At 40.6% G+C, this 129884-nt stretch overlaps 1 protein-coding gene across 1 annotated transcript; it reads right to left on the bottom strand.

Annotated features, from left to right (window-relative positions):
* Positions 1–8335: 8335 nt before the first annotated feature.
* Positions 8336–69725, bottom strand: LOC126242462 (crossover junction endonuclease EME1). Its single transcript, XM_049948089.1, has 9 exons — positions 69421–69725; positions 57459–57657; positions 57038–57205; positions 44014–44187; positions 37264–37439; positions 28404–28589; positions 19276–19474; positions 11186–11242; positions 8336–8666 (listed from the first exon to the last, which is right to left on the bottom strand). The coding sequence occupies exons 1-9, from the start codon at positions 69699–69701 to the stop codon at positions 8559–8561; spliced, it is 1548 nt and encodes a 515-aa protein (XP_049804046.1). The 5' UTR covers positions 69702–69725; the 3' UTR covers positions 8336–8558.
* Positions 69726–129884: the final 60159 nt, after the last annotated feature.

Genomic DNA, 129884 nt, shown 5'->3' with positions numbered 1-129884 from the left:
ATCATAAATCCTGTCCAAGTCATCTTGCATCCTCCTCACTCAACGACACCTTCCCGTACACCACAGCATCATCAGCAAACAGCCGCACATTGCTATCCACCCTATCCAAAAGATCATTTATGTAGATAGAAAACAACAGCGGACCTACCACACTTCCCTGGTGCACTCCAGATGATACCCTCACCTCCGATGAACACTTACCATGGAGGAAAATGTACTGGGTTCTATTACTTAAGAAGTCTTCGAGCCACTCACATATTTGGGAACCAATCCCATATGCTCGTACGTTAGTTAGGAGTCTGCAGTGGGGCACCAAGTCAAACGCTTTCCGGAAGTCAAGGAATATGGCATCCGTCTGATACCCTTCATCCATGGTTCACAAGATATCATGTGAAAAAAGGGCGAGTTGCGTTTCGCAGGAGCAATGCTTTCTAAAGCCGTGCTGATACATGGACAGCAACTTCTCTGTCTCAAGGAAATTCATTTTATTCGAACTGGGAATATGTTCGAGAATCCTGCAACAAACCGATGTTAAGGATATTGGTTTGTAATTTTGAGGATCCATCCTTCTACCCTTCTTATATACAGGCATCACCTGCGCTTTTTTCCAGTCGCTTGGGACTTTACTTTGGGCAAGAGATTCACGATAAATGCGAGCTAAGTTAGGAGCCAATGCAGAAGAGTACTCTCTGTAAAACCGAATTGGAATCCCATCAGGACCTGGCGATTTATTTATTTTCAAACCATTCAGCTGCTTCACAACCCCAGGAATGTCTATCACTACGTCCTCCATAAGGGAATCTGTACGAGACTCAAACGGTGGTATTTTTGTACGATCCTCCTGCGTGAAAGATTTCTCAAACGCTAAATTTAAAATTTCAGCTTTCGTTTTGCTGTCTTCCATTGCCAGGCCAGACTGATCAGTGAGTGACTAGATGGAAGCCTTCGACCCACTTATCGATTTTACGTAAGACCAGAATTTCCTTGGGTTTTCAGCAAGATCTTTTGCCAAGGTATGATGGTGGTAGTGGTTGTATGCTTCACGCATCGCTCTTTTTGCAGCAGCACTAATCTCTACTAACTTTTGCCCGTCCTCAGTCTCCCGATCTTTCTTGTACCGCAAGTGCCACTGTCTTTGCTTCCTGAGCATTCTCCGAATTGCGCTGTTAAACCACGGTGGGTCTTTTCTGTCCGTAACCCACTTTTTTGGCACATACTTCTCCAATGCATGATTTACAATGTGTTTGAAATTTGCCCATAATTCTTCCACGTCCATCGTACCGGAAGTAAATGAAGTCGATTCATTTACTAAGTGGGATGCTAACAACTGCTTATCTGCTCTTTCTAGTAAGAATACTCTCCTAGCCTTTGTGACCGACTTTTTAACTTTCGTAACCATAGTTGTAATGACAACATCATGATCACTACTCATCCCTGTCTCAACACTGACACCTTCGATGAGGTCTGGTCTATTCGTGGCTACCAGATCTAAAATATTTCCATTATGCATTGGCTGTCAATTTAGGTGCTCAAGACAGTTTTCGGATAATGTGTTCAAAAGTAATTGACACGACGGCTTGTCTGTACCACCTGTAATGAATCCATAGACATCCCAGTCTTTACTAGGTAGGTTGAAGTCGCCTCCGACTAATATAGCATGATCCGGGTACTTCTGCGATACAGAGTGTAGACTCCCTTTGAATGATTCTAGAACTGTCACGGTGGAACCTGGTGGCCGATAATAACACCCAACAATTAACTTTATTTCTCCTAGCCCTGTTAAACGTGTCCAGATAACTTCACAATCACACTCTACTTCGACCTCAGCAGACACAATATTTTTGTTGTCTTACCGACATAACAAGCTAGGCAGTGATTGCAGCAGAGTTGGTATATGACATGCTACTTTCACAGCTGGCCCTACCCTGATTGGGGTTGATAAGTCTGTGGCAGGACTAGAATAGAAAGTGCTGGGTGAGAGGATTGGGCTGGTCTTGCACTTGGGACTTCCATGTGGATATGATTCCTGTGGCAAGGGATTGGAGATTGTAGTGGCATAGGGGTGGGCCAGGCTGTTGTGCACATTGGGTGGGCAATGGAATACCACTTTGGAAGGTGTGGGAAGCATCTTGGGTAGGATGGTCCTCTTTTTCATGAAAGATAAAGCCCTGGCAAAGGATATTTTGTTTCAGTTGAGGGTGATATTTGGTGACAAGGGGGAAGGGGGGGGGGGTGGGGGGGGACTCTTTTGTAACTGATTCTTGGGGGTGGGAGAGTGTGCGAAGATATGGTGTGGGAAATCTGTCTGCAGATTGGGTTGTTGGGGTAGTACCTGTGTGAGAATGTCCTTGTGATACCTTCAGCATACTGGGCCAGAGAGATGTCATCACTGGAAATACACCGGCAGTGGTTGGTCAGACTGTATGGTAGCAATTGTTTGGTGTGGAAGGTATGACAGCTGCTGAGATAAAGGTACTGTTCATGGTTAGTGGACGTGGCATCCTCCTATGCCAATCTGTTTTGAGCCGTCTAGAGGAAACCTTCCTAGAATCTCTAAGCCAACGCCTTGTTTGGTTTATGTTCATTGATGATGTCAATCAGAGCCAAGGCAACATATCCCCAATTCCTCCACAACCTCGGCACTTTCTTTCCCATCCATTTTACCTGATCCTGCTCAACCCAGTGTTCCACCTTCCTGGACATTGACCTCCACCTCTCTGATGTTTCACACATATCTCTGTTGTGTTGTCCACATTAAACATTAAATCCACCAACCATCCCTTGAACACCAAAAGAAATCACTCCCAACATCCTGACCACCTATGAAAGACATGTCTGCATTGATGAGAACTCCCTGAACCAGTATGCTGAAGGTCTCCCAAGGATCTTCTCACACACACACACACACACACACACACACACACACACACAGAGAGAGAGAGAGAGAGAGAGAGAGAGAGAGAGAGAGAGAGAGAGAGGCACTAACCACCAAACCTAGGCTGCAGACATTTTTCCCATACCACATCCTCAGACACCCCTAATCTCACTACCCCAAGAATCAGCTAGAAGGGAGCTCCTCTTCATCAACCAATTTCACCCTGGTCCAACCGAACCATATCTTCGCCAGGGCTTTGATTATCTGTCATGATGCCCTGAAATAAGGGACATCTTACCCAAGATTCTTTCCACCCTCCCAAACGGATATCCCATTGCTCATCCAACCTACACATCATCCTGGTCCATCCCCATGCCACTCACATTCCCAACCCCTTGCCACAGAATCATATCCCTGTAGAAAACCCAGGTGCAAGACCTGCCCAATTCACCCAACCAGCACTTCCTTGCCCCATCCTCTCAAAGATTTATCGTACCCCATCAGAGGCAGGGCCACCAGTAAAACAGCCATGTTGTATACTGGCTCCATTTTAATCACTGCACAGCTTTTTATGCAGGTATGACAACCAACCAGCTGTCCACCAGAATAGCCACTGCCTTACTGTGACCAAGAACAATATGCAGCTGAGCACAACATGCTCAATTTCAAGGGCTGCTTTCATTTGGAACTTTCTCTGCACCACCAGCTTTTCTGAACTATGCAGATGGGAATTATCCTTGCAACACATTCTCCGCTCCCACAACCCTTCTGACCTCAATATCCATTAACTCAGTGTCACCACCCCTACACCTAACAGTTTCCCCTTCTCATATCCTTTCACCCTCTCCGAAACCATGTCTCAACATCACCTTCATCGTGTGCCGCTGCCCACCGACTCCAGTACCCATGCATTACATTATCACCCGTGCACCTGCCACCACTTCCTCCCACATTGCTACCCATCAAGCCAACTGCCTCCCTCTGGGCCAATTAGCTACCCACACCCAACCCTGCTTCTCCCCCCTCTACTCACCCACTTGACACAACTCCCACCTAGTCCTAGTCCACCTAGCGAGCTGTGATCCTGGCATTGTGAATCCGCTATGTTAGACCATATATGTGTGTGTGTGTGGGGGGGGGGGGGGGCACTCAACAAAGGATTTATTCTGAAAGCTAGCAAGTTTTCTTCCTTTTTTGTGTTTACCTATCGACAACTCAACATGTCTGCTATTTGGTGAGTTATTATTTACATTCTACCAGATGTTTCCTTCAGTTTAATTTCTTTCAGTTATCGTAATGTTTGGTCAAAAATATTTTAGTACCACTATTATTTATCATTCAATTGTTTTATCTTCACAGGAGAGATTTATTCATAGCCTAAAGGCCTTGCAATGGGTAGTTGCTTCTCTGGTACACAAGGGAATATTTTTGTAAATTACATTGAGAATCAGTATTTTTTGAGAAATATCAAAAAACACCAAATAAGGTTGTATATTACAAAAGTTACGTTGATGACACCTTGGTTCTGTTTGATGGCTCTCTTGAAGAAGTGAATATGATGTTAACACTGCTCAGTAATATGCATCCCAAAAAAAGATTTGTAATGGAAATAGACAAGGAGAAGAGTGTAAATTTTTTAGACAAACGAATAACATACAGGGACCACAGACACCAGTTTATCGCCTACTGTAATCTGACAACAACAGACATTGTTATCCACAAACTTCGTGCCATCCGGAACACACAAAAAGGCCTCCTTTCATTCCATGATACACTACTCGAGATCATGTGATTGAAAAAGATAAACTAGCAGTAATGTAAGAATTAGCAAAGAACAACGGAAATTATACTGAAACACAAAGTTGCTGTGACTTACCAAACGAGAAAGCGTTGGTAGACAGACACAATACAAAACACACAAACAAATTTCAAGCTTTCGCAACCCAAGGCTGCTTCATCAGGAAAGAGGGAAGGAGACGGAAAGATGAAAGAATGTGGGTTTTAAGGGAGAGGGTAAGGAGTCATTCCAATCCCAGGAGAGGAAAGACTTACTTTAGGGGAAAAAAAAGGACAGGTATACACTCGTGTGCACGCGCGCACACACATACAGACACAGGCAGACACGGTTAGCAAATTACACTCAACTAAACGCAAAGAAAATCGCATAATTGCATCTGAAATCGTACTGAAGAAAGAACATGCAAAAGAGAAGTCTAGATGTGCAGTGATACCATGTATATGGACAACATCAGTGTGGCGAAAATATTCAGGAACACAAGCATTCAGATAAGCTTTAGGACTGATAATCATCTGCAGAAAACCAGAGTACTGCTAATACTTCCTCACCATTGATGCAATCAGTGACAAAATGTGTTGCAGTAACTGTTAAGACGCACGTAGGGCAAATGGGACAGAACCACACAGTATCATATAAGGAACACACTTTGCCAGTGAACTATGCATCTGCCTTTTTACACATTGAATAATCATATTCCTTGGGACATGGATAGCAGAGGGTAGAGTAGCATGGCGAGCTGCATCAAACCAGCCTTTGGAATGAAGGCTGCCGCATCATCATCATCCGCACCAGCACAGTCATTTCCCCATTCTTTGATAATATTGTATTCAAATTTGATGTCATTCTGAGCAGCAGTTTTTTTACAGCATTTTGTAACGAACTTTAATTATCACCCTGAAAGTACAGGGATGGCAGAGTCATAATTCCATGGCACCTGAAATGCATCTTAAATGAGGCTCACGAACTGACTCCGCAGATCAGTCTGACCGTCCATTTCTGGGCTAAGAACATCCTTGGAGAGCACACACGGTTGCCTCATAAGAATACACTGTACGAGATAAGACTGAAAGTGAGCAAAGTACACAAACCCTTGTGTTTGTGTCAGAGGCAGTGCATTCAATATCTGCACAAGGCCTTGAATACGATACTTCCAGGAGAGCCTTACATCTACTCTCAGTCCGAAGAACTTAAAATGGTAGACTTTCACCACTTTGACACTTAAATTTCACTTCTGCAAGATTTCAGTGTCACAAACTGTATGCATTACATTTTGATATAGTTAAGTGTTAACCTGTTCTTCAAAGCATTCCATATATAGATTTACCATGACCAGTGATAAAGACTACTCATACCCACACCACTGGTTTGTTCATAATGTTTTCTGTCAAATAGGAAATAAGTAGATGTCAGAATGTGCCTAACAAGTTCTGCGAAACAACTGTCAATCTTTTCTGCATTTATTTCTGAGGAATCAGAAAGTGGAACTCACATAAAGAGGGAAACATCGAAACTGACCATAATATCCATATCTTGGAGCTACAGTTGACTGAGACGGTGAATAAAAATCAGAGTTGCAGATACTGTATTCCCACTTCCCCACATTTACCGAGAATACAGTTTAGGTATTTTGCCAGCTGGTATGTAGGTGCACCAATATTACTATGAGTCTTAGAGAATTCTTCCCTTGTGCACCTTAGGAAGGTCATATAGCTGTGGTGGCACTGCTGCTTGTATTTAAAAACCATCAATGATGCTACATGGAAAGCATAACTCATTGAGAAGAGTCATCATTTTCCTCTTGATTTTATTCATAGGATCAACATCTATGTCTGTATGCAATGTCTTCGAAAGATCGAAAATCGTCTTATTGTTGTCCACTCGTGACATTAGGACCATAGCACTGCCCTTGTCAGCTGGCAGAACTGTAGTTTCCTTGTCCTCTCTGAGATTTCTCAGTGCTACTCATTCTCACTTGTACCAGTTTGATCTTAGCACTGGCACCTTAGTAGGTGCTCTGATTTTTGTGGTGAACATCATCTACTGCTTTCGGTGGGAGAGAAGCTACAATGTGCTCCATGGAACTGACAATGTGCTATTGCTAGCATTTCTAGAGTGGGTGTGAACTTAAGTCATTTAACAAAGGATCTTCATTGTCTTCTTGTCCAGATGTTTGCCAGTGAGTTTAATTAAAGTACGGCTCCTTGCACAGGGCTTTTTCTGAGTGATCGAATTTTGCTTCCTAGCATGCAGACGTTTTCAGCTGTACTGATCCTGCTTGTGATCATGTCCTATTGTCAACCAATTCCCAAGAATCTGCATAGAGCTTTAGCTGACATGCAAATATGGAAGTGAAGAAGCTGTTTTGAAGTGACTTCTAGCATTCGCCAGGTGTCAAAAATTCTCTCTCGCATTAGAGCCAGGCTCACAAGGCCCATAATCTTATTTATCACTTGTGAGTGAATATGATATTTGATTTTAGCCAACTTGGTACACCTTGTTAGAAAGGTCAACACACTGAGGTGATAGTTTTTTGGTGGCACTTGTGTACATTGTGGTACATTTGCTCCCTGAAGAGCAAAATTATATTATCACTCAGGTTTTCTCAGCGTGACTGATTAATAGTTTGATGTCATGAAATCTAATAAAAAGGATGTCGGTTTCAGTTTAAATGATGCTCAGGGCCTGGCATCCAATTAATTAAAATCTAGTCAGCCATCACAATCACGCTGAGAGAATTTGCATTTCACAGACCATCAGCAAAAGCTCTGGGGAGGGGGGAAAAAATTGGAAGGGTGTAGTGGGCGTTGGGAATTAAACTTGGCTGTAAATAGCAGTGTATGACTAACAGTAGTTCTCAGTCTGGCTGGAAACCAGGCACCAAGTCCATGCAGCATGTGAAGAATAAACAGCTGGCTTGGTCATCAAAATTTGTGCATAAAATGGAAAAAAAGCCTGGCAGAGCATCCAGGCGCACGCTATTAATCAATCAGGCTGAGAGAACTGGAGAGATCGCATTTAATGGATTGACTGACAGTGCACTCCCACATTACTGCATCTATCTAGAATTTGTTTTGCAAGTATATGGCTGTACAGCCATATAAGTTAGCTCTACAATATTTCTTTATTACACGATGTCTCAATTTCCAAAACAAAGAGCATCTTACTAGCATAATTATAATTAGACCTTTGTGATACATACATATGAAAAACAACTTTTCCTCGTTTTATACATTTTGATTTGTTTCTATAGAAGCAACAATTATTCACCATTGTTATTACTAATAAATAAATGTTTAAAAACAGGAGAAATGCGTGTAAAATTAATGTTTCTGTCTTAGTGCAAAATGTAAACAAACAGTATCAAAACAAAGTTGCGTGAAATCACAATTTGATATTTGTGACATGCAAAGAACACTATGCTCATTTGAGATGTGTTCTTACCCTACAAGTTTTAGTGACAAGGTTTGATACATGCTAGAAAGCTCCACCAACAATTTTGTAGTTTGCAAAGAAATTTACAATATTTGAGTCTGCTTGAATTCAAAGTCGCAATATTTCATTGCTGCAACTGTTACTTATACAAATTCAGTTCAGCAGGTTGTATTCTATAAATATTTTCTGGAATACTTTTGTATTCAGTAATGAAGTAATATTCCACCAGGGAGGTTACATATTTTTATTTACAATATGATAGTCACTAAAATAAATTTTTTGAAATAACTTATCAACTACATTTTTAACAATTCTATAAAATACACATGCAATTGCATTATTTTAATTAATACATGATTTTCTGCTTTGAATAAAATATTTCTCAATACTGGCCCACAGTTTTAAAACTTTTTATAAAAACAATTTTTAAAAAAATTTGTCATGCATACAGAATTACAACAATTCATCTCCATCACTGGAATTAAAAAATTTAAAAATCTTCTTGCTGAGCTCAGGTCCTATTCTTTGTACAGTTGCCAGTGGCCCTGCTGCACGTCGCACCTAGTCGACAGAAAACAAGACTAAAGAAACAAAGGTCCAAATATACATCAGGAAGATGGCTGCTAAGACTACAGATTTCAAGAAAATGTGTTCTTTTCCTCTATTTTCAGCAATGCTGAGATGTTTATCTGATGACCTTGCACAACCTTTGAATTAATGATTAGTAAGCTTATTTATTTGCACAAATGATACTGGTAGAGTGCACCATCACTTCCTAAATATGGCTGAAACCAGCATATTTTAATGTAATTTTTAATGCCATGCGTTACTGTTTCTACACTTCTCAATCAATTTACAAATAGTGTCAGTGATGTGATATTACTGGTTGTGAAATAAAACACCAAAGCAGGTTTTTAATATCTTCATGCAAAAATGGCTATATCTGCAACTGCCTTAAGATGCTATTTCATTAACCAGTTTTAGCACAAATGCACTGTTCCTGTGTGATATTAAGATACCAATAAAAATTTGCACAGACACTATCTGAAACCTTTGTACTGAATATATTTATTTATTTATTTTCTCTCAACACTTGTAATTAATGGAATAGCAAATACACTACTTTGCAATTAAAGATCAGTAATCACAGCTGTGACGCCTAAACTGTGTGTGTGTGTGGAAAAAGTAACAGATAATGCTGCAGAACATCAAGAAAATGGGACAAAATATAATGAATATAAATGGACTACAAAAAAGGAGCGAAGATGGTCTAATGGGAGAGAATATTAGTGGATAGAACAAGTCTTCACAATACACCCCCATCATCCCATCAATTTGGACAGCAATTTAATGATAGCAATAGACAGCTAGTATTAACTATGGGCCACATCTACAGCAGCTGTTCATGACGTGTAGGAAGTCACAGACGAGCTTAGAAAAAATGCATTACTCCAAAGGACAGGTAATGCAGTTGTCAAAAATGAGGTGAGTTACATTTCACTGGTAGGTGGTTAACTGTTGTCTCAAGGAGAGCTTCAGTGAGGCTTGATGCTAATTGAACATCTACATACATCATGAAATATATGGAAGATGGTAGTTCCCATAATATCACCCATGGGGGTTTCTTCTCATTCCATGGAGCATACAAAGAGTGACTGCCTGAACATATGTGTGTACACTGTAATTAATATCATCTTGTTTTCATGGTCCCTATTCCTAGCAAAATGATACATTGGGGGTTGTATTATGTTCCTAGGTTCCTCACTTGATTATGGTTCTAAGAAGTTTGTAAGTAAAATTTATGAAGGATAGCTGGTGTCTTCTTAAAGCTTCTGCCATAACAGTTTTTCACTACTTCTATTATGCACTCCTATGAGTCAAACAAAAGTGTCACCACTCTTACTGCCCTTCTTTGCATATGTTCAATATTGCCTGTTAGCCCGTACATGATCATTGCAATTCTTATTCCCACAAACTGTTACTCCCAGTCATTTGTAAGAGTTGACTGATTTCTGCAGTTTGTGAAGTGCACAACTTCATTTTTCTGAATATTTAAAGTAAATATCTAATCTTCGTTCAATTTTTCTTACGAGCTACCTGAATATTTGCGAAGGTTTTTTTTTCCTGACTATACTTTACAGACAACTGAATCTTCAGCAAAAAGTCTGACGTTACTGTCAGTCATATCATTAATATATCACATAAACAGCAAGGGCCACAACCAACTTCCCTGGGGCACTGCTGAGATAACTTCCACATCTGTCGATGAGGCCCGTTCAGGTTGTTATTCTGTATCCTCCCTACCAAGTAACTGTCAATCCAGTCACAAAGTGTGTATGATACCTCATGTGATCAAACTTTTCTGAATAAGTGTTGGTATGGTAATGAGACAAATGCTTTTTGAAAGGCAGGAAATATAGAATCTACCTGGTTGCCTTGACTGATGGCTTTCAGCAAATCAGATGAGAAAAGTTCGAGTTGGGTTTTGCATCATGTGTTTGCAGAATCCCTGCAAACCAGGCAGACTGTTTGAGATTTCTCCTTACATCTGGGCTCAGAATATGTTGTAAGATTCTACAACATAAGGAAGTCAGAGATACTGGACAGTAGTTTTGTGGGTCACTTCTGTTACCCTCCTTACAGACCAATGTGACCTGCGTTTCTTCCAAGTACAAGCTTTTGTTCAAGGGAACTACAGTATGTAATAGTTAAAAGCTGAACTAACTTCAACACAAATTCTTATAGAATCTGTTAGGGATTCCATGGACTTTAGGGCCTTGTTTAATTTCAGCAATTTTAGCTGTTTCTCAATGCTGCTGATACTAATATTTATATCATTCACCTTCATGGAGGTGAGAGAATTAAGCTGGATAAGTATATGTGCCCTATCAACCAAATAAGCTCTCTTACCTTGTAATGAATATATACATTTTCCTTATCTGCAGCTTTCATGTCAATTGGCATGTAATTATAGATAAATGTTGTAAAATGAGACAAAGCTCAAAGCAAAAATCCCTTTGTTTTTATTTATTGTTAAGAATTACAAAAATTGTAAGATCACATGAATAATGATTACAAACCTTTATATCTTGCAGTAGCAGCAGCCCCTCTTTTTCACTTTTGCAGCACTTGTAGGCCTGCATGCAAAAATGAAAATAAATTAGAGCTTCCAAAATCACAAAGAGATATGTAGCCTAGATGAGGTCAATTTATGCAATTAACCATAGTGAACTGTGCTTGCACTAAGGTTCCGGAACTTTACTTAATAGTGCAGTGAATGCACCCTCTATACCTAGTGGATGTGACATCAGGCAAGGGGTATGGGAAGGGTGCTCTGTTGTTTGTGACCATGGGGTAATTTCTGTATAAAGTGGTATTAAACAATGTGTCACTACATCACTTTTCATTAGCATGAAGACAGAATTGCTCCAGTGTGCGTGTATGTGCGCGCCGCATGGCGAGTGACATTTCATAAATATTACAACAAAACTAATGCATGGTTAAAAGTCTACACAGATGCACATATACACAGGTATGTCTGTAATAACTATTACTTTCCGGTTAAAAGTTAAAGTACTGTGTCAATATTATTATAAAATTTTTAGTTAACTACATTACACATGATTGCTGTAAGTAACTGCATAAAGTCCCACCAAATGTTGGTTATAAGGGTAGCTGAAAACTTACTACACCCTGTAGATATTCTTGCAATGTTTGTATTCTCCTTTTTCTTCTGTAATTTATTTTCCTGCAACTGTTCCATGTTAAATTTTTGATTGCAAGGACAAACTAAAAATATTGTAACTTGGGACATTCCACACAAAATCATCCAGCCAAAAGCAGATATAAAACCCAAAGTTTTTGGTTGTTGTTGTTGTTGTTGTCGTCTTCAGTCCAGAGACTGGTTTGATGCAGCTCTCCATGTTACTCTGTCCTGTGCAAGCTTTTTCATCTCCAAGTACCTGCTGCAACCCACATCCTTCTGAATCTGCTTAGTGTATTCATCTCTTTGTCTCCCTCTATGATTTTTACCCTCCATGCTGCCCTCCAATACTAAATTGGTGATCCCTTGATGCCTCAGAACATGTCCTACCAATCGATCCCTTCTTCTGGTCAAGTTGTGGCACAAATTCCTCTTCTCCCCTATTCTATTCAGTGCCTCCTCATTAGTTATGTGATCTACCCATCTAATAATCTTCAGCATTCTTCTGTAACACCACATTTTGAAATCTTCTTCTATTCTCTTCTTGTCTAAACTATTTACCATCCATGTTTCACTTCCATCCAGGGCTACACACCATACAAATACTTTCAGAAGAGACTTCCTGACACTTAAATCTGCACTCGATGTTAACAAATTTCTCTTCTTCAGAAACTCTTTCCTTGCCATTTCCAGTCTACATTTTATATCCTGTCTACTTGGACCATCATCAGTTATTTTGCTCCCCAAATAGCAAAACTCATCTACTACTATAAGTGTCTCATTTCCTAATTGAATTTTCACACTATCACCTGATTTAATTTGACTACATTCCGTTATCCTCATTTTGCTTTTGTTGATGTTCATTTTATATCCTCCTTTCAAAACACTGTCCATTCTGTACAACTGCTCCTCCAGGTCCTTTGCTGTCTCTGACAGAATTACAATGTCATCGGTAAACCTCAGAGTTTTCATTATTTCCTCCATGGATTTTAATTCCTACTCCAAATTTTTCTTTTGTTTCCTTTACTGCTTGCTCAAAATGTAAATTGAATAACATCGGGGAGAGGTTACAACCCTGTCTCACTCCCTTCCCAACCACTGCTTCCCTTTCATGCCCCTCGACTGTTATGACTGCCATCTGGTTTCTGTACAAATTGTAAATAGCCGTTCGCTCCCTGTATTTGACCCCTGCCGCCTTCAGAATTTGAAAGAGAGTATTCCAGACAACGCTGTAAAAAGCTTTCTCTAAGTCTGCAAATGCTAGAAATGTAGGTTGACCTTTCCTTAATCTACGTTCTAAGATAAGTCGTAGGGTCAGTATTGCTTCACGTGTTCCAACATTTCTATGGAATCCAAACTGATCTTCCCCTAGGTCAGCTTCTACCAGTTTTTCCATTTATCTGTAAACAATTCGTGTTAGTATTTTGCAGCCGTGACTTTTTAAACTGATAGTTCGGTAATTTTCACACATGTCAGCTCCTGATTTCTTTGAGATTGGAATTATTATATTCTTCTTGAAGTCTGAAGGTATTTCGCTTCTCTCATACATCTTGCTCACCAGATGGAAGAGTTATGTCATGGCTGGCTCTCTCAAGGCTATCATTAGCTCTAATGTCTACTCCTGGGGCCTTGTTTTGACTTAAGCCTTTCAGTGCTCTGTCAAACTCTTCACGTGATATTGTATCTCCCATTTCATTTTCATCTATGTCCTCTTCATTTCCGTAATATTGCCCTCAAGTACATAGCCCTTGTATAAACCCCCTATACGTTCTTTGCTTACAACTGGTTTTCCATCTGAGGTCTTGATATTCATACAAGTGGTTCTCTTTTCTCCAAAGGTCTCTTTGATTTTCCTGTAGGCATCCTTACATTTGTCCTCGAGCCATCCCTGCTTGGCCATTTTGCACTTGCTATCAATCTCATTTTTGAGACGTTTGTACTGCTTTTTGCCTGTTTCATTTACTGCATTTTTATATTTTCTCTTTTCATCAATTAAATTCAATATCTCTATCACTAGGATTTCTACTAGCCCTTGCCTTTTTACCAACTTCATCCTCTGCTGCCCTCACTATTTCATCTCTCAAAGCTACCCATTCTTCTCCTACTGTATTCCTTTTCCCTGTTTTTGTCAATTGTTCCCTAATGCTCTCTCTGAAACTCTCTATAACCTCTGGTTCTTTCAGTTTATCCAGATCTCATCTCCTTAAATTTCCACCTTTTTGCCATTTCTTCACTTCATAACCAACAGATTGTTGTCAGAGTCCACATATGGCCCTGGAAATGTCTTACAATTTAAAACCTGGTTCCTAAATCTCTGTCTTACCATTATGAAATCTATCTGAAACCTTCCAGTGCCTCCAGGCCTCCTCCACGTAGATAACCTCCTTTCATGATTCTTAAACCAAGTGATAGCTATGATTAAGTTATGCTCCATGTAAAATTCTACGAGGTGGCTTCCTCTTTCATTCCTTACTCCCATTCCATATTCACCTACTACTTTTCTTTCTCTTCCTTTTCCTACTTTCGAATTCCAGTCTCCCAGGACTATTAAATATTCGTCTCCCTTCACTATCTGAATAATTTCTTTTATCTCATCATTTCTTCAGTCTCTTCATCATCTGCAGAGCTAGTTGGCATATAAACTTATACTACTGTGGTAGGCATGGGCTTCATGTCTATCATGGCTAGAATAATGTGTTCACTATGCTGTTCGTAGTAAAATCTGTAAAGAAGTGGAATCTGGCAAAACTGAAGAATGAAGATGTTGTGCCCTTTACAAACAGTGTGGAAGAAAACTTGGAATGGTGAGATCGAGTTTGAAGGCATCAGGAAAATGGGTTGCCATCAGACATGCAGTTCTCAAAACTAAAAAGGCATAGGTTATACAGAATGTATTAGATAAAATGTCTGAGCAGAGAAAATCGAAAAATGACTCTTCAGAAGAAGCAAAACGACAATATAGGAAACCGGTCAATGAGCTGAGGACTACTGACAAAGCAAGACAAGAGTGGATGAAAAAGCACGATGAAGAAATACAAAATTGGAATGGTAAGGAAAAACAGATGCAATGTACAATGTTGCAGAGGGTACAACAATCAAAGAACTACAAAAAATTAGCAAGCAAGAAAGCTAAACAAGCAGGGAAAAATAGCAATGAATACTGACGAAAACAACATGTATGGAAGGCATACATATAAGATCTATATGATTCAACAGCTGATCATGAAGGTTTAATCTTAGAGGATGAACAAGAACGTGGCAAAAATCACTGGGGTCCAATAATACAAAAATGGGAGGTGAAGAAAGCAATCAAGAATCTTGAAGAAAGGAAAGTGATGGCTATGATCAAATACAATCTGAGGTACTGAAGGCCTTAGAGAATGATGCTGTAACTAGAATTACGAGTCTGATCAATATAATACATGACACAGGTATCTGGCCTGAATATCTTAAGACCAACGTGGTTCCCTTATCAAAGAAATGCAATGCCAATCAATGGAAAGGTTAAAGGACAATTACTTTAATATTCCTGTCACGAAGGCTGTGCCCAGGATAGTGCTGAGAAGAACAGAAAGGAAAATAGAGGAGAAGACAGGGGTAGATCAGTTTGGATTTAGAAAAGGAAGAGGAACCTGAGATGCACTTAGATGTCTGGGGATGATGGCAGAAAAATTTTTGGAAGTGAACAGAGAAACATTTGTCATTTTGTCAACTGGGAAAAAGCATCTGACACAACTGATTGGTATATGGCACTAAAGATTCTGAAAGATACTGTGTAGATTGAAAGGACAGAAGGTTGCTAAAGGAACTCTGTATGTGACCGAAAGTGGTAGTTTGAATAGAGGAAGATGAAACTGAAGAGATGGGTATTGAAGGGGGTGTGAGGCAGGGTTGCTGTATGTCACCAGCAATTTTCAATACATTTGATGAAAAGCTAATCAATAAGGTTTTGGAAAAATAACAAGGACTTTAATTGGAGGAGAAGGAACAAAAACCAACAAGTACGCCGATGATATAACTGTGCTAGCAGAAATGGAGAAAGAGCTCCAGGTAATGGTGGAAAGTGTTGTAAATGCAGTTAAAGAGTTTGGAATGAAACTGAATATTGGCAAGACCAAAGTGATATGGTACTAGATGGAATGGGTTAATCCATACAAAGTGGTCCAAGAAAAAATTAATAGGTTGGTTGACCATTTCAGAAAAAAATTATATTTGCTGGGTGAATTCCCCGAAGTTCAGTAGTCACAAAAATATTTTTTAAAAAAACAATATTGTTTATTATTTTGAAATGGCGGCCATATTTGTTCCAGGCCGCATGCATTTTTTCGTATTTGCAAGTATCTACATTTTTTACAATTATTCAGTAGTGGATTGTCCTAAGCCTTTCAGATAAAATGCATTTAGTTCAACACACACTATGCTATAAATTAACATCATTATTACTTAGCTGAATGTATTCTTTAACATATTTTTAATAGTTCAAAGTTATCAGCCACAAATTAAAAAAAATCAATTTTTGAACAGTAATTTTCCAAACAAAGATTAATTTCTCAGATTTAATATTTTTTCCTTCTATTACACTGTATAGTACAGTAACTTTTTATAGAGTATCAATGGTCAGTAGCTTACACTAAAAAAATACACTACTTTAAAAAAAAACTGATTTTTTTAAAATTTTCCTTTTTGTGGCATGCAATATCTTTGTTGAGGGACCAGGTAAAAATCTTAAAATTTCACAATTAGTAGACCTTTATGATATCAAACTTCAGTATAAATTTCAACTTTGAGATTCAATAGAGTCATGGTATGAAATACTTATTTTTGTGATAATGGATAGATGGGAGGATATTTTATGTTTTTGAACCTTGATGTGTAGTGAACAGGCATAAAGCATGTTCATTCTCTACCATGAAAAAGGTATACAGATACACAGTACGTATTCATTGATAAGTTGTATTACAAGCAAGGCAGGACTTACGAGGAGTCTGCTAAAATACTCCATATGATCAGGCATTGAGAAGTACATTGATGGTGTGGTGTGTTTTTAAGACCTGGGTTTTGCAAGGAAGCTGAAAAGCTACTGTCCTCCTTGAAATCTGCTGTTAATAAAAACATTGCACTTACTCTATTGCTGTGTAGGTCCACACAGTTTAAGGTGCAATTACTCTCAGTAGTTGGTGTTTTAACAACCACGATGCAGTATTATATGAAAGATAATCTTCAAATATTCTGGTTAGTTACTCGTCACAAGGAAATGAGCAGACAATTGTTTGAGATAGAAAAGCATCATAATGTTGCTATTTCAGCAAGACATTGCAATATGTCACACTGCCATCAACAAATTTATTTGTGTTTTACTGTGTGATGAGTCTCGCTGCCATCTCAGTTACAAAAGTTGTGCATTTCCATCCTGTGATTTAATGCCCTGTGGTACATTAAAATGTAGTTTTACAAGAATAAAACTCTCACTGATTTGATCCTAATTAGGTGATTGAATGCAGCTGGCAGAATAGATAGCCAAGTTTGTGAGAGAGTGCTGGATAGAAAGACTTACAAAGAGCTATAATAAATGGAGTTACATCCAACATATTGTTTTCCATTCTTAAATCTTGTGTACTGAAGAGAAATGTGTTATATCTTGTGTTCCTGTTCAAATTACATTAATCTCAAACACTATTAGAAGTGGCGTACTTTCTGAAACACACATTTCAATTGAAGAAAAACCTAATAATTGAAATAAAGAGAAAAGATAAAAGTGAAAAGAAAGAGAGGGGGGAAATCATACATAATGGAGGGGCAGTAACAAAGGAAAGAAATACCATGGGGCAGAACATTACATAAATAATGTACAAACAAGGGGAAATAAATTATGGCAGATATGTGGAGAAGAAAAGGAGGTAATAAGATAGCATCAGGAATATTTAGCAAGCTTAAGGTGATGGGACCAATCATCTGCAGTAGTTTATGTTTCTATGTGTTAGACTCTGAAGTGGTGTTGCCACACGGGAAAATCCAAGCTACACAATTGGTGATGTCTATTGTGCTATAAAGCACATTGGGTGACAGGGAATTGGGCGATACCAGTGTGTTAACATAATGGTAATGTTGTCCACTTAACAGATTAAAGTGGCAGCAGGAGAAAATACAAATAAAAGCTGTGGGAATGGTTAAGCTTTCAGAGCCAGTGGCTCCTTTTTCTGGAAACTTTAGAAGCCTTTGACACATTTTGCTGTTGACAGACGCTTGCATGAGCACTGTGTGTTGTTGTATATGGCACATTTCCTTTGCAATTTAAATTATTTTTGTTTTTTTCTCTCGTTTATGTTTTATTGTTTAAGTATTACTCTGCAGTAGCTGGATATAGTATTCAATGAAGTGTGGATGAAGTCCGTCCAACATGCATTACATGCATTGATAAAAAATGATAGTGCATTGAGAATGGCTAGTTTCTAGCTGAAATCTAGATCTGCCAATAAAATTTAAAAAGGATGACTGATAGCTGAAATCTATTATTTACAAGTCAATATAACAGTTGCTGCATGCAACAGCCTTCTGAATGGAAGGTAACCTGAAGTAAGCTTTCGGCCAAAACGCCTTCTTCTGAATTAGACCAAACACACACACACACACACACACACACACACACACACAAAATCACTGTCTCTGGCTGCTGAAGCCAGTCATGCCTGTCTGGGACTCAACATCTTCGCTATATAGTGGGTAACAATGTATCCTTTTCATAATACTGTAATTTTTCTATCCTGGATTATCCATTACACATTTTTGAGGAACATGTAATGCACCAGTGCCTTGAAGCACCCTATTTTTGTATCATGCAAGCTATAATACCAAAACTAGCAAAAATATGGTACATCTAGTGTTGTATGTGAATAAACTATGAAGGAAATGTGGCAAGTGTCGTAGCAGTTTGAAGATCATAACTAGTTTCAAACACTGATTAGTGTGCGTTAACAGTGAAGCAAGTTTGCAAACTGAGATTGTTATTTGAACAAATCCACAATTTAACAAGGATATATTTGTTGCACTCTCTTGTTTTATAAGCACAGGATGTGTCTTTAGAGTATGTACTTTAACATGACTATATAGGTAGAGGGATAGCCATAACGCAATTAGGCACAAGAGTCAATGAAATATGAACAACATTAACATGATGAGATAGATTGTACAAACTATAATAGGACACCAAGAGCTCTCTCAATAAATTTTAACTGATTCCACCTGTGACAATTATTATAAAAAACTTCAATCCAAACAAACTACAGGTTTATTACACAAACTGTCACCTCAGATGGTGAAGAAAGAGTTGCCCTAGAAATTCACAATAACCTATCACAATTTAATCATTTGATGTAGTTTTTCTGTTCTTGGTTAAGTTTTAAGAAAAACGATACAGCAGTAGAGCATGCTATTAACTGGAACACTGCAAGATACACATTTTCTGTTTACCTCTAGAAGTGCACGTGGTGAAGGGTAAACAGCAGAAATAGCTTCGGCTGTGGCTAAGCTCGCCAGTGGGAACTGGCATAACTGCTGCCGCCACAGCTGCAGCATCCCGTTGCCGTGTTTGTCCACCTTCACACAGTCGTTAGAGTCACCTGCTGCAAACCAGTCTGTCTCTTCCATCTGTTCCTCCTGCTTTTCCAATCTACATAAACACATTAAGAGGATATATGCAAACAGACAGGTGAAAATGTAAAACAATTTAAGTATGGAAAAACACTTATTTACCATTGTTTCACCGACTATTTATTTTTTCAACCTAGGTTTTGGGTTATTAATCTGATGTCTAGCAGGGCTAGTAAAGAACAATAAGGAAAGGACAGAGTGCTATCCACCACATACAGAAGGCACTGAGTCATACAATGAAAAAGAATGCTTGAAAGATTTCACCTTCCATATAAAGTTGTTTTTATGATATTGTTTTTATGACAATGCGCGTGAGTTTTCTACTTCTGAAAAAGGCCCCTATCTGAAAGCTGAAATATTTCTAACATTCTTTTCATTGTGCCTACATGTGACTAAACGCCTCTTGTATGATGTGAGTAGCAACCTACAATTGGTACAAACATAAACATGTTTTAATCATTATGAGCTGTCAGAACACAATGATTGTATAATTAAAATGAACAAAATAAACCATAACCATAATAATTCCACTGCTTTTTATCATAGCTGAAATAATACTTGGTCACACCAACATACAAATGTGAAACAGAAGTATAAATATTACATTATTTCTGCAGGTAAATATTGCCATTAAGGATGAACGTAGAGCACCAATATCGTGTTACTGGTCTCCTAAATAATTTGTCAAATAATGAATGCTTACAATTTATTTTCTTCATTGTAATCAACCACAATACTGTACAAAAACCTGTAGAATATGATGACTATTAACGCAGAGGCAAGGAATATTCAACACAGATGAAAACTGGATGACAGAAAGCTGTGGTCAGAGTAATATTATACAGCAGCAAGTACAGTCATTACTCCATACAGGTAAACAATTCATTAAGCAGCATGTCCACAGAAAATAGTAACAGTGAATCAGTTGGGGGCATTCTCCACAAGTTCTGTAATCATGCTGCTCATTCCTCCCTCAATGTAATTCAGAGTTCTTGAATAGTTGAAGATGAGAGGGTCACCTGTGGACCACCTAACATGAGAGTGTCCCCACATATGATCTTCAGTATCTGAGTCTACTATATACAAATGTCACACTCCTTAAGTGATTTCTTCATTCTCCAGTGTCTCCATAAAACAGGCATCTCTGTGAGTTCAGAAACAAATATTCCACAACATTTTGGCAAAATATCGTTATATTTAGATTAGATTCAGTTTTTGTTCCATTAGCCCCAAAAAATGAGATGATTCTCGTGGGTGTGGAACATGTCAGTAAGTATGATATAAAAACATAAAACATTTGAATATAATACTTACTACCCCTGATCATTTGTCAGGAGATAGTTGAGAATAAGTTAATACAATGCAGTAAACTGGGACACCTAATACACTATTGGCCATTAAAACTGCTACACCATGAAGATGATGTGATACAGACGCGAAATTTAATCGACAGCAAGAAGGTGCTGTGATATGCAGATGATTAACTTTTCAGAGCACTCACACAAAGTTGGCGCCGGTGGTGACACCTACAACGTGCTGACATGAGGAAAGTTTCCAACCGATTTCTCATACACAAACAGCAGTTGACCGGCATTGCCTGGTGAAACGTTGTTGTGATGCCTCGTGTAAGGAGGAGAAATGTGTACCATCATGTTTCCGACTTTGATAAAGATCGGATTGTAGCCTATCGCGATTGCGGTTTATCGTATCGCGACATTGCTGCTCACGTTGGTCGAGGTCCAATGACTGTTAGCAGAATATGGAATTGGTGGCTTCAGGAGGGTAATACGGAACGCCGTGCTGGATCCCAACGGCCTCGTATCACTAGCAGTCGAGATGACAGGAATCTTATCCGAATGGCTGTAACAGATCGTGCAGCCACGTCTCGATCCCTGAGTCAACAGATGGGGACGTTTACAAAACAACAATCATCTGCACGAACAGTTTGACGACGTTTGCAGCAGCATGGACTACCAGCTCGGAGACCATGGCTGTGGTTACCCTCGACGCTGCATGACAGACAGTAGCGCCTGCGATGGTGTACTCAACGACGAACCTGGGTGCACGAAAGACAAAACATCATTTTTTCGGATGAATCCAGGTTCTGTTTACAGCAACATGATGGTCGCATCCGTGTTTGGCAACATCGCAGTGAACGCACATTGGAAGTGTGTATTCATCATCGCCATACTGGCATATCACCCGGCGTGATGGTATGGGGTGCCATTGGTTACACGTCTCGGTCACCTCTTGTTCGCATTGACGGCACTTTGAACAGTGGAAGTTACATTTCAGATGTGTTACGACCCCTGGCTCTATCCTTCATTCGATCCTTGCGAAACCCTACATTTCAGCAGGATAATGCACAACTGCATGTTGCAGGTCCAGTACGGGCCTTTCTGGATACAGAAAATGTTCGACTGCTGCCCTGGCCAGCACATTCTCCAGATCTCGCACCAATTGAAAATGTCTGGTCAATGGTGGCTGAGCAACTGGCTCGTCACAATACGCCAGTCACTACTCTTGGTGAACTGTGGTATCGTGTTGAAGCTGCATGGGCAGCTGTACCTGCACACGCCATCCAAGCTCTGTTTGGCTCAATGCCCAGGCGTATCAAGGCCATTATTACAACCAGAGGTTGTTGTTTTGGTTACTGATTTCTCAGGATTTATGCACCCGAATTGCATGAAAATGTAATCACATGTCAGTTCTAGTATAATATATTTGGCCAATGAATACTTGTTTATCATCTGCATTTCTTCTTGGTGTAGCAATTTTAATGGCCAGTAGTGTATTTACAGAATTAACACACTGTCAGAATGAAACACTGTTATGCACTATTAATAAATTTATCATATGCAAAATACCTAATCTTGACTGTTGTGACCAAGTGTTGTCAAAACTGAAATCTAACAGATATTTTTACTTAAGCTGACTTAACATTCTCTGTTAAGATATTCATCTATGGAGTAGAAGGAGTTGCCTATCAAAAAGTCTTTCAAACTCTGTATAAACTATGCTTTATCTGAAACCAAGTTTTTAATGGTTGCTGGCAATTTATTAAAAATTGTGTGTTCCTGAATATTGGACCCCTTTTTGGACCAAGGTAAGTGATTTTAGGTCTTTATGTAGATTCTTCTTATTCCTAGTATTGATACTGTGTACTGAGCTTTTGGTTGGAAATAGAGATCTATTACTTGCAACAAATTTCATTAAGGAATAAATATACTGAGAGGCAGTGGTTAGAATACAAAGTTCCTTGAACAGGTTTCTACCAAGATGTTCTCAAATTTACACCACAAATGATTCTTATCACACGCTTTTGCACCCTAAAAACTTTTGCTCGTTTTGATGAGCTGCCCCAGAATATGATCCCATAAGGCATAATAGAATGAAAGTAAGGAAAGTATGCAAGTTTTTTTTGTTATATATATGACATCATTCTCATGGCAAATACAGACTTGTTTAGGCACTTAAGCAATTCTGTGGTATGCCCTTCCCAACTGAAGTTATTATTAAGTTGTGATCCCAGAAATTTAACACCGTCAACCTCTTTAATCTGCATGTCTTCATACGTTATACTCATACTGGAAGGCAATCTCTTACAGGTTCTGAACTGCATATAAAGAGTCTTCTCAAAGTTTAATGACAAAGAATTAGCTTTAAACCACTTATTGATGTCAGTGAAAATTTGATTAGCAGCTATTTCTAAATCTGTACCTGACTTGCTACTTATTGCAATGTTAGTGTCATCTGCAAACAAAACAAACTTAGCGTCTGGCAATGTAACAGATGAGAGGTCATTAATATACACAAGAATGTTCCTCTTCCTTTTTGGCCCCACCTGTCACTGTCTTCACAATATCCCATACAGTTTTTATTTTGTTACCTGATGTAATTATCTTTTTCTCATAATAAAGCTGCTTTGATTTCTGGATTACTTGCTTCAATATTTTGCAGTATTCTTTGTAATGCATTACAATTCTAACCTCAGAGCTGTTTCTAGATAGTAGATAGAGTCTCCTTTTTGTCCCACATGATATCTTTATTCCTTGTGTAATCCACGGTTTATTTTTTGACTTGTGTATGAGTTGAGTTACCTCGCTGTTTGTGTGACGGGTGCCAACGACATAGCTCATAACAAATCTGGAAAGTGCATAACAGGTTTGAGGGATTTTTTAAACATAAATATGATGAAAAACACTGTTGTTGTGACCATACCTAATAGACATGACCTCATGTATAATGCGTTTGTGAATAAAGAAATCCGCAAAACCAACACTAAAATAAAAACAATTATGCTCTACTTACGCAAAATGCAATGTAGTAGATATCAACAGACTGGCGAAAAATCTGCACACTGAACACAGTAAGCATCTGAATTACAAGGGTAAAAAATTTCTCTGACACGAGATAAGCAAAATTATAAATGAAATTCAAGAACACAACTGTCTAGTTTTAAAAGACACTATTTCTGGGGACACTTATAGACCACCTTTTTTTTTAGGCAATACAACGTTACAGGGGAAGGAAGGGTAGAACCCACGTTAAGGGAAAACTGCAGCAAATTAATTAATTCAGATAACTGTGTTGTCTTAGATCAATCGGTGAAAATAAATGAACATGCAAGATCTTGTGACATCAAAATACCTTTCTGTGCAGATAACAATGTTCTCCTTCTACATATAAATGTACAATCACTTTGTGGTAAAATCAATGAACTGCAGTACTGGCTTGATAAAATTAACTGCAGTATGTTGTGTATCAATGAACACTGGATGAAAGAGTCTGAAATAGACTTGTGTGTTCCTCCGGAATATTTGCTAGTTACTAGCTACTGCAGAAGAAGCATTTCACATGGTGGAGTCTCAATCTATGTTAAAAGCAAATTAGATTTAGATTATTCAGTAGTAGACCTTAGCAAAATGTGCCTTGAAGGCATATTTGAAGTAGCAAGTATGGTAATACATGCACAAAAAATTGTAATTGTGTCAGTGTATCGAACTCCAAGATCTGATGAAACAATATTTGTAGAAAAAAATTAAAACACTAAATTTGCAGTTGTCCAAATATAAACAACATAAAATTATAATTGTGGGTGATATTAACATAGATATAAGGGCAAAGAAGAGAAATACTATCTATATGGTTAATTCTTTGAAGTCATTGAACTATTATTGTCTTAATGAAAAGCCCACCAGACAGAATGCATGTCTTGATAACATAATTAGTAATGTATATAAAGATACTCTTGAATGTGACATAATAGAATTAGGAATATCAGATCATGCAGGACTATGGCTTCGTATAGAAAATTCTGAACTCAACACTAAAGGAAGACAAGTGACATATAGACTTCTAGGAGAATCCAATGTAAACAACATGATTAATGAGTTACAGGAAATTGACTGGTCTCATAAAATTAATAATAATAAGGCAACTGATGAATGCTTTACTATTTTCCTCACAGAAATTGTAACCAAAAGGCAACATCCTGATAATATACATAAGCAATGTCCTACTAAAAAGTGGTACGCTCCAAAACTTAACGAACTTAGGATACTACTTCTAATTCTGATGGATAAGTCTAATAAAAGTGATCAAGACAAGGCAAACTACATAAATATGAGAAAACTTACCAAATCAGAAATAAAAGGGACTAAGTGCAATGCAAATGATGAATACATTTTTAATTCCAAAAATAAATTTAAAGCAGCCTGGAATGTCATGAAACAGGAAATTAATAACATCAATAAAGAAAACAACATCCCTATAGACTGTGATACATTCAATGATTATTTTGTAAATAGTGCCACTACCACTCCACTCAATAATTCTACCATAGATGCAGAAGCACTACTCATCCATACAAACCAGACTAGTAAGAAATTTACTTGGACCCCTATCACCCTAAATAAAATTTGAAAATCGATAAACAAACTAAGCAATTCCAAAGAAGACTATTATGGACTCAGTAATTTCATCACAAAGTGTGTAGCAAAGGAAATCAAAATGCCACTTCTCTCACTGTCAGAGTACTAGATGAAGGAATTTTTCCAGAATGTCTTAAGCTCACAGTTACACTACCTATGTATAAAAAATGTGATAAAAAACTCCCAAACAACTACAGACCCATATCAATAGCACCAAACATATCCAAAATAATAGAAAATTGCATGCATATGCAGCTATACAGCTATTTTGAAAGCAACAAACTATTAAATGAACAGCAATTCAGATTCAGGTCTCACCTATCAACTGTAAAAGCAATTGAAGCTTTGGTGAACAATGTATATGAAGCATATGAAAAGAAGCTGCATATATCTGGAACACTTACTGATTTAAGCAAAGCATTTGATTCAGTGTCTCATGACATAATCATTAAAAAGTTAGAATACTATGGCATTAAAGATGTACCACTCACCTTATTCAAATCTTATTTAAGCAATAGGTTACAGCTTGTATATGCAAATAAACAGAGATCAGCAATACTCCCTAAAAAAAAGAGGAATATCCCAAGGCTTAGTACTTGGGGCTTTCCTGTTTATTGTCTATATTAATGATTTCTCGAATTATATACCATGTAAGAATATACTGTACACTGATGATATAACACTAATAACCTCCGGTGACAATTTACAAACTGTGCTGGAGAACAACAGAGAAATAATGCAAATGACTAGTCACTGGTGTCAGGCCAATAAACTGTGCATAAACAACACAAAAACAGAGGAAATAATTTTTAATCTAAAAGCTACAAAAAGTAAAAATAAAGCAGTGAAACTGCTTGGATTGCACATAAACCAAAAACTCTTCTGGGAAGAACACACCAATCACCTGTGCAGCAAACTAGCCCATGTACTTTTTTTACTGTACAAACTGAGAAACAGTGTGATCAAACAGCTGTTACTCCACTCATATTTTGCTTTCTTCCATTCCCTTCTGGAGTATGGAATTTTGTTCTGGGGGTAATTCCTCAGGGGCTGAATGTATTTTCAGATGGCAAAAGAAGGCCATCAGATGTATACTAGGATTAGCACCCAGAGATTCCTGCAGAAACCACTTTAAATATCTCAGTGTAATGACAGTACCTAGCATGTACATATATAACTGTTTAATGTATGCTAAAGAAAATGTGGACAAATTCAGCATGAGATGTGGTGTACACACACACAATACCAGAAATAGTTGCTTGTTGGATTTTCCTTTCTTGAGGCTAGTTGTCCATAATAACTATAAACATTTGGGCATAAAATTTTTTAATAAGTTACCATACTCAGCTCATACAGCCCCTTTTAATGAATTCAAGAGTGTATTGCAAAATTGGTTAAAATGCAGTGAATTTTATACAATTGAAGAATTCCTAGGAAATACTCATTATAACATAAGCTTTTAATAAGTGATAAAGAAATGTTTTCAATTCTTAAATAAGCTAAATAATTCTGTGTGTGTAAGTGTTTATTGTGCTTAACTGTACTCCATTGTAAACTTTGATGAAGCCTATTGTATGAAAAATACTGAAAGGCGAATAAAAATATTCTATTCTATTCTTTAGGGGAAAACAATTCTCAAAAGAGGAGGCAACTTTATTAATGAATGCTTTGTATCTTCCATTTGAGTCAGATGTAGTATCAACAACTATCCAAGTCCATGTCTTCGAGCAATTTCCTGAATTTCTCAATTTTTGACTTATTTATTGCCCTCCTGTACTCAGATTTAATACATTTTTTATCCTGACAAGTTTCAACATTTAACACAACATGCTGCATGTCATGATCAGATAGCCCATTTGCTATTGGTTTTGTGATATGACTTTTCTCCCTAGATTTGTCTACAAAGATATTATCAATATATATTAGTGATTTTGTCCAGGATGAGTGATGGTGGGATGTGGAGTCATGAAGGACAAGCAGATGATTGTGTGTGAGTGTGTGTGTGTGTGTGTGTGTGTGTGTGTGTGTTTTTTATCCCACTGCAATCAAACAATCAATTATATCACAAGCTCAACTGGACTATGGCCTGGTAGGTGTGAATCAGCTCGTGCTTCTCATTAACTTCAAGACTGTCCACCAAATTTGCTAGGTGGGAGGAGGAAGAGGCAAACGGAGTAAGTGGTATGTGGAGAACGAAAATGTCAGTGATATTAGTAGAAGAAATTGACAATACAACAAAACAACGAAGAACAGAATTGTAAATTTATGTTATAAAATGTGTTCATTTTGAGTTGGCATGAGGTCCAACTCAAAATTAACGAAATTATAACACAAATTTTTGAACACCTGAAGACAACAACAAAGTCTGTCGAAACTGGTTGTCTGGGAATAAAGAAATATTTATTTGGTCTTGGCTTTAGAAAGTTTTTACCAAGTCAAGATGTATCTTAATTCAGTTCCATTTTCTCTCACATTCTCGCCTCTCATTAAGATTTGTGTGCAAGATAATTCTAAAATGACACCCAATTCGAAAATTATAAAATAATCAATTCTTATTTATCTATGTAGTTATACACTTGAGGATATTTGTGAAAGTTTCTGTAACGCTTGCATCCATCTACAGTTGAACAGCAAAAATAATGTAGTCTGTACAAAGTACTCACATCAAAGACAGTCTCACTCTCACTCCCTCCCCCCCCCCTCTCCACACACACACACACACACACACACACACACACACAGCATTGCAGATAATACTCTTTATTATTGCAGTTTTAACAGTAGGTTAGCTGTCAGGAACCCTCCCTCCTTTTCACAGTCTGATAATTGCTCCTCATCTTATTAATGCAGGTGGACTTACAAAACAGTTGTACTGTAATTCCATCAAAAGATTATATGTCCAGCAGTTAAAGCCAAATGTTGGAATGCTTTTTAGTCTTCTGAATAACATAATTTTCTAGTTACAGTTAGCAAAACATTGCGAATAACATCTGATTGCATCATATGTATACTAACTTGAATGGTTTCACAGCAATAGCCTTTGTAAGCTGCCCAATTGCTGCACCAAGCTCCTCTGGGGTGTGTACAAGATGATACTGACAGCCGTGTCGCAACTGCAATTCTACGAGGGCCTCCAGCAGCTCATCTTCAGATGGTGAAGATTCTGTGTAATAACTTCCCTTCTTCAGTGGTTTCTTGTTCCTAAATAAATGAAGTTATGTTTATCTTAATAAAATGTAACTGTGGTCATGTGACAGCTGAAAACAGGCAGATCTTTTTTTTTTTTTGCAGGGGGGGGGGGGTGAGGTCAGAGAATTGGTAGACACTAACCATAACGATGCAATGTTTAGTAACCCCGTCAGACATGCGTATGCAAGATATGGATGTACTGATATGCAAATTATCACCCATGTTTGGTGTGGCCATCTGCCGTGGGAAAGCAGACATAGCAGGCTGGTCACATGAATTTCTGTAGCTGACAAATATTAAGGCTGTCTGACAATGGACTCATTCTCAATTGCTATTCTCCAATGTGCCCCTACAAGTTAATTAAGATCATCACTGTTTACGTGAATGAACATAACCTTGTGCTAGATAGTACATTGGCAGACAGGCACGTGGCTTCCATCACCATACGAAAGGTGGGATTGTCCTTAAAATTATAATATCCATACAGGTGCATAATGAAGTAGTAGTGCTTGGACTTTCAACGTTTCTGTCAGGAGCTACTACTTATATTATTTGTATCAAGAACTATTACTGTTTGGGTTATTGATTAATAGACAATTTCAATCTGAAACTTCCTGGCAGATTAAAACTGTGTGCCCGACCGAGAATCGAACTCGGGACCTTTGCCTTTCGCGGGCAAGTGCTCTACCAACTGAGCTACCCAAGCACGACTCACGCCCCGTCCTCACAGCTTTACTTCCGCCAGTACCTCGCCTCCTACCTTCCAAACTTTACAGAAGCTCTCCTGCGAACCTTGCAGAACTAGCACTCCTGAAAGAAAGGATATTGCAGAGACATGGCTTAGCCACAGCCTGGGGGATGTTTCCAGAATGAGATTTTCACTCTGCAGTGGAGTGTGCGCTGATATGAAACTTCCTGGTAGATTAAAATTGTGTGCCGGACAGAGACTCGAACTCGGGACCTTTGCCTTTCATGGGCAAGTGCTGTCGGAAGTAAAGCTGTGAGGACGGGGCGTGAGTCGTGCTTGGGTAGCTCAGTAGGTAGAGCACTTGCCCGCGAAAGACAAAGGTCCCGAGTTCGATTCTCGGTCCGGCACACAGTTTTAATCTGCCAGGAAGTTTCATATCAACTCACACTCCGCTGCAGAGTAAAAATCTCATTCTGGAATTTCAATCTGTTGTGGCAGAGAGTTTATCTGTGTTCCATAAATGTTGTTGGGCTGAAAGTCAGGGTACAATATTGGCAGCGAGCAGGTTCCAGTTCTGGTTAGCCTAGCATTCCAAATGATGCAAAATTTCTTGAGCTTTGATAGCAACAGCTAAATCAGCAACAAGAAGTGGGTCAAGCACTTTACTAATTCTACACTGCAGCAGTCACAGGCACTGCTAGCTGCCTTGGTATTTCAGCCATTGAACAATGTTCAAAAATACTGGAAAGTATATGTCTTGCCCGGCGCATCTGGGCAAATGAGATTAAGTATCTGGAGTGACAGTGGGTCTTTTTGTTGTATGTGAACAAAAGTTGGCATCGTTGTCTGATCCATCTGTGTTCCCACTGTCTGACATTCTCATTATTATCCGACATTTTCCAACAAAATGCATAGAGTAGCAGCCAGGCAAGAATTCTTATTGTACCACAAGTCACATGCTGTAAATTATGTGTCTTAGATTCAGATTTGAAGGGATAGATTAGAAAATGAAAATTCACATGTGTGTCATCACTCATACATGAAAAATTTGATATGAGCTGTAGTGACTTGTTAAGAACCGGATAACAAGGTATGCACACAAGCCCTAAGACAGTCTGACCCCTTTCTGGTTGAAGTGCTACAAATTGCATGTGCATTTGAAATACAATTTGCTAAGAACTAAGGAGGTATGTACACAAGTCTTAAGACAGTCTGACCCCTTCCTGGCTGAGGTGCTACAAACATTGTGTGCATCTGAAATATCACTAATTGTGCTGTAAACTTTTTCGTAAGATGCTGATCTTTAACATGTGGCCCATAGCCATAGTGATAAAATGCAGCAGGTTTCCATAACAGATTCTAAAGTTGTAAACAAGTTTCATTTGACAGAAGACAACTGGCCTCTCAGCAAAACTTGTCTGGTATCAGGTGTCGTTTGTGGCAATACACCTTTCTCCTATTTGCCTGGGCTGCTTTTCTTTGCATCCCAGATGAGAATGCCTAATAATCAGGGCAAATATTATAAGTGTTTACATAGACATTGCACTGCAGGTATATGTCATAGCATGGTGGGCACTAGGCTCTGGCCCCAGTGATCATGTGCAGGCAATGCATAAAATTTAGCTACTTGCATCAGTATAAGACTTTCCTTTTGATACCATTGCATTGGTCTAGTTGTTAACCAGTCTATGTATTTAGTATGTGTACTCCCTCATTCAGTGAAGTGCTACCAAAGTTGGGGGTATAGCCACTGCTTAGGTTGTGTACAATCAATTCATTTTTTGTGGAAATGACATTATGTAATGCCTTAAAAAAGTGTTGTTCAGCTTATATGTGAGTGCAGGCTTTCTAAGTGAATTTCATATATGAAGTCTTCACAGGTTGTCAGCTGAGTAGCGTTGTTGTCTCATAGCAATGTTTCGATGGAATGCATCTCCATCATCTTCGACTGAAGATGATGGAGATGCATTTCATTGAAACATTGCTACGAGATGACGACGCTACTCAGCTGACAACCCGTGAAGACTTCGTATATGTTGTTCAACTTATTCTTTACTGTGCAACTGTTCAATCAAAGACCATTTTCAAGCACAGATTTTTGTTAACAGCAAAAGTTACATCCATCCATTTAGAAATATTATATTTTTGATATGTGTGTGTGTGTGTGTGTGTGTGTGTGTGTGTGTGTGTGTGTAGTTCCTACTGTTAACAAAAACATGTGCGTCTTTGACCAAAACCGGTTGCATAATAAAGGATAAACTGAACAGCAGCTTAATGTGTTGCATACCATCATTTCTACAATTTATAAAAGCTGTGAACACAATCAACAAAAGCTATGGCTGTCATTTTCGATTATGGCGGATACATCGGTTCAGAAAATTTTCTCTCTACAGGTGTATTCTATTTTCAGATTTTCATTACATCATGAAATGCACTCTGTCAACTCATTGGTAATTTGTGCTGCCATTGATACACTTTGTACACAATTTGTGCCATTGTTTGAACCTCTTTTGGGGAAAGCAGTCAATTTTCAGCCTTGCACTGTCTTGAAGCCAACAGCAAGTCTGAAACTTTCCCAAGCCCACCTGATTGCATTAGGAATAAGGTTAAGATTGAACTAGACAGGTTAGAGCACAAAACAGTTTTTTCTCCTGACTTGTACAGTCAGTGGGCTTTACTGTTAGTGGCAGTTAGGAAGCATGGAGGGTCTGTTCTGTTCTGTGGAGACTTTAAGCAAACAATTAATACTCAAGCAGACATTGATTCTTATCCCTTACCTCAACCAGATGAACTTTTTTCTAAACTTTCAGCACGAAAATTATTTTCTAAAAGTGATCTACTGGAGAAATATTTTCAGCTGTCTCTTAATGACTTAAAGAAGATTCAACACACTGTTCAGACTGCATCAATAAAATATGTTACCTTTTGGCGTGGCTAGTGCCTCACCCACATTCCACAGGTCATTTGAACAGACTGCTGCAGGTATTTGAATTGTGTGAATTGTCTCAACAATATTCTGGTCAATGGCCACATGACAAAAGAACATTTTTGCAATCTATGGCTGTTTTTTTTTTTTTTTTTTTTTTTTTTTTTTTTTTTTTTTTTTTTTTTTTTTTTTTACAGCCCTTGCATAGAAAGTTATTAGGTGTAATATTTCCGAATGCATCTTCTTTCAAAAAGCAGTTATTTATTTTGGCTGTTTACTCAGTGAGGAGAGCCTTCAGCTCACCAAGTAGTATGTAGATATTATTCAGGACATGTTTGTGCCTAAATCTTCAAGTGTTTCTAGGAAAGTAAATTACTGTGTACACTATTACCCCAGCAGCCTTCATAGCCCACCTGCTAAATCACTTCTGTAAGAAGAGCTTTTCCAATGGTCTGAATAGTGCTATTGGGATTTTCAGCAATTAAGATCTTCCAACTCCTGCATCACTCTCACTGGCGGATTTCCAGTGTGAAGCAACTGGTGAATTGTTACATTTACTGTTTTGGTATGGCCGATGATGTTGCAGGGATGGTTAGGCAGTGCGCTGTTTGTCAGCACACCAGCCAGCCCCATTCCAGTCATTCTCTCTCTGTGGTCAGCATCAGTGCAACTGATAAGGAACCCCTTGAGTGCAAGGTTGCTCATCTGAAACTGTTTTGTTAACAATTGTGACAGGAAAGAATTTAGCTGCTAATGACTTGCCATGTGCATCAGGAGTGGACATAAGGCAAGTGTCCGGGAGGAGGACAAATCAGCCTTCTATGGGATGCATGTATTACACTTCACAAAATTGACATTGTTGACATCCAAGAAATGTTCAAAACGAACCATTAATTTGCATTGCAAACCTCGAATGAAAAATGGTGCACCACAGTAATCACAAAGGTTTGCACCACCAAGATCAAAGGTGAACTCCTTGGGATTTACAAACCGTGCAGGATATTCAGCTAGTAACAACACATACAGAATCACACAGGTGTAACAGGGTGATGAAAAGTGATGGCATACAATCAAATGCAAAATATTCTGTCGTAAAGCTTATTGTGAAACTGGCTATTCTTTAAAGAGTAACTGCAGATAGTGCAATAATATGTTTTATAAATGGAAAAAACAAACACCCAGAGGCTTAATTTGTCCAGTGGTTCCAGGTGGTACGAACTGCAATGTCACATGCTTTTCAGGAGGGACAGTTTGCTTTAAAGCAGTAGGATTTTTATACATAGACCAGAAATCAAGCAAAAGCAAGTTATTTTGACCAGTGATTGCCAAAAGCACTGCTCATACCACTGTTCTCTTATGCCCGCTTTCCCACTCTTGCTTGCTGTGACCTGTGTGTTCCCTACTGCCCTTGCAAGATCACGCACACGAGAAAGAATCGTAGGGGACAGGGTACCTCCAACATCTGGCAGTACATCTAGATTAACAGTCGGCATAATTGTATATGAATGCATTAAGGCAATGATGTTAGTTGATCTGGATACAACTCTCTTGGTACTTCTAATTTCCAGGATTCCTTCAATATGAATTTCCTCTTCGAATACCAATTGGTTGGAGTTGAAAAATTCCTTACTGAATGATGGGATAAGTTTATTCACATCATCTACAAATTTTTGGGCTGGTTATATTGCATCTTCCAATTCTGTAGCACGGTCTGAAGGAATGCAGCCATCCAGTGCTTTCCTTGAAATCACTGTAATTGATGCCGTGCGCAATCTGATGTGCATAATGTACTAGGTCACTATCACATAGATCCTGTAAATTGTATCAAGCAGCCTCGAAATGCGCAAACACCAGTTTTTATAACAAGTGCACCTTGTCCTCCCTTGAATAGCCATAGTTTTTCTTATGCATTACACAGTCATATTGCTGCGGACTTATTTGAAAAGTGCTCATAATTGTTCTTTTTTTACTATGCTGCAGATGATCTTCCATGTACATAATTATTTTAGTACCCAAACCTTCAACAACGATTGTCCCTTACTATGCTTCACTGGAGATGGGATTTGTGGCTCCATGTCTGACAAGGACAAGAGACTACATGCCTCGACACCTGTTTCAGTATCTCTCACTTGTTAAGCACATATTGTCATCATTGTCCCCCCATGTGAAATAAAGCACGCGAATGTCACATGTCGACTAAGCAGTTTAACTCTGCTCCATGGCCTTGGCAGTACTCTCCATTGGATACTTCCAGTCCCACCCCCTGTTTCCATTGGCAGCCAATTTTGGATATAGCGGTTGCGTGGTAGGCAATATGTGGGGCATCGAATGCTGTAAAGATCATTGGCCTTTCGGGACCTCGCACTCGAGGAGTTCTTGTGAATTCATGCTAGCTTTGCAGACCCTTTCTTAAAATCCAAGTGAGAAATTGTCGTGGACTACTTCTCCCACTTTCCATAAAGCATATGCCTGCAGCAGACAACAATTGCAGCACAGTGGGAGCCACAGAGTGTATGTTCACAGTAGAGGTTTACCCTGCATGCTGTTGGACAACAATTTCTAAAGGTGAAACTTCCTGCCAGATTAAAACTGTGTGCCCGACCGAGACTCGAACTCGGGACCCTTGCCTTTCGCGGGCAAGTGCTCTAGCACGAGTCTCGGTCGGGCACACAGTTTTAATCTGCCAGGAAGTTTCATATCAGCGCACACTCTGCTGCAGAGTGAAAATCTCATTCTGGAAACATCCCCCAGGCTGTGGCTAAGCCATGTCTCCGCAGTATCCTTTCTTTCAGGAGCGCTAGTTCTGCAAGGTTCGCAGGAGAGCTTCTGTAAACTTTGGAAGGTAGGAGACGAGATACTGGCAGAAGTAAAGTTGTGGGGACCGGGCGTGAGTCGTGCTTCGGTGGCTCAGATGGTAGAGCACTTGCCCGCGAAAGGCAAAGGTCCCGAGTTCGAGTCTCGGACGGGCACACAGTTTTAATCTGCCAGGAAGTTTCATATCAGCGCACACTCCGCTGCAGAGTGAAAGTCTCATTCTGGAATTTCTAAAGGTGTTTCACCCACAATGGAATTAAACATCTTACCACACCACTTTAACATAAAGTGTCAAACTGACTGGCAGAACACTTTGTACATTCAAAATTCAAATGTTAAAAGCCTTAGTTTGCTAAATTGGTTTCAGTGCTAAACATTTTCCTAGCTTCTTACAGGTCCACTTCCATCAATGGTTGAAGCCCAGCAAAGCTCCTTCAGGGGCAACCTCACAGAACACTTATGGCCCTCTTGTTTCCACTTCAGGAACACAAAGCAGACACAGCCACACCGTTGCACATGAGTGCCTGCCAGTTTGCACATGCACATTCGGACAGGTCTTGAATAGATCCGGCAGACAATGGTGGAACTGCATAGATGCTAGTTGCTGTTGGTGGCTACAACACACTGGATGTGACACCAGCAACTCAACCAAGTCAGAGACCTCACTCATCAGCCAATCCACCGATGCAACCACATCGTAACTCTCTCAACGCCCCACCTGGTTCTCCCTTCCTGCAAGGAGGGGCATGACCATGAATGTTGATTCAGCTTGACTGATGGTCAAATCGACCACACCTGCTGCATCCCAAAGGGATGCCTCTACCCCAAAATGGCTCTGGGCCTACAAAAAGTGCTCTGTATCTATACCAGCATCACCAGCAGCCTTGAATATTTCTCAGGAGCCTCTATAATGATGTCACACAGTTTCCAGCCACTTCCACTGTGTCACTCCCCCCACACCAGCTACACAGTTACTGGCTTAATATTATAATTTCAGTATGCATGTATAATGAAGCAGTAATGCTTGGGCTTATATCAATTCCTGTCAGGAACTATTATTGTTTTGTTAGTGGAATAACAGACAATTTTAATGTTCGTACAGAAAGTTCATTAACATTCGTACAGAAAGTTCATTAACATTCGTACAGAAAGTTCATTAACATTCGTACAGAAAGTTCATATGTATTCAATAAAAGCTTTTCAATCTGAAGTGAGGGTTACAATACAACATGTGATTCTTTCCCAGAACTGCATTTACAACTGCCACCATTTGAAAATAAAAAAGGGCTTGCTTTCCTGTGCCTGCCGTCACTTGGTGAGTAGATTTTTTATCTAACCATTTACATCGTATATCTAAAAACAAAGATGTCTAAAAAGAAAGATGATGAGACTTACCAAACAAAAGCGCTGGCAGGTCGATAGACACACAAACAAACACAAATATACACACAAAATTCAAGCTTTCGCAACAAACTGTTGCCTCATCAGGAAAGAGGGGAAGGAGAGGGAAAGACGAAAGGATGTGGGTTTTAAGGGAGAGGATAAGGAGTCATTCCAATCCCGGGAGCGGAAAGACTTACCTTAGGGGGAAAAAAGGACAGGTATACACTCGCACACACACCCATATCCATCCACACATACAGACACAAGCAGACAAAAAGGACAGGTATACACTCGCACACACACCCATATCCATCCACACATACAGACACAAGCAGACAATATGTCTGCTTGTGTCTGTATGTGTGGATGGATATGGGTGTGTGTGCGAGTGTATACCTGTCCTTTTTTCCCCCTAAGGTAAGTCTTTCCGCTCCCAGGATTGGAATGACTCCTTATCCTCTCCCTTAAAACCCACATCCTTTCGTCTTTCCCTCTCCTTCCCCTCTTTCCTGATGAGGCAACAGTTTGTTGCGAAAGCTTGAATTTTGTGTGTATATTTGTGTTTGTTTGTGTGTCTATCGACCTGCCAGCGCTTTTGTTTGGTAAGTCTCATCATCTTTCTTTTTAGATATATTTTTCCACGTGGAATGTTTCCCTCTGTTATATTCATATCATAATAAAAACAAAGATGATGTGACTTACCAAACGAATGCGCTGGCAGGTCGATAGACACACAAAAAAACACACAAAATTCAAGCTTTCGCAACAAACTGTTGTCTATTATATATTTTAGAACTAGATCAAGTGCTCAATCATTAATTAAGGGTGGAATGTAACAAGAATGATATTATTTCCATTTACTATATGTGACATACCTTGAATATTTCTCAGAGTCATAAATTAATAGTGTCATCTTCTTGCCAGGAAGTGATGATGCAACAGATAAGACAGATGCAATAAATATGCCTGACTGCATCTGACTCTTAACCATTTCCCACGTCCATATCAACAAAGCATAGTCCTCTTCTTTGTACTTTGTAATCACTTCTAGCTATATTAATAACATATAAGATTTTATTATAACAGTTCCTGTGGTTTTTCTACATTGCATAACAAAAATTATTGTAACAATATTATTCAATGACAAACAAGCTACCATCTAAATATTAAACATTTTCGGACTTATGGATTATGTATCTGAAACTGACCAATCCATGCTTCAAACCCAGCAGGTTCTCTGTACCCGCCACAATAGCTAAATGTGTTAAAGCACCCATTTCGGGGATTGGACAGGTGCACCAGCTCCGGATGAAACCTGCCTCGCGGATTAATGCTGGGGCCAGTGTGCCATCTGGTTTGGAAGCAGTTTCTCAGCTGTATTCTACATCCACTTAAGAAAATAGAGGCCTGGTACCCAGATTCCATGTCAGTTACACAATGCAGAACCACACAGAAAAGCGATATCACTTTAACAATGTGATACACACTGGACACTGACAGAAGGGTACATGTATTCCTCTCCATAAGGTGGGGGAGGGCAGGGGGGGGGGGGAAGGCTGGTAGTAGCTTTAAAATGCCTTTGGAAATGGTGACTCCATCTTAATAATAGCCTATATATAGGTATGGTTCTCCACAAATTTGGAGAAGCATTATAGCAGTTGCAACGTGGCATTAGTTACTTTACATGTATACTTTTACATGGTTACTTTTACATGGATGTACGTACAAGCTTGGGGAACTTTTTATAATAATGTATGAGATCAAAGCTTTCCATTTCCTTTTCACAAATGTTCAATATACCCTCCACTGAACACACAACAAACATCCCAATGCTAGTCAAACCCATCACACACTTCTATAAGCATGTCTAGAGATACTGACTACAACTAGGGAGCATGAAAGTGTACAACTTTATTGTTATGGGAACACAGCACAACATAAAATGTCACTGAAGTTGGGCACCTGCACATTTATTTTTCATTTTTGTGGTATGCTGGGCTGACTGAAATTGCAAATTTCCTGCACCCCCCCCCCCCCATGACAATGGTAGCGGGAAGAGAGGAAGCTGTTCGCGGTGGAGTTCTGTGGAGGGGGACCAGATCAGTGAATGATGCCTCAGCTGCAGCAGTGACCAATTAATGTAACACTGCCTCCACCACCCCATAGCTGCAGCTGCTATTTGACACTGCCACCTTGTCATGTAGCTGCTGACACAACTCGACTGAGGGACTGTAAAGAGGAGGCATAATATCACTAACCCCCACTGTCGCAATAATACAAACATATAAGCATTATATTGGTGGGACTGAAGGCTACCGTTAACTACATCCTATTATGAAAATGGATTCACATATGTACGTATATGGAGATGACAAAAGTCACGGGATACCTCCTAATATCATATCGGACCTCGAATTGTCCGGCATATTGCAGCAATTTGATGTGGCGTGAAGTCAACAAGTTGTTGGAAGTCTCCTGCAGAAATATTGAGCTATGGTGCCTGTATAGCCATCTATAATTGCGAAAGTGTGCCAGTGCAGGGTTTTGTGCACAAACTGACCTCTCAATTATGCTCCATAAATTTTCGATGGATTTCATGTTGGGAAATCTGGGTGGCTAAAACGCTTGCTCTCAGTATCCAGAATATTCTACAAACCAATCATGAACAATTATGGCCTCGTGACACAGTGCATTGCATCCAAAAAAATTCTGTCATTGTTTGGGAATGTGAGGACCATGAGTCGCTCCAAATGGTCAGTGAATGGTGCAGTTGGACCAGAGGACCCAGTCCATTCCGTGTAAACACAGCCCATGCCATTATGGAGCCACTACCAGCTTGCACAGTGCCTTGTTGACAACTTGGGTCCATGGCTTCATGGGGTCTGCACCACACTCAAACCTCACCACCAGCTGTTACCAACTAAAATTAGGATTCATCTGACCAGTCCTGGGTTTTCCAGTTGCCTAGGGTCCAACAGATATGGTCACAAGCCCAGGAGAGGTACTGCAGGCAATATGTTGTTAGCAAAGACACTCGTGTTGGTTGTCTTGCTACCATATCCCATTAATGCTGAATTTCACTGCACTTTCCTAAAGGATACATTCATCATAAGCCCCACATTGACTTCTGTGGTTGTTCCACAGTGTTGCTAGTCTGTTAGCACCAACAACTCCATGCAAATGCCGCTGCTCTTGGCCATTAAGTGAAGGCTGTCAGCCACTGCATTGTCTGTGATGAGAGGTAATGCCTGAAATGTGGTATTCTCAGCACATTCTTGACGCTGTGGATATTGGAACATTGAATTCCTTAATGATTTCCAAATGGAATGTCCCAGGCTTCTTGTTTCAACTACCATTCTATGTTGAAAGACTTAATTCCTGTTGTGTGGCGATAGTCATGTTGGGTGCCTTTCCATATGAATCACCTGCATACATATGACAGCTCCACCAATGCCCTGTCCTTTTATACCTTGTGTAAATAATACTACTAACATCAGTATATGTGTGTATCGCTATCCCATGACTTTTGTCTCCTCTATGTATGTATTTTCCACTTCTCCTCCTAAGCCACTGGTCCAATTTCAACCAAACTTTGTACAAATATCACTTGCTGTCTGGAAATCATTGCTGTGGTGGTAGAACCATCTACCTATCAAAGGGGTGGGGGTGAACATCCAGTGTTTGAGAATGAGAGCACTTCCAGACTTGCAACAAATTTTACACATAATTTCAAATCTTTATAAAACTTTTTCTCTCTCTTTTTCCCACACAAAACAATGAAATGAAAAAAAGTTTATCACTTACTACATTTCCACTGTTCATCCAGTAAAACTACTGCATGAAGCATGGCATTTTAATTTATTACTTCTTTACTACAAACTATATTTGTAACATTTTGCAGACGGCATTCATGGATATCAATGAACATATAATAAAAATTATATTACTCTACAACACACAGTTCAGGAGGTATGTCATGAAATACAGAAATGTGCGAAACACTGCCACATCACGTATGATGTTTTAATTTATTATTTATTTACTATTACTTCTATTCACAACACATTCCGCAGATAGTGTCCACATCTGTCACTGAATTTACCAACAAAAATGTATCATTATGTAACTCATAGTGTAGGAGACATGACATCACAAACATTAAGCTGCATGAAAATGAAACTCCATGGTGAAATTCGCTGAACATTCAGGTGAAATATGAGAACAAATAAGTGGGAAATTTACTTGACTAGTGCATATGCAGGGAATTGAATGGGTAAAAGGATAATCCTATATCTCTGAAACATTTCAGCCAAATTTGGTACACACATTAGTTACAACCTGTAAAGAAATACTGTGGGGGTAAGAACCACCACCCACTGACTAAAGTAAGCGTGATAGCATGGAGAGAGAAGGGAAAGAGCAGGAGATGGGCAGAGACAGGGGGAGGAAGAGACAGGCAGAGAGAGGGGGATGGAGGAGATGGGCAGAGAGAGAAAGAGAGAGAGAGAGAGGAGGGGGGGGAAGAAGGAATTTGACTAATAGAAGAGGGGAATAAATACATACCTGGGCAATGTCGGGTATTAAGCAAGTAATAGCATGAGCTTACAATTTTTAAATTGTGAATCAAACATTAAAAATATTCGAAATATTAAAATGATAGTAAAATCTTAGCCTGTGGTAATGCTGGGTCGATACAGTAATCTGGTAGTGCTGTTGCCAATGCAAAATCCAGATAAAGGAGGGAGGTTGGTGTTAAGAAATTGTAAAATTGATGCCAAACTCAAGATCCTCCAAAGGCAACAACCCTATTTACATCAGAAGGGAGCAATCACTCCAAAGCAAACTCAAGTTATATAGGATTATGGCATGAACTCTCATAATGTTTGTAAGTTATGTGGTCCTTAGAGGAATGACTAATGAAATAAATAACTTTAAAGGAAATATATTCCCTCAATGAGTCTGCTTGGGTATAGTTTTTACTGAAACTGATTCTGAATTTTGTTTTGAGGGTTCTAATTTTGCATCTGATGGCAATAACTGAAATGTAGTGATAAATCAACATATTTTAAGTGATCCAGATAGCTCTATTTTCAAAATTTTAACTGAAGTGTTGTCCACATCCGTTTGGTGAGTCACTATGTAACATATTCGAGTACCTGCAGCTTTATATAGAAGTTGGTTCGAGTTCGTAATATAATTTTTTAGTTTCCAGAATGAAGTTTTTCAAGCTGCAGTGGGTTGTGTGCTGATGTGAAACTTCCTGACACATTACAACTGTGTGCCAGAGTGGGACTCAAACCCAAGATCTCTGTCTTTCGTGAGCAAATGCTCTATTGACTGAGCTACATAAGGCATGACTCACGACATGTCCTCAAAGTTTTTATGTATTTTATAATTGCCTATTTCCCTTCTTTTCAAATGGATCAACTAATGACAGCCTTATAAGAAGTTAAATGAAATGATCATATGGTGTTAATGGCTGGCAGATCCCATCTGGGGTTGTTCGGCCGCATGGTGCAAGTCTTTCTATTTGATGCCACTTTGGCGATCAATGCAGGTGAGATGAAGTGATTAGGACACCACAAACAACCCAGTCTCTGAGTGAAGAAAATCTCCGACTCAGCCAAGAATTGAAATGCGGTCCTATGATCTACAGGCAACCTTTCTAACCAGTAGACCATGGGCTGCGGACTTTCTAAGAAGTCAAAACCAGGCATTATGCCATTTGTGTCACTTGACACTTGAAAATACACTCTGCATTCAGCAAAAATGAACTTTAATGTAGACTTAGTTGTTACTTCAGGTTTGACTGTACCCCTTCCTCCTGTGCCTCCCAGTCAGTTGTGAACAGGGAGAATACCAACATGAAAGAACCATTCTAGAATTTTCAATTTCAAAGGTGAGTAAAATATTAAAATTTTGGCACAACCACATAAAACTGATGATATCACATGTCATTTGATCCATTTTGAGAACTGGCTTTCATCTTCAGGTAAAATATGCAAGAATCTTTAAAAAAAGGTAATACTTTAACTACATAAAAAACAGCAAATCTGTTGGACTGAACAGTCTCTGATTAATGTAAAGTAAACAGTGGACAAAATGGATTGGAATAACAATAACAACACAAATTAGGAAAGATTGCAACCCATCACGAGTAGCAGGCAGGTGCATTTAAAGGTAGACTGTAGGATACTCTTCAGCTATCTGAAAAAGCACATCAGATGGAGACATCCAAACACATTTTCACACAATTGTAACTCATACAAATGTGGCTACTGTCATCTACAGGTACTGTGACCCCATTGTGGTGAGTAGTTCTCTCGCCTAGGGTAGGTAGTGTGGGCAGAGAACAAGTGTGGGGTGAGAAAGGGAAGGGCTAGTGGGGTAGGGGTGGGGGAAGATGCTGTTCATGTTGGGCAGCATACTCAACAAATGCATGGTCCAACTGTCCCTAAGCCATAGTTTGGTGGTGGCCTTTCATGTGCACAGACAGCTTGTTAGTTGTCATGTCCACACAGGATGTGGCATAGTGATTCAGTTAAGTTGGTAGACCCCATGGCTGCTTTCACACATGGCCCCAACCTTTGATGAGGTAAGGAATGCATGTGACTGGGACAGGTAGGTGGTAGAGGTAAGATGCATGGGTTGGGTCTCTCATCTTGGTCTTTCACTGGGATATGAGCCATGGGGCAACAGCTGGAGGCAGGGAAGGAATAAGGATGAACAAGGATACTGTGTAGCTTCGGTGGGTGGCAAAATATTTATTGTGGGAGGGGTGGGGAGGTTAGTGGAGAGCATATTTCTGGTTTCAGGACATGATGAGCGGTAGCTGAAATCCTGGCAGTGAATACAATTCAGTTGCTCTTCTCCTGGGTGGTACTGAGTCACAACGGCATGCTCCTTTGTGGCTGGACTGTGGGCATGGTAGGTCACTGGTGAGAGAAGGTGGAAACGGCCTGATTTGGGACAAAATGTGGGAGGCTGACTACAATCTATGGATGCCTCAGGAAGGCCCTTGCCATATCTGAAGAGGTATTGTTCGTCAACGCAGATCCAATAATGAGTGACTAGACTGTATGGAAGGGGTTTTCTGGTGTCAAATGGGCAGTAGCTGTCAAAATGGAGGTACTGTTGGTGTTCGGTAGGTCCGAATCATCTTCTGTACACTCACTACCCAGCTCACCTGATATCACTACTCATTGTAGTGGGGCAATGGCACCCAAGACAACAGTGGCTCTCTCTCTCTCTCTCTCTCTCTCTCTCTCTCTCTCTCTCTCTCTCTCTCTCTCTCTGTGTGTGTGTGTGTGTGTGTGTGTGTGTGTGTGTGTGTGTGTGTGTGTGTGTGTGTGTGTGTGTGTGTGTGTGTAAAAATGGGTTTGTGTGTTTCTTCACATTCAGACGAAGTCTGATATGACTGATGGTTTTGCAGTATTTTTTCTTTTTCATTATTAAAGCATTAATCTTTCTTTTAAAGATTCCTGTATATTTTAACTGAAGACAAGCACTTGCTCTCAAAATGTCTAACAAAATCCTGAATTTTATGTGGTTGAGCCAAAATTTTAACATTTTACTAACAGAACCTTTCTAATAATGACAATAGACCTTTCAGTCACCTGACTCACCTTCTGGCTGTCTTCGTCAATGCTGTGTTCGATGATCTGGCGCAGCCATGTAACAGTGCTTGGGATAGGTTGTGACTGCATACAACGTTCTACCTCTATTTCTTCCAAGGCAGACAACAGAGCTCCTCCAAACTTTTCTTGTATCAGTGCATTATCCACAACAACCTTAATAGCCTGAAATCAGAAAAATAAATTTTCACTGTTTCTGAATTGCACATTCTACATTATTACTTCATCTATAATTAGGTGAGTTCTGCTCTCAACAACTCTGCAGTAACTGAAAGCTTCGATAATTAAAACGTTGATCGCCACATGCTTAGTGATGGAGGTTTCATCACCATGCCAGACAAGGTACATGGTGTTAGGCTCTGCTGTGGACTCTTGCAACTGACTTGCAGGGCTCTTTGTACACTTGAGTTATTCTCTGATGAATTTCTGTCCCCTGAACTCCTTCCACTGTCAGGACATGCACTACATGTCTGTTTTTCTTTTGAAGCCTGCAAAAACAGATGTGAGCAGCAGAAAAATCATTCTGCAGTTGATTGCAAATGCCTGTTCTCTGAATTTTCTCATTGGTGCTTTTTGAAAAGAATGTAGTCTTCCCCAGGGGATTCTCATTTGAACTCACGAATCATCTCCATAACACTTCCTGTTAATCTAACCTATCAGTAACAAACATAGCTGCATGCTTCTGAATTGCTTCAATGTTTTCCTTTAATTTGATCTAGTGAGGGTTCCAAACACCTGAGCAGTACTCAAGAGTGGGTCGCGCAAGGGTTTTATATGTGGTCTCCTTTGTAAATGAGGTATATTTTCCTAAAACTTCCCCAATAAACCAACCACCTTCCCTATTACCATCCTTAAATGTGTTCATTCCATTTCATTACAGGATTCTTTTTCCTACTCCTCTGCATCATCTTACATTTTTCTACGATTAGAGCAAGCTGCTATTTATCAGACCCAATTGACCTCGTGTTTAAGTCATCCTGTATCCTTCTACAGCTCCTCAAAGATGATACTTTCCCATATACAACAGTGCCATTAGCAAACAGTCATAGATTGCTGCTTATCCTATTCGCCAGATCATTTATGTACACAGATAACGAGAATGGTCCTATCACACTACAGTGGGGCAGTCTTAACCATATGCTTGTCTTTGATGAACACTCACCATCCAGGACACCGTATTAGGTTGTGTTACTTAAGAAGTCTTTGTGCCATTCACATATCTGGGTACACACTCCAGGTGCTCAGAACTCTGTTAACAGTCTGCAGTGGGGCACTGCGGCAAATGCTTTATGGAAGAATATGTTCCAGAATTCTACAGTATACTGATGTTAAGGATACGGGTCTGTAATTTTTGCAGGTCCATTCTCTCCCTTCTTATATACAGGAGTCGCCTGTGCTTTTTAATAGTTGCTTTGGACTCTGAGCTGGAAAACATACACTCCTGGAAATTGAAATAAGAACACCGTGAATTCATTGTCCCAGGAAGGGAAAACTTTATTGACACATTCCTGGGGTCAGATACATCACATGATCACACTGACAGAACCACAGGCACATAGACACAGGCAACAGAGCATGCACAATGTCGGCACTAGTACAGTGTATATCCACCTTTCGCAGCAATGCAGGCTGCTATTCTCCCATGGAGACGATCGTAGAGATGCTGGATGTAGTCCTGTGGAACGGCTTGCCATGCCATTTCCACCTGGCGCCTCAGTTGGACCAGCGTTCGTGCTGGACGTGCAGACCGCGTGAGACGACGCTTCATCCAGTCCCAAACATGCTCAATGGGGGACAGATCCGGAGATCTTGCTGGCCAGGGTAGTTGACTTACACCTTCTAGAGCACGTTGGGTGGCACGGGATACATGCGGACGTGCATTGTCCTGTTGGAACAGCAAGTTCCCTTGCCGGTCTAGGAATGGTAGAACGATGGGTTCGATGACGGTTTGGATGTACCGTGCACTATTCAGTGTCCTCTCGACGATCACCAGTGGTGTACGGCCAGTGTAGGAGATTGCTCCCCACACCATGATGCCGGGTGTTGGCCCTGTGTGCCTCGGTCGTATGCAGTCCTGATTATGGCGCTCACCTGCACGGCGCCAAACACGCATACGACCATCATTGGCACCAAGGCAGAAGCGACTCTCATCGCTGAAGACGACACGTCTCCATTCGTCCCTCCATTCACGCCTGTCGCGACACCACTGGAGGCGGGCTGCACGATGTTGGGGCGTGAGCGGAAGACGGCCTAACAGTGTGCGGGACCGTAGCCCAGCTTCATGGAGACAGTTGCGAATGGTCCTCGCCGATACCCCAGGAGCAACAGTGTCCCTAATTTGCTGGGAATGGCGGTGCGGTCCCCTACGGCACTGCGTAGGATCCTACGGTCTTGGCGTGCATCCGTGCGTCGCTGCGGTCCGGTCCCAGGTCGACGGGCACGTGCACCTTCCGCCGACCACTGGCGACAACATCGATGTACTGTGGAGACCTCACGCCCCACGTGTTGAGCAATTCGGCGGTACGTCCACCCGGCCTCCCGCATGCCCACTATACGCCCTCGCTCAAAGTCCGTCAACTGCACATACGGTTCACGTCCAGGCTGTCGCGGCATGCTACCAGTGTTAAAGACTGCGATGGAGCTCCGTATGCCACGGCAAACTGGCTGACACTGACGGCGGCGGTGCACAAATGCTGCGCAGCTAGCGCCATTCGACGGCCAACACCGCGGTTCCTGGTGTGTCCGCTGTGCCGTGCGTGTGATCATTGCTTGTACAGCCCTCTCGCAGTGTCCGGAGCAAGTATGGTGGGTCTGACACACCGGTGTCAATGTGTTCTTTTTTCCATTTCCAGGAGTGTAATTGTGACATGCGCAGGCTAAATAAGAGGTCAGTCCTGTACAGTTCTCTCTGTAAAACCGAACTGGGATTTTGTCCAGATCTGGGGACTTGCGTGTCTTCGACTCTTTCAGTTGCTTCTCAATGCCAGAGTTACCTATTTCTAAGTGCTTCATACATCAGTCTGTGTGGTAGTCAAAGAATGTTATGGCTGTATGATCCTCCTGTGTGAACAATTTTAAATGCAACATTTAAAACTTCTCCTTTTGTTTTGCTGCCTTCTATTGGCAAATCAGACTGGTCAACAAGTGATTGGACAGAAACATTCGACCTGATTAGTGCTTTTATGTTGGACCATAATTTTCTCATGTTCTCTGCAAGATCCTTCACTAAGGTATAACAGTGGAAGTTGTATACTTTGCACATCAATCTTTTTTTACACACACACACACACACACACACACACACACACACACACACACACACACTAGTTTCTAGTAGCTTTGGTTGTCAACATTTCCAAGATCTTTTTTAGCCCCGAGAATGCAATGACCTCTGCTTTCTCAGCATTTTCAAATTTTGTTATTAAACCATGTTGAGTCTTTTTTGTCCTTAATCCCCATACTTCAGTTTCAACTGTTTCCATAATTTCTGTATGTCCATCATACTGGAATTTGAAAAAATGCCCATTCACTGTCTTAAATAGACGGGTAAAAACTTCTTATCTGCGAATTTTCAGCATAAATACTCTCCTAGCCTTTTGGAAACATATATTAACTTTAGTAACCATTGCTACTGTGGTGACACCATCACTAATCCTCGTCTCTATGTTTTGAGAATGAAAACATGGTCTTAGTAGGCTGCAGTCTTTTTATTATCTGTGGACCACCACAACAACAAAATTTTAAACTGTAGCTATGTCACTGGTGATAAAGGTCAGGTTTGTTTGTAGCTACAAGGTCAAAAATATTTCCATTGTGTGTGGATTGTCAAACTAACTGCTCATGGCAGTTTTAAGAAATGAAATTATGAAGGTAGCAAAGGATCAAATAGGCAGAAAAATCAAGGCCCTGCAGAAATCCTATGGTAACAGGTACTTACAATTTGTACAGAAACCAGACTGCAGATATAAGAGTTGAAGGACGTGAAAGGGAAGCAGTGGTTGAGAAGGGAGCGAGATAGGGTTGTAGCCTATCCCCAATGTTATTCATTCTGTACACTGAGCAACCTGTGAAGGAAACAAAGGAGAAATTTGAAAATAGAATTAAAACTCAAGGAGAAGAAATAAAAACTTTGAAGTTTGATAATGACATTGTAATTCTGTCAGAGCTAGAAAAGGACTTGAAAGAGCAGTTGAATAATATGGATGGTAAAGACATTATAAAATGAACATCAACAAAAGTAAAAACAGGTGATGGAATGTAGTATGATGAAATAGTGCAATGCTGAAGGAATAAGATTAGAAAATGAGACACAACAACTAGTAGATGAGTTTTGTTATTTTGAGAGCAAAATAAGTGATAATGGCGAAAGTAACAAGGCTATAAAATGTAGACTAGTAATAGCAAGAAAAATGTTTCTTAAAATGAGGAATTTGTTCACAATGAATACAACTAAAGTGTTAGTAAGTCTTTCCTGGAGGTATTTGTGTGGAATTTGGAAATGAAATGTGGATGACAAATAGTACAGACAAGAAGCTTTTGAAATGTGGTGCTATAGAAGAATGCTCAAAATTAGATGAGTAGATTGAATAACTAATACTTAAGCAATATTCTAGGGAGTGTCAAATGAGTATTATGTAGGTGGTCTCCTTTGTAGACTGATTGCATTTCCCCAGTACTATACAGTCTGTCAACTGCTTTACCTGCGATTGAGATTATGTGATCATAGTGAGTTGATAGATTCAAACTGTGACTCACTGATATCATAGTCATAGGACATACTTTTTTTTTAATTTATTTTGGAAGTGCACAATTTTACTTATCTGAAAATTTAGAGAAAGTTCCCAATCCTTGCAATACTTTGAAACCTTGTCAAGATCTGCAGCTTCTTTCAGACAGTACTTCATAACAGATGACTGAATTATCATCAAAAGGTCTGAGGTTACTACTAGTAATGTCTGCAAGGTCATTAATATACAACTTGAATAATAAGGGTCTCAACGCACTTTCCTGGGGAACATCTGAAGTTACTTCTACAACTGTCAATGACTCCCTAGCCAACGTAAGTTGTGTTGTCCTCTCTAAAAAAGAAAATCTTCAACCGAGTCACAAATTTTGCTAGGTAACACATACAGTCTTACTTTTGATAACTGTGGTATCATAGCCAATCACTACCACACAGGGGCAATCATTTGAGGCTCCGATGTTCCCACTACAGCTTCGCCCCTTGTCTGACAGCTGCAGTGACTGGTGCCACCCAACTGCTAGTGGCACGAGTGCCGTGCTCCCTGAGCTAAGCTGCCATGGATCACAAGGATAAAGTGACTGTTCAACTGCAACTCAGGCAGTTCGTCCCCAGTCGAGTTCATCTAAATTCTTATGGAGTTATAGTTGAGTTGTTGTGTGGCTCCAGTACTGAGTAGTCTAGTATCATCTTAGTGCAGACGTAACTTTCTCCACAGAAGTGGTATCTTTGAAATGGCCCGCATAAGTCTGCCTCAGAACCCACACTGTCCTGATGGGACATTGCACTTCTGAAAATGGGACTTTCTTGGCCGCTTCAATAACCATAGATGTGGTACTGAGTCAAATGCTTTTCAGAAATCTATAAGTATTTCATCTGCATTAATGCCTTGATCCATGGCTTTCAGTATGACATGTGAGAGAAGTGCGAGCTGGGCTCCAGATGATTTATGTCTTTGGAATCCACCCTTCTTGGCATAGAGAAAGTCCTTCCGTTCAAGATACCTCAATATGTTTGAGTTCAGAATAGATTCTAAAACAAATAGATGTCGAAGATATTGGGCAGTAGTTTTGTGGGTTGTCTCTATTACCCTTCTTGCAGACTGGTGTGATCTGTGGCTTTATACAATAACTAGGGTTGGTTTTTTGTTTGAGGGCTCTGTGGTAGACTACAGTTAAAAGAGCTCCACCAGGCCCTGGCACTTTGTTAAATTTTAACATTTCAGCTGTTTTTTCAATGCCACTGACACTAATATCTATTTCACTCGTGTTTTCGGTGCTATGAGAATCAAATTGTAGCAATATTCCTGGCTTCTCATTTTCAAAGGAACAAAACAGAGTTAAGCATTTCTGCTTTAGCTTTGCTACCATAAATTTCAGTTCCTGTCTCATTCTGAGTGACTGGACAGTACCCTTAGCGCCATTAAAAGCCTTTACATATGACAGGAATTTCTTTGAGGTTTGTGAGAGACCTTTTGACAATATTCTGCTAAGGCTGAATGAAGGCTTCACACATTGCTCTCACTATGGCCAAACATATTTCATTCAGAATATCTCCTATCTACACTGCTATGCCTTGTTTTACATCTGTTATGCAGTAGTCTCTGTTTCTTTACAAAGGCTGTACACCTGGGCCAGCCACAGCTTGCCAAACTTCATCCGTGCAGCATGTACGGGCCATGGGAGGGCTAAGCTGGACCTGTCACTTGGCTTTGCTCGGTGCTTCTCGGAAGCGCTCAGAACAGCCCAACATTTCACTTAGCATTGCAGCGCAGTGTCTTGTTTGGCACAAGTCTCATCAGTTCGGCAGAATAGTGCTGTCAGAGCTGTTTAATCTACACTATTTGTTTGTGATATGAAGAATGTTCACTGATCTAGTGGCTGTTTGCACAAAGGAGGCACTCCAGTGATCTATCATAGAATCCTTTAAAATTAATGGTAATGACAGAAGAGAGGGATTAGAATTCTCAATTCGCATATATGGCAGGTAGTGATATTTGCTATGAAACAATATTAAAATACCATGCAGAAAGAATTTATGGGTCTAGTTGACAATGAAAGAGCAAAAAATTAGGAAAATTGACATATGGGATTAGTTGTTTTGTAGATCAAAAAGCACTTTGCAGGCCTGTTGTATGCAAAGAATGGATGGTACGAATAGTAAAATTTCTGAAATCACAAACATTCCATTGTCAGTTGCAACAGTTCTCAGTGGAACCGAACAATGAGTATGGAGACTTCATATGTCATTGCAGAGTACATAGGTTAAGTCAAGGGACATTCCTGGGACATTCTTTTGATTTAAAACCTGCTTCTGTTTAAGTTTCTGAAGGAAAGAAGAGTACAGGAATGAAAATTAGAACATTTGGAATGAAGGTGTAGGAAAGAAAAATACAACATCCAGAATGGAACTTGACTGCACACTGCCCAGAGTAAGACACTGCAAGGAAACTTTTTTCTGATTTGATGGGGACTGATTAAAAAAGAAAATCATATTGTAGAAGGGATACATTATGACAAGGACAATCCATTTTCCTAAGATCATTGGCAGTAAAGAAAATGAAAGGTTTGAAGAATCCTTGTGGCCTAGAAAGAATTGAAAGGATAGTTTTATAAAGATTTTGAGGACATTATCAATCTTACAACTGTTTCTGAGGTGTTTTTGAGACTGTTTGCCACTGCAGTTGAAAGCACTCCTGTGCATGTGTATATGTAACTGACTGACCGGCAAGATAATCCCAGTTATGTTAAAATTGTCAAGGATGCCTTCACTGCTCTCCTGAGGTAGAGTTTCCACATCTCCATAATAAGGTTACAAAAGTGCTACAATATTTTTATTGACATATTTCTGTGAGAGATATTTTTGAGTTATGAAACTAAGTCAGTCATGATTACTGTCAGGACCTGGTGTGGCAAATCACAATTGAGACCACAGTGGTAAAAGTAAAAATCAGTAATGGATCAAAGTTCATCATTTCACACGACATTTTAAACATGACAAAGGTCATCACTCGCACGGTTCAGCGATTGCTAACACCCAACGGAAAAGCCCACGTAACTGAGGGGCACTGGAAATGTTGCAGCTGTGTCACGTCATCCTACATGACTTCTTTAGCTACCTACGGTAATTACAATGGGTGAGTATCAGTATTACCCCAAGACAAAGGAGCAAAGCAAGCAGAGAAAACGTGATTTCACCACAGTCAGGAAAAGTGACGACCCAACCAACATTGTGCAGACTGAAATTCTGAAAATGCCGAGGAAGCAAAGAAGGCTATTGCACTCCCAGTTAAAAATAGAGTATGCAAGTGATGACAGACAAGATTAGTAGAGATACATGCATCTGTGAAAAGACCTATGTGCAAAGTATACAACAGCTATCAAATTTTTTGTCACCCCCGTCGCCTCACAACTTGATACCCAGTTACTTCTTCCTCTTTCCTCACAAGAAAAAACTGTTGAGTGGTAAGCTTTTCCAGAATGATGACAGGAATATTTCTGAGGTGGAGTGTTTCCTGAACAATCTAAATGCAAACTTCTGCATCTGAGGTCTCTGCCAAGGCATCCAATGTTGGGAAAAATTTATGGTGAATTCTTACAGAACGACTATCATCATCAGCTTGTTTTATCATCACAGCTTAATTTTTCAAGGTCATAACTAGAACTTTATGATTGCTCCTTGTACAGTGCTAATTACACTGCTCGAGAAAAAGTGACCAACCAGGAGTGGAGGACAAACCAAAATTAAACTTCACAGGTTTAGAGGGTATGTGAAATTATTTCAGAAGTCAAATTTACAAAGAATGGGGCTCTTTGAGCCCAGTTAACAGTATGACACTGCACCTCCTCTGGCTTGGATCCATGCCCCGATTCAGGAGAGAAGGTTGTTATAAAGCCATTGTATCCTCTCCTGAAAGATTCAACTTCCTCTTGAAATATGATGCTTCTGGTCCTTGGTATCTAGGGTACTGGAACTGATACAGTGTTAACATCTGAGCTGGTCTCACACATGTTCTATCAGGGACAGATCTGGGGATCTTGCTGGGCATGGGAGTACCTCAATATCACTTACGAGTGTCCACAGACACATACTAGGTGTGGATGAGCACAGTCCTGTTGAAAAATGGCACCACGATACTGTTGTATGAGGGGTAATACACGAGGACGCAGGATATCTGCGACCTCCCACTGTGCCATCAGAGTTCACTCATTCACTACCAGCTACAATTTGGAGTCATACCAGATATTTTCTCACATCATGATGTTAGGAACCATTGCTGTACCCCTCTGAAACACTGGGAGAATGGGACCTCTCCTCAGGTTGCCACCATATTCAGCAAATACAGTCATCCAAGATAATGCGAATCGCGGTTTAAAGCTGAACACAATGTTATACCAATCATCAGCAGTCTGAGCTTCCTGGTCACAGAAGCACTCCAAATGTACTCATTTGTATTCTGCTGTTAACAGCAATCAACACATTGGGTTGTAGTTCCCTAGTCCAGCTGCTGCTGCTGCTGCACTGCCAAATGATGTGGTGTGGTACAGAATATAGCGGCGAGTCAATATTTGCTCTCAGATGGCAGGCACAGATGTGAAGCGGATATAGTGTGCTTAGTTCATAATAGAGCAATTCTCTCATTTTGTGCCAACAGTGGGCCACTGTCACATCAGAATACACCATGTAACATTGAGGGACTTTGGCTGTTCACTTATGTAATAAAATGGAACACCTACAGTAATTCTTACAATGTTATTTATTATATGTGTACCAGTTTCAGTGCTTCACTGTACCAATTTCCAGCTTTAACTGTTGCTGAGGGGTTAACTCCAATCGCATACAAGACTCATTAGCGGCCAAAATCTGTGAACTGGTTTTTGCAGACTACTTGTAACAATGATGTTGAGTTGGTATTTGATGGTTGGAGACAGAACACTATTGTTACAGCAAGTCTGCAAAAACCATTTCACAGATGTTGGCCACTGACTAATCATGTATACGATTGGAGCCAACACCCTTAGTGTCAGTTAAGGCCACAAGATGGTGCACTGAAACACCAAAACTGGTAGCCATATAACAAATAACATTGTAAGGATGGCTATAAGTGTTCCATTTTACTATCATGTAACATTGGCTCACATGAATATGTGCCGATTCCATGTCCTTCACATTGATTACTACACATCTGACACTGTTTATGCCCTTGATGTATGCTACCAGGATTGGCAACAAAAGTCAATGCACTCTGCTGGCTATTATACCTGTCACAGCTAACTGTAGCTCTAATTGTTTACTTAACCACCGGTGGTGTGTACTTTAACAAAGTTACACTGACTTCCAAACTTATCTTCTGGATGCTTCACACCCCCCCCCCCTTTTTTTTTGGGTCAGGTAGTGTACATTTGTAATTTTTACCTTCTGGTTTTGAGGAACTGCTGACGTTCAAGATTCCAAGTACTGTCGAGAAAGTTCACAGAATTATTTTTCCAGTGAGGTATCCCTAGCACTACATGTCAGTACTTATAAATACTATATCTTGTACGTCCAGCAATAATTTTCTCTGGAAGTTTGGGGAATACTGTGGAGACCAAAAGTTGTTTCTTGTTGGTCCTGCATGTCAAGTCTTCTACTGTTAGAGAATAGAGCAGTGTGCACACTGGATGCATATAAATGGCAGAGAAGTCATATGATGATTATTGTTGTCAAAGATGACTGTGTACAAGTGGTATAAGGGCTTTTTGAGGGGTAGCAGTCATTGGGTGGTGACTGATTGAGGCACAAGAAGCACAGACTGTCACATACAATGTGTCTGGAATCTCCTTGCATAGGATTGGTGTTTGACAGCAAATTCTTTAAGGGTGAGATGTATAGCCTTCTCAAAAAGATTCCAGTTAGCATGATCCTTTCTTCAATTCATTTTAATTTTCTCTTTTAGAGTTTTGCTGTACACATTGCTTCAGCATATACTGTGATGACCATTGGCCAATTACAGACCAAAAACTGAGTGGAAATTTTACAAATGCACTACCCTGACATTGCCACTAGTCAGTTTCTGAGAAAACGGTAAGTGTATAAAAGGACCAAGTTGTCAATTGCAAAAATCATGCATAAATATGAAAAGAGAAATTGCAAGTAATCCAAACACTAAAGCCAAGCATCATCAACAGTGTACAAACAAATAAACCCACAACAGCGAACCAACAGCAAGCAAGTAACTGTATTTGAAAGCAATGTCAGCGAATGGAAAGATCAATATAACTGGAAAGGTCAATAAAACTAGATGAGGACAGCACACACACTTTCATCTATACCTACATCACCACCCTGCAATTCACAACTAAATGCTCGGCAAAAGGTTCATCAAACCATTTTCACTTTTCTTGATTGCTCTACTCATTAACAACACACAAGAAAACCGATCACCTAAAACTTTCCGTGCAAGCTCTGATTTCTCTTATTCCTGAATGCGTCCTGACTATGTGTCAATAGATTGTTTTCTTAGAGTTATTTCACAATGTTCAAACACAGTATGTGTTCCCAATATTACTGTCAATTTATGTTAGTGATGTTTGTATATAATAAAGCAGATTACTTCTGTTACCTTTCTTGAGGATTGGTGCACCCTGTGAAACTTTTCTGTCCTCATGTACAGATCTTCTGTCTAGCAAGCTGTTACATTCAGTTGCTAAACATGCAACTGTTACATCAGCATACTCCAAAAGGAAGTTAACTGGTGCACAATCTGAACCAGAATACTTGCCTTTATAAAGTAACTTAAGTAGTTTGTCTACACCGAGGGTATCTACTTCTAAGTTACTCATGTTGACAGTGCTGCTCGAATTGAATTCTTTAATATTTACTATATCTTCTTTGATGAAGGACTTTCAGAAAACTGTGTTTCTTAACTCCATTTGAGTGGTGCTGTCTTTGGTAACATTAATATTATTATTGCACAGTAAAGGTACTGATTGTGTGATATCACTGGTGTACTTTTCATACGAGAAGAATCTCTTTAGGTGTTCTAACAGATTTTAGGACAGAGTTTCATTGTGGAGACTATTAAAGGCATCTTGCATTGGAGACTTTCTAGCTTACTCCATCACAGGACTTAACCAAGTGACGAAAATCCACAGCACTTGTGGTGCAGATGCAAAACCAAAGTACTCTGAATGGCTAACCCTTGTGCATTCATCTCAAAGTCTGAGTCCGGCGATGGTAATAAGAGCCTCCCCTCATCCCCAGTATTCAACTGTTTCATCACAAGTAGATTTCATTCTTTCCCAAAAACTGAAGAGTCCACAGGAAGGAGCTAAAATACATAGCTTACTAACATTCAGAAATATCACTACTCTTCACACAGCCCAAGTCACAATTTTTTTGTCATTATTATATTTTATTTTCTAGCAACCAGTTTCAGGTATACCATCTTCAGATGATAATGGTACTATAGCGTAAATGCAGCCAACAATGAAGTGGTAGTGCCCTATATTGTGGATTTCTGAACAGTTACAGGTCTACCATCTGGTGTAAAAAATAAAGTCACTTAATCATCTGAGGTCATACTCAATGTTTTCACAGAACCGAAGGTCGTCCCCCCCCCCCCCCCTTGTTTGTTTAAATCCTCTTCTCTCTCTCAATGTTGTGATGATTCTGTCTCTATTCTGCTGTTAATTCCCACTTTACCACTTTAAACAGTTCACCAGTCTCATACCACACCTGCGCTTGGATCTTGTGCGGCTTCAGTATTCACAGCTAGTATGTATTGTTACATAGCATGGAGAAATGGCTTATGGCATTTTTGAGCCTTTTATCCTCTTGATACGGAACCTCTGGTTCATGGTAACACTGGGATGAGGATGACCTTAGATGATTAAATGATTTTATTTTTCACACCAGATGGTGTAACTGTAATTGTTCCAAAACTGGTCATTCACGCAATAAAAAATTGTGGATTAAGCAACTGTCCTGCAGTTTTCTTCATTTTTCAGAAGTGAAGTTTTAGTGAAACCATGTGCGCATTTAGTTCACATATTCTGAGAATGCTCTGAGTACACTCACAGCTCTCTGTTACCACTATTGCTTCACAAAAATCTTCCTGAAAGGGAAACATACACCTTTATGTTCCAAACTTAAGTAGTCTTTGTTACTCCTATTGCTACTATACAACAAGGCAATAACAGAATTACTCTCTCTCAGAATGTGGCAGTGGTTCTGAATCATTTAATGTGAGTTGTCATAATACACAACACACCCCACCCCCATCATCCCTCATACCTTGAGACACTCGCCTGGCTTTTTGAGGCGACTTGATGCTGCTGCTGCTTGTTTCATAGCTTTATGCAGGGCTGCCTCTGCTTTCTTCTTCTCCTTTTCGGCTTTTTTCTGCATTTTCTCTTCCAGAATTGCTTCTTTATTAATTCTACCTTTCTTCTTCTTCTTTTGCTGTAAGACAGTCAAAGTTTTTATTTGAGTCAAAAGACATACGAAGAACTTGGAATGTATCCCCCCACAAGAAAATAAATACTCAAATCAATGAGTCACCTGAAATGTGGCTGTTGCTTTGTTACATGTTAATAATATTACAGATATCGACAAACAATTTCTTATGTTACAATCAAAAACTAATGTCTCAGGTCAGCTTCCACAAACATTTATACACCTACAGAATGCAGTTAGATTTGCGCTTTACACTTACATCATCCTCCTTGTCATGTGATGATGGTAAAAGTGTTCGTAACTGATTTAATGCTTCGGAAAACAAATCTGGAGGGTTTTCTTTCATATTGTAATCACTTCCACTGTTTCCTGAATTGGTACCCAGATTATCATCTGAGTTTTTCAAGGCTACTACATCAGCAGAAGGATGTATATTAGATCCAACATCTTCATATGGTCTAAAATAAACAAGAATATAGGTTTCAAATCTGCTTTGAAAAATCAGGTAAACAAGAATATAGATAAACAAGAATATAGGTTTCAAATCTGCTTTGAAAAATCAGCACTTTCAAATAGTTTTGAAAAATTACTTGAATTTCAGTCTTTATTTTTTTCTGAAGCGACTAATGATTATTATTCACTGTGTCTACCTCATACTGCAAATGATGTGTACCATTTTGATTTCCAGCAGAATAGGCAAATATTCACTTTCCTACTGGTATTTCAGTGTTTTCACAAAGTCAGAAATTAAGAGAGATGCAACTGTTCTTTCAGACGTGTTGAACATCTACTTGAAACAAAAAGAACAATAACACGTGAAGAAATTATATGATTTAAATTGAAAGAATGAAATGATCAGTGATAGTACACACTATCAGTTTCAGTTCTGACACAAATATTTTTTAAATGCCCATAAAAATACACAAATAGGTCATTCATGTGCAAGAAGAAAGAATCAGACACTGTACGGAGGGAGGGAGGGAGGGAGGGGTAGAGTACTTTTAGGGTTTCATGATACACTGACACGATTGTTAAGTACAGCATAAACTACACTTTGATCAGGGTGAGGCCGAAAATCAGCTACGTCTTTTGTGCAAAAGCCATTCTGACACTGCCTATACAAGGGTTAGTTGTAAAGTTTTAAACATCACCTTAAAATAGCAACCCTTTAAAGCATAATGTTTTATAGTGACAAATGACTTAGCAGAGACCTTGATTGTGGAAGGCTGCATTTTGACAGTAAAGCAAATGATCAAGCTCAAAAATCAGGAAATGGAAATGCCTACCATGCAACGACTTCTTCACCCAAGCCTAGAGGAGGAAGTCACTGGATGCGACATCAAGGGAACATGAGAGTGTGGTCAAATTTGACAGACCATTGAAGCAGTGTGTGTGACTGTGTCCCATGCAAAATGAGCAAAAACAACCCCCTCGGAAAGCTTCCACATCACTTAGTCTTATTGTATTTGTATTTGTTTATTTATCCTGTGGATCACATATTGTACAAAGTACACATGATATAGGACAAGTCATTTTTCTTAACAAATATGTAGTTTGGAGGGAAAAAAAAGGCAATGGACTGCCATTTAAAAAAAATGCACACAAAATTGTTCATTGATGAATATAGTAACTTCACATACAGAGAATACAAACAATTTACATGGGGAACTAAGAAACATGTAGGCAATGTAGTGCTACTTTAAATTTACACAAATAATCACTGAGATTACAGAATACTGAAAATGTCAACTGGAAACACAACAGAAGGACAATGTCATTTAAAAATTACATTAAACATGAAATTAACATTGAGATTTCACAGACAATTAAGTTTTAATACTAATAGAATGTGTACTTGTACATTCAAAAAGCGAGTTAAAAAATTTTGGGAAGTGAAACTGAAACATAGTTGTGTATAGTAGAAATTAGGTTATTATTTTGCCTACAGAATGTTTTACTCTAATCACAGTATTTTACAAAGGAACTTTATAATTTTTCATTTCCAGGAATTCTTGTACTGAATAGAAACAGTGCTTTGTCAGAAATGCCTTTAGTTTATTTTTAAATATTGGATCTGGAGCAGTTTTTATTTGTTCTGGAATTTTATTGTGTAATACGACACCCAGATGAGTTATATATTTTTGGTATGATGATGTCCTTGAAAAAATTTGATGGATATTAGATTGCCCTCTGGTATAATGAGCGTGTATATCATTGTTTTGGATTAATTTGCCTGTTCTTGCGAGGTATTCCCTGGTGATTAGGATTGTTTCTTGAATGAATAGGGATGGGATGCTTAGAACATTAAGTTTTATAAATTGACATTTACAGGATTCCAGCTTTTTGAGGATCCAGATTATCCTCGGTGCTCTTTTTTGTAGTTTAAATATATTTGTGCTGTGAGTTGAATTTCCCCAAAAGATGATTCCATAGCGGAGCAATGAGTGGAACTGCGCATGGTATGCTTGCATTAGTGTGGATTTACTTGTAGTAGATTTTAGTATTCTTAGTCCATAGCACAATGATGAGAGTTTCTTTGATAAGTTGTTTATATGTGTGTCCCATTTTAAATTTTGTTGGACCCATAGACCCAAAAATTTTGTTGCATTTACATTTTCAATTTTATCATTATTTAACTTTACTTGGATAGTTTTTTGATTGGATGTGGGAATTAGATGGAAGTTGATACATACAGTTTTCCCACTATTAACAATTAGGCCATTTTTGTTAAACCACTCAGAAAGTTTTTCCATAGAGTTATCAGATATTGTCTGAAGGGATTCAGGGCTAGATCCAGTCAACACTATGCTTGTATCATCAGCAAACAGGATAGTTTTTTGTGTGCTCATACGCTCAACAAGATCATCTATGTAAATGAGGAAAAGTAATGGCCCTAGAACAGAACCTTGGGGAACACTATATCTTATTGTTCTTTCCTCCGAGAGGAAAACTGTGTTATTTATTTTATTCTGTACATTAATATCGTATTGAAGTGATACCTTCTGTCTGCGGTTTTGTAGGTAAGAGCATAGCCAGTTGTGAGCCACACCTCTTATTCCTCTTCTTTCCAATTTAGCAAGCAGTATTTTATGATCTAGTACGTCAAAGGCTTTAGAGAGATCTAAGAAGATACCTGCAGCTATATTATGTTGGTCAATTGATTTCAGTATGTGGTCCAACAGTTCAAAAATTGCTGTCTGGGTGGATAAAGATTTACTAAAACCATGTTGTTGAATGCTGATTGGTGCGTGGTTCTTTATGAAATTTATAAGCCTGTCATAAAAAAGTTTTTCCAGGATTTTTGAAAAGATGCTTAATATGGATAATGGTCTATAATTGGATACTAAATCAGGGGAACCTTTCTTTAGTAATGGTGAGACTTCAGCTATTTTGAGAGCATCTGGAAAAATGCCAGTTTTTAATGATTGGTTGTAGATGGTTGATAATGGCTTTACTGTATGGGGAGCACACACCTTTAATATGAGGTCAGGTACTTCATCATAGCCACTAGAGATTTTATTGAGTAACAATTTTATTATGTTCCTAATTTCATCAGGGTTTGTTTCATAAACAAACATTGTAGCATTAGTGCTGTTTGACATACTGGTGGAATTGAAGAACGATACCTTGCAGTTTGCCTGAATGAGATCTTCTGCTAGTGAGGTGAAATATTCATTGAACTTGTTTACAACTGTGTATGGATCTGTGACCTTAGAGTCATTAAGTGTTAGAGAAGTGTTTTCCTTTTTAGGTGTTGAACTACAAGTTTCTTTTTTAATAACTTTCCACATAGCTTTTATTTTGTTTGAAGAGTTTCTTATGAAATTGTCATTCCATAAAAGTTTTGCCTGTCTAATCACTCTAAGATAAGTTTTTTTGTAGGCTTTACAATAGTCAGAAAATTCTTCAGTGACTATGTATTCTTTGGAGCAATATTGGAGAAATCTGTTTCTCTCACTAGAAATTTTGATTCCTTTTGTTACCCACGGCTTTCTATTTTGATTGCTTGAAGTTTTTGTTTCAAAAGGAAATGCTGTATTAAAGTAATAAAGGAAGGTGTTATGGAAGCTTAAGAACATATTATCAACAGTTGTTTGCATGTAAACATTGTCCCAATTTTCCTTAGCTAATAGGAAGTTAAAAATCCTAATATTGCCATCTGAAAAGTTTCTTCTATGAAATACTTTTTTGGGGCTGATTTTACTATTTTCCATGTCAACGCTCAGTAGCTGAGCATCATGGTCACTGTATCCCATGCTCAGTACTTCGCCAGTGAATTTGTAACCAGTATCAGTTATGAAGATTTGATCAATTATTGAATCAGTATGCACTGTTGATCTTGTTGGAGAGTGTATTGTGGGGATTATATTAAAGGATTTGGTCATGTTTAACAAATCAAGTTTAGCATTACCGTTTTTTGATAAATCAATGTTAAAATCGCCACAAAGTATTATTCTCATATTTAATGAGCTGACACTATTCAGCAGAACTTCTAATTTGGTCATAAAATTTGGAATATTACTGCTTGGTGCCCCCCCATGAACCATGGACCTTGCCGTTGGTGGGGAGGCTTGCGTGCCTCAGCGATACAGATGGCCGTACCGTAGGTGCAACCACAACGGAGGGGTATCTGTTGAGAGGCCAGACAAACATGTGGTTCCTGAAGAGGGGCAGCAGCCTTTTCAGTAGTTGCAGGGGCAACAGTCTGGATGATTGACTGATCTGGCCTTGTAACATTAACCAAAACGGCCTTGCTGTGCTGGTACTGCGAACGGCTGAAAGCAAGGGGAAACTACAGCCGTAATTTTTCCCGAGGACATGCAGCTCTACTGTATGATTAAATGATGATGGCGTCCTCTTGGGTAAAATATTCCGGAGGTAAAATAGTCCCCCATTCGGATCTCCGGGCGGGGACTACTCAAGAGGACGTCGTTATCAGGAGAAAGAAAACTGGCGTTCTACGGATCGGAGCGTGGAATGTCAGATCACTTAATCGGGCAGGTAGGTTAGAAAATTTGAAAAGGGAAATGGATAGGTTAAAGTTAGATATAGTGGGAATTAGTGAAGTTCGGTGGCAGGAGGAACAAGACTTCTGGTCAGGTGATTACAGGGTCATAAATACAAAATCAAATAGGGGTTATGCAGGAGTAGGTTTAATAATGAATAAAAAAATAGGAGTGCGGGTTAGCTACTACAAACAGCATAGTGAACGCATTATTGTGGCCAAGATAGACACAAAGCCCATGCCTACTACAGTAGTACAAGTTTATATGCCAACTAGCTCTGCAGATGATGAAGAAATAGATGAAATGTATGACGAGATAAAAGAAATTATTCAGGTAGTGAAGGGAGACGAAAATTTAATAGTCATGGGTGACTGGAATTCGTCAGTAGGAAAAGGGAGAGAAGGAAACATAGTAGGTGAATATGGATTGGGGGGAAGGAATGAAAGAGGAAGCCGCCTTGTAGAATTTTGCACAGAGCATAACTTAATCATAGCTAACACTTGGTTCAAGAATCATGAAAGGAGGCTGTATACATGGAAGAAGCCAGGAGATACTGACAGGTTTCAGATAGATTATATAATGGTAAGACAGAGATTTAGGAACCAGGTTTTAAATTGTAAGACATTTCCTGGGGCAGATGTGGATTCTGACCACAATCTATTGGTTATGAACTGCAGATTGAAACTGAAGAAACTGCAAAAAGGTGGGAATTTGAGGAGATGGGACCTGGATAAACTGAAAGAACCAGAGGTTGTAGAGAGTTTCAGGGAGAGCATAAGGGGACATTTGACAGGAATGGGGGAAATAAATACAGTAGAAGAAGAATGGGTAGCTCTGAGGGATGAAGTGGTGAAGGCAGCAGACGATCAAGTAGGTAAAAAGACGAGGGCTAATAGAAATCCTTGGGTAACAGAAGAAATATTGAATTTAATTGATGAAAGGAGAAAATATAAAAATTCAGTAAATGAAGCAGGCAAAAAGGAATACAAACGTCTCAAAAATGAAATCGACAGGAAGTGCAAAATGGCTAAGCAGGGATGGCTAGAGGACAAATGTAAGGATGTAGAGGCTTGTCTCACTAGGGGTAAGATAGATACTGCCTACAGGAAAATTAAAGAGACCTTTGGAGAGAAGAGAACCACTTGTATGAATATTAAGAGCTCAGATGGAAACCCAGTTCTAAGCAAAGAAGGGAAGGCAGAAAGGTGGAAGGAGTATATAGAGGGTTTATACAAGGGAGATGTACTCGAGGACAATATTATGGAAATGGAAGAGGATGTAGATGAAGACGAAATGGGAGATAAGATACTGCGTGAAGAGTTTGACAGAGCACTGAAAGACCTGAGTCGAAACAAGGCCCCGGGAGTAGACAACATTCCACTAGAACTACTGATGGCCTCGGGAGAGCCAGTCATGACAAAACTCTACCATCTAGTGAGCACGATGTATGAGACAGGTGAAATACCCTCAGACTTCAAGAAGAATATAATAATTCCAATCCCAAAGAAAGCAGGTGTTGACAGATGTGAAAATTACCGAACTATCAGTTTAATAAGTCACAGCTGCAAAATACTAACGCGAATTCTTTACAGACGAATGGAAAAACTGGTAGAAGCCGACCTCGGGGAAGATCAGTTTGGATTCCGTAGAAATGTTGGAACACGTGAGGCAATACTGACCTTACGACTTATCTTGGAAGAAAGATTAAGAAAAGGCAAACCTACGTTTCTAGCATTTGTAGACTTAGAGAAAGCTTTTGACAATGTTGACTGGAATACTCTCTTTCAAATTCTGAAGGTGGCAGGGGTAAAATACAGGGAGCGAAAGGCTATTTACAATTTGTACAGAAACCAGATGGCAGTTATAAGAGTCGAGGGGCATGAAAGGGAAGCAGTGGTTGGGAAAGGAGTGAGACAGGGTTGTAGCCTCTCCCCGATGTTATTCAATCTGTATATTGAGCAAGCAGTAAAGGAAACAAAAGAAAAATTCGGAGTAGGGATTAAAGTTCATGGAGAAGAAGTAGCAAAGGACTTTGAAGAGCAGTTGAACGGAATGGGCAGTGTCTTGAAAGGAGGATATAAGATGAACATCAACAAAAGCAAAACGAGGATAATGGAATGTAGTCAAATTAAGTCGGGTGATGCTGAGGGAATTAGATTAGGAAATGAGACACTTAAAGTAGTAAAGGAGTTTTGCTATTTAGGGAGTAAAATAACCGATGATGGTCGAAGTAGAGAGGATATAAAATGTAGACTGGCAATGGCAAGGAAAGCGTTTCTCAAGAAGAGAAATTTATTAACATCGAGTATAGATTTAGGTGTCAGGAAGTCGTTTCTGAAAGTATTTGTATGGAGTGTAGCCATGTATGGAAGTGAGACATGGACGATAACTAGTTTGGACAAGAAGAGAATAGAAGCTTTCGAAATGTGGTGCTAAAGAAGAATGCTGAAGATAAGGTGGGTAGATCACGTAACTAATGAGGAGGTATTGAATAGGATTGGGGAGAAGAGAAGTTTGTGGCACAGCTTGACTAAAAGAAGGGATCGGTTGGTAGGACATGTTTTGAGGCATCAAGGGATCACAAATTTAGCATTGGAGGGCAGCGTGGAGGGTAAAAATCGTAGAGGGAGACCAAGAGATGAATACACTAAGCAGATTCAGAAGGATGTAGGTTGCAGTAGGTACTGGGAGATGAAGAAGCTTGCACAGGATAGAGTAGCATGGAGAGCTGCATCAAACCAGTCTCAGGACTGAAGACCACAACAACAACAACTGCTTGGTGCTCTGTATACATTTATAATTATATAGTTTAGTTCAGGCAGCTTAACCATAGAAAGCTCAAATTCCTTATCTTCAGATAATGCAATCTGTTCATTTAGGCCTACCTCACTGAATTTTATCTGGTCCTTTACAAATATAGCAGTACCGCCATGTGTGGAGAAATTCCCACAATAAAAGCTTGTTAATGAGTACCTTGGAATAGAGGTTGACTGAATTTCTTCTTTAGACAGCCAGTGTTTGGTAATACATATTACATCTGGATTTATTTGAGACTGAAGTAACACTTCCAGCATTTGAATCTTATTTCTGAATGACCGGACATTATGGTGTAATACAAGAAATGATGGACTTTGTGACTTTTCAGTTAAGGGTTTAATTAATTTCTTTTCTAAAGGTATTTCTGACACAGCACTTACCCTAAAAAATTGGCCGAGATTTTATTTTTGTGTGTGGCTTCTTGCACGCAATTTTCAGTAGCAGAGATGGTTTTGAGTGGTTGACACAGTTCTGCTTCCATCAAAGCTTCTGGTTTTGGCCTAAACCATTTTGTAATTTGTGGTTGTTTGGGTTAGCAGCCTCCGTAGCCTTGTCAAGGAGATGCTGGTAGTATGCTCCTGTGACAGCATAGTCTGTTAGCAGCACACTATGGCAGTCCCAAAAAACACTCAGCATTTCCTTCCCTAATGACGGTTGTGTGGCGAATACATGTTTCCAATGTATGCTTAGCTCCTTCTTCTGAGGGACATAATGACACAACCAATAACTGTCCATAGTGATTAGGGAACTAGAGGCGTCATGCGTATTGGCCTGACTCTGCTGCAACATTTTTGCTGGTACCTTGATTCAACAAGTGGTGACCTCTGTCAAAACTTTATGGCTGCCCATCACAAATGTTTACGATGAATGTAAAAATACAAATGACAATGACTAGACAGATTTGAATCCCACTTTTTCTGAATACAAGTCCAGTGACTTAACTAAAGGGTCACCTCAATTGATTCAAGTGTTGAGTTAGCCTACAAATAATACAGAAGTATCAACAGATTCATGAAAAATTTCAATAGATGCAGAAACTGGAATGTAGCTTACATTAGTGCAAAATGATATGATATCCTAAGACAACAATTCTTTCCTTTTTTTCCTTGAGCTTGTTAATAATTACAAGCAATTATGTTACAGTAACATTTGTCAGATAACACGTAATTAAATTTGTCATCCAAACTCTTAAGGGCAACCAGAGAATGCTGGATAATTGTTTTAATAGGAACCCACAGCCAGTGACGTAAAGAACTCTTTCTGTGCAGTAGGAAGAAAAGGTAAAACAGTTTGTTGTGCTCGCTTATGTTTGCTGTGTGACAACAATAGCAATTTACTGTGACTCTGGCAAACACTGAATTTGCAACTAACTAATTAATGTTGTAATGATTCCCAGTACATGTTGTTGTTGCAGTGGAACAGGATTCAGACTATCTGTGTAGGGAGAGATACCAAGATTGTAATGTAACAATGAAAATAATCAATTATTGATAAAATTATTTAATTGGATAGATAAAGAATCTACTCACCAAGTGACGGCAGAACACATACTCTTAAAAGACTGTTGTGATTGGCAAGCTTTTGGAGCCAGTGGATCCTTCTTCAGGCAGAAGGGGTGAAGGGGAAGGAAGAAGGGCGAAGGAAAAGAACTGGAGAGGTTTAGGAAAATGGGTAGATTTTGGGAAAGTCACACAGAACTGTGGGTCAGGGGAAACTTACCGTATGGGATGAGAAATAAAGACTGATTATTGTGTAATGTGACATATCAATATCTGTACCTGTTGTATGTAGTCTAGCTAGGGGAATTGTTTTACAATAGTTGGTCGATTAAAAATGTAGAAATTATTATTTACAATAAATTACTGCCCGTCTTTCACCCAACAGCAACAGAAGAATGGAATACATTGTTTTACCTCTTAGTTCCTGTATCACAGAAATGATATGCTTCAATATGTGGTTCCAATTCAAACCATTGTCTATCCAGCATCCCCTAGACCCCTCTCTTTGAGTATACGTAGGATTTCACAAACAGTGTGGAATCACTAAATGGATGAGTGCATTGTGCAGAGAGAGAGAGAGAGAGAGAGAGAGAGAGAGAGAGAGAGAGAGAGAGAGAGAGAAAGAGAGAGGTAAGCCAAATATTCAAGGAGGGTGGTGATGTAAGTACAATGCGTAAAATGAGAATTAGAAACTAACTTTGAACATTGCTGAAAGCTTTCAACACATCACCTGTTTTCTCACTGGTTATTTAAAACTATTCTCCAATTCACCATGTGAAATGGATGTGACACAATGTGCAGGAGGTAAATAGTGCTCTGGTCAGCATTGCACCTAATCTTAACTATTGCTATTCTGGAGTATTTATAAATGGTGTACATTCAGATTTATTGGCATACAGTGTTGCTTTATTCTCCCTTCCTTCTAGCCCAGTGCTCTGTATCCAGCCAATGCCAGGTTTGACTTGATATGGTACTTCTCCTGTTTCATGGAGAACCCACTACACCTGTATATAGGCTACTATTATCATGGGGTTTCCATTCTCAAAGTAATTCTAAAGCTACTGCCAGCTCTCCCCCAGGAAGGAATCTGAATATTCCTCCTCTCTCCGTCTAATGTAAGTGCATGTTCAAATGTGACACTGTGTATCTGAGCCGAGAAATGTCAACAAACTCAAGTCTTCACGTTTCACACAAAAAAACCCTCCCATACAGGCTGGCCTCTCGTGGATGGCTTATCTGCAGTGACAAGAACTCCCTTGCTCAGAATGCTGAGGGTCTCACCAAGGCCTTCACAGACAGGCACTACCCCCAGACCCTCTCTGCAAACATGTTTCCTGTGCCGTTTCACTTCACACACCCAATCCTCCCACCATCCCTGAGAAAAGTCACATACCAATGTACCCTTCATCACACAGTACAACCCCAGACTGGAACAACTGAGCCACATCCTTCACCAAAACTCTTGACTACCTTTCATCACATCCTGAAATGAGGAACATCCTTCCCAAGATACTAACTCTCCTAAAGTGGTGTTCCATCATCCACTCAACCTCCACAACAGTGTAGTCCATCCCTACGCCACTCCCAATCCCTTGCCACAAGGATCATATCCCTGCGGAAGACACAGGTGCAAAACCTGCCCAAATCCACCCACCCAGCACTTCTGATTCCAGTCCTGTCACAGCTTTATTCTACCCATCAAGGGGGGTTCCACCTGTGAAAGCAGCAACATAATTTACCAGCTCTGCTGCAATCATTGCACAGCTTTTTATATTGGTATGACTACCAACCACCTGTCCCCCAGGATCAATGGCCACACCCAAACTGTGACCAAGAACAAGGTAGACCATCCTGTGGCACAAACATGCAACTGAACGTAACATGCTTGATTTCATTGGCTGCTTCACTACCCGAGCCATCTGGATCCTGCCCTCCACCACCAGCTTTTCTGAATTGCGCAGATGGGAGTTATCCTTGCAACACATTCTCTGCTCCCATAACTATCCCAGCCTCAACCTACGGTAACATACTGTCCCCACACCCTCCAGCGAACAGTTCCAGCCCCTCTGTTCTATCATCTCCTCCTCATTCTAGTCTCCCAACCACTGGCAATGCATCCGTCAATTTTTCCTCACTCCTCTCCCCGTTTTTCCCACCTCCCTGCCCCACAACCTCATGACACTGCGCCTGTTGGCGTTCTAGCCCCTGCACACTCCACCAGACAGCATCGCGTGCGCATGAGGTGTGCTTGCTTGTGTGTATGAACTGTGTGTGTTTCTCTTTTGCTGAAAAGCTGCAGGTAAAAGCTTTATGCAATCATCTTTTAATTGTGCCTGTCTGCAACTTATTATCTTCTTTACAGTAAGTAGCAATCTATCTTTTCCTACATTACTATTCAGTCTTTACCTAGATGGTTGTGGAAAACTAACTATAACCACATCCAGGATTGCCAACACACTAGCCCCGTTTTCCACGAGGAGGATTCAATTCAGGGCTGGCGTCCCTCCCTGTGTGCCCGATGCAGGTACCTAGGTATGGTATTGCTGTATATACATGTAAAATCACTGGCAAAGAAAAGAAATTTCATCTCTTAGTGAGATGAGATTATGATCATTTCATCTGGGAACAAAGTACATATAACAAAAAATTTTTTTTTTTTTTTTTTTTTTACAACCACAAAAACAGATATTTAAGCCCTCTGGCATAAGACACAGTTACTAGAGAGCCAAGCAATGGTGACCAATGACTATAAAATTCAATGCAAACAAAGTTCACAGAAATCTGAGAATCACCTGAAAAATGTTTTCTGTCTATCACAGAATGAATAGCAATTGTCTGTCTTTGAGCAGTCAACAACAAAATTTCTAAAACAAATCCTTTTGATTTTGTAGCAACTTACATCTCACCGTATCCCAAGTCCACTATGTCAGAATCATATCCATGCAGGCATGCATCTGATAATACATCTCTGTCCTTTTGCTGGGGACTGACACCAAGACTAAGCCCACTATCCTGGCTCATTTTTACAAGACTTTCCACTGTTTTGTGCACAACAGGTGATATTTCTGGTGAGACATTAGAAGACTTGAAATCATTTTTATAATAATTATCTTGATAATTCTCTGGAGAAGCTGGTGCACTTGAGTCACTTGAGATTAGAATGACTTGTTCCACGTCCATTATCTGGGTATATCACGTAACTCTCTGGAAGAAAAGATGCAGTAATGAAGTTTTAGGCTTTTATACGAGTCATGTTTCAGTTTCCAAGATAAATAAAATGTTAACAAAAACTGAAGATTAGGTGGGTAGATCACATAACTAATGAGGAGGTACTGAATAGGATTGGGGAGAAGAGGAGTTTGTGGCACAACTTGACCAGAAGAAGGGATCGGTTGGTAGGACATGTTCTGAGGCATCAAGGGATCACCAATTTAGTATTGGAGGGCAGCGTGGAGGGTAAAAATCGTAGAGGGAGACCAAGAGATGAATACACTAAGCAGATTCAGAAGGATGTAGGTTGCAGTAGGTACTGGGAGATGAAGAAGCTTGCACAGGATAGAGTAGCATGGAGAGCTGCATCAAACCAGTCTCAGGACTGAAGACCACAACAACAACAACAAAAACTTGGATACAGGATACTCAGTGGAGTAACGAGACAAGATAAGGTTTCGAATTCAATTCAAATAATACTTTTTACAGTAAAAACTCTTTCAAGTAATGGGAATTAAAAGCTATGTATTTCTTTTTATTTTTTGTTTCAGTATCACACTAACTGATAATAACTCAAGTCTACTGGACATTAAGACTAAAATCAGACCAACCACACAAGTGTTTTGGTGTTATTAAAGCTATGTTTGAGAATTACGAACTTAGGTGAGAGGGGGGTGGGGATGGGGGAGTTGAGTCCTTGAGGAGGAGGAGGAGGGGGGGAGGATCGATTTGGTACAAGAGAGAGGAGAAAATTATGTACAACAATAAAAAACATTATGGGTTGAACGAATTTCAAAAATTACATTGAGTTGCAGACAGGCACAACAAAAGGACTGTCAGGAAATGAGCTTTCAGCCAACAAGGTCTTTGTTGGAAATAGACAACACACACACACACACACACACACACACACACACACACACACACACACACACACACACAACTCATACACACACGACCACAGTCTCTGGCTGCTGAGGCCAGACAGCTAGCAGCAGTGCATGACGGGAGAGGCAAGTGAGTGGTGAGGGTAAGAGGGAGGCTGGGATGGGGAGGAACAGCAGGGTAGGGGTAGGGAACAGTAAAGTGCGACTTGTGGGAGCATACAGGAGAGAGGTGGAGAGAGGATGGGGCAGCCAGGTGCAGTTGGGAGGTTACATGAAAGAGGGGGGGGGGGGTTGTGAAAACGGAGCGAAATAAAGACACTGTGGGTGCATTGGTCAATTAGAGGGCTGTGAAGTGCTGGAACGGAAGCAAGGAAGGGGCTAGATGTGTAGGACAATGACTAACAAAGGTTGAGGCCAGGGGTGTTACGGCAACATAGGACACGTTGTAGGAAGAGCTTCCACCTGTGCAATTCAGAAAAGCTGGTGTTCGTGGGAAGGATCCAGAATGCACAGGCTGTGAAGTAGTAATTGAAATGAAGAACGTCATGTTGGGCAGCAGGCTCTGTTGGTGGCCATTCATGCAAACAGAAAGCTTGTTGGTTGTCATGCCCACATAGAATGCAGCACAGCGGTTGCAGCTTAGCTTGTTCGTCACATGACTGGTTTCACAGGCAGCCCAGCCTTTGACGGGATAGGTGATGCTTGTGACCAGACTGGAGTAGGTGGTGGTGGGAGGACGTATGGGACAGCTCTTGCATCTAGGTCTATTATAGGGATATGTGCCATGAGGCAAGGAGTTGATGGGGGGAGGGGGGGGGGGGTAGGGATGGACAAAGATATTATGTACGGTTGGTGGGTAGCAGAATACCACTATGGGAGGAGTGTCGACATTACTCATTTCAGGGCAAGACAAGAGGTAGTCAGAACCCCGGAGGAGAATGAGATTCAGTTGCTCCAGTCTTTGGTGGAACTGAGTCACCAAGGGAATCGTCCTCTGTCAGCTATCAGAGTGAAGGTTTGCTAGTGGTTGGTAAGTTTGATATGGGCGAAGGTACTGATGTAGCCATTTTTGAGGTAAGGGTCAATGTCGAGGAAGGTGGCTTGTTGGGTTGACTAGGATTATGTAAAGTGAATGGGAGAGAAGGTGCCGAGGTTCTGGAGAAATGTGGATAGGGTGTCCTCACCTTCCAGCCAGATCATGACGATGTCATCAACGAATCTGAACCAGGTGAAGGGTTTGGGAATCTGGATATTCAGGTACGATTCTTCCACATGGCCCACGAACACACTGCCGTAGGATAGCCATATGCAGGTGCCCATAGCCATACCTCAGATTTGTTTGGAAGTAATCCTTTTGGAGATGAAGTAACAGCATGGGTAAGGATACAACTGGGCATGGTGATTAGGAAGGACAAGGATATTTTAGGTTTGGAATCTATCGGGCAATGGGAAAGGTAGTGTTCAATAATGGTATGAATGTGGGTGTCTGGAACGTTAGTGTAAAGGGAGGTGGCACCAATAGTGACAAGCAGGGCACCAAGTGGTAAAGGAACAGGAACTACGGAGAGTCGATCAAAAAATGGTTTGTACCGTTTATATAGGAGAGTAGGTTGTGGGTAATAGGCTGAAGGTGTTGGTCTACAAGAGCAGATATTCTCTCAGTGGGAGAACAGTAATCGGCAACAAGTGGGCATCATGGGTGGTTGCGTTTATAGATTTTAGGAAGTATGTAGAAGGCAGGGGTGCAGAGAGTTTCTGGAATGGGCCTATGGATTTGAGAGACTGAAGATCCTGCTGGATTTCTGGAATGGGGTTACTGTGGCAGGATTCCTTCTGCCAGGTAATTCTTACGTCAGATTCATCCACCTACAAACCTTGCCACAGTGAACCCATTCCAGAAATCCAGCAGGATTGCCAGTCTCTCCACCAATCCTTTGGCCCATTCCAGAACCTCTTCCCGGAGTCCATCTCTCTCGTCGCCCTTAGCATTCACCCACATTCTACATGCGGAAATACGGAAGCGTCCGATCCCGCCTGTCTGCTTTGACCCATGACGTCACAAATATGGCGCAAACAAAAACAAACAGACATTCTTTCCACAAGAAGCCTAATGACACTAACGGGACAAGCGCAGGAAATGGGGTGTTTTGGGTGGGGGGCAAACTAAATATAAACAAATTTAGACACCTTGCTTAGCTACAACATGTAAGTGAAGACAGCCATGCATGAATACCCACCAACCTCCCCAGGGGTCGTAACCCCTGCAACCCATAGAAGAAAAGATGCTTCATTAGCTGATTAGTGTTTTTTGTCTTTTTTTAAAAAAAAATCTCACGGGATAGAACAAACAAATCAGAAAGATAAATATAATAAACTAAAACAGAAATTGGAGGAAACAGATAATTAAAATAAGTGTTTTTAAATTTAAAAAAAAAATCTCACGAGATAGAACGAACAGATCAGAAAAGTAAATAAAATAAGATAAAACAGAACTGGAGACAGCCACACTCAAACCAAACTCCGCGCCGTCATGTCACACACGACAACACCCTTACGTCACGGGTCAAAGCCGATGCGTGGGATCGGACGCTTCTGTCGACCCCTACATGCTTCCTGAAGTCCATAAACCCAACCACCAGAATGCCCCCATTGTGGGCAGTTACTGTGTCCCCACTGAGAGAATCTCTGCTCTCGTAGACCAACACCTACAGCCTATCCTCCCACATAAAAGGTATCACCCATTTCCTCCACCGACTCTCCACAGTTCCTGTTCCTTTACAATGTGGTGCCCTGCTCATCACTATTGATGCCACCTCCATTTGAACTAACAGCCATAATACCCATGACCTTACCACTATTGTACACTACCTTTCCCAAAACCTGATGGATTCCAAATCAACCACCTCCTTCCTAGTTGCCGGGACCAACTATATCCTTACCCACAATTACTTCTAGTTTGAAGGAGGTGCAGCTAAGGGCAACCACTTAGCACCATCCTATGCCAACCCATTCATGGGCCATCTAGAGGAATCCTTCCTAGACACCCTCTTCATCTGATTCAGACTGATGACATCTTCATGATCTAGATCGAGGGTAAGGATACCCTATCCATATGCCTCCAGAATCTCAACACCTTCTCCCCCATTCACTTCACATGGTCCTGCTCAACCCAATAAGCCACCTTCCTTAATGTTGACCTCCACCTTTATGCCTTGATAGTTCCTATTTATATATTTCTATCTGTCTTTACTCCAGTATCTTGCCTGCAATGGTGGTTTTGCTATAATTGTTATACTTATTTAATAATTGGCACTACTTATGTGACTTCAGATTATTAGCTAGAAAATATTTGCAGAAATTTCTAGTTATAAACTCCAATTAAAATTAATTTACGACTGATATGTTTCAACAAGTCAAGTGGTAAGGACCAGCTGCTGTCCAATCTTCGTTCCTTCTCGAGTGTCACGTGCTCCTTATGTTGTAGGTATGTTCAGTGCCTTATGATGCAAGGCTGGCTGTATGCCAGCAACTCTGCCTCCCACAACTGCAATCTGTCAACCACAAAGTAATTTTCATCAGAATACAACAATACTTGTTAAAATGTCTTACTAAATATTATGAACCATGCAAGAAACTCGTCAAATCTGGCATGTAATTTTAGTACAATTGCCATTTAAGTACAGCTCTTACTCCATGTGCTTACAAATATAATTTGCTTTTATGGACACAAAGTTTTTCATTGTAAAACTGTTGTGGATAGCTATGTGCTATTGACCTATCTTCTATGTTCAGTTTTCAGTAATGCCATTCACATCAATGCTCCTTGAAGAAAAAAAAAAAAAAAAACAACACACACACACACATACACACACCACACATCACTCAATCCACAAGTGCAACCTGATTTATCTTTTGGGTCTTAAACAACAATCCAAGAAAATAAGATTTAAGAACCAGCGAAACAAATGCAATGCAACGAGACTACCAACACAACTAGTTACACCATTGACAAAGTTGAAATAATTTGCCTTGTTGGGTATGAGGATTATGCTACATCATGTTGACTGTAAAAGCCGCATCCGGGTCAGTAAACATGCAGTTTAAGGTAACTACATTTTATAAACATTTGCAAATACTCTTCGCTTATGTAAAACTAATCGGAGTAGTGGGTAGCTTAATGCTCTACTTGCAGTCTTCGAATCTGCCTTCATGTTCAGCAACCATCTAAACAGAATGCTGATATTAAAAAAACAAAACCACTACACCTTGTAACATGTCACACGAAGCATTAATGCAAGGTGAAGCAAAATACTGAAGCGATTACAATACTTTTCTGCGCACGATTTAAAACACTTGCTCTTCATGCCTACTTCTAAAAATCCCAGTAAAGTTGACTTGTGAAACTTACCAAAATAACATGTAGAAATAAATGCCACGGTTACTATTACTCGAACGTCATTTACACACGTGCCGCATCATCTTAAATTCATATCAAAAAAATAATTTCGTCGCTTAGGTACTCAAAAATATATGTATATATTACAGCTACAAAACACGTACAATGCCTGGTTTGGGACTGCCAAATATATTTTCCATTATATTTGCACGGAATAAAAATTACCGAGCATGAAGTGAAATAACTGAGCCTATGCCATAATTATAGAGCCCTCAATGACAACAGAAAACACATAATGACGAAAAGAAAGAATCACCTGTCGTTACACATCTGCACTTTATTTACTTGAGCCCGCCACGGAACTCCAGTGCCACCTGTCGGAGCAAATTATTATCACTTTTTGTATTTGTTTACATAACCTCCTACGAACAGATGAGGTGGTCATTGGCATGAAGACTTCGGCTTTCTGGGCTTATAAAGCGAAGCATTTTGTCTAAGTTGGTGGTTATATGTGTTGTTTATTAAAATGGAAATAATTACTAAAAAGTAAGGCATTTTACTTTTTCTTCTACTAAAACAAAATAGTGCCCTGAGAATGCTGTAAGGCAATAAATTATGCAACCTTCAGTACTAGCTTTTAAGAAACATCGTTGAGATATTTTAATGTCGTACAATCATTTTTATGCTGAACGCCCGTCCAGATGCAACGATCCGTCTGCGCAAATACCTGCACGAACGTCTGCGCAGATTCGTTTGCGCAGACATCGTAGGGTGTGAACGGGAGATCTACGCAGCATCAGATGTGCGCAAATGTGGAAGTTAGAGATTTTAGCAAACTTGCTCAAATATGTGAGAGCAAGTCACACCTCCACAGACAAATCGTAGCTGGTGGACAGGAGATCGACGAAATCTGGTGCGCTAAAGGTGTTTGAGCTATGTGTTCAGTTTCATCTCTGCGTACACAGTGAATTCCTAAATGGTTGAACAGAACAGCGTCAGTGCTTTAGGGAGTTCATTGCTGACTTTATTGAAATATATAGGAATAACACCTTGTTTGCTGAAATTTAAGATACAGCGATCGAGATAAGAAGGCAGCAGCTTATAATTCTTTAATAGGATGAACAGAGCAGGTGACCATGAGGCGAATAGAGAACTTTTTTTAAGAAAAAAAAATTGTCGTTGCGAATTTATACAAAATTATTAGTACTATCTGCTTTGTGCTTAGAAATTTCTCATTGTATTGACCTGAACAAGGGGTTGTTAGCAGACTTACTCGCAGTACTGTTCTGTGCCATAATCTTTAGTAGCAGTGTAGATAATATGACAATAAATTGTACGCAGAGTCGAATCCAGGAGTTTGGTCGGAAGGGGCTCATGAAAATTTTGTGTCACTTTGCCGTCTCCAAATTCTCAAGAGTAAAAGAAGGTGTTTCCTTAAACTGTTGTAATACCAATCACAATAACGAGAAAATTTTCGAGACTGTTAAGCCTGAAAACTATGTTTTTATTCTTTACTTATTTATTTACCGGTACTTTTTTTGTTAGGAAGAAACAGATGCATTTAGGGGGTAGTTAGAAGGGGGAGGGCACTGCACCCATATAGCTACACCCCCCCCCCCCCCCCCGGTCCTGGATTCGCTTCTGATTTCTACAGTAGAATCCAATCAGAATACTGTACTAAGCAGTGTCTTCAGGTGCAAATGGTTTCTCCTACGTGTGTGTCAGCGCGTTTACTCCCTAATGGAATATGTGGTTCATAAAAAGAGTGAATCACAAATAAACTGTAAAATTCTCTGCCACAATATTAAAGGTAAAACTTCTCATATGGGCTAAGAACCTCTACCCAGAGTCCAAAATGGAGTTATGCAGTCTGATGCAAAAATTTACTGCAGGTCAGTGGTAGACTTCAGGCAAGGAACTGAAAATTTCTATTTACTAAGAAATAACGTAAAAGATACCTCATTGGTCACTCAAATAATTTATTAGAGTATATTGAGCTCAGAACACATCTAAAATGTAAAGAAAATAAGGGACAGTCAAATGAAAAAAGAGACAGATGGAAAAAATAAGTAAACTGCTTACTATTTCAAAAGTAATGGTCATAGATGTTAGATTACATTAGATTAAAAAATTCGTCAATGGAGTAGAAGGAGTTGGCCACTAGTAAGTCTTTCAGGCTCCTTTTAAACTGATCTTTATTTGTAACTAAATTTTTTATGTTTACTGGCAAATTATTGAAGATGAGTGTTCCTGAGTAGTGGACCCCTTTTTGAACTAAAGTAAGTGCTTTTAAGTCGTTGTGCAGATCATTTTTGTTCCTGGTATTGTATGTATGAACTGAGCTGTTTGTTGGAAAAAGAGATATATTATTTAGGACAAATTTCATTAATGAGTAAATATACTGAGAGGCAGTAGTTAGTATACCCAGTTCTTTGAAGAGGTTTCTACAGGACGTCCGTGAATTTACTCCACAGATAATACGTATTACACACTTTTGGACTCTGAAAACTTTTGTTTGACTTGAAGAGTTACCCCCAAATATTATACCATATGACATTATGGAATGAAAGTAGGCAAAGTATGCAAGCTTTTTCATTTTTATGTCGCCTATGTCTGCTAACACTCGAATTGCAAATATAGATTTGTTAAGGCGTTTCTGCAGTTCTGTGGTGTGCTCTTCCCAACTGAATTTATTATCAAGTTGTAATCCCAGGAATTTAAGACTGTCAGCCTCTTCTATCTGCTCTTCTTCGTATTTTATGCATATGCTGGGTGGAAACCTCTTACAGGTTCTGAATTGCATATAGTGAGTCTTTTCGAAGTTTAATGTCAGTGAGTTGGCTTTAAACCATTTATTAATATCCATGAAAATATCATTACCAGATCTTTCTAGAACTACACTTGACATACTATTTATTGCAATACTTGTGTCATCTGCAAACAAAACGAACTCTACTTCTGGCAGTGTAACTGATGAGAGATCATTAATGTACACAAGAAAAAGCAATGGCCCTAAGATGGATCCTTGTGGGACACCACATGTAATTTCTTCCCATTCTGATGATGACTGATGACTTAATTCACTAGTCCCTTGCACTGACACCCTTTGTTTCCTGTTAGTGAGGTATGACTTGAACCATTTTGCAGCACTGCCCGTGACACCATAGAATTCTAATTTACTTAAAAGGATGTTGTGGTTCACACAATCATATGCCTTTGACAAATCACAGAAAATACCTGCTGCTTGTAATTTGTTATTTAATGAATTAAGTACATTTTCACTGTAGGTGTAAATAGCCTTCTCGATATCAGAACCCTTCAGAAATCCAAACTGTGTTCTTGATAATATGTTATTTGTGGTCAGATGGTTGAGCAGCAGCCTGTACATTACTTTTTCTAAAATTTTTGAGAATGCTGGCAAAAGTGAAATCGGTCTGTAGTTTGATGGTATCTCTTTATCCCCTTTCTTGAATAGAGGCTTAACATCTGCATATTTTAACCAGTCAGGAAATGTCCCAGTTATAATTGACTGGTTACACAAGTAACTTAGAATTGTACTAAACTCACAAGAACATGCCTTAATTAACTTTGTTGATATTTCATCGTACCCACTAGAATGCTTTGTTTTTAAAGATTTTATTATGGACGTTATTTCTTTTGGTGAAGTGAGTGATGTATTCATGTACTTGAAGCTATTTGTGAAGGCTAGTTTCAGATATTCAAGGGCATTATTTACTGATCCTGGAAGTCCCATTCTATCAGTAACGGATATAAAGTACTTGTTAAATAGATTTGCCACACTATGCCCATCAGTTACTAATGTGTCATCTACCCTTAGTGCTATTTGCTCCTGTTCCTTTCTGGTTCTACCAGTCTGCTCTTTCACTATATCCCATATTGTTTTTATTTTGTTCCCTGACATTGCTATCTTCTTCTCGTAGTGCATTTGTTTAGAGGTCTGAATTACTTTTTTTTAATGTTTTACAGTATGCCTTACATTTAGCTAAATCATCAGCATTAGAGCTATTCTTGGTCGACAGATACATTTTCCTTTTTGTCTTACAGGAAATCTTTATTCCTTGTGTAATCCATTGTGTTAATACATTCATCCCACTGCGAGACAAGACAGTCAGTGCCTCCATGGAAAATTGTTCGCAGTTGCTTATGGAACCATGATTGTACCCAGGTGTGCACCTCATTGTCCAGGACAAATTGGCAGCCTTTTTTCAGGGCTCCAAAAATTTGGAAATAGCATGTGGAAAGATTGGAAATGTATGGAGGATGTGTGTGGGCTTCCCAGCGAAACTTCTGCAACATAGCAGAAAAAACCTTGGCAACATGTCAGCAGGCATTATGCTGCAATAGAACGATGCCGTCCATCAGCATTGTACAGACTTAATGGCATGCTTCAGGTTTTGCAAAGTGTCCACATACCACTGTGCATTAATTGCAGTCCAAACGTGCAGATATGTTGACAGACAGCATCACTCTGTTACAGGACAATGCTCGCCTGTATTTTGGCAGTGTTGTTTCAAGTCCCTGGGAGAAGTTTCACTTGGGAGTCCTTACACATCCACATTAAAGTCCCTATCTCTCTCCATGCATTTGCCATATTTCTGGAGCACTGAAGAAAGACATTTGTGGCTATTTATTTGCTTCGAACGAATAAGTGTACACATGGATACAATCATGGTTCTGCAGACAACTGCAAACATTTTCGTATGAAGGTACTGACTGTCACGTCTCACAGGAAATAAAGGCATTAATAGTTATAGCGATAACTTAGCTCTTACTTTTTCCATCTGTCTCGTTTTCAATTGACTGCCCTTTATACTATATGTTACAAGTGATATCGTATGTAATTGAGACACTTTACTTGTTTTCATTAAATCCTTCTTCAGAACACATCGCTTATGCTAGGTCTCGTTTCGCTAAATGCTTGTTTCGACATTCCTGTCAAAAAACTTATATCTTTGTTAACTTCTTTGTACTGCCAGGAATCACATTGCACTTCTTTCTACTGCCAGGAATCACGTTTTTGCTATCAGCCGCTGATGTGGTGAAATTATTTTGCTCATAGAAGCATTTGCTGTTTTATACAAAGCTGCTGGAGCGCCCACAAAGGCATGTAGACTTTACACCAGGATGGGATAAATGTAATGTGTACACAGTTACATATAGTATGCAGTTTATTTGTAATCGACACAGAATGAATACACGTCTCAGTTCACAGCAGACATAAAGCATTCTGAATCATAGTTCCTTAGATATTCTACAATTCCACACCAGGCTGGTGTTGTTGGTCAGAGAGTTTCCTCTGTGCAACAGACACTGTCACTGGCAGAGTCCCAACGTTCCTCGTAGAACATGGGGAAGTCGCGATGACGTCGATCCCTATCCAAGGCATATAGATGGCATTTGTGGAGGTCAGGTGCTGGACGGTGAGGTCGACCATAACGAGATTGATCGTCGATGATGGTCAACTGAGCTTGGCTAGAATGTGGGCATGGCGAAGTGGATGGGCAATGACACCAGGATGTGCAGGATCAGCTGTACACCCCTGTGTTGTCATGGGGGCCGTGATGGTGAGAAAACTCTCAGACATGAGTTGTGATATGATTGTATCTGTGTCCACATTGCTCGGGATTTTGTAAATATGGAAGAAATGTCAGGTGATAAATCCGCTTGTAGCTTGATGTCCCTCACGCCGTCCCTCAGTCAGAAGGAAAGTATCATCCACCAGAAAATGCAGCATGTCTAGTTGGAACACAAAGGTATTGTCAGTGTTTGAGCCAGGGAACATGTTATTGGTCTGAGAACAGACTGGAGGAATCATGTCGGTTGGAGTGGTTTGTATGTCATTGATATGGATCACATCGTATAGGGTCTAAGCTGTTTTGAGTGGTTGACTGGCAGAGTGGTAGGCTTACCATGAAGGAATATGTCAAAAAGCTTAGTACCTCATCTGATGACTCTGTGAGGGCTGGTGTAAGGCATTTGTAACACAGGGTCGTTATTATCATCCTGGATCATGATGTAGTTGCAGTCTGTTAGTGCCTTATGGACGAAGATTTTCAGAGAACCATACAGCTGTGGAGATAGTGTTCTGAGCCATGTGACGTGTTGTTTGGCTCATGTGACGAAGGTGGGGAGTTCTGAGGTCTCCATCGGTGGTATATCTAGCATAAAATCTGCAGACAGAGTGAGTGACTTGTAGAGGATTTCTGCGAGGGACGCATGGAGATGATCTTTGCAAATGGTGTGTACATCTGATAGCACGGAAGGTAATGCTTCCAGCGACTGCCATGAGACATAATGAAAATTTTATGTGCCATCATTCCACGAGGCCGTTGCCTTGTGGATGGTAGGCCATTGAGCAATAATGTCACACATTGCAAATGTTGCATAGTCTGTTAAATAGGACCAATTCGAACTGTCGTCCTTGGTCAGTGGTTATACAGATTGTGAAGCTGAAACGTGATATCACTATGAAGACGACAGCTCTTGCCATCATCGCTACCATAATGTCCTTGAGGAGAATGGCACCTACGTATTCGATGATGGAGAGTATATAGCGATGGCCTTCAGACTTGGGAAGACGCCCTTCTAGGTCGAGGTAGACATGTTGAAATGGACCCTTCGGAATCTCAAAACGGCTGAGCAGCAGCTGTGCATGGCAACTCACTTTGATATATTGGCAAACTATGTATGTAGGTGTCCAGTCTCGGCAATCCTGTTGATGAGCATATGCCAGCGTGTGACAGACTGTGAAGATGGTCAAACATGATCTTCCTCATTGATGTGGCTATGAGATGTCGAATTTGATTTTGCAAACATCACACAATACTTGCTTCGTGGATCTAGGGATGACACAATGTTCTCTACTTAAGTTGATTGTAGAATTTTGAAGGAGGTCCATGATTTGTCTGTCTTGCAACTGCACCTCTGTATGGAAATGGTGTTTATTCATGACAGATAGTTTGAAATGATGTTGTCTGCTCTCTGGAGGTGTGTTACATCAATTGTGAACTGCATTATATAGCCTAGCTGACAGAAACATCAAAGGCAGGAAGATTTCGAAGGATTGCGTATTGAGTCTGCCAAAGGTTGGCGGTAGGTGTAAATGATGAAGGGTCTGCCCTCAACGTTATCTTCAAATTGGTGGACCACCTCATACGCCGCAAATATTTCACAATCAGAGGTAGACCACCAGCAATGAGAATCTGTCGGTTTATGAAAAAAAAACAATGAAAAAAAAAACGACATAGCTGTTGTACACCAGCTGGTTCTCGCTTCAGAAGTGCCTCAAGGGCAAAGTCACTCCTGTCCGACGTAATCGTCAATGAGGCATTAGGTCCTGGGTGCGCTAAAGTCATACATGCGTGAGACAGCCTTTTATTTTGTCAAAGACATGTTGCACACATGGAGTCCCATCCACCTTGCACTTATCATCATGTTCTTGCCAGCTACAACTTCTGTGAGCAGTGCCTGACCTTTAAGGTACCTAACTCAATTGCCTGAGACATGTGGGCAGAGCGTGAGGGGAGGCTTCCTGGATGTGTGGGCATGACCTTGAGATAAGATCGTTATCTCTGCTTTATTTATTTTTGATACTCTGCTATCTTTTTCTTTTCGGTTCCTTTTGCATATGGTGCATGTGGGAAACGACTGCTGAAATCCTTTTTTTCGTTACTGTTATTTAATTAATTCTCCCAAGCGTGAACATACTAGCCGCAGCAATGTAGCTACTCTCCCAGCCTACTTTTTTCTTTTTATTATGCCTTTGTTCTGCATTGACTCAGTGTCGGCATGGTTATTAATGGATTTGGCATGGTTAATTTAAGGGGTGATGGATGTCCTTCATGTTGCCTCACCGTTACTGCAGTCATGCAACCTACAGGGTGTCCCACTCAAACCTCCCTGATTTCAAAGATCCAGGAAAAAAAAACACAGTAGATACAACAATGAAAAGTGCACCACTCTGTAGAGCATCTCAAAGAATTTATTTATTTATCATCAGTACACATCTACATGTGAACCATTTGTAGCACAAAGAATATCGAGTCTATATTCAATTTCTTGCCAAGTTCTTTGTAACATTTCCTCTGTTATTGTTGCAATCGCATTAGTAATCCGATGTCACAATGTAGGAATATCGTCCACTTTCACCGCATACATGCAGTCTTTCACGAATCCCCATATGAAGAAATCAAGCTGCGTAATGTCGGGTGAACGTGGTGGTCAGGCGATGGGTCCTCCACGTCCGATCCAATGACCAGGAAATTTCCTATCCAGGAACTTACAAACACCCGTTGACCAATGCAGTGGAGCTCCATCTTGTTGAAAAATGATGTTGGGTTGCAAGTCTTGTATCTGAGGATACACAAACTGCTCCAATATGTCCAGATACACTGACCCATTTTCTTCTGAGAAACGTTTGTCTGATGTCCTCCACTGCCTCTTCTGAAACTCCGTAGTGTGCACCGCCAAAATGTTTCAGAACACACTTGCTGCTGTGGAGTCGCCATTTTCACTTCATGCGACCATGCTGCCCTCTGGCGACAATACTTGGCACTTCTGACGTGCGAATATAAATTCTTTGAGGTGCCCTACAATGTGGTGCATTTTTCACTGTCGTATCTACTGTGGGTTTTCTCTCCCGGGTCCTTGAAATCAGGGAGGTTTTGTTGGGATGCCCTGTACTTAATCCATGAAGAAGTCTCACAGATAAAAGTAAAATAAAATTAATAATTCAAAAATTTAAAAAGTTAGCATATTTGCTCTTTTATATTTTTCAGTACGACTGTTAACAGTGTATAAATTACTTCATATTATTTCTTGCATTGTTCCTGCCTAAATGTTATTCCAATATTACGATCAGAAACTCTATGTAAAGTATGTAATATTACTTCCGGTATACTCAAGTCAGTAGGTTAGTGCCCTATTTATGCTGGCCAGCGTGTCACACTCCATTAGTCTAGACTATCATCAAAATTCTGCCTTTGAGATCAGCTAGCCCATTATGTTAAACATTTAATTTACGTTTTGTATTATCCATGGCATTTTGTTATTATTCTATTAGAGTCAATTCGGTTCTATGCCTTAAAATAACCATACGTCTGCTTTGTTTCTATAGTCTTCATCCAAACAAAAACAACAAATAAGAACTGTGCAATGAACATTAACAGGAAGACATCCTACACAATTAAGTAGACACCGTTCTCGAGTAAAATGGTGCATACCTCAACAAATATTTGTTTCTGGACAAAGGCTGGTAGGACCTCTGTTTCTAGAGTTTACCTGTATTGTCTCCTGTAGTAATATGGGAGCAGCTATGAGCGCCCTATGTGTTGTCTTTATTATGGAGGTATAACAAGGGAAGATGGCGCTACAGACTTAGGCTGTACACGGCTTTGAAGCTGGTGCCTCCGTGTTAGATGCTCCAAAACATTAGTAAACTACTGTTTACGATTGCTTCTTGTTCTTAGTTGTTATCTTGTCGGTACAACAGTTGTCTTAAATAGAAAATGTTAGAGTTCCTCCGCGAATAATGCAGCGCCAGGTAATTATTTCCAGACATTTTTCCGGTCTTAAATGCATATTTGATGCAATAATACGACGCATTTTGCCTCGTTAATGTAATGCGTTTCGAATGACCGTGAAATAAGTATGTGATGTGGAAAGGCTGATTTCTTAATCCAGCATTTTCCTTAATACAGACTAACGAAACTGATAATCGATCTATGTCGTTTTCCCGAAAATACTAAGAACTTATTTTTCTATGTCTTGTCGGTTTCGAGTCTTTTATTTTCACAGCGTTCAGTCAGAGAGGTTTTCGAGCTGGACTGATGGGAAATATAAAGTCAAATGACTACAGAAATAAAACCACTACAGTAGAAGTAAATAATGCAACTGAAATTGATGCATATAAAAGAAAATATTGCTTGAACGTGTCAATTGACGAACGAAATGTGATTCCTTTACCACTGAGACTCTCACCACAATGATTAGTACACCTGTAAACGATACAAGTTGATATATCTGATCAAACGGGAGTGCCTAACAGTGCACAGCAAACCATAGCAATAAAGCTAAATGATGATGTTGTGAATGATAACTCACAAGTTTCAAGTGTTTTTAACAATCACTTTCTGAATGTAGCAGCAAAAATAGGGTTAAAGGGTTCAGTTGAAGAAGCAAAAAAAAAATATGTTAAAAATGTCATTCCCCAGGACTTTAGGCCTTTAGAAACAGCACCAACATCCCCCACTGAAATTAAGGGAATTATAAATATACTGAAAAACAAGAGCTCATGTGGTGTTGATGGAGTCCCTAACAGAATTTTGAAGTGTTGTTCTAATTGAATAAGTGGAGTCCTTAGTGATATTATGTAATGCTTCATTGGCACAGGAAATTTTTCCAGACAGATTGAAATACACAGCTGTCAAACCTCTTCATAATAAAGGGGACAAGAGTGACTTAAATAATTATAGAGCAATCTCATTGCTAACTTCATCTTCTAAAATATTCGTAAAATTTATATATTCAAGTGTAGTCTCACATTTAAGTGAAAATAATTTACTCAGCATGTCGCAGTTCAGAATCCGGAAGGGTTATTCGACTGAGAATGCTATATACACATTTACCCATCAAGCAGTACAAGTCCTAAATAACAAATTCTCGCCAGTTGGTATTTTTTGTGAACTTTCCAAGTCATTTGACTGTGTATATCATGTAACACTCTTAGAAAAACTCAGGTTTTATGGAATTGAAGGCGATACACACAGCTGGTTTGAATAATACTTAATGAACAGAAAGCAAAAAGTTGTGCTGAATAACACAAATAATGTTGGGAGGGTGGTAAATTCTAGTGAATGGGGAGTTATCATAATGGGAGTCCCACAGGGTTCAATTTTGAGTCCTCTGCTGTTCTTTATTCATGTGAATGACCTCTTACTTAATGTTCAGCAAGCAGAACTAGTACTTTTTGCAGATGACTTGAGCGTTATAATAAAAACCCATTCCATAAAAAGCAGCTGAAGATAATGTTAAGGATATCTTTCAAAGAATTATTAAGTGCTTCTCAGAAAATGGACTCTCCCTTATTTTTGAAAAAAAAAAACCTCACTATATCCAGTTCTGTACACCAAATAGAGTCATACTGACAATTGATGTAGGATAAGAACAGGGCTCAGTTAACAGGGTAGATATCTCCAAATTTTTGGTGTTCACATTGATGACAACTTGAACTGGAAAAAGCAAATTACTGAGCTTCTCAAACAATTAAGTTCAGCTTCTTTCACTCTTCGTATAATCGCTAGACTTGGTAATAAACAGATCAGCCACCTAACGTACTTTGCATATTTCCACTCAATGACGTCATATGGAGTATTTTTCTGGGGCAACTCACCACTTAGACATAAAGTACTGATTGCACAAAAGAGAGCAGTGAGAATAATTACTGGTGTTCACCCAAGGACGTCATGTAGGCACCTATTAAAGGAGTTAGGTATTTTAACTGCATCATCAGAGTACGTATATTCGCTAATGAAATTTGTTGTAAATAATCCACCTCAATTCGCGAAGAACAGTGATGTTCATATTTACAACACTAGAGGGAAAAATGACCTTTCCTATCTGTTATTGAAGTTGTCAGTTGCCCAAAAAGGAGTACATTATTCAGCAACAAAAATCTTTGATCATTTGCCCAACAACATAAAGGGTCTGGCAGGTAGCAGATCAAGCTTTAAATCTAGCTTAAAATCATTTCTTTTGGACAACTCCTTCTATTCCATAGACGAGTTTCTCTTTCAGAACTGGTAAAAAAAATTGTACCTCTAAATGTAGCTGCATGTGTATAACTAAAAATTTCGGTAATATTAATATTAGCACTATTCATGAGTGTATATATCTCTTGTAATTTGACTTGTTCCACATCATATCGATAAAATAATCGTGAAAATGATCAACAGAACATGACATAACTAAACGAAACAGAACACTTCCCCCTGAAGCTAAAGTTTGCGGCAACTAACATGGCGGACATCGGCTTCAAGTTTGTGATGTCATAACTTCCCTTTCTATGCCACCGTGTGTCTGTATGAGCAGATAATGTAATCAGATAGCAGCGCCATTGGTTTCCAAGTGGTAGTTTGGTGTAGCATTCCTGTGGTATTCCTTTGTTATTATTTGATTGACTGCGATACATTTTTCTAAATGCTAGAAGCAGGTTGCCTACCTAATGGCTTCCAGGGACAGCAAAAATTTGATTTTCAGTATTTCGTATGATATTTAACTGACTTTAAAAATTTAAAATGCTTCCCTGAGCTACCCATCAAGAGATCTATTCTTATGTCAAAGGTTTAACACAGCAAGACAAGTATTAAGATACTGCGTATACTCGTATATCTTGGGGTAACGTAACTAACCGCTCAAATACTCCTCCTATTTTCAAACAGTATTTGAAAATGAGAGCATTTAACGACTTCTAGCGGGCTTAACAAATAATTTCAAATATTTTAAAAACTTTTTCTCGCTGACGTCACCCACATAATAATGAAAGGGAAAACGTTTGCTACATTAGCGCTGTCCATGCAGTAAAACTACAGCGTCAAATACGAGGTCTGTTGAAAAAAAATTCCGGAACTTTCTCCACAAAATTTTTCTACGCTTACCTTTTACTTACCGTGCATGGTCTCCTCCGAAATACTCCCCTCCACAATTGATACACCGCCGTTTGCACATGCGGAAGCAGTCTTGGTACGCTTCTTGTTGGATCTGTCTGCGATTTTGCTTTTATCTCGTCTGTCGTTGCAAATCTTCATCTTTTCAACGGGGTTTTCGACTTTGGAAATAAAAAGAAGTCCGCAGGGCTAGGTCTGGAGAGAACAGAGGATGAGGCGGCACAGTGATTTCGTTTTTCGCCCAACAGTCAGACACCAACAGGGATGAATGTGCGGGTGGGTTATCGTGATGCAAGAGCCATGAACTCTCCCTCTACATTTCAGGCCGTTCCCTTCACACATTTTCTCGCAGGTGTCGCAACACGCCCCGACAGTACCATCGATTAACATTTTGTCCATTTGGCACGAATTCACGATGAACTAATCCTCCAAAGTCAAAGAAAACTATGCGCATGACTTTGGCATTTAACCTGACCTGACGAGCTTCTTTTGGTCTTGCAGAACCTTTCCCGATCCATCAGCACCGTAGGCACACATCTCATCACCAGCTATGATTCTCTTAAGGAATATCTCGTTCGCATTTGCGCAATCCGAAAGCTCTTTACAGTCTGCGAGCTGAGGTCTTTTTATCTTGACTCATGGGCCGTGGGACGAACTTGGCGGCAACATGGTGCATTCCAAAACGCTGTGTCAGGATTTCATGACTGATCCAACTGAAATGTTCATTCTTCTGCAGTCTCTCGGACAGTCAGCCTTTGATTGGCATGCACAGTTTCGTTGACGTTCCTGACTTGAGTGCCATCGGTAGACGTCAAAGGGTGTCCTGAATGTAGGTCATCTTTAACTTCTGTCTGGCCATTTTTAAACCACGTGAACAATTTTTAACATCAAGTACGTCTTAAGCACTCACTTCCTGCATCATTTGGTGTCTCTCTGCAATGTTTTCTTGAGTTTCACGCAAAATTTAATGCAGATTCGTTGCTCCTCTAACTATGCCACATCGAAATTCGCAAACTGTGCGACACAACGTTCTACTCAATACAGCACTGAACAATAACAATTTTTTTTTGTAACAGACATACTACAATGAAACTTTCGGCGTGCACAGGGATGGCAACCGCATTTCGCTCCAACACACCACTGGCACGAAATTATGAATATTCCGGAATTTTTTGAACAGTCCTCGTACGTTATTTTAGTATGCTACTTCTTTACTACACACTCTTTTCGCAACACATTTTGCAGACAGTGTCCATATACACCAATGAATGTGCCTGCCAAATTGTATCACTGCACGATACATATCTCAGGAGATATAACACGTGAAAAACTTGCTTTTGATTAAAACAAAGCGCAAATTTTGCAGAATATACTCATCCAGTGTTTGATGCTGATAGCATTCGGTGATTTCCAACAAACTTTAAATATAATTCCAAACCTTCTCTGAAGTTTATCTCGCCTACATGCTAAACGTCAAATATTTAACACATCATTTGTAAGGTAATCAGAAGTCTAGAGCTGTTGAATACATAGGAGACCGGTTCTTTAAAGAATCAGGTGTTTACTGGTCGTAATCAAGTTCACGGATTACTGCGGTTGTTAACTTTCTTAATTCGCCGATTGCATTACCTATAATCTTGGGGATACATTTGAGAGATTTCAAAACAGGGGCGATCAAGAAAGTCAGTTGAGGCGTTCCGAAGCTGTCATTGCTCGTTTTGATCCTAAAAAAGTATACGTCGCAGTGAAGGCCAAGAAAAGATATGCGAAATTCTTAATTACCAAAAGCAACTTGTACTTTGTTCAGTTCTTCTAACTGTGGAATTCAAACCTACATTGGGATTTTATTGTCGTGGATTGACGCAATCAAGGTTCGAGTGGATGGTCTGTGTTGTAAACCCAAAACATCACGCGATATTCGCGTGACCAGCGCAGTCTCTCTGGCAGTGGGCTGCAGGTCATCACGCCCTCATCTAGCTCACCTGAAGTTTGAATTTGGAAGCCACAACAGAATACACAAGTTCAACGTCAAAAACTATTATGCAAAAATAATTGAGAAAAACTGGTTTGCAAAAATAACTGAGAAAAGTCAGACCCTCCTTCTTTCATTTAATTTTCTACATAATTGAGAATCAAATCGTACCGTAAATGTCTGACCTTCCTAGTTACTTGAAGAAGTTTAACTGACTTTCAATGTTGTTGTATTTCGACATTGAGCATATTTCACGTCAAATTTTTATAATCAGCAAATCAGCTTTCTTCACATTCTCACATGGAAGTAACAAACGACCAGACACTAAAACTGTTTTCTATGACTTTTTGTTTCTTATTACTTCTATAACTTAACATGTGGAGTATCTACTATTCTGTTACATGGAATGTGAAAAAATACTCTCTCTTGCTTAGCTAGCCGTATTTCTGAAATTAAGCTGGTATATGACGTTATTTAAAATACCTGCCAGGGTAGCCAAGAGCGCTAATGCGCTGCTTCCGGGACTCGGGTAGGCGACACTGCCAAATCAATAGTAACAAAGTCGACCCCGCATTGTAGCGGGAATAAGGCATCAAGGAAGAAAGAAATGATGTTATTTAAAATGTGAAAATTAACAAAAAGAGATTTCGTAATAGGTTTCAGTTAGTCATGGCTTTTTCATTCTTATTTTGGTTGTATTAAGAGAACATTTTAAGAAATTTTTTTTGGTCGTATTAAAAGCCCGTTTTAGGGTTCTTTGAAATGACTCCAAAACTATTTGTCTTCATTAAGTTCTGGTATTTAGAAATTTTCATAAATTTTTCTGTTAGTCACTAGTATTCTTCTGAATTAATCTACTGAAGTTTCACAATTTAGTAGAGTTTTTCCTCTTTTCTACAACACTTAGCTATTCAAATGTGAAAGATTAATTTACTGTGTGTAGTATCAGAACCATGAACCTTGCCGTTGGTGGGGAGGCTTGCGTGCCTCAGCGATACAGGTGGCCGTACCGTAGGTCAACCACAACGGAGGGGTATCTGTTGAGGGGCCAGACAAACGTGTGGTTCCTGAAGAGGGGCAGCAGCCTCTTCAGTAGTTGCAGGGACAACAGTCTGGATGATTGACTGGCCTGGCCTTGCAACATTAACCAAAACGGCCTTGCTGTGCTGGTACTGCGAACGGCTGAAAGCAAGGGGAAACTACGGCCGTAATTTTTCCCGGGGCATGCAGCTCTACTGTATGATTAAATGATGATGGCGTCCTCTTGGGTAAAATACTCCGGAGGTAAAATAGTCCCCCATTCGGATCTCCGGGCGGGGACTACTCAAGAGGACGTCGTTATCAGGAAAAAGAAAACTGGCATTCTACGGATCGGAGCGTGGAATGTCAGATCCCTTAATCTGGCAGGTAGATTAGAAAATTTAAAAAGGGAAATGGATAGGTTAAAGTTAGATATAGTGGGAATTAGTGAAGTTCGCTGTCAGGAGGACCAAGACTTTTGGTCAGGAGAATACAGGGTTATAAATACAAAATCAAATAGGGGTAATGCAGGAGTAGGTTTAATAATGAATAAAAAAATAGGAATGCGGGTAAGCTACTACAAACAGCATAGTGAACGCATTATTGTGGCCAAGATAGACACGAGCCCACGCCTACTACAGTAGTACAAGTTTATATGCCAACTAGCTCTGCATGTTGTTGTTGTTGTGGTCTTCAGTCCTGAGACTGGTTTGATGCAGCTCTCCATGCTACTCTATCCTGTGCAGGCTTCTTCATCTCCCAGTACCTACTGCAGCTTACATCCTTCTGAATCTGCTTAGTGTATTGATCTCTTGGTCTCCCTCTACGATTTTTACCCTCCACGCTGCCCTCCAATGCTAAATTTGTGATCCCTGGATGCTTCAAAACATGTCCTACCAACCGATCCCTTCTTCTACTCAAGTTGTGCCACAAACTTCTCTTCTCCCCAATCCTATTCAATACCTCCTCATTAGTTACGTGATCTACCCACCTTATCTTCATCATTCTTCTGCATAGCTCTGCATATGATGAAGAAATTGATGAAATGTATGATGAGATAAAAGAAATTATTCAGGTAGTGAAGGGAGATGAAAATTTAATAGTCATGGGTGACTGGAATTCGAGAGTAGGAAAAGGGAGAGAAGGAAACATAGTAGGTGAATATGGATTGGGGCTAAGAAATGAAAGAGGAAGCCGCCTGGTAGAGTTTTGCACAGAGCATAACTTAATCATACCTAACACTTGGTTCAAGAATCATAAAAGACGGTTGTATACATGGAAGAATCCTGGAGATACTAGAAGGTATCAGATAGATTATATAATGGTAAGACAGAGATTTAGGAACCAGGTTTTAAATTGTAAGACATTTCCAGGGGCAGATGTGGACTCTGACCACAATCTATTGGTTATGAACTGTAGATTAAAACTGAAGAAACTGCAAAAAGGTGGGAATTTAAGGAGATGGGACCTGGATAAACTTAAAGAACCAGACGTTGTACAGAGTTTCAGGAAGAGCATAAGGGAACAATTGACAGGAATGGGGGAAAGAAGTACATTAGAAGAAGAATGGGTAGATCTGAGGGATGAAGTAGTGAAGGCAGCAGAGAATCAAGTAGGTAAAAAGACGAGGGCTAGTAGAACTCCTTGGGTAACAGAAGAAATATTGAATTTAATGATGAAAGGAGAAAATAGAAAAATGCAGTAAATGAAGCAGGCAAAAAGGAATACAGATGTCTCAAAAAGGAGATCGACAGGAAGTGCAAAATGGCTAAGCAGGGATGGCTAGAGGACAAATTTAAGGATGTAGAGGCTTATCTCACTAGGGGTAAGATAGATACTGCTTACAGGAAAATTAAAGAGACCTTTGGAGAAAAGAGAACGACTTGTATGAATATCAAGAGCTCAGATGGAAACCCAGTTCTAAGCAAAGAAGCGAAAGCAGAAAGGTGGAAGGCGTATATAGAGGGTCTATACAAGGGCGATGTACTTGAGGACAATATCATGGAAATGGATGAGGATGTAGATGAAGATGAAATGGGAGATACGATACTGCGAGAAGAGTTCGACAGAGCACTGAAAGACCTGAGTCGAAACAAGGCCCCGGGAGTAGACAACATTCCATTAGAACTACTGATGGTCTTGGGAGAGCCAGTCCTGACAAAACTCTACCATCTGGTGAGCAAGATGTATGAGACAGGCGAAGTACCTTCAGACTTCAAGAAGAATATAATAATTCCAATCCCAAAGAAAGCAGGTGTTGACAGATGTGAAAATTATCGAACTATCAGTTTAATAAGTCACGGCTGCAAAATACTAACGCGAATTATTTACAGACGAATGGAAAACCTGGTAGAAGCCGACCTCGGGGAACATCAGTTTGTATTCCGTAGAAATATTGGAACACGTGAGGCAATACTGATCTTACGACTTATCTTAGAAGAAAGATTAAGGAAAGGCAAACCTACGTTTCTAGCATTTGTAGATTTAGAGAAAGCTTTTGACAATGTTGACTGGAATACTCTCTTTCAAATTCTAAAGGTGGCAGGGGTAAAATACAGGGAGCGAAAGGCTATTTACAATTTGTACAGAAACAAGATGGCAGTTATAAGAGTCGAGGGGTATGAAAGGGAAGCAGTGGTTGGGAAGGGAGTGAGACAGGGTTGTAGCCTCTCCCCGATGTTATTCAATCTGTATATTGAGCAAGCAGTAAAGGAAACAAAAGAAAAGTTCGGAGTAGGTATTAAAATCCATGGAGAAGAAATAAAAACTTTGAGGTTCGCCGATGACATTGTAATTCTGTCAGAGACAGCAAAGGACTTGGAAGAGCAGTTGAACGGAATGGACAGTGTCTTGAAAGGAGGATATAAGATAAACATCAACAAAAGCAAAACGAGGATAATGGAATGTAGTCGAATTAAGTCCGGTGATTTGAGGGAATTAGATTAGGAAATGAGACATTTAAAGTAGTAAAGGGATTTTCCCATTTGAGGAGCAAAATAACTGATGATGGTCGAAGTAGAGAAGATATAAAATGTAGACTGGCAATGGCGAGGAAAGTGTTTCTGAAGAAGAGAAATTTGTTAACATCGAGTATAGATTTAAGTGTCAGGAAGTCGTTTCTGAAAGTATTTGTATGGAGTGTAGCCATGTATGGAAGTGAAACATGGACGATAAATAGTTTGGACAAGAAGAGAATAGAAGCTTTCGAAATGTGGTGCTATAGGAGAATGCTGAAGATTAGATGGGTAGATCACATAACTAATGATGAAGTATTGAATAGAATGGGGGAGAAGAGGAGTATGTGGCACAACTTGACAAAAAGAAGGGACCGGTTGGTAGGACATGTTCTGAGGCATCAAGGGATCAAAAATTTAGCAATCGAGGGCAGCGTGGAGAGTAAAAATCGTAGAGGGAGACCAAGAGATGAATACACTAAGCAGATTCAGGAGGATGTGGGTTGCAGTAAGTACTGGGAGATGAAGAAGCTTGCGCAGGATAGGGTAGCATGGAGAGCTGCATCAAAGCAGGCTCAGGACTGAAGACCACAACAACAACAACAGTATCAGAAGCTAATGTCTTAAGGAATAGGGTACAGCAGCAATTCTTATCTAAGGCGATAAATATTAATTACCACCATCCTATGTGTGACACTCTTCCACAGTTACCTAAAAAGTAAATGTCTGATATCCATAGCATACTGACGATAACATGTTAACCTGTACTTGAACAGCCGTTATTTTGCATGTCAGATTGTACAATGAGGAATACTGATTAAAAAAAAAAGCCTGTGTGACATGAAATTGTACGTATACACCGTACTGAATGTATGAGGGTGATGAATAAATAACGCAACACATTTTTTCCTGAAAGCAGATTGATTTTATTCAGGATTCCAATACATCATATTATTCCATAGTCTGTTGGCTACAAAATCCTATTTTTCACGTAATATCCGTTCAATGTGATGGCCTTACATGGCGTTACTGGGAGGGCCCATATGCCCACAAGGTACCACTCTAAGGTCAATGTCGAAGCTAACGTCTTGCTGCATCAATAACATCCCCATCATCCACCTAATGCTTCCCGGGGAATGCATACTTCATTGAGCCAAACAGTTGGAAGTCGGAAGGGGCGAGATCTCGGCTGCATGGTAGATGAGGAAGAATAGTCCAATGAAATTTTGTGAGCTCCTATCAGGCACACAGACCTGGATAAGGCCTTGGGGTGTCATGAAAAAGGAGAAGTTCGTTCACATTTATTTGGTGACGAACGCGCTCAAGTCGTTTCTTCAGTTTCCTGAGGGTAGCACAATACCCTTCAGAGTTGATCGTTGTACCATGAGGGAGAACATCAAACAGAATAACCGCTTCACAGTCCCTGAAGACCTTCGCCATGACCTTACCGGTTGGGGATGCAGCTTTGAACTTTTTCTTTGGGTAAGAGGTGGTATGGTGCCACACCGTGGACTCCATGTTGTTTCCGGTTCGAAGTGATGAACCCATGTTTCATCGCCGTTACGCACAGGTGGTCCTTCGTTGCTACCGACCGATGTGGCTCAGTGATTAGCACACTGGACCCGCATTCGGGAGGACGATGGTTCAAGCCCGTATCCAGCCATCCAGTGACCTCGCCGTTTGGTCCGCTCGCCCAAATCAACCAACCTTCGTTGCTCTTTATGGTCTCCTGTTAAGTGGCGCGGAACCTAGTGTGCACACACCTATGAGTACCCCAGATGGTGACCGAATGAGTCACTACTACCAACAGAGACGTCCAGTTGAGCAGCGAGGTGTGTGATTGTGAGCCGTGGATCACCTAGAATGAGAGTGTCCGCACGTTCCAGCACTGCAGGAGTCCCACCTGTGTGCGGTTGGTGGGCATGCGGGAGATCGGACAGGTTTGCACGACTTTGTTGCGATGATGACAAATGCCTCGCCCAACGACTCACCGTGCTTTTGTGCACCGCCAGGTCTCCATAGACATTCTGAAAGCGCCTATGACTATTAGTTCTTGAAACTATAGGGGCTGAAGCGGGAATATTCCTCGAAGTCCCAATACAAATTCCGCATTTTTTCAATCGAAATTCTGATATGTTGCATCACTTATTGTATGACCCTTGTATATGATTTAGAATAGTACAGTAAGCAGTCCATGAATAGGCAGCACCAGACAGTACTTCTAACTAATAAAAGCACAGCCATTCTATCACTGAGAAGTTTGCAGACTTAAAGGACCGAGAAATAGGTAAGTTCATTTATTAAGATAAGTTTGTGTAAATATAGGTATATTTTTGTTTTTTTGCTAGCACTTCACCTGAATTTCCAGCTACTAGCCACCGCAACTCAGTAACAACATTCTTCATTGAGGGCTGCTTCTGTACAGGAGGTCGATGACCGTTCTCATGCAGGCGATCACTGAGGCAACGGCGTGCAGCCACAGCATAACAATGGCTGGCAGCATGCGAGGCCTTGCTGATGCAAGGCCGAGGTAATGGCCGGACTCACACGTTCGGCAGACAGCCCCAGGTGTCCCCAAGACCATAAAAGGACTCCACATCGAACCCAGGATCCTTGAAGGCGGGTGGAGTGAGAGGCGATACAGCCTCCTGCCGATCCAAGAGCCGGCAGCTAGACCTGATGGTTCCGGCTCTCTAACTGGTTCAGCTCTTAGACCTGCAGATTCGCCTAGCTAACGACACTGCTCTGTGAGCTTACAGTTGTTCGTCACACATTCGACCGAGGTCGGCACTGGTGGAAATCGGAAGTCGAAGAACCTACATTTAAAGGCTGTCACTATGCACTAATTCATCCCACGATTTCAAGAATATCATCGTATAATAAGACACAAACGTCAGGGAGCTTCATCATATAGCTCGACTGAAATTTAATCACTGTGAGTTCAACAAACACTCAATCAGCGCCATCCCTCTACGTGTTTGCAGAAAGGAAGAAGATCCAAACCATATATTCCTACAATGCCCTCGGAACACAAACCAAGTAAACTACCCTTGCAAGTAATCTTCGGGCTCTTGGTCATCAATCCCCAAGTAGCCTCCAAAACCTGTTAGCATCCAACGATATAGCAACATACGGGTATATACTACTCTAAGATTTTGTCAACAATGCTAACATCAAGCCACGTGATACTCAGCAGGATAATCAACGCTCAGCCTCTAAATGTACCTCATTATATACCTCCTATATGTATAAGACTGAATACGGGTGTGTCTATATGTGTGGCTGTAATAATCAATTCTGGATCTTGTATATTGCTGTTATGTTCTGTATAGATGGTGCTAGTAGACCTGCACAAATATTCAGTTCTCTGTCTGCAGCTTTTGAAACAATTTTTACTGGACATACAAAAGAACTTTTATCGTTAATTTAGATGCATAGTCATTCATGTGTATTGTATTGGAAATATTCCAGACGTGTGCCAACGGCTGTTAATCATTTCTTATTCTAATTACAATTAAAAACAGTCTTGATCACGATTTATTTAACAAGGTGACCGGTTTCGACCACTACTGTGGTCATCTTCAGACCATTGAGTAGGAACCTCTTTCTGTTCTCCAACAGAAAGAGGTTCCTACTCAATGGTCTGAAGATGACCACAGTAGTGGTCGAAACCGGTCACCTTGTTAAATAAATCGTGATCAAGACTGTTTTTAATAGTAATTATTTATAAGACATTGATCACTGCTGTTCCCGTAATGCATTCAAAAGTAATTTCTTATTCTGTTACGAATTGGATTTTTGTGGCACACTCAAAATTCCTTTAAATAAATAATTATTATTGATAAGTTTCTATTTACTGATTTTACATTGGTAGCTGCTTTGCTTGGATTTTCTGGAAGGTTGTTTGAGAAGTTGAATCTATTGCAAACAATGAATCGAAACAGAAGTCAATGTGACTGCATGATTTCCAAGAAAGTGTACTGAATCGCCTAATAAAGAAAACCAGATCCTACCTAAGCTCCCTTCAAAAATCATAACTCTCTGTTTCATAGTTCTTTACTCCTCTGACACGAAATTTGACAAAACCTTACCCGATTTCTTGCCGAATGAAAGGAAGTCCATTGAAATCTGTAATGTTATTTGTGTTTTCTTTTTCTCTTTTTGGCAGTAATAACGCTCGGGCCACTGCTCTCTGCAAACCGCTGCTGCTCTTATTGCAAGGTACTAAAAGGCACATCTCATTTACCGAGCAGAAAACTAACTACAGGTGAACTCCGTGCGCAATGAGTCCACGTGATGTGTCGGCATTTAAAACTGTAATTGTGAAACTTTATCTAGTGAGTGACAAAGATTGGTAAATGGATGATAACGTGGTAAATTACGTTAATATTGACTCCTTTAAAAGGTGTATTGGCAAAGTGAGAAAAGTCACTTAACAAAAGTATGTTTCACTATAATCAAGAATTGCAAAGAAATGAAATTGTAAAACACATATGTTCATCGTAGATAACAAAAGGTTGCATTAATTGAGTTAATCTTTGCTGAATTGTCGCTAATGTTGTGTAATTAAGAGGAGGGGGAAATTCTGCGTTCGATACCAAACTGTGCAGGCAGCAGCTCGAGAACAATTAAAGAAAAGAAATTAATTACTATTTTATTATGAAGTCTTCATAAAATCAATCAAAAAATCTTTCTCTCTCACCTTAAAAATATCAAAAACCATGTTATTAAATCAATTTGCTAAATAATAATAAATGGTTATCATTGTTGTCATGGCGCTCTCTCGGCCGTGGCTCACTTCACGGTTACCCAATGCGGCCTAACTGTCTCTGCGATCAGTATCCGTACTGAGCGGCCGACCCAGAGATGTTACTGCAGATGCGCAGTGTCGCAGATGACATTGCCCGCCGTCTAAGAAATAAAGTAAGCGCGACTGCCGTCTGTGTAACCAAGGGTATAAGGGAAGCTGATAGTGAACAAATACCGACACTCCTGTCAATACCGTGTATACAGCGTGTCTTGTTTACTCGTTTCATTATACTGCGGCTGTAAGACTTCTTTCATGTCGGAGTAAATCCTTCGTTCAGCCCATGTAGCTTCGTACCAGGGTACGAGTTAAAGTAACGTCCACTCCGAACTGTTACAACAAACTGCAATAGGCCGGCCGCTGTGACCGAGCGGTTCTAGGTGCTTCAGTTCGGAACCGCGCTGTTGCTACGGTCGCAGGTTCGAATCCTGCCTCGGGCATGGATGTGTGTGATGTCCTTAGGTTAGTTAGGTTTAAGTAGTTCTAAGTAAAGGGGACTGATGACCTCAGATGTTAAGTCCCATAGTGCGTAGAACCATTTGAAACTGCAATATAACATTTCCAGTGCTGAGATGACTGTACGGACACGTTACGAAATCGAATAAGCTGATAAAAAAGTTTAAGAGCAAGTACTTCTCACACTTGAGCAGGGAACACATATACGAGTACTCGCTCTGCCTGAGTGTCTCGTGACAGGAGCCCGCTTTCTGTCACGAAGGCGGCTGCGGAAGCGCAGCAATGTGATGACCCATCCCACTGCTACGGTAAATTGCTGCATTGCAGAATGATGAGGCAGCATTATTTTAATATCTGGTTGAGGGACTGCACGGGTGACAGGCCTGCACGCCCCACAGTTAGTTGCAAGGTCTTGACTGCAGCTGCTGCCGCAACTCAGTGGCGCTCTTACCTCATACATCGCTGGAGAACCTCTGCTAATTGAGTCCGGAAGTCACAGGTGAAAATGTTACTGACAGTGAAAGTTTGAGTCATGCCTGCAGGCACGATCACATAACTTGCACTGGAGATACGGTGCCTCAACTATCAGCAAAAGGAAGCAATGAAACGGAGATACCCAGGCGCAGTAACTAAAACGCAGGAATCACAGACTCACATTTTTACGGGAGTATACCTTTCGCATGCTACAGCCTGTATGTGATTTTCTTTATAATTACATTTTGCACCCATGTAAGCGACAATGTTGACTGGAATATTCTCTTTAAGATTCTGAAGGTAGCAGGGATAAAATACACCGCGCGAAAAACTGTTTACAACCTGTACAGAAACCACACTGTAGTTATAAGTGTCGAGGAGCGTGAAAGGGAAACCATGGTTGAGAAGGGAGTGAGACAGGGTTGTGGTCGATCCCTGATGATGATGTTTGGTCTGTGGTGCTCTCAGCTGCCTGTACAAAGTCCCAATTTTTACACGGTCCAATTTTTTCACAATCCAATCTAGCCACTGCCACAAATAATGATGACGATGATGAAATGATGAGTACAGCACAAGCACCCAGTCCCCGGGCAGATAAAATCCCGCCTATCTCCGATGTTATTCAATCTGAACACTGACCAAGCAGTAAAGGAAACCAAAGAAAAATTTGGAATAGGAATTAAAGTCCAGGGAGAAGAAATAGAAACTTCGAAGTTTGCCGAAACACTGCGATTCTGTCAGAGGCAGCAAAGAACTTGGAAGAGCAGTTAAATTGAATGGGCACTGTCTTCAAAGGACGATATAAGATGAACATCAACAAAAGCAAGATGAGGTTAATGGAAAGTAGTCGAATTAAATCAGGTGATGCTGAGGGCATTAGATTAGGAAATCAGACACCTAAAGTAGTAGCTGAGTTTTCCTATTTGGGAAGCTAAATAATTGACAATGGGTGAAGAAGAGAGGATATGAAATGTAGACTGGATATAGCAAGAAAATGGTTTCTGAAGCAGAGAAATTTGTTAACATCGCGTATAGTTTTAAGTGTCAAGAAGCCTTTTCTGATAGTATTTGTATGGAGTGTAGCTATGTATGGAAGTTGAACATGGACGATAAAGAATTTAAACAAGAAGAGAACAGAAGCTTTTGAAATGTGTTGCTACAGAAGGATGTTGAAGATGACTAATGAGGAGGTACTGAATAGAATTTGGGAGAAATAAATTTGTGATACAACGTGGCTAGAAGATGGGATCGGTTGATAGGACACATTCTGAGACATCACGGGATCACCAATTAAATTCTGGAGGGAAGCGTGGGGGGGGGGGGATAAATCGTAGAGGGAGACCAAGGGATGAATGAATGCTCTAAGCAGATTCAGAAGGATATAGGTTGCAGTAGTTATTTGGAGATGAAGAGGCTTGCAGAGGACAGAGTAGTAAGGGAAGCTGGATCAAACCAGTCTTCGAACTGATGACCACAGCAACAATAGATCGTTGTTTGATTGGCCCAAAGAAAGGAATACGTCAGGTACAAGCATGAAAGAACAAAATGTTAGAAATGCGTATTCAATCAGATTCGAACGGATACCAGATCCAAAGAGAAGATATTTATTTTAAAGAAGAAGATACTATATTTTGCAAGAATTACCGATTTCAAGTTTTTCTTTTTCTCCAAATAATAAGGAAGAATTTTGAGATTTTTGTTGAAGAAGCCAATAAAGGGAGAGACTGTTGAACAAGTGGAGAATAAGGCATAATGACGAAAAGGCGATTCGCTTGTATGGGAGAAAGGCGACACAATTAGAAAGTAAAAGATAAAACCTAACGGATAAGGAAATTTTAACTGGTGTCTCCTTCTGGCATAAATTTTCAGTCATCGTGACATAATATTCTACGTTCTAGATCCAAACTGCGGCTAGATTCAGAAAGGAAAAGCAAATAAAACTCTTACCTATCTTCCGCTGAACTCAAGTATAGCTTCGTACTTTCTACTGGATTCACATCCACATTCCTATCACTGTATGATGAGAACAAACGAGTTAATATTTCTGGATACATATTGTTAGTTTAATTACAAAGGTTTTAGTGGATCTTAAGTAAGAGACTCACACAACAAAATTAGTTTGCCGAAATATTTGGAGGTTCGACATTCACACTGACACAAAGAAAAAGATGTAATCGAGCGATTTGATTGACATTTTTCGCAATTCTTCGATTATCTGAGGGACATCGGTCACGATATCACGTTGCTAATTTCATCACCCGCAGTTTTTGACCCGATGAGCAATAAATCACAACGGGAGATTTGACTGTCGGCTGTTGATATGACAAACGACTTAAGACCTTTAATTTGAATTATCAACTTACAAATGGCTTTCACGTGCCCAGGGAGTCGATAATCTGTTAACGTATGATGGAGTGCTGAATTTACAGGGGATGAGACAGATTGTTTCTACAATGTCATCTCATCGATCTATGCAAAGTGAAGCAGTGGTAGCCATATTGGATTTGCACTATGGAAGATCGAAATTTAACAGCCATACTAATCGATTCTCGTTGTTTGGGTGAGGTTGATGAGCGAGCCTGTCCGTTTTACATCAGTACTGGATATTCTTTAACCAATATTTTTTGACATGCTGTTAGTTGGTGACGTAGATGCAAATACTGGATTCGTGTTATGAAACAGCCACTCAACCACTAGAATTTTCGACGACTGCAAATACAAAATCCATCTTCGTAAGTGAGGTTGATAACCACAGCGGTCTACCCAACGTAACCGATTCGGATTTTTATTGAAAAAAAAAAAAAAAAACAGGTATCACTGGAATTTTGCTTGCAAGGGAAGAAAAGTTTGTGTATGTGGCTTCAATCACCAGAATTGCAATTTCATGTATTAAATGCCAAATCTCTTTGAAAGTTCTCACGGAATGGAGACATGTGACACAGTATCAAGTAGTACACAACTTGTAGTTAGTTAGTTACGTGTTGCATTGATCAATTGCAAGGAAACATTAGTGTTATACCTAAATATTTCTATTATCTATCCCATTCCCTTAAGTGGCACAAAATGCATATATTATATCTCCAGATTTATTTACTCATATTCAAGAATTCATCTATGGTATAGAAGGGGTTGTCATGGAGGTATGATTTCAATTTGATTTTGAAACTATTACTGCTGTCTGTTAAACATTTTATTTCATCTGGTAATTTATCAAAAAGCTTTATAGCAGCATATTTTACCCCTTTCTGTGCCAAAGATAGGTTAAGTAAAGGATAGTGTAGGTCTTTCTTTTTTCTGGTATTGTACTTGTGAATGTCGCTGTTGATTTTAAACTTGTCCATGTTGTTGAGAAAAAATTTCATTACTGAGTAAATGTACTGTGAAGCAGTTGTAAGAATTCCTAACCTTTTAAACAGATGCCTACAAGATGTGCGACTATGAACCCCACACATTATTGTAACTACTTTCTTTTGAGCAGTAGTACCACTTGGCTAAGTGTTGAGTTGCCCCAGAATATTATTCCGTATGACATCAGAGAGTGGAAGTATGCAAATTATGTTAGCTTAGTAATTTCTACATCCTCAAAATTGGCAATTATTCTGATTGCAAAAGTTGCTGAACCTAGTCGCTTTAGGAGATCCAAAATAGGAATTTTCCAATTAAGATTCTCATCTATATGTACACCCAAAAACTTAGTATGCTCTACCCTGGCTACTGACTTCTTTTGACGTGTTATGTTTATTGAAGGAATTATATTTTTTGCAGCAGAAAATTGGATGTACTGTGTTTTTTCAAAGTTCAGACGAAGCCCATTCGCAGAAAACCAATTAATAACTTTCCCAAAGACCATATTTGTATCATTTTCTATCGGAATTTCTTTTACTGGATTAATAATTATGCTTGTATCATCAGCAGACAGTGTCATTTCAGCATCTTGTTTCACATAAAAAGGGAGGTCATTCACATATATCAAGAACAGGAGGGGACCCATGATCGAACCTTGTGGAACACCTAATGTAATTTCACCCCAGTTAAATGAAGTGGCAAACTCCTTTGAATCACTTGAAGCATATAAAGAGACCTCTTGCTTCCTGTTCTGTAGATATGACTTAAACCACTCATATGCTGTTCCATTTATACCATAGAATTGTAATTTCTCTAACATAATGTCATGGTTAGCACAATCAAATGCTTGCGTCATCACACGACTACGCCAAGGAGGAAAAGAAAATCTGAAACGGTCTAGTCGGCTGTTACTTCAGTTTAAATGTACACATCATCAGCGATAAAGCATGAACCGACTGGTAACTGCTTTGACATTCCCAAGTTAGCTGACCGTACCGAAGCTTCCCTAAGCAACGCTCGGCGTGGTCAGAATTGGTATGGGTAACCGACTGGGTATGCCATGTGCTGTTGGCTGCATTTCCTGTGCCCTTACATCAAAGGGGAGGAGGTCTGGAAGCGTAAAGTTCCTGATCACTAGACTTTCCGCGCCAATATCTTCGATTAAGTTACAAACCTCTCCGTAGCTATTGATGGTAGTCCGTCTGTTCGATCGGGACGTTAAGCTCGGCGGATCATTTAGTGCTGTTAGAGAGATGGTGACCCCAGCATATAAGGAGGGTAAAGGAACGGACCCCTCAAAATTACAGACCAATTTCCCTGACTTCAGTTTGCTGCAGAATTCTTGAACATACTCTCAGTTCGAATGTAATAAACTTTCTTGAGGCTGAAAGCTTATGTCCACGTATCAGCACGGTTTCAGAAAGCACTGCTCTTGCGAAACTCAGCTTACTCTTTTCTCACATGAAATACTGTGAACTATAGATGAAGGGCAACAGGCAAGTTACATATTTCTAGATTTCCTGAAAACATTTGACACAGTGCCCCATCGCAGGGTGTTAACGAAGGTACGAGCATATGGCATAAGTTCACAGATATGTGATTGGCTTGAAGACTTCGTAAGTGGTAGAACCCAGTATGCTGTCCTCGACGGCAAATGTTTATCAGAGACTAGGGTGTCGTCAGGAGTGCCCCAGAGAAGTGTGATAGAACCGCTGTTGTTCTCTGTAGACATAAGTGATTTGGCAGACAAGGTGGGCAGCAATCTGCGGTTGTTTGCTGATGATACCCAGGTGCGCAGTAAGGTGTCGAAGTTGAGTGACTGTAGGAAGATACAAGACGACTTAGACAAAATTTCTAGTTAGAGTGATGAATAGCAGCTAGCTCTAAATGTGGAAAAAATTAAGTTAGTGCGGATGAGTAGGTAGGGCTACAGTATTACTAGTCCTGCTTGACACAGTCAAGCCGTTTAAATATCTGGGCGTAACGTTGCTGAGCGATATGAATTGGAACGAGTATCTGAGAAATGTGGTGAATGGTCGACTTCGGTGTATTGGGAGAATTTTAAGAAAGAGCGGTTCACCTGTAAAGGAGATTGCATGTAGGACACTGGTGCGACCTATTCTTGAATACTGCTCGGTTGTTTGGGATTTGTACCAGGTAAGCCTGAAGGAAGACATGGAAGCAGTTCAGATACCGGCTGCTAATTTGTTGCCGGTAGGTTCGAACAACATGTAAGTGTCATAGGGAGGTTTCGGGAACTCAAATGGAAATCCCTGGCGTTAGAGAACTGGCATTTGGAGCTAACTGCCGAACGATTCTACTGCCGCCATCATCATAGCGCGTAAGCACCACGAAGATAAGATTCTAGAAATTACTCTTACGGAGGCCTATGGACAGTCGTTTTTCCTTCGCTCTATTTGCTAGTGGAACAGGAAAGGAGATGACTAGTAGTGGTAGACGGTATCCTCCGCTACACACTGTGCGTTGCCTTGCGGAGTATCTATCTAGATACCAATGTAGATGTAGAGTAGGTTGTGTGCAGGCACTGAGTTTCATCCAGCGTTAGCATGGCACCACACTACCAACACCCATTACAGTCGCCTACGCTTAACAGTTCCACTTAAACAACCATCTCTCTAACACTTTGCGACGGAAAGGTGCCGTTGCGTGCGTTAAGGACAGAGAAACCTCTACAAATATGCGGCAGAGCCTGCCCTTCGGACCCCGCAGACCATAATGCCGTACGACTTCACTTTTATAAGCGGGCACTCGATATGCGCCGCAGTATCGCGCTGAAAATTAGGTTACTATTATTCCACTCACCCAACTGTACCACAGTCAATGAAGCCATACCCTAGACATGCGTTTCATTTTCGCGTAATATATCGAGAAAAACTGCGCAGAGTAAGAAAGGACGGTGATATTATACCTCTAAAATTTCTTGACTCTATCTGCTTGAAGACGTAGGTGGAGATGAAATGGGAGATACGATACTGCTTGAAGAATTTGACAGAGCACTGAAAGACCTAAGTCGAAACAAGGCCCCAGGAGTAGACAACATTCCATTGGAACTACTGATAGCCTTGGGAGAGCCAGCGCTGACAAAACTCTACCATCTGGTGAGCAAGATGTATGAGACGGGCGAAATACCCTCAGACTTCAAGAAGAATATAATAATTCCAATCCCAAAGAAAGCAGGTGTTGACAGGTGTGAAAATTACCGAACTATCAGTTCAAGAAGTCACGGCTGCAAAATACTAACACGTATTCTTTACAGACGAATGGAAAAACTGGTAGATGATAGATAGATACATTGATAGATAGATAGATAGAATACCTCGGGGGAGATCAGTTTGGATTCTCTATAAATGTCGGAACACGTGAGGCAGTACTGACCCTACGACTTGTCTTAGAAGATAGATTAAGGAAAGGCAAGCCTACGTTTCTAGCATTTGTAGACTTAGAGAAAGCTTTTGACAATATTGACTGAAATACTCTGTTTCAAGTTCTGAAGGTGGCAGGGGTCAAATATAGGGTACGAAAGGCTATTTAAAATTAATGTAGGTTGATTCTTACAAAGAAGAAGACAGCAACCAGCCACTGTTAATACTGCCATTTATTTAAGTAAATAGCGCCGTAACCGGTTTCGAACTGGCAAATTCACCATCAGACGGCTGTTCACAAGATTTGCAAGATACGCTTTACATAATCGTCAGTTTTCGATTTCTTTTCTTCCACTGTGGAGAAATACTCTTGCTGTGTTTGTGCCCTACGGTAGAAAACAGTGTTAGAAGCGCCCTATGTGAACATAAATAACCTCCAAACGATGAAATACAGAGTAAACAAACACGTGAGGTTAAGTGGTTATGGTACTTACATCGAATATTCCGTGCGATTTTGTTGCGAAGTTGCAGGATTGTATTTCTCAAATATTCCAAAATATGATGATGAACTTGTCAGTTCGAAACCGGTTACGGCGCTATTGACTTAAATAGATAGCTGTATTAATAGTGGCTGGTTGCAGTCTTCTTCTTTTTAAGAATCAACCTACATTAATTGTACACAGCCATGGTCTCATCATGTCAGTTTTAGACAAAAGAGCATACTATTTACAATTTGTACAGAAACCAGATGGCAGTTATAAGAGTCGAGGGGCATGAAAGGGAAGCAGTGGTTGGGAATGGAGTGAGACAGGGTTGTAGCCTACCCCCGATGTTATTCAATCTGTATATTGAGCAAGCAATAAAGGAAACAAAAGATAAATATGGAGTAGGAATTAAAATCCATGGAGAAAAAATAAAAACTTTGAGGTTTGCCGATGACATTGGAATTCTATCAGAGACAGCAAAGGACCTGGAGGAGCACCTGAACGGAACGGAAAGTGTCTTGAAGGGTGGCTATAAGATGAACATCACAAAAGCAAAATGATGATAATGGAATGTAGTTGAATTAAATCAGGTGATGCTGTGGGAATTATAGTCGGAAATGAGACACTTAAAGTAGTAGATGAGTTTTGCTATCTGGGGAGCAAAATAACTGATGATGGTCGAAGTAGCGAGGATATAAAATATTGACTGGCAATGGCAAGGAAAGCGTTTCTAAAGAAGAGAAATTTGTTAACATCGAGTATACAGGGTGATTCAAAAAGAATACCACAACTTTAGGAATTTAAAACTCTGCAATGACAAAAGGCAGAGCTAAGCACTATCTGTTGGCGAATTAAGGGAGCTATAAAGTTTCATTTAGTTGTGCATTTGTTCGCTTGAGGCGCTGTTGACTAGGCGTCAGCGTCAGTTGATGCTAAGATGGCGACCGCTCAACAGAAAGCTTTTTGTGTTATTGAGTACGGCAGAAGTGAATCGACGACAGTTGTTCAGCGTGCATTTCGAACGAAGTATGGTGTTAAACCTCCTGATAGGTGGTGTATTAAACGTTGGTATAAACAGTTTACAGAGAATGGGTGTTTGTGCAAAGGGAAAAGTTCTGGACGGCCGAGAACGAGTGATGGAAATGTAGCACGCATCCAGCAAGCATTTGTTCGCAGCCCAGGAAAATCGACTCGCAGAGCTAGCAGAGAGCTGCAAATTCCACAATCAACTGTATGGAGAGTCCTACGAAAAAGGTTAGTTATGAAACCTTATCGTCTGAAATTGGTTCAAGCACTGTCTGCAGCTGATAAGATTAAAAGAATCGATTTCTGTGATTTTATCCTTGCTCAAATAGAAACAGATGAATCTTTCGTTTCAAAGATTGTGTTTAGTGATGATGCAACTTTCCACACTAACGGGAAAGTCAACCGTCACAATGTCTGTATATGGGGCACTGAGAATCCGCGGGAAACAACTCAGTATGAACGTGACTCGCCTAAGGTGAACGTTTTCTGTGCCATTTCAGCCAATAAAGTTTTTGGTCCCTTTTTCTTCGAAGGTGCTACTGTAACTGGACTACAGTATCTGGAGATGTTAGAGAATTGGCTGTTCCCTCAGGTCGAACAAGAAGCACAACAATTCATATTTCAGCAGGATGGAGCGCCACCACATTGGCACTTATCTGTCCGTAACTACCTGAACGTCAACTACCCGAGGCGATGGATCGGCCGCCAGGCAGCCCGTGACAGAGCACTTCATCACTGGCCTCCAAGAAGCCCTGATCTTACCCCCTGCAATTTTTTCTTATGGGGGTATGTTAAGGATATGGTGTTTCGGCCACCTCTCCCAGCCACCATTGATGATTTGAAACGAGAAATAACAGCAGCTATCCAAACTGTTACGCCTGATATGCTACAGAGAGTGTGGAACGAGTTGGAGTATCGGGTTGAAATTGCTCGTGTGTCTGGAGGGGGCCATATTGAACATCTCTGAACTTGTTTTTGAGTGAAAAAAAAACTTTTTAAATACTCTTTGTAATGATGTATAACAGAAGGTTATATTATGTTTCTTTCATTAAATACACATTTTTAAAGTTGTGGTATTCTTTTTGAATCACCCTGTATATTTAAGTGTTAGGAAGTCTTTTCTGAAAGGATTTTCTACGGAGTGTAGCCATGTATGGAAGTGAAACATGGACGATAAATAGCTTTCGAAATGTGGTGCTACAGAAGAATGCTGAAGATTAGATGGGTAGGTCACGTAGTTAATGACGAGGTACTGAATAGAACTGGTGAGAAGAGGAATTTGTGGCACAACTTGGCAAGAAGGATGGATCAGTTGGTAGGACATGTTCTGAGGCATCAAGGGATTACCAATTTAGTATTGTAGGGCAGCGTGGAGGGTAAAAATCATAGATGGAGACCAAGAGATGTACGTTGCAGTAGTTACTTGGAGATGAAGAAGCTTGCACAGGATAGAGTAGTATTGAGAGGTGCATCAAACCAGTCTCTGGACTGAAGACCACAACAACAACAATCTGCTTGAACTCATTTATTGTAAGCCTTTGCAATTCCTCCTGTAAGTAATACCTGACACATAAGCAAGGAAGCCTCTGAAATCGACAAGACATCAGGTAGGTGTTCCATTTCAGATCCAAAAGTTTTGTTTACTTTTGATATAACTACCAGGTCGTATCTTTCCCTTAGCAAAAGATATGGAGAGAACCCGAGAAAATTCTGGTCCTACGTAAAACCGCTAAGTCGATCTAAGGCTTTCATCCAGTCTAATGGGGCAGCTGAAGATAGCAAAACGAAAGCTGAAGTTTTGAATTTCATTTTTAAAAATCGTTCACATAGGAGAATCGTACAAATATAACGTCGTTTGATACTGAACGGACTCAATTATGGACGGGCACAGAAATAAGCAAACCTGGCTTACAGAAAGAAGTGAAAGGGTTAAAAATAAATAAACTGTCAGATCCAGATGGAATCGCAATTCGATTTTCTAAGGGATTGGAACTTGATTTATTTTTTATAGCACGCATTTATCGCAACTATCTTACCCAACGCAAAGTCACAAGCGACTGGGAAAAGGCGCTGGTGACACCAGTATATAAGAAGGGTAAAAGAACGGACCCGCAAAATTGCAGACTAATATCCTCAACATCGGCTTGCTGTACAAACCTTGAACATATTCTGAGTCCGAATTTAATAAATTTCTTGAGACTGAGAAGCTTATGTCCATGAAATGGTTCAAATGGCTCTGAGCACTATGGGACTTAACAGCTGAGGTCATCAGTCCCCTAGAACTTAGAACTACTTAAACCTAACTAACCTAAGGACATCACACACATCCAGGATTCGAACCTGCGACCGTAGCGGTCGCGCGGTTCCAGACTAAAGCGCCTAGAACCGCTCGGCCACTCCGGCCGGCTTATGTCCATGAATCAGCATGGTTTTAGAGAGCATCACTTAACGTGAAACTCAGCTTTGCCTTTTCTCACGTGGAGTACTGTGAGCTATGGATGAAGAGCAACAGCTAATTTCCATATGCCTAGATTTCTGAAAAGCGTCTGACGTGGTGCCCTTTGTTGGCTGTTAAAGAAGACAGGAGTGTATCGAATAGGTTCACAGTTATATGAGAGGGTCGAAGACTTCTTAAGTAATAGAACCCAGCATGTTGTCCTCGATGGCGAATGTTTATCAGACACAAGGTTATCATCAGGAGTGCTCCAAGGAAAACGAGACCGTATATAGGAGGCTAGTGGGACCTATTCTTGTGTAGTGTTCGAGTATTTCGAGTGTTTGGGATCTGTACCAGGTCGGATTAAAGGAAGACATCGAAGCACTTCAGAGGCGGGCTGCTAGATTTGTTACCAGTAGGTTCGAACGACACGCAAGTGTTGCGAAGATGCTTCGGGAAGTCAAATGGGAATCCCTGTAGCGAAGGCGACGTTCTTTTTGAGGAACACTACTGAGAAAATTTAGAGGACCAGCGTTTGAAGCTGACTGCAGAACGATTCTACTGCCGCCAACATATATTGTGCGTAAGGACCACGAAGATAAGATACAAGAAATTAGGGCTCATACGGAAGCTTATAGACTCTTTTTCCTTCGCTCTACTGGCGAGTGGAGGAGGAAAGAAAATTACTAGTATTGATGGAGGGTATCCTCCGCCACGCACCGTATGGTGACGTGCGGTGTATGGAGGTAGGTGGAGGTGTTGATGAATCACTTTTTATAATACATTCGTAAGTGGTTTCGGCCTACAACGCCATCTTCAAAGGCTACAATGAAAAAATGGAAAGCATATATTAAGGCATGCGCTTCTTCTCATGTGACCATCTAACGTAAACACCTCACTGCCAGAAGAGTGCCAACGAGCTGTAGCAGAGAACCGTGCATTCAGCATCCTCGCTTCTAACAAGGGAACTTCCCCATCGCACCCCCCTCAGATTTAGTTATAAGTTGGCACAGTGGATAGGCCTTGAAAAACTGAACTCAGATCAATCGAGAAAACAGGAAGAAGTTGTGTGGAACCATGAAAAAACTAAGCAAAATATACAAACTGAGTAGTCCATGTGCAAGATAGGCAACATCTAAGAGAATCTGAGTTCAGGAGCGCCGTGGTGCCGTGGTTAGCGTGAGCAACTGCGGAACGAGAGGTTCTTGGTTCTAATCTTCCCTAGAGTGAAAAGTTTACTTTCTTTATTTTTGCAAAGTTATGATCTGTCCGTTCGTTCATTGACGTCTCTGTTTAGTGTAACAAGTTTAGTGTCTGTGTTTTGCGACCGCACCGCAAAACCGTGCGATTAGTAGCCGAAAGGACGTGCCTGTCCAATGGGAACGGAAAACATTTGATCACAAGGTCATAGGTCAACCGATTCCTCCACAGGAAAACACGTCTGATATATTCTATACGACACTGGTGACGGCATGTGCGTCACATGACAGGACTATGTTGTCGACCCACCTAACTTGTACACTTGGTGAATGGGTAAAAAGATTCTTCTACCTTGCCCAATGTAGGTTTTCTTGTGGATGTGATAATCACTCCCAAAAAAGTGTGAAAACATAAGAGTTTGTCACATAAACTGCAACAAATGAATGTAACAGTTTCACAGTCGCACAGTTTTGTCTGTGCTCTGTCAAAACATATGTTTTTAACGTTTTCAAATTTTTCCGTGTGTAGACCGTCAAATCCTGCGTATGTCCAAGCAAATCTGAACATGTGCTGGAATTTTGGAGAGATAAGTTGATTATATATGAGTGCCTGAACTTTGATAATTGTCTGAAAATAAAAATAAAAATTTTCTCCCAATGGAAGACTTGATCCAACGACCTATCGTTCCGCAGCTGCACACGCTAACCACGGGACCACGGCGCTCATGGGTTTACATCGACCTGGATGTTGCCTATCTTACACATGGACTACTCAGTTTGTATATTTTGCTTATTTTTTCATAATTCCGTACAACTTCTTCCTGTTTTCTCGATTGATCTGTGTTCAGTTTTTCAAGGCCTATCCACTGTACCAACTTATAACTAATTCTGAGGGGGGTTGCGATGGGGAGGTTCCCTTGTAAGATGATGGGGGCAGTGGCATAAACAGCTAACAGCCTGAAGTGCAGCGCCATCAGGCGGCTGAAATACGTACCATAAGATTTGTTCCGCTGTCTCTTTTATTGCAAAGACCTTACTCTGTTTCAAAAATTCTTTTGCTGTTTTAATGACCTTTAATCTATTTTATATATTTTATGAATTATATATTTTATATAGTTTATGAATAACTTATTGAAATATTATTGTCATATTTACCACATACACTGAAGAGCCAAAGAGACTGTTGCACCTGCCTGATATCGTGTAGGGCCCCCGCGAGTACGTAGAAGTGCTACAACACGATGTGGCATTGACTCGACTGATGTCTGAAGTAGTGCTGGGGGGAAGTGGCACCATGAATCCTGCTGGGCTGTCCATAAATCCGTAAAGGTGTGAGGGGGTGGAAGTGTCTTCTGAACAGTACGTTGCAAGGAATCCCAGCTTTGCTCAATAACGTTCATGCTTGGGGAGTTTGGTGACTATCGGAAGTGTTTAAACTCAGAAGAGTGTTGCTGGAGCCACTCTGTAGCAATTCTGCACGTGTGGGGTGTCGCATTGTCCTGCTGAGATTGTCCGTCTGAATGCACAATGGACATGAATAGATGCAGGTTATCAAACAAGATGCTTACATACGTGTGAACTTTCAGTCGTATATCGACATATCAGGGATCCCACGTCACTCCAATTGCACACGTCGCACACCATCATACAGCCTCCACCAGCTTGAACAGTCCCCTGCTAATATGCAAGGTCCATGGATTCATGAGGTTGTCATCATACTCGTACAAGTCCATCCGCTCGATACAACTTGAAATGAAACTCATACGACCAGGCAACATGTTTCCAGTCGTCAACAGTTCAATGTCGGTGTCGACGGGCCCAGTCGAAGCTTAAAGTTTTGTGTCGTGCAGTCATCAAGGGTACACGAGTGGGCCTCCGGCTCCAAAAGTTCGATAATGTTTTGTTGAATGGTTCGCTCGCTGACACTTGTTGATGGCCTAGCATTGAAATCTGCAGCAATTTGCGGAAGTATTGCACTTCTGTCACACTGAACGATTCTCTGCAGTCGTCGTTGGTCCCGTTCTTGCACGATCTTTTTCCGGTCGCAGCGATGTCGGTGATTTGACGTTTTACTGGGTTCCTGATACTCACGGTACACTCGTGAAATGGTCGTACGGGCAAATCCCTTTTTCATCGTTACCTCGGAGATGCTGTGTATCATCGCTCGTGCGCCGACTATAACACCATGTTCAAACTCACTTAAATCTTTATGGCCTGCCACTGTAGGAGCAATAACCGATCTAACAACTGCACCAGGCACTTGTTGTCTTACATAGGCGTTGCCGAACGCAGCGCCGTGTTCTGCCTGTTTACATCTCTCTGTATTTGAATACACACGCCTATAGCAGTTTCTTTGGCGCTTTAGTATATCTGTGGGTTTCACAAGTGAAGATCGTGTTATAGAGGACCCGTGCATCTAGCGCAAAGAGTTGGGATAGAAAAGTATACCTAGTTGTACTGTATTAATATTATTTCCTGATTTCCGATATTATGTTAATTGTACTTCATCAATATAATTTCGTGACTTCGAACGTTATGTTTGTCCACAATAGATGAACATTTCTTCACCAAATGCCGCCCTTAGGCATGATCCACATGTATTTTAATAGCACTTTACTTAGCTTACAAGTATATACGCTACTGGCCATTAAAATTGCTGCACCACGAAGATGACGTGTTTCAGACGCGAAATTTAACCGACAGGAAGAAGACGCTGTGATATGCAAATGATTAGCTTTTCAGAGCATTCACACAAGCTTGGAGCTAGTGGTGACACCTACAGCGTGCTGACATGAGGAAAGTTTCCAACCGATTTCTCATACACAAACAGCAGTTGACCGGCGTTGCCTGGTGAAACGTTGTTGCGATGCCTCGTGTAAGGAGGAGAAATGCGTACCATCACGTTTCCGACTTTGATAAAGGTCGGATTGTAGCCTACCGCGAGTGTGGTTTATCGTATCGCGACATTGCTGCTCGCGTTGGTCGAGATCCCATGACTGTTAGCAGAATATGGAATCGGTAGGTACACGAGGGTAATACGGAACGCCGTGCTGGATCCCAGCGGCCTCGTATCACCTAGCAGTCGAGATGACAGGCATTTTATCCGCATGGCTGTAATGGATCATGCAGTCACGTCTCGTTCCCTGAGTCAACAGATGGGGACGTTTGCAAGGCAACAACCATCTGCACGAACAGCTCGACGACGCTTGCAGCAGTATGGACTATCAGCTTGGAGACCATGGCTGCGGTTACCCTTGACGCTGCCTCACAGACAGGAGCGCCTGCGATGGTGTACTCAACGACGAACCTGGGTGCACGAATGGCAAAACGTCATTTTTTCGGATGAATCCAGGTTCTGTTTACAGCATCATGATGGTCGCATCCGTGTTTGGCGACATCGCGGTGAACGCACATTGGAAGCGTGTATTCGTCATCGCCATACTGGCGTATCAGCCGGCGTGATGGTATGGGGTGCCATTGGTTACACGTCTCGGTCACCTCTTGTTCGCATCAACGGCACTTTCAACAATGGACGTCACATTTCAGATGTGTTACGACCCGTGGCTCTACCCTTCATTCGATCCCTGCGTAACCCTACATTTTAGCAGGATAATGCACGACCGCATGTTGCAGGTCCTGTACGGGCCTTTCTGGATACAGAAAATGTTCGACTACTGCCCTGGCCAGCACATTCTGCAGATATCTCACCAACTGAAAAGTCTGGTCAATGGTAGCCGAGCAACTGGCTCTTCACAATACGCCAGTCACTCTTCTGGATGAACTGTGGTATCGTGTTGAAGCTGCATGGGCAGCTGTACCTGTACACGCCATCCAAGCTCTGTTTGACTCAATGCCCATGCGTATAAAGGCCGTTATTACGGCCAGAGGAGGTTGTTCTGGGTACTGATTTCTCAGGATCTATGCACCCAAATTGCGTGAAAATGTGATCACATGTCATTTCTAGTATAATATATTTGTCCAATGAATACCCGTTTAACATGTGCATTTCTTCTTGGTGCAGCAATTTCAATGGCCAGTAGAGTATTTTTAAAAGAAAATATTTTTAAAAGAAATACATTCGCAGCTGCGAATAAGAACGACTGTCAGCTATGTACGGTAATGAAGACAATGAAAATTTGTGCCGGATCGGTAGTCGAACCCGGATTTCCCGCTTTGCACGAGTGCTTTGGTTGTCTATGCACAACGCACGGCCGCAGCCAAACTTCCATATGTCGTCGTTTCTGTGTCGCAACATGTACTCGTACGCGCATTATGTAATACCTGTACAGGGGAAGGCCACTTTTATTGAAAGGCTCTGCCCAGTATCTGCAAATAAATACATCAATGCCTGTGTTGTTAAGAGGATGTGTCATAAACAAGTGATTGTGTCAAAAAGAAACAAAAGTTTGTAATAAGTCAGTCTCCTCCCCTTCAACAGAATGAAGTTTTTTCTATAAAATATTTTTGCGCTTACCACCACGCAGGACTTAGATGCAACACTAAACTACGACACAGCTCGAGCAGTTTTTTCATTTCGAAATTTCAAGCAACTGTTTTCATTGATGATCATAGACAACTTAGAGTGTGTACACTTTATAGAGAGAGCTCTGGCTGATGGACTACTGTTTCTTGTGTATATTAATGACCTGTCATCCGTTACATTACCAGATGCCAAGTTTGTCTTATTTGTAGGTGATACAAACATTGCAATAAATAGTAAATCAAATATAAATTTAGAAAGGGCACCTAATCAAATTTTTACTGACATTAATAAGTGGTACATAGCCAATTCACTGTCATTAAACTTTGAAAAAACCCACTATATGCAGTTCAGAACTTCCAAGAGATTTCCTTCTGGTGTGTGTATAAAATATGATGACATGGAAATAGGAGAAGTTGAGAATGTAAAATTCTTGGGATTACAACTTGATAATAAATTCAGTTGGGAGCAACATACTAACGAACTGCTAAAGCTCCTAAACAAGTCTGTGTTTGCAACGCGAATTATGTCAGACATAGGAGATATAAATATTAAAAACTGGCATATTTTGGTTATTTTCACTCCATTATGTCATATGGTATCTTATTTTGGGGTAACTCCACAAACAGAGAAAAATTTTTTAGGGTACAGAAGCGTATAATAAGAGTAATGACTAGTTTAAATCCAAGAACATCATGTCGAAACCTATTCAAAGAATTGGGCATATTAACCACAGCTTCTCGGTATATTTATTCCTTAATGAAGTTTGTTGTAAATAATACATCTCTTTTTCCGACTAACTGCTTAGTACACAGTATCAATGCTAGGAATAAGAACAATAGACATAAAGATTTAAAATCACTAACTCTTGCCCAGAAAGGAGTCCAGTATTCAGCAACGCATATTTTCAATAAGTTTCCAGCAACCATTAAGAGTTTAGTTTCAGACAAGGCACAATATAAATATAATTTAAAAGAATTTTTTGTGGCCAACTCCTTCTATTCCTTCCATGAGTTTCTCAACAAGTGCAGTAGACCACTGAAATGAAAATTTATTATACTTTAATTTTTGACAATACTTGGTGGTAATAACCAAGAAACTAGCAAATGTCTGAATGATGGATTTAATGAAAGCAGATGTAAGTATTAAACCTGTAAGTATTAGAAGTTTAAGTTTAATTAATGTAAATAATTTTACTGTTTATTGACTGAGGATCATTAAAATTAATGAAACTCAAGTTTTTCTAATTACCTTTTTGTAATGTGTTTATCTGTCATGTTCCACACCCAGGAGGATTCCCTCTTTTATGTGTCTATGGAATGAATAATTAACCTAATCTAATCTAAGACGCACCCCGTGGTTTCCGTACTGGGGAAGGTTGCGACATCTAAAGATCGGAACCAGAGTTGTTTATAAAATTTACACATTGTGTCTCCTTTTCTTTTCGTAAAGCTCTATTAAATAACACCAAAAGTTAATTACAAGAAAGATCTATAGGCATCAGGTTTATCTCTCGACGTCACATTGCCTTACACTAAAATAATGTGTTTTGGAGAGATCTTTAGTGCAGTGTATCATTTAAGCTACATACTTTCGTAATACACTAGTATAATTACAAAGTCCATCGAATAAGGCATATTAGCTTCGCTGATGTTTAATTTTTATCATGTTTTCAATTCTCAACTTGAGATGTATAATCTTTATCGGGTGTTTTCAACCTGCGGCGTTTATTACTCCGCGCGACGAAAGAGTGATGTATCCGTAACGGCACGGGTACTATGCTTGACTAACTGACAATATCAAACCGAGCGGGCAGCCGCCACGTCGATCTCGGAGTTTGCGAAGCTAACATGCCGTAATTGGTGCGTTTCGTGTTTGTACTTGCATGTTACGTGAAAATGCAGATTGCGTGACTGTAAACTTCGGCATTAGCCCCTTACTTAGCTTGCATTTATCGAGAATCTCTGACCCAGTGCGAAGTTCCTAACAACCTGAAAAAAAGCGCAGGTACTTTCTGAATATCAGACGAGCAAAAGAATGGATCCGTAAAATTACAGATCAGTATTCTTAACAAGGACTTACTGCAGAATTATTGAGCTCTATCTAAGTTCGAATATAATAAACATTCTTGAGACCGAGAAGCTTACGCCCACGAATCAGCACGGTTTTAGAAAGCATCTCTCGTGCAAAGCTCAACTTGCCCTTCTCTCGCATGATATTCCGAAGAAGAGAAATTTGTTAACATCGAGTATAGATTTAAGTGTCAGGAAGTCGTTTCTGAAGGTATTTGTATGGAGTGTAGCCATGTATGGAAGTGAAACATGGACGATAACCAGTTTGGACAAGAAGAGAATAGAAGCTTTCGAAATGTGGTGCTACAGAAGAATGCTGAAGATAAGGTGGGTAGATCACGTAACTAATGAGGAGGTATTGAATAGGATTGGGGAGAAGAGAAGTTTGTGGCACAACTTGACTAGAAGAAGGGCTCGGTTGGTAGGACATGTTTTGAGGCATCAAGGGATCACAAATTTAGCATTGGAGGGCAGCGTGGAGGGTAAAAATCGTAGAGGGAGACCAAGAGATCAATACACTAAGCAGATTCAGAAGGAAGTAGGTTGCAGTAGGTACTGGGAGATGAAGAAGCTTGCACAGGATAGAGTAGCATGGAGAGCTGCATCAAACCAGTCTCAGGACTGAAGACCACAACAACAACAACATGTGTGAAGGGGAACGGGCTGGTTCCATGTTTCTAGATTCCCCGAAGGCATCTGACACGGTGCCCCAATGCAGACTGCTAACAAAGTTCCGTGCGTAAGGAACAGGTTTCCACATATAAGAGTCTCCCGAAGACTTCGCAAGTAAGAGATCCCAGTTCGTTGTTCTAAACGGGAAGTGTTCATCATGTAACGGAACATCCTCCTCTGGCATTACTTTTCCTCAACAGTAGTTATCGATACCAGTAATATTTTTCGAATTTTGGACAGTTCAATACTATCTCAGCTGCTTTTCTGAAAACTTCCATGTAATTTTATACACAATATGTTAGATTTCAAGCTAAAATTTATGAAAAGGAATTACCTTATTTTCGATGTTACAATCGATATACAGTTAGAATTATTTTTTCTTAGAAACATTTGAAATTATGAATTTGGCACACTTAAAGGTTCTGTTATTAATTACGCAATGTAGTACTGTTCACTATTTTATTTCTGGATTCATTTATGAAATAATAATCGAAATTAATAGAAATTCATTTGTCAAGAAAAATTGTAAACCCTTTGGAATATGGTTATTGCCGCAGAGTGAAGTAGTAGTAGGCATGCATGTGATGTAATCGGACGTACTTTCGTATTTTGGACGAACAATGTAATTTCGGCTTTGTTAATGTGAAAATTCTAAAGAATGTATGATATACTAAAATGTGACAAAATACGAGGGTCGTTGAATAAGTAATGCCCCGTATTTTTTTCTCAAAACATATTTATTGTTAAGAGTCAGAATTTGGTGAAAATATACATTAAGATCTCTTGTCCGTGTCTTATTCTTCTACGTAGTCCCAATCACGTCCTATGGCCGTACTTCAACGTTGTGGAAGAACACGTATTCCCTGCTGGTAAAAGCTCTTGTCCTGTAGGCGTAGTCATGTTTTCACTGCGTGGCGGACACTATCGTCATCTTCAAAGTGTGTTCCCAATAGAGAATCTTTAAGATCCAACAATTCGGATGAAATGGCATTTCTTTGAATCTTGTAATCCGCTGTGAGCATTCTTGGAACCCATCGTGAGCACCTCTTTGAATATCAGAGAGTCTCGATCATTGCAGACGCACTTCAAAAGCTGACCGACAACTGTAGAATCAATTATCGAGTCGTGATGCGCCGGTCGGCACGAATAATGGCATCCGCACGATTCTGCATGTCTGGAGCAGTGACTGTGACAGGACGTCCCGAGCGTGGCTGATCATGGAGCTCTGTTTCTGCAGTTCCTGAGGCTGTAACTTTCTTTACCCATCGCTCAACTGTACTATCAAATGCAGCATCACCATACACTACACACAAACGTTTGTGGATATTCACCACGGTTTCTTTTTCTGCACCCAAGAATTCAGTAACAGCACACTGCTTGTAACGTGAGTCGTATATAAACGCCATTTTGACGCTGTACTACAGCTCTGTCATCTGTCAGAGCAGAAACTTCCCCGGCGCACAGAACAAACGTAAAATGTGAGGCACCTACAAGGGAGTTTGTCTAGGTATATTAATGGCTTTTTAGAAAAATGTGGGGCATTACTTATTGAACGTCCCCCGTATATTAATGTAACAACAAAAATTCTCCAACAACAATCTTCAAATTTATTTAGATCAATTCAGCCACGAGGACCTAAACTGTGAGAATTTCAGCTTCAAGAATTAGACCCCTAGACAAGAAGAACTGGAGCCAACTCTACACGAAAAGCTATGTAAACTAGAGAGTGTATTGTAATCTTCGCTCCTCTGAAATTTTTCATAAAAGACTTTGCTTATCGTGGACAATAGCTGGAATTAGGAAGGAGGGGGGAGATTACAATCAGAAACAAGTGTATCGTCAGGAATGGCCTAGTTAGGTTCGATCAGAATGCGAGTATTAGGGTGGTCGTTCGTGTACTCAAGCGGGCAGCTCTTTTGTGAAAACATGCACTGGACATGTGAACGTCGTTCATAGCAGGAACAAATATCGAAGGATAAACGAGTGCTGACTCGAGGATCTTGCAGCATCACCATACATGTTTTCACTGCATGACGGACCCTATTGTCATCTTGAAAGTGTGTTCCCCGTAGAGAATCTTTAAGCCCCAGCAATTCAGATGAAACAACCTTTCTTTAAATCTTGTGATCCGCTGTGAGCATTCTTGGAACCCATAGGCAGTACACCGCGCCTGGTACACGCGGCGCTCGGGGACCACAGCACAGCTGCACAGCTACGACACCTGAGGATGGGCTTATAACAGTCCGAAACCGGCCGTCTGAAAATAACGTAATTTACAACTGAAGCGGAATTTTCAACCTCTGATATAATGCTCAGTTGCGGATGTTCTGCCAACAGGATTGTTTGAAATGAAGACAGTTACGCCGGTCGAAAAACCCACATCGCGATACCGAATGAAATGTCGTGCTGAAACTGAGCACTTCTGGGAAGGAACGTCCGGTCTGCGTGAAGTCTGGTAGTCCGTCGCTGGCCTTGCTAAAGGTGAGTGCAGCGTAGGTGCGCATCACCTATATACATGGCAGTAATGAGGAATAGGAGAAATGAGAACAGCGAGAAACTGAACATCAGGACTGATAGTCACGAAGAAGACGAAGTTAAGGGATTCTACTGCCTAGGCAGCAAAATAACCAATGACGGGCGGAGCAAAGAGGACAACAAAAACAGCCTAGCACTGAAAAAAAAAAAAAAAAGCATTCCTGGAGAAGAGAAGTCTACTAGTATCAAACATGGACCTCAGTCTGAGGAAGAAATTTCTGAGAATGTGCTTTCGGAGCACAGCATTGTACGGTAGTGAGGGAAAACTGGAACAGAAGAGAATTAAATCATTCGTGATGTGATGCCACAGAAGAAAGTTGAAAATCAGGTGCATTGGTAGGGCAAGGAACGAGAAGGTTCTGCGCAGAATCGGAGAGGAACGAAATATGTGGTGCCGCGAGGGATTAGCCGAGCAGTCTAAAGGCGCTGTAGTCATGGACTCTGCGGCTGGTCCCAGAAAGGGTTCGAGTAATACCTCGGGCATGGGTGTGTGTTTGTCCTTAGGATAATTTAGGTTAAGTAGCGTGTAAGTTTAAGGACTGATGACCTTAGCAGTTAAGTCCCATAAGATTTCACACACATTTGAACATTTTTTTTTTTTTAATATGTGGAAGACGCTGACAAGGAGAAGGGACAGGATGATACGACATCTGTCAAGACATCAGGGAATGATTTCCATTGTACTGGAGGGAGCTGTAGAGGGCAAAAACCGTAGAGGAAGACAATAGAATTGAGGACATAGGTAGCAAGTGCTACTTTGAGATGAAGAGGTTGACACAGGAGAGGAAATCGGGGCGGGCCGCACAAATACTGTATATGAGAAAACGTAGTGGCGGCATGGAAACCAAGAACGACTACACAGCGATCCCTACAGGCACGCAATCATACATTGCTTCTAGTCTTTACTTAATTCCCAACCAGGACACTGAAATGTCGTCAGAAATCTCACCAAAGGAAAACTCTCAGGGCCAATGTTCAATGTTCAGTATAAGACAGATCCTACAGTCACAGAAAATTAAACACGTCTGCTCTAATGGAAATATACAGTTTATTTTATTTTTTAGAAGAATCCGACCTCTAGTTACATAGAGGATAAGATTTACTTTCATTAATAATGGTTCAAATGGCTCTAAGCACTATGGGACTTAACATCTGAGGTCATCAGTCCCCTAGACTTAGCCGGCCGGTGTGGCCGAGCGGTTCTAGGCGCTTCAGTCCTGAACCGCGCAACCGCTACGGTCGCACATTTGAATCCTGCCTCGGGCAGGGATGTATGTGATGTCCTTAGGTTAGTTAGGTTTAAGTACGTCTAAGTTCTAGGGGACTTATGACCTCAGATATCGAGTCTCATAGTGCTCAGAGCCGTTTGAACCATTTTTTCCCCCTAGACTCAGAACTACTTAAACCTAACTAACCTAAGAACATCACACACATCCATGCCCGAGGCATGATTTGAACCTGCTACCGTAGCAGCCGCGTGGTTCCGGACTGAAGCGCCTAGAACCGCTCGACCACAGTGGCCGGCTTCCATTAATAGCTTCAGTTTCTTCTAAATGCCCATCCACTATACTTTGAGAGCAAAATTACCAGTCAGCCATTACTATCGGTAGCAGCCGCCATAAAATTTCGCGAATCTACAATAAATAACAACACTCGCCTACAAAAGTCGGAAGCTTCTGATGAATCTCCGTGTCCGTCCACAGAAATAAAAGTTAGAGTTCTTTCAGTCTGACTGTACGCGAAATGTAACTTGTCCAGTCCTGAAGGATCGCCAAAGTGTCTTCAGAAAGTGATATGCTATAATTAATCACTGCGTCCTGTGTCTCTCTGGACGCTAATGTATCTCTTATATTCTCTACTCTTCTGTGTGTGGGTGCCCACACACGCGTCTTTGTGTGTGTGTGTGTGTGTGTGTGTGTGTGTGTGTGTGTATGTGTGTGTGTGTGTGTGTGTGTGTGTGTAGGAGAGAGAGAGAGAGAGAGAGAGAGAGAGAGAGAGAGAGTGAGAGAGAGAGTGAGAGAGAGAGAAAGAGAGAGAGAGAGAGGGCGGGAGGGAGGGAGAGACAGAGAGAGACAGAGTGATCGTGTGTTCGCGTCTGCTTGTGTCTGAGAGAGAGAAGAAAAATTGTAATTTAAACGGAAACTGTTTGACTTGTGTATTACATTTGGGAGGATTTAGTAAGAAGGGGATGGAAGGGAGAGAGTAGGAGGGAAAGAGAGAGAGAGAGAGAGAAAGAGAGGAAGAGAGGAGGGAGGCGGCGGAGAAATTGCTGTTCGATTCTTTCTTCTAAAAATTGCTCTCCGAAATTTTATTTTAGCGCTTGGATACTTTCTCTGCGTTCTGGAGAAGAAAAATATTGGAAATACAATGCAGCCATCATGTAGTAAGACCGTCTATTTCGTTACTCTCTCACTCGATTGCACAGTTTGAGCAAACATTCTCCTAAATTTCGCCGTCGCTTTCTCTCTAGTGAACTTGTTCGCTGAAACGATAAAAACTACACATTTTCAGAACAGCGTATCACGCCACGAGACTATTGACATGAGGGTGTGTTCCCCTCGATCACAGGAGTCCATACAATCGTGTCAGGTTATGTTTGGCATTAATCTGCATTCGAAAACGTTAAAAGTTATAATTCCAGTTTGCAAAACAGGAAGATAAGCGAAGAAAGCAAGAAATACGCTACTGTCCATTAAAATTGCTACACCACGAAGATGACGTGCTGCAGACGCGAAATTTAACCGACAGGAAGAAGATGCTGTGATATGCAAATGATTAGCTTTTCAGAGCATTCACACAAGGTTGGCGCCGGTGGCGACACCTACAACGTGCTGACATGAGGAAAGTTTCCAACCGATTTCTCTTACACAAACAGCGGTTGACCGGCGTTGCCTGGTGAAACGTTGTTGTGATGCCTCGTGTAAGGAGGAGAAATGCGTACCATCACGTTTCCGACTTTGATAAAGGTCGGATTGTAGCCTAACGCGATTGCGGTTTATCGTATCGCGACATTGCTACTCGCGTTGGTCGAGATCCCATGACTGTTAGCAGAATATGGAATCGGTGGGTTCAGAAGGGTCATACGAAACACCGTGCTGGATCCCAACGGCCTCGTATCACTAGCAGTCGAGATGACAGCCATCTTATCCGCATGGCTGTAACGGATCGTGCAGCCACGTCTCGATCCCTGAGTCAACAGATGGGGACGTCTGCAAGACAACAACCGTCTGCACGAGCAGTTCGACGACGTTTGCAGCAGTATGGACTATCAGCTCGGAGACCATGGCTGCGGTTACCCTTGACGCTGCATCACAGACAGGAGTGCCTGCGATGGTGTACTCAACGACGAACCTGGGTGCACGAATGGCAAAACATCATTTTTTCGAATGAATCCAGGTTCTGTTTACAGCATCATGATGGTCGCATCCGTGTTTGGTGACATCGCGGTGAACGCACATTGGAAGCGTGTATTCGTCATCGCCATTCTGGCGTATCACCAGACGTGATGGTAAGGGGTGCCATTGGTTACACGTCTCGGTCACCTATTGTTCCCATTGACGGCACTTTGAACAGTGGACCTTACATTTCAGATGTCTTACGACCCGTGGCTCTACCTTTCATTCGATCCCTGCGAAACCCTACATTTCTACAGGATAATGCACGACCGTATGTTGCAGGTCCTGTACGGGCCTTTCTGGATACTGAAAATGTCCGACTGCTGCCCTGGCCAGCACATTCTCCAGTTCTCTCACCAATTGAAAACGTCTGTTCAATGGTGACCGAGCAACTGGCTCTTCACAATACGCCAGTCACTACTCTTGATGAACTGTGGTATCGTGTTGAAGCTGCATGGGCAGCTGTACCTGTACACGCCATCCAAGCTCTGTTTGACTGAATGCCCAGGCGTATCAAGGCCATTATTACGGCCAGAGGTGGTTGTTCTAGGTAATGATTTCTCAGGATCTAGGCACCCAAATTGCATGAAAATGTGATCACATGTCATTTCTAGTATAATATATTTGTCCAATGCATACCCGTTTGTCATCTGCATTTCTTCTTGGTGTAGCAATTTTAATGGCCAGTAGTGCATGTTGGTTTAATAGCACTTCCAATTTTAGTTATATCCAGTTAAATAGTTAATGGTACAATGTGGGCTCTTACAAAGGCATTCTATAACAATTATGTGTTTCAGTTTATAAGTCGCATTTTTTGTATTTTGCCCACTGGCCACAGGTTTCGGTGCACAGCACCATTCTCAGGCCATCCCCTGGCATGCAGCTGTCACACTCACTTACATAAGTGTGTCAATTATTTTTAAAAGTTATATAGCGTCCGTTCTTCATCTGTATCGATGTCCCGTTGCTGTCTCCGCTATTAGATTATTCGAACATAACTTTTATCTGTATCGTAGCCAGCAGGCGTTCTGGAGCGCCCTCTTTGAGCCTGTCAGTCCTTACACATGAGGCATAAGCAGTTAAGCAGAGAGCGTTGGATGTCTCTCATCTCCTGTATCAATGACGCCCCTCCTTCTGTTTGACTTTATTTTACGCCCTGGTCCGGTATTTCTGCTACCATTGCAAAATGGTCAGAATTTTCTGTTGTTTTGTCCACATGGGGTCAATTTTTTTTCCTGTTGAGTGTACACAGATAGCTGCAGCTGCAGAGATTAAACAGCAAATAAGATACCGAGTACCTTGTGAGATAAGTCGAGCATTTTGGCGTCAGAGTACAAAGTGTGATAACATCAGACCTCCACGCCTCAGCTGTTTGTGAACGAGAAGGAGGCTGCCGTCTTTCTCAGATTTCACATTCAACAGACGCCTCCTGTCTGCACACAGTTAAAGGACGACAGGAATGAAAATGCACTCACTGCGTCAGCGTCAGGAATTTTCTCTGCCTCGTGATGACTGGGTGTTGTGTGGTGTCCTTAGGTTAGTTCGGTTAGAGTGGTTCTAAGTTCTAGGGGACTGATGACCATAGCTGTTAAGTCCCATAGTGCTCAGAGCTATTTGAACCATTTTTTTTGATTCGGCTTTGAACCCGTGGCGAGGCTGTGTCCGGCACAAAGACACAGAGTTGTGTGCTCGGATGATCTAGTCAAGTGCTTAAAATGACGAAAAGTAAATGAAAGCAACTTTCTACTGGCGTCGCCGCTGTCTGGTTCACTGAGAATTACAAGTAGAAGTCATAAAATTTTATTGCCACAGCGAAACAGTCAAGCTGCTGGTATGAGACGTGGTGACGACACCTCCCAGTGCGACAAACTTTTTCAAGTAAGGATTATCTGTTGGAGACCTTGAATGTTTAAGTCTTTGACTTTGCCTATTCAGAAAATGTTCCAGATCGAAAATTGTTTCGTCGTTATTCATAAAATGCTTGTCACCTATTGTTTACTGGATCTGAGGAAAGAACAACTCACTGCGTGGCTGTCAGGAGAATATGAGGTGCAGGACGGGAAAGGGGGAAGGGGGTGGGGGGACTGGGAGTAGAGGCAAAAGGCAAAATCTGATATCCTAAAGAAGTAGCATGTGTATGTCCTGTGCAGAATGAGATGGGGCGTTGTTGTGGAGCCAAAACACGCCCTCAGGAAGCTCCTGTGATGTTTCATCTTGGCAGACTGCCGTAACCTCATCAACAGTTCTCGGTAGTAAGCTCGCGTGATGGTTTGCCACTTACAACCATAATCTATTACCGCCACACCACGGCAGTCCCGAAAAACGCTCAGCGTCACCTTGCTCTGTAATGAATGGGTTTTAGTCTTTTACGACATTGGTGTGAATAAAAATTAAATTTGCTATAATTCTACACTGAAGCCCATAGAAATTGGTATACGTATGCGTATTCATATACAGAGAGACGTAAACCGGCAGAATACGGCGTTGCTGTTGGCAACACCTATAGAAGACAACGGGTGTCTGGTGCAGTTGTTAGATCGGTTACTGCTGCTATAATGGCAGGTTATCAAGATTTAAATGAATTTGAACTTGGTGTTATAATCGGCGCACCAGCGATGGGACACAGCATCTCCGAGGTAGCGATGAAGAAGGGATTTTCCCGTACGACCATTTCACGAGTGTACTGTGAATCCGGTAAAAAATCAAATGTCGGACATCGCTGCGGCCGGAAAACGATCCTACAAGAACGGACCAACGATGACTGAAGAGATTCGTTCAACGTGACAGAAGTGCAACCCTTCCGCAAACTGCTGCAGATTTCAATGCTGGGCCATCAACAAGTGTCAGCGTGCGATGCATTCAACGAAACATCATCGATATGGGCTTTCGCAGCCGAAGGCCCACTCGTATACACTTGACGACTGCACGACAGAGGGCTTTACGCCTCGCTTGGGCCCATCAACAACGACACTGGACTGATGATGACTGGAAACATGTTGCCTGGTCGGACGAGTCTCCTTTCAAATTGTATCGATCGGGTGGAAGTGTTCGGGTATGGAGAAAACCTCATGAACGATGAACCATACATGTCAGCAGGGGACTGTTCAAGCTGGTGAAGGCTCTGTAATGGTGGGGGGGCGTGTGCAGTTGGAGTGATACGGGACCCCCGATACGTCTAGATACGACTGTGACAGGTGACACTTGCGTGAACATCCTGTTTGATCACCTGCATCCATTTATGTCCATTGTGCATTCTGACGGACATGGGCAATTCCAGCAGGACACTGCGACTCCCCACACGTTCAGAATTGTTACAGAGTGGCTACAGGAACACTCTTTTAAGTTTAAACACTTCTGCTGGTCACCAAACTCCCTGGACATGAACATTGTTGAGCATATCTGGGGTGCCTTACAACGTGCTGTTCAGAAGAGATCTGCACCCCGTCGTAATTTTACGGATTTATGGACAGTCCTGCAGGATTCATGGCGTCAGTTCCCTCCAGCACTACTTCAGACATGAGCCGAGTCCACGCCACATCGTGTTGCGGCACTTCTGGGTGCTCGCGGGGCCTCTACACGATATTAAGCAGGTGTAAAAAGAAATTCAAATGGCTCTGAGCACTACGAGACTTAACATCTGAGGTCATCAGTCCCCTAGAACTTAGAACTACTTAAACCTAACTAACCTAAGGACATCACGCACATCCATGCCCGAGGCAGGATTCGAACCTGCGACAGTAGTGGTCGCGCGGTTCCAGACTGTAGCGCCTAGAACCGCTCGGCCACACCGGCCGGCTAGGCAGGTGTACCAATTTCTCTGGCTCTTCAGTGTATTTCTAACACTCAAAATTAGTATTCGGAGCTCTCGTACGTACTTTTATGCTTTCCCATTGTAGCAACGCAGACAACGGCCTTGCCGCAGTGGTAACACCGCTTCCCGTCAAATCACCGAAGTTAAGCGTTGTCGGGCTCGGCTAGCAATTGGATGGATGGCCATCCGGTCTGCCGAGCTCTGTTGACATGAGGAGTTCACTCAGCCCTTGTGTGGCCGACTGAGGAGCTACGTGACTGAGAAGTAGCGGCTCTGATCTCGGAAACAGACATACGGGCGAGAGAGCAGTGTGCTCACCACGTGCACACCCATATCCGAATCCAGTGACGCGTGGGCGAGGATGACACGGCGGCCGGTCAGTACCTTTGGACCTTCATGGTCTAATTGGTCGGAGTTTAGTTTTTATTACATCAATGTATTTTTTATTTGCTTTAGTTTTTAATTTTTATTCACCCTGATTATTCCGGTTATTAAGGTAAGCATTTTATCAGCAATTTTTAGAACACCAGTCATCTATAATACGAGATGCGGCTAGAAAAAAACCGGACTGATGCTGGAAAAAACATTTATTTACAATTATTTACAATTTCATGTTATCTCCTTCAATGTACTCTCCTCCTCGGTCTCTACACCGCTCCATACGAATTTTCCACTGTTCATAGCAATGCTGCAGATCATTTTCGGTAAGTCCATACATTACTTCCGTCGCTTTTTCTTTTACTGCTTCAACAGTCTCAAATCTAGTTCCTTTCAAAGCTGACTTGACTTTAGGGAAAAGTAAAAAGTCACAGGGGGCCAAATCAGGTGAGTAGGGTGGATGATCTAAGATGGGAATGTTGTGTTTTGCCAAAAACGTCTTCACTGACAACGCACTGTGAGCTGGGGCATTGTCTTTGTGAAGGATCCATGACTTTTTTCTCCACAAATCGTTCCGTTTTCTCCGTACTCGCTCACGTAGGGTAGCCAGGACGCTAATGTAGTAATGCTGATTCACTGTTTGTCCCTCTGGTACCCAATCAATGAGCACAATCCCTTTGATGTCAAAAAAAACAATCATCATTGCTTTGAATTTCGATTTTGACATTCGTGCTTTTTTTTGTCGTGGAGAACCAGGAGTTTTCCAATGCATCGATTGGCGTTTAGTTTCGGGATCGTAAGTAAAGAACCACGATTCATCGCAAGTAATAACATTTTGTAAGAAGGTGGGATCACTTTCAATGTTTTCCCGGATGTCAGATCAAATCATTCTTCGGCGTTCCTTCTGTTCAATTGTGAGACACTTTGGAACCATTTTTGAACACACTTTGTTCATGTTGAAACTTTCATGAAGAATCTGCCTAACACTTTCCTTGTCAACTCCTGTTAACTCAGACACTGCTCTGATTGTTAAACGGCGATCTTGTCGAACAAGTTTACCGATTTTTTCAATGTTTGCATCAGTTTTTGCTGACAATGGTCTGCCAGTGCGAGTGTCATCACTGGTGTCTTCGCGGCCATCTTTAAATCGTTTAAACCACTCAAACACTTGTGTTCGCGATAAACAATCATCGCCGTACACTTGTTGTAACATTACAAACGTTTCACTTGCAGATTTTCCTAGATTGAAACAAAATTTGATGTTAACACGCTGTTCTTTCTGTACA

This window comes from Schistocerca nitens, chromosome 1 (genome assembly GCF_023898315.1).
Source record: "Schistocerca nitens isolate TAMUIC-IGC-003100 chromosome 1, iqSchNite1.1, whole genome shotgun sequence".
Taxonomy (NCBI): domain Eukaryota; kingdom Metazoa; phylum Arthropoda; class Insecta; order Orthoptera; family Acrididae; genus Schistocerca; species Schistocerca nitens.
Note: the sequence above shows the minus strand (reverse complement) of the source record. Positions and strands in the feature narration are given on the sequence as shown.

Bases quoted from the DNA above. Each gene is read 5' to 3' on its own strand.
- LOC126242462 (XM_049948089.1), bottom strand. From the start codon at position 69,701: ATGGACGTGGAACAAGTCATTCTAATCTCAAGTGACTCAAGTGCACCA. The intron at 28,590-37,263 runs GTATGTCACATA...TCATTTATTTAG, and splicing joins GACTCTGAGAAATATTCAAG to GAACAAGAAACCACTGAAGA. The intron at 11,243-19,275 runs GTAAACAGAAAA...TTTTGCATGCAG, and splicing joins CACCACGTGCACTTCTAGAG to GCCTACAAGTGCTGCAAAAG.